The sequence below is a fragment of the Octopus bimaculoides genome, chromosome 4 (genome assembly GCF_046866305.1).
Source record: "Octopus bimaculoides isolate indiv1 chromosome 4, ASM4686630v1, whole genome shotgun sequence".
Taxonomy (NCBI): Eukaryota; Metazoa; Mollusca; class Cephalopoda; order Octopoda; family Octopodidae; genus Octopus; species Octopus bimaculoides.
In genome coordinates, this window is record NC_142931.1 from 2,482,520 (window position 1) to 2,626,698 (window position 144,179).

General features: G+C 38.8%; 4 protein-coding genes and 17 non-coding genes across 22 annotated transcripts; 3 read left to right on the plus strand and 18 right to left on the minus strand.

The window, feature by feature from the left end:
• Positions 1-303: 303 nt before the first annotated feature.
• On the minus strand, positions 304-6,472 carry LOC149135864 (uncharacterized). Its single transcript, XM_089350029.1, has 2 exons — positions 5,255-6,472; positions 304-327 (listed from the first exon to the last, which is right to left on the minus strand). The coding sequence occupies exons 1-2, from the start codon at positions 6,431-6,433 to the stop codon at positions 304-306; spliced, it is 1,203 nt and encodes a 400-aa protein (XP_089206155.1). The 5' UTR covers positions 6,434-6,472.
• Positions 6,473-25,301: 18,829 nt separating this feature from the next.
• LOC106879623 (uncharacterized) lies at positions 25,302-53,816 on the minus strand. Its single transcript, XM_014929282.3, has 4 exons — positions 53,692-53,816; positions 36,335-36,388; positions 26,220-26,284; positions 25,302-25,525 (listed from the first exon to the last, which is right to left on the minus strand). The coding sequence occupies exons 2-4, from the start codon at positions 36,369-36,371 to the stop codon at positions 25,352-25,354; spliced, it is 276 nt and encodes a 91-aa protein (XP_014784768.1). The 5' UTR covers positions 36,372-36,388; positions 53,692-53,816; the 3' UTR covers positions 25,302-25,351.
• On the plus strand, positions 37,296-46,271 carry LOC106879622 (G protein-coupled receptor moody). Its single transcript, XM_014929279.3, has 3 exons — positions 37,296-37,594; positions 42,077-42,280; positions 44,210-46,271. The coding sequence occupies exons 1-3, from the start codon at positions 37,429-37,431 to the stop codon at positions 44,971-44,973; spliced, it is 1,134 nt and encodes a 377-aa protein (XP_014784765.1). The 5' UTR covers positions 37,296-37,428; the 3' UTR covers positions 44,974-46,271.
• A 4,873-nt stretch (positions 53,817-58,689) lies between the features above and the next one.
• Positions 58,690-61,065, plus strand: LOC149135865 (ubiquitin-conjugating enzyme E2 A). Of its 2 annotated transcripts, none has more exons than XM_089350166.1 (2): positions 58,690-58,982; positions 59,220-61,065. In XM_089350166.1, the coding sequence occupies exon 2, from the start codon at positions 59,473-59,475 to the stop codon at positions 59,953-59,955; it is 483 nt and encodes a 160-aa protein (XP_089206292.1). In that variant the 5' UTR covers positions 58,690-58,982; positions 59,220-59,472; the 3' UTR covers positions 59,956-61,065. The 2 variants fall into 2 exon arrangements, with proteins under 2 accessions (XP_089206292.1, XP_089206291.1); XM_089350165.1 differs by having other exon boundaries at positions 58,690-58,978.
• Positions 61,066-75,316: 14,251 nt separating this feature from the next.
• On the minus strand, positions 75,317-75,389 carry Trnar-ucu (transfer RNA arginine (anticodon UCU)). Its single transcript has one exon. It is a non-coding gene; the product is annotated as a tRNA-Arg (tRNA).
• Positions 75,390-76,606: 1,217 nt separating this feature from the next.
• On the minus strand, positions 76,607-76,679 carry Trnar-ucu (transfer RNA arginine (anticodon UCU)). Its single transcript has one exon. It is a non-coding gene; the product is annotated as a tRNA-Arg (tRNA).
• A 3,738-nt stretch (positions 76,680-80,417) lies between these two features.
• Positions 80,418-80,490, minus strand: Trnar-ucu (transfer RNA arginine (anticodon UCU)). The gene has a single exon. It is a non-coding gene; the product is annotated as a tRNA-Arg (tRNA).
• A 4,593-nt stretch (positions 80,491-85,083) lies between these two features.
• Trnar-ucu (transfer RNA arginine (anticodon UCU)) lies at positions 85,084-85,156 on the minus strand. Its single transcript has one exon. It is a non-coding gene; the product is annotated as a tRNA-Arg (tRNA).
• A 6,029-nt stretch (positions 85,157-91,185) lies between these two features.
• Trnar-ucu (transfer RNA arginine (anticodon UCU)) lies at positions 91,186-91,258 on the minus strand. Its single transcript has one exon. It is a non-coding gene; the product is annotated as a tRNA-Arg (tRNA).
• A 1,219-nt stretch (positions 91,259-92,477) lies between these two features.
• Positions 92,478-92,550, minus strand: Trnar-ucu (transfer RNA arginine (anticodon UCU)). Its single transcript has one exon. It is a non-coding gene; the product is annotated as a tRNA-Arg (tRNA).
• A 3,720-nt stretch (positions 92,551-96,270) lies between these two features.
• Positions 96,271-96,343, minus strand: Trnar-ucu (transfer RNA arginine (anticodon UCU)). The gene has a single exon. It is a non-coding gene; the product is annotated as a tRNA-Arg (tRNA).
• Positions 96,344-100,932: 4,589 nt separating this feature from the next.
• On the minus strand, positions 100,933-101,005 carry Trnar-ucu (transfer RNA arginine (anticodon UCU)). The gene has a single exon. It is a non-coding gene; the product is annotated as a tRNA-Arg (tRNA).
• Positions 101,006-107,052: 6,047 nt separating this feature from the next.
• Trnar-ucu (transfer RNA arginine (anticodon UCU)) lies at positions 107,053-107,125 on the minus strand. Its single transcript has one exon. It is a non-coding gene; the product is annotated as a tRNA-Arg (tRNA).
• Positions 107,126-108,340: 1,215 nt separating this feature from the next.
• Trnar-ucu (transfer RNA arginine (anticodon UCU)) lies at positions 108,341-108,413 on the minus strand. The gene has a single exon. It is a non-coding gene; the product is annotated as a tRNA-Arg (tRNA).
• A 3,694-nt stretch (positions 108,414-112,107) lies between these two features.
• On the minus strand, positions 112,108-112,180 carry Trnar-ucu (transfer RNA arginine (anticodon UCU)). Its single transcript has one exon. It is a non-coding gene; the product is annotated as a tRNA-Arg (tRNA).
• Positions 112,181-116,740: 4,560 nt separating this feature from the next.
• On the minus strand, positions 116,741-116,813 carry Trnar-ucu (transfer RNA arginine (anticodon UCU)). The gene has a single exon. It is a non-coding gene; the product is annotated as a tRNA-Arg (tRNA).
• A 6,039-nt stretch (positions 116,814-122,852) lies between these two features.
• Positions 122,853-122,925, minus strand: Trnar-ucu (transfer RNA arginine (anticodon UCU)). The gene has a single exon. It is a non-coding gene; the product is annotated as a tRNA-Arg (tRNA).
• A 1,215-nt stretch (positions 122,926-124,140) lies between these two features.
• On the minus strand, positions 124,141-124,213 carry Trnar-ucu (transfer RNA arginine (anticodon UCU)). The gene has a single exon. It is a non-coding gene; the product is annotated as a tRNA-Arg (tRNA).
• A 3,693-nt stretch (positions 124,214-127,906) lies between these two features.
• Positions 127,907-127,979, minus strand: Trnar-ucu (transfer RNA arginine (anticodon UCU)). Its single transcript has one exon. It is a non-coding gene; the product is annotated as a tRNA-Arg (tRNA).
• Positions 127,980-132,543: 4,564 nt separating this feature from the next.
• On the minus strand, positions 132,544-132,616 carry Trnar-ucu (transfer RNA arginine (anticodon UCU)). Its single transcript has one exon. It is a non-coding gene; the product is annotated as a tRNA-Arg (tRNA).
• Positions 132,617-137,263: 4,647 nt separating this feature from the next.
• On the plus strand, positions 137,264-137,336 carry Trnar-ucu (transfer RNA arginine (anticodon UCU)). Its single transcript has one exon. It is a non-coding gene; the product is annotated as a tRNA-Arg (tRNA).
• Positions 137,337-144,179: the final 6,843 nt, after the last annotated feature.

A 144,179-nucleotide genomic window follows, 5' to 3' on the forward strand; every position in this document is an offset into this window, starting at 1 on the left:
TATTCATTCATTTATTGTTTGGTATTCTCTTCGATTCATCCTATTTCTTGACCAGTTAATTTGAATTTATGGTTTATTATGTATTTGTGGGTTTTTTCTTTTTATTTATTCATTTTTTGTTGTAACTATAATATGCAAATAAAGAGATAAGAACATTTTACACGAAGAATTTATATTCTTGAAAATACAAGTTCATCAAGCAAATGGGTTTTATAAATAAACTTGATGAGTCGATTATTTAAGTATTAGTGTAATAACACTGGCAAAGAAAAATGTGCCAAAGCAACCTTGAAAGGAGGAAAACTAGATAAGAGTAGCAATATCACACTAGATAAAGCAAATGAAATAAGAGAATTAGACCAATGCCATATATACAAATATTTAGGAATCAATGAACTAGATAGGATACAACACACACAAATGAAAGAAGATAAAAAAGGGAATATTATAGACGAGTTAGATTAATACTGAAAACAGAGCTCAATGCGAAAAACAAGATAATAGGTATCAACACTTTAGCCGTCCAAGTTATAAGTTACAGCTATTCTTAACTGGACACTAAATAAACTAATCAAAATAGACAGGAAAACAAGAAAAATAATGACAGGATCTAGGATGCACCACACAAAATCTGACATTGAAAGGTTATATGTACAACGTATAGAAGGTGGTAGAGGTCTTATACAGCTAGAAAACTATTACAAAATAAACACCATAGGACTCAGAAATACCTACTTTAGAGACAAGGAAAACTAATAAAAATAGCCAAAAGACACGAACAAAACAAAAAAAAACTGTTTTCAGTCTTTAAGGAAGCTGAAAAATACAATCAAGAAGTCATACCACCTAACAACTATGAAGGAAAAGAAGAAACAACAAAAGCTTTAAAACAGCTGAAATCCAAACTAAAACTGGAACAGCAACGGATCATGATAAAACGATGGCAAGAAAAGCCCTTTCATGGCAAATACTGGGTTAAACTAAACACAAAAGAAACAAACAAAGCGAAATCCCAACAATGGCAGGACTCAAAGCAAAAACTTGAACTTCTAACTTGTCTCTTGAGGTCTCTGAGTGAGACTTGAAGCCAACTTGTACAAATACAAAACAAAAGTCAAACAAATAATAATAATAATAATAATAATAATAATAATAATAATAATAATAATAATAATAATAATAATAATAATTAATTCGTTTTATTGGCCACAAGGGTTAATATCAATTAAAGACATATAAGGACAAAGACAGGACGAAGGTTACAAAAGGTTTTGTCCGAAAAGGTAGGAAAGTTCGTCTACACAGAGGAAGAAAACGAAGAAAGATATAATAAATAAATAGATAAATAAATAGATAAATAAATAAGTAGAACTCCCAAAGGGGGAGGCGCTTCGAAAAAGGAAAGGTTACACGTGGAAAAACCCATAAAACCACGGGAGCCTGGTCAGAAAAAATAAGAAAGGGGTATAGAGCCCTTTCTCCTTTTACATTACCTTTTTTTTTTTCTACAGGTGTATTCTCAGAATTGGTCCGTTTATACTGGCCATTTTTCCAACAGTCACCCATCTTTCAACGAATTTGCTATGAGACAGCACTTCCCTCTCTACTCTCATCTTCCTTTTCAAGTGGAACTTGAAAAAGTTGATGAGGCCTTGGCCAAAGAGGAAAGTGTCTGTCTTTAACCCTTTCAAACGGGTCCACTATATCACCTCTTTCGCTACAGCCACTAGGCATAGGAAAATTGCCTTGCCCTCCTGGTTAAAGGAGGTCGGCGGGTCAATTCTCACGATGGATCCAGCTGATAGCCGGATCCGTCCTACACGTGACAGTAGCTGTTTGATATAGACCCACAGGTCAGCAATGCTCGGGCACTGGACGAGTGCGTGCAGAACGGTTTCGTCGTCCTGAGCGCACCTCGGGCAGGCCCGGTTGACGGCACTTCCATGTCGGTAGAGTTTATCTCGAACAGGTAGCGCACCTCGGTAGCACTGCCAGGCGAGGGACCTTTGGAAATTATCCATGGGCCCCGGCCCGAAAGTTCTCCTGAACAGACTGCTTAGCTGATTATCCTCGACGCCTAGAGTTTCCCCGAGAACGTCGTCGCACTTTTCTCCCACTAACCCTCTATAGAAAGCTAGAGTGGATCTACTACCGATCGCACTGCCCGCCCGACTGAGGGCGGTGAGAGCTTGACGGCACTCGAGGTGCCAAGCGCCCTTTCTCGGTCTACGTTTGATCCAGGATTGCAGCTCTGTTAAAGAAACGAGCTGCGGAAAATCGCGTCTGACGAAAGGCGACCACACCTGTTCACCGTCCAGGAAGCGCCTGAGATGTCGTAGCCTGAGCGCATGTTTGCGCATCAGCAACCACGGCATGCCAAGGCCTCCGTTCAGCGGCTGTTGACAGCAGATGGAGCGCCTGACCAGTGGTACCTGACCCTTCCACAAAAAGTTGAAGAGCAAGCGTACCATCTTGGTTAACCAGCGGTCGGGACAAGGGACGACGGTCAAACGGTAATAGATGACGGATGCGATGTACGCATTCGCTACCTCCGCTCGACCTTTCAAGGAGAGCTTCCTCTCAGCCCATTTCTGGGTGAGGTTGGCCACCCTGTTCGTCACTTCTTCCCAGTTTTTCTCCAACTGGAGGTCCGGACCGAACCAGACCCCGAGCAGTTTAACGGGTCCGTCTGTCCAGCGCCCTACGACGCTGTTGGACGGCATGGACTTGCCCCTCCAGGTGCCTAGTTGCAAGCCCATTGACTTTTCCGCGTTAATTTTCGCACCTGTCACCGCTTCATACTCGTTTAGTGTCTCGCCAATCAGGTCAATATGCCTGTGGCTCGACACCATCACGGTAACGTCGTCGGCATAGGCAGACACGCTCCTTCCACATCCCAGATCACGCGGGATGCCCCTCAAAGCCTCCAACTTCCGTAGTAATGGCTCGAGAGTCAATACATACAGAAGGGAGGAGAGAGGACACCCTTGGCGAACCGAACGCGAGATGTTGAACGGTTCCGATAGATGGCCGTTCACCCGTATGACCGAGCAGATGCCGCTGTATAAAGCAGCTATCCACCCGCGGAAGACCGGACCGAAACCAGCTGCCTTGAGAACAGCTGCCAGGTATCGATGGTCGACCTTATCGAAGGCTTTAGACTGATCTAAATTGATCAAAGCCCCACCCGCGCCAGCTTCGTTACCCATTCTCTCTATGATGTAGCGCATGAGATGGAGGTTGTCGTGGATAGACCTAGTCGGCACAGCGCATGTCTGCGCTTTGCCGATCAGTTTGCCCACGACAGGCGCCAATCTCTTGGCTAGCACCTTGGCCAAGATCTTCAACCCTGTGTTGAGCAGAGTGATGGGCCTAAAGTTCCCTATAATGTCCCCCTTGTTTGGGTCCTTTCTTAGCAAAGCCACCACTCCCCGACAAACAAAAGCAGGAATTCTCCCGTTTTGTTGCCAGTTGCAGTAGACGTTTGCCAAGACGCCCGCAAACAAGTCTGGCATTGACGTATAAAGCTCGTAAGGCAGACCATCCAAACCCGGTGATCTACCTCTCGTGCAGCCTTTCATCGCTTCCCGTACTTCCCAGGCAGATATCGGTCCTTCGCAGCACTCGGCCTCGCTGGTCGAGAGTTGCGGCAGGCCGTCTAGGTACACACCGAAGTCTGTTCCGTCGTCCGTCCTACCGTCGTCCCGAACAATTGAGCAAAGTGCTGCTGAAAGGCTGAACACATCTGCTTCGGTCCCGAAATCTCGCAGTCGTTCTGGTCCACCAAAGACCGAATGGTCGCTCTGTTGCCACGCTTCGCCTCAACTACGCGGGCCCATCGAGCGGCCTTAGTCCCCTCCCCGCTTACCGAAAGTGCTTTAGCTCTGACAACGCAGCCTTCATGCTTGGCATCAAAGTGTTGGTCGAGGGCCAACTTCGCTGCTAACACGTCGGTTGCGATGCCTGTCCCAAGAGCCTCGTCTAGTTTGTTAACTAAATCCCGCTCTGTTTTCTTACGTTCTACAGCTAGAGCCTTACTAAACCTAATTGATTCTGCTCTAATTGCTCGCTTCAGGGTGAACCACCAGTTGTTGTTGATGATTGCCCCGGTTAAAGCCCTCTTAACTAATAAACTAATCCGGTCTCTGTAGGCTTTGCACGCCGTTGTCGACGTGTTTAGCTTCCAGTAACCGGGGCCTTGTCTATGGAGCCTATCTAAGTCGACCGTACAGATCACGAATTTGTGGTCCGTGTAGCCGACTATGTTGAATTGTGGACACCCTATGCTATCCTTATCCGCTGGCCTACAGAAAAATCTATCTAAGTACGATCTAGACGACCCGATGCGATTAGTCCAAGTCCACATTGGCACACTCGGGTTGTCTAGTCGATATCTGTCGGACAGCTGAAGGCGTTTGAGCAGGTTGGCGAGGCTCTTGCATCCCCCTTTCCTATTAGATGCTCCCGCACCCACCCTATCGATACGTTCGTCTAGGACAGCGTTCCAGTCCCCAACTAGCACTAAAGTGCGAGAGGTACCTAGGAAAACCTCCAGACGTTTGAAATAATCCGACTGCCCTGCTCCTGTCGGAGCGTAGGCAGCCAGCAGTCTGAAAGCAGCGCCATCACTACTATCGACGTCCAGGACCACCAACTTACCTTCCGGATCCAGGAAGACTGCCCTTATTTTCAAGTCTAGGCCTTTCCGAAATAGCACCGCAGTACCTCCACCGCCCGCTCCCGGCCGACACGGAGATAGGAAAATCTCGTACCCGCCAAAAAGGGCTGCGAGTTCCTTCGGGTTGGAGAGCCTGGTTTCGCTAATGGCTGCTACATCTACACTGTAAAGCCTCAGGTCGTTCAACAGGTGACCTTGTTTCCAAGGCGACCCGAGGCCTCTCACGTTTATGCTTCCGATTCTGAGAATTACCATGTTTTTTTTTTTAAAAAGGAAAGTATTAGAGGAGAAAAGGCTCTACTTACTGTTTTCTGGTGGGGTGGCTCCCCTATGTTTTCGTGTGGGTGTCTCCACTAAATTTTGATAAAGGCTCTGGGAGAAGCTTCTCCCTAGCGACCCAACATCATTCGGAAACTTTTCTTTTATTTTATTATAGTTTTCTTGGGTTATTTTTAGTGTGAGTATGTGTGCTGGTGGTGCGTTGTGTAGGGGTATAATGAAATTTGTGGTGTTTGCATTTGTATTGTTTTTTAAAAAGTCTAATAGGTGTTCATTTTTTGTGTTGATGGTTGTTACGTTTGTGGTGTGTGGGAGTGCTGGTGTTTGCAGTGGAGAAGGTGTTGCTATTTGTTGTGAGTGTGTGTTGTTGTTGCCGATGATGTTGGGAAGCTCACCTTTTTCGCGCCTCCCCTCTTTGTCAATTGTTTCTTTTGTCTTTCTTTTTCGTTTTTTTGTTGGTGGTACAGTTTGCCACTTCCCTTTTTCACTATCAGTGTTCGCACAATCCGAGCTGATCTGATCTGGAAAGGGAATGTTTGTCGGATCTGGTGAAGATTCTTTTACAATTTCTGTTGTTGCTGGTTCTGTTATCTTTTTTGGTGTGGAGGTTCTTAGTGTTGGTGTTGGTGTTGGTTTGGTGATGGATGGAGATGGTGGTGTCGCTTTTCGTGGTGCTGGTGGTGATGGTGTTGGTGGTGATGGTGTTGGTGGTGATGGTGTTGGTAGTGATGGTGTTGGTGGTGATGGTGTTGGTGGTGATGGTGTTGGTGGTGTGGAGGCTTTTGGTTGTTGTTGTTGTTGCTGCAATTTTCTGTTTTTGTCTGCCTCCATTCTTTGCTTGTAGATGGGGCAGTCTCTTTTTAGGTGTTTTTCACTGCTGCAGAGGTAGCACTTTGGTCTGCGCCCCTCTACTGCAATGTGTATTCTACTGCCATCCGGCAGGTTTATGGCGTCGGGTATGGTATTTATGCTATCTTGTTCAATCTGAACAAGGAGATGCATTTCCATGCCCAACCAGTTTTTTTCTTTTACTCTGTTCACCTTTAGGATAGTGGCAGTCTCTTCAATGTCGAAGAGCATAGCTGCCACTAGCCAGGAGATGTTCAGTTCTGGTGGCACATGATTTATTTTTATTTCTGTCACATGTCGACCAAGGTATGTCGGCACGAGTAATAATTCTTCCGCCTTTAACGGTGTTGTAGAGTGCCGGATGGCATCCTCTTCCGTTGGGAAGCGCACTTCCACTGTTCCAAAGCGCTTCCCTTTGGTTACGAAGCTTTTTTGGCCCCATATCAGCTTTAGAGCTAACTCCAATCTCTGTGGAGTAGCATTCTCCATCTTTTGGTATTTTGTATTGAATACCTTGTATACTATTGTTTTTCTTTTCGTTGTTTGTATTAATGCTTGTGGAGTGTTAAGGAAGACATTATTGCCATCCCTTCTTAACAATTCCTTGGCATTCTTTATTTCTGCCATTGTCACTTGGATTTCTTCTGAGCTCTGCTTAGCTGCGGAGGCGAAACCATTACAATGGCTACTGGTTGTGGTCTTGGTACTGTTGCTCGTGTTGTTTACTTTGTTTTCTTTGTTCTTTTTTTCCTCCTCCCTCTCCGGTGTAGAAGCAATGGTGGAGGTGAGGGCTGGGAAGTCAGCAGCAGAGAGTCTGTTAAACAGACCTGAATCAGGAACACTGTCCACTATGGCGTCAGCTGGGCGAGGTGGAATGTGACTTGACCTGTCATTCTTTTTGTCGGGGAGTGATGCAGAGAGAAGAGAACAGCTGGCTGCTCTTTTCACTGGCATTTTGCCTTTTATGGCATTAACTGGGCGGGGTGAAGAAAGACTTGACCCGTCATTCTTTTTGTCGGGGAGTGATGCAGAGAGAAGAGAACAGCTTGTTATTTTTTTTTCCGACATTTTTCAGATATGATACGTGTGAAATGTGAAAATGGAAGTTTTTCAAACGAAGAATTCACCCCTAAATGGGGGAAATCTCGCCTAACCGACTAGCTCCGCAAGAACCTAGTCGGCTTGGCTACAACAATATATAAAATTTTAAACAGATTTCAAAAGATTTCCGGGTAAAAACGGCAACAACTTACAGAGCTTCGGGAGACACGTCCATCTGCTTGAAATAATAATAATAATAATAATAATAATAATAATAATAATAATAATAATAATAATAATAACTCGGCCCATACCGAGTACTGTCAGCCGGAGCCAGCTGAGCTCGGGACTCGTGTCAGGCAGGGTCGTCACTGCCTGAAGTAGTGAAGAAAATCGCGATCCACTACCTATGAAGATCTTGAAATAGAAATTGACAAAATGTGGAATTTCAAGACTAAAACGATACCTGTTATTATAAGTGCCCCAGGAATGATAGCAAAAGAGGATGATTGCTACCTATCTCAGATACCAGGAAATTCAAAAATGGAAGAAATTCAAAAAATAGTGCTTATAGGAACTGCTCATATTCTACAAAAAATATTGTCTATGTAATCCCCACAACATTTCAATCTATAAATATTGTCAAAATAGTTTTAAATGTACATAACAACTATACCTTTTACTGTCATCTTAACGTCACACTATCATCTTATAATCAAATTACTTTTAAAACAAACTTCTAATTTTCTTATGTTTTCACAGACATTCTCTAAAACAATACTTTGTGCAAAACGAAAAATATGGTAGCTAAGTCATAACACTGACTTGAACTTATCTCTTGAGGTTTCTGGGTGAGGCTTGGAGTCAATCTGTACAAATACAAAGCAAAATACCAAACATATAATAATAATAATAATAATAATAATAATAATAATAATAATAATAATAATAATAATAATAATAATAATAATAATAACAACAACAACAATAACAATAATAATGTTAATAATTACAATACGCTTCTGATAAAATAGCGATTTCAATCAATTGTAAAGTTAAGTATTAAAACGAATCACTCACTCCATTCTCTTTGCAAATATATATATCTATATCTATCTATATATATATATATATATATATATACATATATATATATATGTGTGTGTGTGTGTGTGTGTGTGTGTGTGTGTGTATTTATGTATATATATATATATATATATATATATATATATATATATATATATATATCTATATATATATATATATATATATATATATATATATATATATATATATATATATATATATATATATATATATATATATATATGCATATATATATATATATATCAAGAGTGCTTCATTTTCTGATATATGTAATATTGGCAATATGTATATATTATATTTATCCGGATGAAAATTTACTTCGTCCGCTAAGGAAATTATTCCCTCGGTTTCCAATGTCTTTTTTATCATACGTTATTCCTGAATTTCTTATCCCTATGAATACATGTAAGCAAATGATCATTATCAGAATGAATTCATTAAACGGAGTTCATTAAATGTCATCAAATAAAATGAAACTAAGTAGATTTCGTTGTTAATGATGGATAATTCATTGATGAATAATCCATCATTAACCAGAAAATCTCCTTCATTTCATTTTATTTGGTGACATTTATAGAACTCCGTTTAATGAATTAATTCTGATAATGATCATATTGGCAATATATATATATATCGCGTGTGTGTATATATACAGACGCATGTGTATGTATGTAAAAATATACGTATATGTATGTGAATGTCTCTATGTGTGTGTGTGTGTGAGGTACCCAAAAGTAACCAGAAACATTCTCTGTGGGACGATCCGCTTGTAGCTCAGGCCGTTAGAAGCCACTTGATGCGACCCTCAGGCATCAGTCTGCCGACCGGCGTCGTCCTCTGGGGTCGTACTGTCACGTGGTGCGTCTTTGCTTTGCACTGCTTCTCCTCTGTTTGTCGATTTTTGCGACGGCTGAAACGAAGGAACAGCATACTCCTGTGAAATTCTCTTTTCTGCTGAGGAAAACGGCAGCCGGAACAATTGTCATGCTTTAAACAGCTTACAAGGACTCTGCTATGAGCAAAACACAAGTTTATGAGTGGTTTCCACGCTTTAGGAATGGTCACTTATCGGTTGAAGACCAACCTCGTTCAAGACGGCCATTGACCTCCCGAACGAAAGAAAACATCATAAAAGTTCAAGAACTGATCTTGGAGAACCGTTACCAAACAACTGACGAACTTGTTGATATGACTGGTGTGTCCTGGAGCTGCTACCAACGAATTGTGGGCGAGGAATTGCGAATAAAAAGAGTTGCAGCAAAATGTGTGCCTTGCTTGCTCACGGAAGACCAAAAGTATTCACTGCTGAATGCGTGTCGTGAACTGAAAGAACAGTTGGAAGCTGATCCGGACGTTTCTCAAAGGTCATCACTGGTGACGAAAGCTGGTGGTACGGAATTTGCAGATGTGGAAGAGGTGAAGAAGAAAAAAAAACGACAAAGGCGTGAAAAGGCATCACTTTGCAAGAGTTCCAACACTGCTTCCAACTGTGGAAAACGTGTCTGGACCAATGCATTGCTTGAAATGGAGAATACTTTGAAGGCAATAAAAGTGTAAACATGTAAAACTAAGGGGAAAAAATAATATTGCAAAATTCCGGTTTCCTCTGGGTATCCCTCGTATACATACATACATACATACATACATACATACATACATACATACATATATATATATATATATATATATATATATATATATATATATATCGTGAGAATACAAAATACATAAAAAACTCAGCGAGATATTAGGTTTCAAGCGCTCCAAAGAAAAATAGTAGTACGAAACCTTACGATCGTTTCGAGTAATGCGTTTGTATCGGGCGGGATAAGGAATTTAGATTAGACTGGTCAGTCATAACGGAAACCATTCCCTTATAGAACATATACTGGAAGGTGTAAGTTATGTACAAAGGAAGCAATCAATATACTTCGTATAGTGAAAAGAAAATTTTAATTAATTAAATCTTGGATGTTATAAGTGTATGTAGGTATAAGTATTTAATTACGTTTAAGTTTTTTGAAAAATAGATAGGTTAGAATCTGATCTTATGAACATCGACTTAATAAAATAATTTTAAAAAATGTCTCCATTTTGGTTAGATTTGATAACTTAAATTTTAAGCGTAAAATTCTTTATACTCTGGCACCTTAGTGGTTCACGGGCTTAGCGTCGCATTCGAATCTATTAACTTCCTACATATAAGTTGTAAGTTAGCGATCATTGTAAATTATAGATTACAAATATCATGTGAATTTTGAGACTGTTCCCACTAACATTCTGCATAATGGATTCACCTTATTTTTAATTATTTACTTATCAGCAATCCAATTGGTTTTTTTTTAATGGTTAATCAAATTTGGGTCCTCATTTTATTTTTACAAATATTTCTATTTTCATTCGCACAAATGTTTTACTTCACAAAGCCTTCTTCTATTTCCTTGCGAACTTTTTGAAAAATACTATAATATTTTTTTTTAAATATAACATTACTCGATAAGACTTCAAGTTCTGTAAGTGGGAGATATTTTAAGCTTTCTCAAATTTTTAAACTATTTTAATCGATTTATTTGTACCTCTGATGAGAGAAATGCGACTATTTGTATCGGCTGAAAAATTCGCCCAATACAAACGCATTCCTTTTATTTATGCCCAGTGGTATAAATAAAAGGATAATCAGTCGTGATTATTCTACTTTTTTTTTTACTTGCATAGTGTATCTAGAAGTACAGTGTCCAACATGTTGCACTCTATTTTTTTTATGAAGGTAAGTTATAGTTTGAGGGAGGTTTTAGCTACAGATTCTAGCAGATCGAGCGATCCTGTCTAGACATCTTCCCTCTTCGGCAGACACTGGTTGGGTTGCAGTAAAACGTAGTCGAATAGCGTGGCACCCTGTAAGAAGCGACCAGCTGTTACTCATAATTTCGACGACGTCAGAATATCTTATGTGGCAGTTGGGTGTTGCAATTGATCTGGCCTGCGAAAATATCGATTGTCTATTGACAAACACAAAATACAAAAGTAATATTTTAAAATATATATATATGTGTGTATATATAAAATCAAAGAAAAAGGGAGACTATAAATTCCTTTAGAATATTAGTTTGGAAGTTTTATATCCACGTGTTGGATAAATAATTTAACGAAGCAGGGGGAAAAGACAAAATTCACATGACGCAATACGATTACTATTGCACGGTGGAGGTGAAATAGCCTAGTGGTTAGGGCACCGGATTCGCGGTCGTGGGACCGCAGTTTAGATCCCTAGACCGGGCGTTGTGAGTGTTTATTGAGCGAAAACGCCTAAAGCTCCGCGAGGCTCCGGCAGGGGATGGTGGCGAACCCTGCTGTACTCTTCCACCACAACTTTCTCTCACTCTTTCTTCCTGTTTCTCTTGCACCTGTATTTTCAAAGGGACAGCCTTGTCACATTCTGTGTCACGCTGAATCTCCCCGAGAACAACGTTAAGGATACGCGTGTCTGTGGAGTGCTCGGCCATTCACACGGTAATTTCGCGTATTAACTGGAAGCCTCGTCGTGGTTACCGTCAGAGTGCCACGACTATTACACGGATCTCAACGCTCTCAATCAACGGCTCACAGTGAACTGCTTCCCCAATTACTCACAGTTCATTATTTTATAGCAATGTGTCAGTCCACTTTTAGTCAGATGGAGATGGTCGGAATCCTTCCACAACATCACCCCTTTTTAGAATTAGTCTCACGCTTAGGGTTCAATTCCAGTGTTTCCGTTTTCTGGTGCTAGAACGTGTACTTTCGAATTATTTGGGTGTTGGTACCACTATCAGTTCGAATTAATTGATGATTTTTTCCAACCTCTTTACTCTCAATATTCATCTTCTTTTGGTATGTCTACGTCAATGATCTGACTGTATTCATCTTTCTCGATCCCTCCGATTATATCTGGTCGGTGATCCTCAGTTATTTTATCCGTCAGAAAAGCAGGATCCCAGAATATCGTTGCTTTTCCATCCTCCTGCATTACTTTACTAGACACATGCTCATACTAATTCTTTGTTATTTCGTGTTGGTATTTATGGCACAAAAGCCAATTAACGTACAGACTCTACCATGGTGATGCTTGTATTCTTTTTGTGTAAAGGACTCTCACACCTACTTACCAAATGGGTTATATTTTCCCACATTCTGCATTTCTGGGTATCATAAGTTTTGTAGATTCCATACTTCACCGAATTGGTATCAAGAGCTTGGCCTCTTGCTGCAATTATAAGGCTTTCAGTGGTATAATTCAAATCACCTTGCTTAAGTGATGTCCATAATGTTGTTTTTGTTCTTGATATCCTGTGTATTATTATTATTATTATTATTATTATTATTATTATTATTGTTCAGTAGTTTTATTTTTATAACGTGCTTTCACTTCACTACCGAGCGCAGCTCTGTGCGCCTTGGGTATGTGCTGTGGTTTGCTGTGGTGCTCTTATGTTTACTGTATTGAAAGTGTTTTGCGTAGAATGTGTGCAGTACCCAGTAGTGCAATTTTCTGTATGTTATATATATTTGTAAGTCCTGGTATTTTTGTTATGCATTTGTCTGAATATTTTTTTATTATACCTATGGCACCTACTATGATAGGAATTGTTTCTGTTTTTAGATTCCACATTCGAGTTATCTCTATTTCCAGGTCTTTGTATTTTGAAAGTTTTTCCATTTCTTTTAGAGAAACGTTGTCATCTGCTGGTATTGATACATCAATTAGAAAGCATTTTTTTTCTTCATGATCTTTGACAACTATATCTGGTCTATTTGCCTTAATTTCTCTATCTGTGTGTATTGGCATATCCCAGAGTATGGTTGCTTTGTCGTTTTCTGTGACCTTTTCTGGCGTGTGTTTATACCATCTTTTTTCTGTTGTTATTCCATAGTGTTGGCATAGCTTCCAGTGTATATAGGTCCCAGCTCTGTCGTGTCTGTGAATATATTCCTTCTTAGCCAGGACTGGGCAGCCAGAGATAATATGATTTATTGTTTCTTGTCGATCTCCACATATTCTACAGTTACTTGTTATATTTATTTTCATTATGTGTTTTTGGTAATTTCTGGTGGGGAGGCTCTGGTCTTGTGCAGCAATTAAAAATCCTTCAGTCTCTGCTTTGAGTCCTGAGCTTCTCAGCCATTGCTGGGATTTTTATCTGTCTATTTCTTTCGCATTTAGTTTAGCCCAGTATTTACCATGCAGGGGCTTTTCTTGCCATCGTTTTATCATGGTTCGTTGCTGTTCTAGTTTTAGTTTGGATTTCATTTGTTTTATAGCTTTTGTTGTTTCTTCTTCTTCTTCTTCTTCTTCTTCGTATTTGTTAGGTAGATTGATTTCTTGTTTGTATTTGTCTGCTTCCTTAAATACTGAAAACAGTTTTTTGTTTTGCTCGTGTTTTGTGGCTATTTGTATTAGTTTCCCTTGCTTCTGGAGTAGGTATTTTTGCAGTCCTATGGTGGTTATTTTATAATAGTTTTCCAGCTGTATAAGACCCCTGCCACTTTCTGTGCGTTGTATATATAGCCTTTCTATGTCAGATTTTGGGTGGTGCATCCTATATCCTGTCATTATTTTTCTTGTTTTCCTGTCTATTTTACATAGTTCGTTTAGTGTCCAGTTAAGGATGTTGTAGCTGTAGCTTATAACTGGGACAGCTAAAGTGTTGATACCCATTATCTTGTTTTTAGCATTGAGCTCTGTTTTCAGTATTGATCTAACTCGTCTATAGTACTCTTTCTTTATTTTTTCTTTCATTTGTGTATGTTGTATCCTATCTAGTTCATTGACTCCTAAATACTTATATGGTTGGCTTTCGTCTAGTTCTCTTATTTCATTGGCTTTATCTAGTGTTATATTGCTACTTTTAACTAATTTTCCTCTTTTCAGTGTTGTTTTGGCACATTTTTCTAATCCGAATTTCATTTCTATTTCCTTGGTAAAGCCGTGTACTGTCTGTAGTAGTGTTTCTAGCTCTTTGTCGTTTTTTGCATATAATTTTAGGTCATCCATATATAGAAGGTGGCTGACTGTTTTTCCATAGCATTTGTAACCGCATCCAGTTCTATTTAACAATTCTGTTAAAGGTGTGAGTGCCCGACAGAACAGGAGTGGAGAGAGCGTGTCTCCCTGGAATATTCCTCTTCTAATGGGGATGGCTTTCGTTTTCACAAGTCCCTCTTTTGTTTGGAGCTGTAGCACTGTCTGCCATTTGTTCATTGAGTGCTCTATGTATTTTATGATAATTGGTGCCACCTTCTTTATGGCTAGTGTTTCCAGAATCCACGTGTGGGGAACACTGTCGAAAGCCTTTTGGTAGTCCACCCAGGCCATACTGAGGCCTTTCTTCTTTCTGCGGCTGTCTTCAGTTATGGCTTTATTGATCAATAATTGATCTTTACAGCCGTATGAGCCCTTGCAGCATCCCTTCTGCTCTTCTGGAAACAGGTTGTTATTTTCCAGGTGTTTACTCAATCTCTGCGATATTATTGCAGTAAAGGCTTTGTAGATCGTAGGGAGACAGGTTATAGGTCTGTAAGGGACGACCGTGCGAACTCAAAAAGGAGCAATGGTGACGAATGGAAAAACAGAGGACTCCTTTTATTTAAACGTGTCACACGGTCGAACATACAAATATATATATCAGGCGTTAAAGATGTATGTCTGTGTGAGAGTGTGAATGCGACATATAAGAACATAATCAAAGACAGGCCGTCATACAAAGAAAAGTGTGTATGTGAGTGATACATGTGTGAATTATTACAGCAGATAGAAAGAGTCAGTAAATGACACGTGAGCAATTATACCAGTTCGTTAGTACACTATAGGAAAAGTTCTGTATGTGAAAGTGAGGAGAGGCTGAGTGTGGCAGTGCTGATCACTAGTTGTGATGTCGTGGCATCAATGCCGGGCCGTGATTCTTGTTATACAGATGTTCGTCGCTGGCTGAGAATTTCTTGTCTGTTTAAGAACTCTTGTCTGTTTATTTACCGTGGTGAAGCTGAGTCACCTAACAGAATCGAAGAGAGAGATGTGCCGCGGTAATTTGGTTTGGTGTACATAGTAAGTCGTGTTGACGCTGGTGGTGTAGAGGCTGTTTGGTAGTAATCGTGTTGGTCGTGACGATGATGCTGGATAGTAGTCGTAGACTCTTGTTGTTGATGTGGCGACGGCGGTGGTCATCGTTGGCTGGACGAAGCTGTTGAAGTGGTCGCTGGAACTGCTGCTGCTGTCGTGTGGTACACGGAACAGTTCTCAAAGAGAAACTGGACCGAGACAAATTTGGCCGCCGAGTAAAAGCTATTTATAACAAACTATTGGCTCACCAGATGGTAGAAATATACTCTATCACGTGAACTTATTAGGGGCCGTGATTGGTCAGTTTGCGTTCTGGCGGGAACGGTTCGAAGAAGTTGCCGATTCGAATAATGATCAGTCACGTGATGACAAGGAATGGGTTCTCTACTACGCTCGCATTTATTTATATCTAAATGAGAAGATTGTATGTAATGGCGATAGTAGTTTGTATCTAATGGCGGGAGGTAGTTTCACTACAGGTCTATAGTTTTGTGGTTTCTCCGTTTCCGTGGATTTGGGGATTAAGATGGTTTTCCCTTTTGTGAGCCATTCAGGCATTGTCTCTGGATCTGCTATTATGTTGTTAAAATTTTCTGCCAGCTTTTTATGCATTGCTGGCAGGTGTTTTAACCAGAAATTGGGGATCTTGTCGTGTCCAGGTGCCTTCCAGTTGCTTAGTATTTGCAGTGTCTGGGTGACCTCTTCAGTTGTTATAGGGGCCCAGAGTTGCTCAGGTGCTAAGTTCGTTGTTTTAATGGTCCTTTTTGGGGGTTGTTGCTTCACCGACCATATTTGTTTCCAGAATTTCTCTAGTTCTGCTGTTGGTGCTGAAGTAATGTCTATTTTATTTTTACCCAGTTCTTGGTAGAGTTTTTTGGGGTTGGATTTGAACTGTTTGTTTTGTTCAAAGAAACGTTGGCGTTTCTCATACCGGCGGATCCTCTGTGCTTTGGCAAGGATGTCTTGCTTTAGTTTTTCTTTTGCCTCAGGTAAGTCTTTTTCTGTAATGCTGTATTTGTACAGTATTTTTGTTTTCTTCTTGTTACTTAGTAGTGTTGATTGTTTACTAATTTCGTTGAGAATCGATAAATCTTTTCTCTTTTTTTAATTTTGTTCTGGATGTTATTTATCCACAAGGTCTGTTTGGGTGGTAGAACTCCTGTTCGGATGGGTTTGAGTGAGTATCCTGCTTCTTTTGTGGCTGCAGTGGCTGCCGCATATATCATGTCATTTAGCTCAGTGATATTGCCTGTTGTTTCTGTGGTTGTTAGTTCCGTGACGGCCAGGTTTATGCTATTTATTATTGATGTTGTTTTATTGTCTATTTTGATTTTTAGGAGATATAATCTGTGGTCCATTCTAAGATCTGTGGTTTTCAGATCTTCGGTTATTTTCATTTTCATAGTATCGTAATTATTAGGTTTCCCTTCGTTATTTCCAGGCTTTATATTTGTTTTGCCTTCCTTTTCATTCATATGTTTGTCTGTGGTGTTCTGGATTGGTGCTTTTTGTACACTATTATACATCTCTACGGTCTGGGTTTGTTGTTTTTTGTTTACTTCGTTTTCGCCGGAAATGTTACGTTTGTCCTCGTGTTTTGCTATCTCAGTGTTTATATTATTATTTGGCATTGTTGTGTGACTACTATCTAGATTTTCCTGATGTATTTTTTCTTTCAATTGTTCTATTTCTATTTCTGATATTTTTTTTGCTTTTAGAATATATCTTCTTATGTTAGCTAGTTTGTTAGGGTTCATTGTTTTATCGAGGTCTATATTTACATTATTTTTTTTCCATGTTTTATATGTATGTGTTGTTGCGTTTTCGTTTTTTGGGTAGAGTACTGCTGTGAAATAGGCGTGTAGGATCGAAATGTGTTCCTCACGTGTCCATTTATGCCGTTTTGGTTTTGTTTGCGGGACATGAGGAACAACGTCCGGCCCTTTATTTTGACGGTCATCGTTTTCATAGGGTACCGGTTCGTTTATTTCTGTTGTCAGATTGTTTTGCACGTTCATATCTTCGTACTTTTTTCGTAACAAGCTTACAGTACGTACTTCTCGGCTGTTATTCTTGGGTGAAATAATACCGGTGTTATTTAATATGTTTGTAATTGTTTTGTACATGGTGTTTTGGGGTTCGAAGATGGTCTGATTTTGATGTAACACGTGTGTTTACGATCGCTGTTCGGGTAGTGGAGGTATCAAGTTAAAATACATCATTATATTTGGAAAAATAGGAATAAATTTCAATGAGTATTACTTACTCGGGTATAGTCCAACCCTTTGTCAGCTATTTTTTGGCTCCATGCGATGTCTTTATTTCCGATAAGTTTCGGAGCAGTGATTTATCGTACTCACATGTTAAACTTCCCCGGTGTTCTTGTTAAACTTATTATTATTATTATTATTATTATTATTATTATTATTATTATTATTATTATTATTATTATTATTATTATTAAGGCGGCGAGCTGGCAGAATTGTTAGCGCGCTGGACGAAATGCTTAGCGGTATTTTGTTCGTCGCTGTGATCTGAATTCAAATTCCGCAGAGGTTGACTTTGCCTTTCATCCTTTCGTGATCGACAAAATAAGTACCAGTTGAACACTGGAGTCGATGTAATCGACTCATCCCCACCTACCCCAAGCTGCTCTTGTGGCAAAATTTTGAAATCATTATAATTATCATTTTATATCATTATTATTACTATTATTATTATTATTATTTTCATTAGCATCTTCTTTCAATTCTGTTTTCATTTCTTGGCGTGTGTCCTCCTGACACTTAGGGCAGAGAGACATATTGTATACACACCAGATTGTTCATTTACAAAGTCATATCATAGAGAAAAGGAGGAAGACAGAGAGAAAATAAAAAAAAATAAAAAATTAAATAAAGGGGAAAAAGGAAAGAAAATCCACAGCAACGATGCTCTTCTCAATACGTGTGACCAGTTACCAGTTAAGACAATCTTTTGCACTTCCTGCATGGAAGGAAAGCCAGGGATAATTCTTAAATAATTTTCAGTTCCCTTATTGATCATTCCAAGTGCTCCTACAATCACTGGTATTGTAACCGTCTTGAGATGCCACATCTTTTCGATTTCGATTAGCAGATCTTTATATTTTCTGAGCTTATCAAATTCTTTTGCTGAGATATTATGGTCACATGGTATGCTCATGTCGATCAATAAATATACTTTACTGTTTCGGTCTTTCACAACAATATCTGGTTTATTTGCTTTGATGGTCCGACCTGTACATATTGGGAAGTCCCAAAGAATCGTTACATTTCTCCCTCAGTTACAGCCTCGGGCTGGTGCTTGTACAATTTGTCAGAAGTCTTGATTTTATAACGCTGACACATTATCCAATGTAGATATTGACCAACTCTGTCATGTCTTGATTTGTACTCTACAGGTGCTAAAACCTTACATCCAGAGATTAGGTGGTCTGCTGGTTCTATCCCAGTATCGGCGCTTTGGGTCTACACCATTTTTCATCACATTGGCTTCAGAGTTCTGAGTCAATGAGCTCTGATCTTGGGCAGCCAAGATAAAGCCTTCACTCTCCGCCTTTAGCCCTGAGCTCCGTAGCTACTGACGGGTGTGCTTCTGGTCTGCATCAGCTTGTTTGCTACGGGTCACATATTTGCTATGCAGAGGTTTTTGTTCCCATCTAACAGTCAATTGTTCAAGCACATTTTGCTTTGCCATTGATCTCACCTTCTTTGCAACAACACTTGCCGCACTTCCATCAAACTCACTTGAAAATTTTTGCTCTCCTTCATAACAGAATGAAGTTTCTTACGTCTTTCATGGTTTTCAGCGAGCTTTAGCTTCCAGTCGTTAGATGTTTCAAGATATTTTGCCAGTCCAGATGTGGTAGTTTTGTAGGAAATTTCAAATTGGATCAAGCCTCAACATCCTTGAGCTCTGGGTAGATAAAAACGATCTGCGTCTGCCTTTGGGTGGTGCATCTTATTGCAAGTCAGCATCTTACGGATTTTCCTGTCAATCTTCCTTATTTCGCTCATGTTCCAGTTCAACACATTGAAATAACAACCGGAACTGCTAAGGAATTTATGGCAAATACCTTGTAACGAGCATTTAACTCGGATTCTAGGACTGCTCGACCTCTCCTGTAACATTCCTTCCTCATCTTCTCTTTCATACTTGCATGCTGAATGCCAGGACCCTCGTTTATTCCACGGTATTTGAAAGTTTGTTCCTGCCCGAGTTCTTCTTCTTCTTATTATTATTATTATCGGAAGTAGTTGTGTCTTATCTATTATTGTGTATCACTTTGTGTGCCTTGCTGTTCTTCCTGCATAAAAGGTGAATTATTTAAATATAAAATATTTCTCCGAGTTTGAAATTTCCCCAGTGAGAAAGTCAGAGAGAGGAGGAGATAGAGAGAAAGCGAGTGAAAGATAGAGATAGAGAGAAAAGATTCTAGGTTAAATTAATGATACTGTCTGCCACTGACGCAACACAATGAAGTTATTGTAGTGTAACAGCAAAGGGAGAACACCCATCATCAGCGCAGCCTTATCAGAAATATTTCGTCAAGATAATGACCGCGAAGTAATTTCCTTCATCTTGAAATATGTTGAATCTATAAATCTATAATGGCCAAGAACTGTGCCTTTCCTAGCCGAGAATATCAACAGTTTATTTAAAGATGTGGTGTTCATATACATATACATACATACACACACTCACACACTTAGATGTACATGTATGTATGTATGTAATTGTATATATGTGTGTGTGTATGTATGTATGTAGTATGCATGTATCTATATATGTGTGTGTGTGTGTGTGTGTGTGTGTGTGTGTGTGTGTGTGTGTGTGTGTATGCAAAAAAATTTTCAGAATTGTAAAACGATAAGAAAAGATAAGAAGTGAGTTGGAATTAATTTCTTAGTTGTCTTAGTCTACTGCCTCATATGATAGTCGAAGAATTTACTTTGAAATGAAGAAGGAAATAGTTTTTACATCGAAAACAAAAAAAAAGGTAAAACCGTTTCCGTAGAAGATATGATTATAATGAAACGAAAATATTTGATAAAGACAGTAAAGTTTCGAGAGTAGGGCTAGTGAGACTCTAAGAGATATGGTGCTCTAGAACATGCTGAGTCATAGCGGAATTGTGTAAAAAGAAGAAATGAGACCTCGGTGTATATCACATACAATTAGATTTTTAATTAACGAAGATCATATGACATTGTCTTCTTAAATGATGGTTTAAACAATTATGTAAATGTGTTAGATTTATTTATCCTTTGTATTCAAATAAATGGATACAGCTTCCAATTTTCACCAAGGAGAACACTTTCACTTCTTGATTATCTTTGCAGCGTAACATAGAAACACATACTTTGACAAGCAGAATAAGATTCTAAATGGTTTCAGCTTGACCATCCGATGACCTGCATTTGTTGCGGTGTAAGGAATGGAATTATTATTAAAGGAGATAAACTAGAAACAATAAAGTGGCCAGCATCGGGCAGAATATCAGTGTTGTTTCTTACAGACTTGGTATCTACAGAAGTCAATATACACCATGTATGTAAATATTGTAATATAATGATGGTGATGATGATGATAATAATAATAATTATTATTATGATGATGAATGAAATTCTTGTGTATAGTGCTCAGGTGCACTGCAACTCATCAAAGGTGCATGTACAGTAGATAGAATTAGGTACAAAAGTCAGGAAAGTGAACAGTGTATGAGTCATGATATACAGGTGTGCATGTGTATGAAGGGTGGGGGGATATCAGGTGTCATGTTGGTGAATTTCAGGAAGCATGGAGGTTTTAAAGGATGCAATGTCTTGGCAACTAACAATTGATGCAGGTAGTTTGTTCCATGCTTCAGCAACTCTGAGTGTGAAAAAATGTTTCCGAAAGTCATGGGAGCTGTGCTGTTTTCTGACTTTGTAGGCATCCTTACATGTGTAAAAATTTGATTTGTATAAGTCTCTGATCTTTCTTCAGCTGTACCTGTGTGTGTAGTATGTCTGTCTGTCACTCTCCCTGTCTATCAACACAGACATTTTTCTTTTAATTTTCACAATTATTACTTTCTACTCTAGGCACAAGGCCCGAGATTTTTGGGGAGGGGACCAGTCGTTTAGATCGACCCCAGTACGCAACTGGTACTTAATTTATCGACCCCGAAAGTATGAAAGGCAAAGTCGACATCTGTGGAATTTGAACTCAGAACGTAAAGACAGACGAAATACTGCTCAGCATTTCGCCTGATCTGCTAACCACTCTGCCAGCTCGTCACAATTATTGGTGGCAGACAAACATTCCCAAACATCGGCGTCCCTGAAGCGTTAAAATATGAATGCACAAAGTAGCATTAATGGATTCTGGAGATCAATATTTCACTCAAGAGGAAGACGAAATAAATGTTCCCCTCTTGGCCATATTGAAGTCATTTCCTATCTTAAGTAAATTAGGAAGAAATCATCTCTCAGGGTTCTGGTGGGTTCAGCGAAAGGTATTGGTTTAATAATGGTCTTTTAGAATCGCTCCAACATTAGCAAAAACGCACTTGTACTAGTTCCCGCCACCACCACCTACATATATTTCCATAATGGTTAATTCCTCAACCATTGGCATTGGTAAAAAGTGAAATAGCTTCATAACAAAAATCTACATCAGTAGATGGCGATTCTTGTAGGAAGCCACACTTGATTCTATGAAGAGAAGTGTCTTGTTTCAAGGAATTTGTCATCTTCTGCATATACCCTTTACTCCCATTAATAGCTACTTTACAGATTAGAAGATGACAGATGAAGGTCACAGCGTCACATTCCCACCGGGCAATGAGAAATATTTGGGTGAATAACACTTGATAAAACTTTGATTTGTTCTACAATGTGAATAAATCTGGAATAAAAATAAATCAAATAGATTTGAACCTGTAAAAGTTGTGAGCAGTAAAATAAAGCTGCAATGTTTTTGTATGAAATTCTATAACTCTGTCTCAAGCATTTCATCACTCATCAACAGCGAATAAAGACTTGTGTTCATTCACATACACATCGTTATTTTTGCACAAGGCAAATATCTAATGATCACATTGCACACACACACACTGATTTATTCCTGTAGGCAGCTGTTTAAACAGTAATTATGAACACTGCTGGCATTCAACTCATGAATCAAACCTCAAATATGGTTTAGAGACAATATCAGAAGTGAGTGTGTGTAGAACTGATTGCAGATAACAAAAGGGAATTGGTGACAGAGGAATTTTACTGCACATTTTGTTTGAAATGGGGTCACTTCAACACCGTGTGCATGTGTGTATATGTGTTAAATAGAATGAAACAACAAAGCCAAGGCTGTGTGGAATTTTCAGGACATTTATAAAGAGAAAGTTAGTCTTCAGCATACACACACACACAGCATATAAGGTGATGAGCTGGAAGAATCATTAGAATGCCGAGTAGATGCTTAGCGACATTTCGTCTGTCCCTTACATTCTAAGTTCAAATTCCACCGAGGTCGATTTTGCTTTTCGTCCTTTCAGGGTTGATAAAATAAGCACAAGTTATGAGCACTGAGATTGATGCAGTCGAACTGACTCTTCTCCGAAATTGATGGCATTGTGCCAAAATGTAAAACGTATATAAATTGTGGTGGGGTGGGGTGGGGGTCGAGAGAGAGAGAATTCCTTACCAAGTCTTTATGAACTAAAAGAATTCACGACGTAAAATTGGTAGACCATTCCTAGTTTAATGACAAATTTAGGGATTATTTAAAACGCCTCAACATAAAAAGTAATGATTAGAAGGTTACTGCAAAAAGCCAAAATGACAGGGGAAGATGGTTCCATAGAGGATGAGTAAAACTTTGAAGCACAAAGAATCCTTCACCATAACCAGACGCATGAAAACAGAAAGTGAAATTATCAAAAATACGAATAAACTTGCAAACTTTCACTGTCCAATTGTAACTTTGCTGCCAGATCGAATATTGGCTGAACTGGTCATCCCTGTTGCTCACGCTGCTCAAAGTAACGTAATTCTGATATGCGCAAAGCTCCTTCAATACAAATGCGTAGTCAGGAAATTGAACAAAATCCTTTATCATCATCATCGTTTAACGTCCGCTTTCCATGCTGGATTGAGTGGGACGGTTTAACTGAGGACTGGCAAGCCAGAAAACTGAACCAGGCTCCAAACTGATCTGTCAATGTTTCTACAGCTGGATGCCCTTTCTAACGCCAACCACTCCGAGTGTAGTGGGTGCTTTTACGCGCCACAGACACGAGGGTCAGTCAGGCGGTTCTGGCAACGACCACACTCAAAACGTATTTTTTACGTACCACCTGCACGGGAGTCAGTCCAGCGGTACTGGCAACGATGGTGCTTTTAATGTTACTGTCATCAGCCACGTCAGCGATTTTGATTTCACTTGCCTCAACAGGTCTTCGCAAGCAAAGTTTATAGTCCAATGAATGAGGGGTATTCATAAATGGGCTGGTTATACACCACTGGCATAGGCCACGGGTTATGGCCTCTTGGCTTGTTGGGTCTTCTCAAGTACAACGTATCTCCAAAGGTCTCGGTCACTACTCATTGCCTCGGTGAGGCCCAATGTTCGAAGGTCTCATCTCAGGTCTTCCTGGGTCTACCTCTTCCACAGGTTCCCTCATACATAATAAAAAAAAATTAACTACAGTACCGTGCAAAAAGTCTTCGGCCACTTTAAACTATTGCGTCTTTTACAGATGAAACATTGGCCCTGTTGGAGTCATTTCCATACCTAATCTTTATATTTTGTAGTAGGGGTTCTGAATGAGAGATGTGAGACGACTACCAAAAATGGCCATGCAAAAGTTTTCGCTCACCTCAAATAAACCAATCAAGATAGTGTTTTAAAACAGAAAAATATCTATAACGAAAATGTATTACATAATGTTCATTTCACGAAGTTTACTGTATACATTGTTAATATTTCGTGTGGCTTCCCATAGCTTGAATAATTGCTGGCATGTGTTGGACTGTTTGACTGCAAACTGGTAAGCTGTACCAGGCTCCAATCTAATCTGGCAATGTTTCTACAGTGTAGTGGGTGCCAGTTACGCAGCACCGGTATCGGCCACGACAAAGATCTCACTTGGGTTGACAGGTCTTCTCAAGCACAGTATATCGCCAAAGGTCTCGGCCACTAGTCATTGCCTCTGAAATTATGCTTCACCACCTCATCCTGTCTCCCTGTCTCCACCTCTTACACAGCTGTCCTCGTCCATATGCACCACATGACCATACTGTCATCTTTTTCCAATATTGAGAACATCCAGCCGTAGAAAATCTGCATCAATAAATTCTGTCTGATCCATGTAAGCATGGAAAAGTGGACGTTAAAACACTGATGAACACACACACACTACCTCAATGACTTCATCTAGCCACTCTTCAGCCAGCATCATCTGCTCCCATGGACACACAATAAAGATTGGTTGGAAATAGATGACCTCATTTAAAAATTGTTGGAGGCAATTATCTGATCTCTTATGACCCAACCTGATTCATGGTCAGCTGATATTGTTTGCTGGTTTCTCACCATTGCACACCAATCATGATTACTTTGCAATTATTCTTTCGTCAACATGGGTTAATTTCAAGAAATATAGCAGACATATTTTAACTTTTAGTAAATTTCTTGGTGAATACAAATTTCTTAGTATTACCTTAGAATAAAGTTGAATGAAATAGCCAGATCATCATCATCATCATCGTCGTTTAACGTCCGCTTTCCATGCTGGCATGGGTAGGATGGTTTGACTAGGACTGGCAAGCAAGAAGGCTGCACCAGGATCCAATCTGATCTGGCAATGTTTCTACAGCTGGATGCCCTTCCCAACGCCAACCACTCCAAGAGCATAGTGGGTGCTTTTTATGTCACCGGTATGAGGGCCAGTCTGGCGGAAGTGTTGTTCACATGCCAGTATGGGAACACTGAGTTTTAAAAAAGAACAAAACAAGAAAATGCCACATTAATTTCATATTATGGAAGTTCACATACACACAGTGTATGTAACATTCCTCTACTCACTTTCTGGCACAAAGCCTAATATATGTACTCATCCTGCACCTCAACTTGGTGTCTTTTTTCTACTCTCTTGTGACCAAAGGAATCAATCAACCAACCAACCAACATTCATTATATAGACATAAATCTCAATTAGGAACAAGTAATAAAGAACAAAGACATGTCAAGATTTTCCAGTGTTTATTTCCTACAACACCTCAAAACATTCTTCCTTCCTAAGAAGTAGTAGAAGTGGCTTTTCCTGCAGTTTTGGATTCAACTTTGGCGGCAGCTCGTTTGGCCATTTTAATTTTGTGTCTCTCCTCCCGCAGCTGTCTCCTATCTTCTTTTGGAATTAATTTGTTGTGTTTTCGAGCAAACCGAAGATTTCTCAGATACTTCCTGTCAACCTGCAAATGATACAATTAAACATTTAACAATCAAAACAACACATTTCACCAACCACACATACTTCATCACAGTAAAATATCAGAAATATATTCCTTACAAGATAACCACTGACTCCTAATAAATAATGGATAAAACAATGCATAACAGTTGCAGGAGACAAGTGCTATTGCAAATTTATGGGAAGCTCTATGGAGCAATCATCAACCCATTCTTAACAGGTTCCACAAGATTTTCTGTTGTATCCGTCCTTCCAAGATACAGTCTAGAACAAAGACTTAACAAATTATGTAAATATTTTTAAAGATTACAACTACTTCTTCATTGGTGAAAGCCCATGGCAATCACGAGGTGGTGAGTTCAATTCCTATCTGTGTATTGTGTCTCCTTGAGCAAGACACTTTATTTCATATTGCTGCAGTCCACTCAGCTGGCAAAAATGAGTTGTACCAGTAATTCAAAGAGGCCCAGTCTTGTCACATTCTGTGTCATGCTGGGTCGATATCATGGGTTGTGCATGTCTGTGGAGTGCTCAGCCACTTGCACAAGCGAGTTATTCTGTTGATCAGATCAACTAGATCACATTCATGTGTCATAACCAAAGGAATACCGGTTATACTCTTTAGATTCAGAAACATTATTAAAAAAAATAAATTTTTTTCTCTAAATGACAACATAAGTTAAAAGATTACTTACACCTTTCATTGAAGGACATCTGAATCTCTTTGGTCTGTAAATACCATTACGGTGAGCTTTGCTGTCTGAAAGAATGCAATGTGGACATAGAATAAATAATAATACAAGTCCAGATATAAAGTTGTTAATGTAAATATTTCACAGGTCATGTCCCTGGGGTTCAACGGCACACCACAGTCAATGCATGACTGAGATGCTTCCTATCCAGGATTTGATGTTATCTCCTGTAAATGTTTACTGGCAGAGATGTAGTCATTAGAGAGGCTACCCTCCGTGGCTGGAGATGTTGCAATAAAATGAATGAAAATAATAATGGTTTCAGATTCTGTCAGAAGGGGAGCAATCTTGGAGGTGAATCAATTACATCGACCCCCCAGTACTCAACTGGTACTTTCTAAAGATGAAATCTTGCAAACCAGATAACCATTCACTAATATTAAATCAGGGCAACATGCTAAAAGTAACAGCCAAAACTCATTCAAATCATACTAAACTGAAAGCTAGTGTATCTAGAACTACAATATCTTGTCTGAATTATAAGAGATGATCATAGCTGCTATGGTTTTCATTGCAAGTCTTAAGGTTATACAAAGGCTACGAAATTGAAAAACTTGAGGGAATTCATAAATACAATTATCTAACAATTATTGTTGAAAATACAAGAATCAATTATTTTAAACATTGGTGTAAACTATGTATAAATAGAGGAAAATGGGAAACAGATCCTTGGAATATTGCTACTATGTACCCCTAAAGCCCTGCTCAAGCCTATTAAAATTAAATCTAAATTTATTGCCCTAACTAAAATTTATAAGATTTAGCTGAAAGTCAGCGTTAGTGTCCCTGGGGTTAAACGGCACACCACAGTCAATGTATGACTGAAATGCTTCCTATCCAGGATTTGATGTCATCTCCTATAAATGTTACTGGCAGAGATGTAGACATTAGAGAGGCTACCCTCCGTGGCTGGAGATGCTGCAATAAAACGAATCAAAAATAATATTGGTTTCAAATTTGACCAGCAATTTTGGTGGAGCAGATGAGTCAATTACATTGACCCCAGTAGTCAACTGGTACTTATTTTATCAAAAGGATGAAAGGTAAAGTCGACTTTGGTGGAATTTGAACTCAGAACATAGCAACAGGTGACATACTGCTAAGCATTTCATCCAGCACGCTAACGATTCTGCCAACTTGCCACCTTAATAATAATATGTAAGAGGAAGAAGTTGATAAACCTTCAATATTCTAAAGATGAAATCTTGTAAACCAAATAACCATTCACTAATACTGAATCAGGGCAACATGCTAGAAATAACAGCCAAAACTCATTCAAATCATATTAAAGTGAAGGATGGTGTATCTAGAACTACATTATCTTGTCTGAATTATAAGAGATGATCATAGCTGCTATGGTTTCGGTTAATTTTAAACGAAGGTTACTGAATTGAAAAACACTTGGAAACTCATAAATACAATTATCTAAATGATTGATTATTGTTGAAAATACAGTTTTCAATCATTTATGGCACAATCTAAGCATTGTAAATATTTGCTTTAAAAACTGATGCAAGCCTTTTTCTATTCTTTTTTTTAAAATCTGATAAGTTTTTAATACTTTTGTTACCATCTTTCAGAAGAACTACACTACCTTGCTTCTGCTTAATTTGGAAAATAACTCATTAAGGTGATATTTGAAACAAATTAACAAGGGTATTTGTAATGAAGACGTTAATTTATGTAAAAGTTTCTAACATAGAACCAGGTGTGATCTCAGACCGGTAGCTTAATTCAAAGGAACATTACAGAAATCAAGTTGTCTACTTCAATTTATTACACAAACTGAATTATAAAATTTAGCTGAAAGCCAGTGTTAGTGTCCCTGGGGTTCAACGGCACACCACAGTCAATGCATGACTGAAATGCTTCCTATCCAGGATTTGATGTCATCTCCTATAAATGTTACTGGCAGAGATGTAGTCATTAGAGAGGCTACCCTCCGTGGCTGGAGATAAAACACTTGATAAAAACCTTAAATGCTCAAAACGTTGACAGCTATTTGTGTCCAGAAGAGCTTAAAAGAAAATCAGAATTTACAAATGTAAATTTTTTAGTCTGGAAAAAAAGTTTTCATTTTATGTCTGTTTTCCCATCCTGGTATGGGTTAGATGAGTACACATCAACAATGCATTGTTTTACATTCAGATGTTTTGCTTGTCACTAAGCTTTATCTGGTTCACTAAGCAAAAGATCTTTCTTTCTACACACACATTATGTGTACAACCTAATTCATGATGATGAATTTAAATCCAAGGTGGATTAAGCCAACAGACATGTTACTACAAAATAGCATCAAGTTAGAAGCTACAATGCTTCATTGACTATTGTATCATTACATCTTTCAACACAGATTTGTCAATACATATCCAAAATTATTGCCTGGTTAAGCATACGCGCTTTTATCTACAGCCAAACTGGGATTATCAACTGAAATAATCCATTTATTTCTTTGATCCAAACCACTCATTAGACAGTGGCCAAGCCACAGCTCCACCATAAAGGTCTTAGACAATTATGTCAGCCTCACTACTTCATCTATTGATTTCTTTTATTGTCTATCAAATTCCAGTGTTAACCTCCAAAGTCTCAAAGTAGAAGATACCTGCCCTTAACATTGTCTAATAAGAATGGACTTCTTCAGCATGGAACCATTTCTGTAGCAAGTCCTTTAACAGAAAACTAAATCACTTCAAATTCCACGAGACATTAGCATCTGAAGACAAAATGATAAAATGTCCCTGGGGTTAAACGGCACACCACAGTCAATATATGACTGAAATGCTTCCTATCCAGGATTTGATGTCATCTCCTATAAATGTTTACTGGCAGAGATGTAGACATTAGAGAGGCTACCCTCCGTGGCTGGAGATGCTGCAATAAAACAGACTTACTTTGTACAATATACAATGTTTATTTGTTGTGTATCTCATCTAGACAAGTCATAGACCTATGGAGTTGTTGTCCTCCCTACTTTGCTGTACACCAGTCAGACACTGACAGTTCACAGGCACACATCAAGTTGAATCACATCTGAACTAACAATGCTGGCTGCTGTACTCGACAAACCCCAAAAACATTGAGCCCATCCCTGTTGCCCACAGCAACGAGACTTGTCAGGTCACATTTGCCAGAATGATTGAGAAAATAACATTAATTTGGTGGTGTGGATGTTGCAGCACAAATTCTACAAGGACTTCCCTCAAAGACTGCAGAAAAGATTTTAGCGTTAACCCAGTCATGGGTTCTGCTCCTGAGAGATCAACCAGCTGCTATCAAGAAAGTTACACTTGAGCAGAAGAGCCAAGCTAATGATGCCTAAAGCCAGTAGGGGGAGCTGCCAGCCATTAGTCACATCATCAGCATCACCCACATGGATGTAAACACAAAGGTTTTTTACACACATACATTTTGTGAAGGCTTAATGGTGAGGGTATCTGACTCACGGTCATGAGTTCAATTCCAAACAGCACTCTATATCCTTGAGCAAGACGCTTCATTTCACATTGCTCCAGCCCACTCAATTGGCAAAAACGAGTTGTATCAGGAGTTCAAAGGGCCAGCCTCTTCATATTGTGTCATGCTGAATCTCCGTTAAAGGTAGTTGTGTCTGTGGAGTGGTCAGTCACAAGCAGGCTGTACAGTTGATCAAATCAACTGGAACATTCGTCATCATAACCAATGGAGTGTCACTGTAAATCTGACAGCAGAGCCTGACACGATCTGCTGGCTCGCCAGGTCCTGTCAACCTGTCCGACCCATGCCAACATGGAAAATGAATGTTAAATGGTGTTATGACGACCCAATGATAGCAATACAAGGAGACTAATGCACATCCATAATGGCATAAGTACCATGCTGCAGGATTGAACAAGAAACCATGTGATTGTGAAGGAAACTTAAATACCACACAGCTACAAGTGTGCCTAAGGACAAATATACCTTGGAATCTTCTGTAAAAAATATTGTAATTGAATCAAACTGCAGCACTTATCACTGCTCAAACTAAACTATGTCCCTGGAGTTCAACGGCACACCACAGTCAATGCATGACTGAGATGCTTCCTATCCAGGATTTGATGTTATCTCCTATAAATGTTACTGGCAGAGATGTAGTCATTAGAGAGGCTACCCTCCGTGGCTGGAGATGTTGCAATAAAATGAATGAAAATAATAATGGTTTCAGATTCTGTCAGAAGGGCAGCAATCTTGGAGGAGGTGCTTCAATTACATCGATCCCAGTACTCAACTGGTACTTTCTAAAGATGAAATCTTGCAAACCAGATAACCATTCACTAATATTAAATCAGGGCAACATGCTAAAAGTAACAGCCAAAACTCATTCAAATCATACTAAACTGAAAGCTAGTGTATCTAGAACTACAATATCTTGTCTGAATTATAAGAGATGATCATAGCTGCTATGGTTTTCGTTGTAAGTCTCAAGGTTATACAAAGGCTACGAAATTGAAAAACTTGAGGGAATTCATAAATACAATTATCTAACAATTATTGTTGAAAATACAGGAATCAATTATTTTAAACAGTGATGTAAACTATGTATACATAGAGAAAAATGGGAAACCGTTCCCTGGAATATTGCTACTTTGTACCCGTAAAGTCATGCTCAAATCTATTGATCCCTAAAAAAGATTTTTTTAAAAATCAAATCTAAACTTATTGCATTAACTAAAATTATAGGATTTAGCTGAAAGTCAGCGTTAAGTGTCCCTGGGGTTAAACGGCACACCACAGTCAATGTATGACTGAAATGCTTCCTATCCAGGATTTGATGTTATCTCCTGTAAATGTTTACTGGCAGAGATGTAGTCATTAGAGAGGCTACCCTCCGTGGCTGGAGATGCTGCAATAAAACAGACAACAGAATAGAAGTTACTATAGGACACTCAACAAAGCCTCACTCCTTAACATTCACAGTATCCTGTCACATGTAATGCCTATTTATTTGTATTGTTTTGAATTAACCACGCATTATCTGGTAGCATCGATGTGAATGATATGATTGTTGGTTTTAGAATGACACTGCAAGGTAGGTGTGAGAGGCCAGACATTGCCGACCTCTCACTTCTACCCCCAACAATGTTATTCTGAAACAAGCAGAATGTTTTGGCCAGGTTAAATGCTAAATGGATTAAACGGACAAAAATTGACATCTCTTTGCATGTCACATCCTTATCAAGACTGAAACAAGTTAATGTTAGTATAATAAAAATAAAATAAAAAAATGATTCATTTATTGGCCAGAAGGGCTAATCAGCAGCAGCCTACAAGAGTTGAAGGATTTCTGTTGATTCAATTCACAGAAGAAAACATTAATGGCTATCTATGAATTTAGCAAGAGCTACGATAAACAGTTCATAGTAACTGGATTGAAAAGCCAACACTACATTGCCATGAAGGACACCAGCACCTAAAACACACCTTAATAACACTTAAACGTCATTAGGAAAAGTAAATATTTTAAAAGTAATTTATTCACTACTTCTGAAATGATTCAGAGAAAAGTTAGGGAATTTACAGGATATGTTCCTGGGGTTAAACGGCACACCACAGTCAATGTATGACTGAAATGCTTCCTATCCAGGATTTGATGTCATCTCCTGTAAATGTTTACTGGCAGAGATGTAGACATTAGAGAGGCTACCCTCCGTGGCTGGAGATCTTTCAGTAAATCAGATGGGAATATAGGAGGAACACAAGACAAAGAAGTTACCATTGGACATTTGGCAAACAGAGGAACTTGTAACCTAACTGTGATCACAGAGTTCAAGTACTTCATTCTAATTTAAGATTTCAATATTTAATTAGATAATAAACTAAACAACATTTTTACTGAGTAAGGCCAGTAGTTGTTCATTCACACTAAATTAAAAGATATTTTTGTATCTAGAATTACATTAATTATCTAGAATTACATCAATCTGGTCTGAAATCACAGACACAAATGCAACAAATACTATTCAATAGAAAAACACTGGGAAACTCATTTTATCAAAAGGATGAAAGATAAAGTCGACTTTGGTGGAATTTGAACTCAGAACATAGCAACAGGTGACATACTGCTAAGCATTTCATCCAGCACGCTAATGATTCTGCCAACTTGCCACCTTAATAATAATATGTAAGAGGAAGAAGTTGATAAACCTTCAATATTCTAAAGATGAAATCTTGTAAACCAAATAACCATTCAATAATACTGTATCAGGGCAACATGCTAGAAATAACAGCCAAAACTCATTCAAATCATATTAAAGTGAAGGATGGTGTATCTAGAACTACATTATCTTGTCTGAATTATAAGAGATGATCATAGCTGCTATGGTTTCGGTTAATTTAAAATGAAGGTTACTGAATTGAAAAACACTTGGAAACTCATAAATACAATTATCTAAATGATTGATTATTGTTGAAAATACAGTTTTCAATCATTTATGGCACAATCTAAGCATTGTAAATATTTGCTTTAAAAACTGATGCAAGCCTTTTTCTATTCTTTTTTTTTAAATCTGATAAGTTTTTAATACTTTTGTTACCATCTTTCAGAAGAACTACACTACCTTGCTTCTGCTTAATTTGGAAAATAACTCATTAAGGTGATATTTGAAACAAATTAACAAGGGTATTTGTAATGAAGACGTTAATTTATGTAAAAGTTTCTAACATAGAACCAGGTGTGATCTCAGACCGGTAGCTTAATTCAAAGGAACATTACAGAAATCAAGTTGTCTACTTCAATTTATTACACAAACTGAATTATAAAATTTAGCTGAAAGCCAGTGTTAGTGTCCCTGGGGTTCAACGGCACACCACAGTCAATGTATGACTGAAATGCTTCCTATCCAGGATTTGATGTCATCTCCTATAAATGTTACTGGCAGAGATGTAGTCATTAGAGAGGCTACCCTCCGTGGCTGGAGATAAAACACTTGATAAAAACCTTAAATGCTCAAAACGTTGACAGCTACTTGTGTCCAGAAGAGCTTAAAAGAAAATCAGAATTTACAAATGTAAATTTTTTAGTCTGGAAAAAAAGTTTTCATTTTATATCTGTTTTCCCATCCTGGTATGGGTTAGATGAGTACACATCAACAATGCATTGTTTTACATTCAGATGTTTTGCTTGTCACTAAGCTTTATCTGGTTCACTAAGCAAAAGATCTTTCTTTCTACACACACATTACGTGTACAACCTAATTCATGATGATGAATTTAAATCCAAGGTGGATTAAGCCAACAGACATGTTACTACAAAATAGCATCAAGTTAGAAGCTACAATGCTTCATTGACTATTGTATCATTACATCTTTCAACACAGATTTGTCAATACATATCCAAAATTATTGCCTGGTTAAGCATACGCGCTTTTATCTACAGCCAAACTGGGATTATCAACTGAAATAATCCATTTATTTCTTTGATCCAAACCACTCATTAGACAGTGGCCAAGCTACAGCTCCACCATAAAGGTCTTAGACAATTATGTCAGCCTCACTACTTCATCTATTGATTTCTTTTATTGTCTATCAAATTCCAGTGTTAACCTCCAAAGTCTCAAAGTAGAAGATACCTGCCCTTAACATTTTCTAATAAGAATGGACTTCTTCAGCATGGAACCATTTCTGCAGCAAGTCCTTTAATAGAAAACTAAATCACTTCAAATTCCACGAGACATTAGCATCTGAAGACAAAATGATAAAATGTCCCTGGGGTTAAACGGCACACCACAGTCAATGCATGACTGAAATGCTTCCTATCCAGGATTTGATGTCATCTCCTATAAATGTTACTGGCAGAGATGTAGTCATTAGAGAGGCTACCCTCCGTGGCTGGAGATGCTGCAATAAAACAGACAGGAATAGACATGGCATGGACGAATACAAGTTACTATAAAAGATTTGATCAACTTTAGCATTTAATCCAACCAAATTATTCTCTGTTTTAAGTTCAACCTAGCCAGATCTTATGTCTCCTACAATGTAATTTTGAGATTATACAATCACATCACTGAAATCTCAATGCCACAAGGTGATGATCAGTTGAAAATAATATGAATAAATAAGCATTACATTTGACAGAGTAATTTGAATGCGAAGGCATTAAACACAAGCATTTGACATCCCTATGCAGCCCAGCTCAAGTACTCAAGTCTAAGTAAAAAAATAATTTAAAATGTGAATTTTATAAATGTAATTACACAATGGTCATTGCTGTTAATATAACCATCTACCGATGCCAGTACTGCCTGACTGGTCCTCATGCCAGCGGCACATAAAAAGCACCCACTACACTCTCAGAGTGGTTGGCGTTAGGAAGGGCATCCAGCTGTAGAAACATTGCCAGATCGGATTGGAACCTGGTGCAGCCTTCTGGCTTACCAGCCCTCAGTCAAACCGTCCAACCCATGCCAGCATGGAAAGCGGATGTTAAATGATAGTGATGATGATGATCTACATCAATTTGTTGTGTAAGTAAATATTGTAATCCTGTGAAAAGCAACCAAACCTCACTACCCTCCACCTGCTAACCCAACCAGGTTCAAATGAAACTGTTGACACACAAAACCACAAAACATCCTAAAAGGACAAAATGTCTGAGTCCTGTGATCGTGCAAAGACTCCATCTTTGAGGGATTTCATCAATAATACTGCTTCGAGGACTTTACTGATCTATTTATTTAACTGCAAAAATTATGAGTTACCAAGGATACCACAGTTAAAACACACACAGATGGACCTCCACAACAGTTGCATTTCCACTTACAAGTCATCCATCAACACAAGTCTATACAGAAGTTACCTCATCTGAAAACTATCTCGAGGGAATGGACTTCTTCAGCATGGAACCATTCCTGCAACTAGTCCTCAAGTTCCATGAAACATTAGCATCCGAAGACAAAATGATAAAATGTCCCTGGGGTTAAACGGCACACCACAGTCAATGCATGACTGAAATGCTTCCTATCCAGGATTTGATGTCATCTCCTATAAATGTTTACTGGCAGAGATGTAGTCATTAGAGAGGCTACCCTCCGTGGCTGGAGATAGGCAAAAGTGGAAAACTCAGAGCAAACCAAATGTTTATACAACTAAAGATGGATGTATGGTTGAGAAACTTGTACCCAAACTGTATAGCCATGTGGGTTTGGGATTCTGCCCCTCTGCATGGCACTTGGGCAAGCATCTGCTACCACAGCCTTGTGAGAGGATTTGGTGAATGGAAACTGAAAGAAGCCCATCCGTGCATGTGTGTGTACCCTAGTCTAGACATCACGTGACGGTTATAAATGTTCCATCATCATCATCATACAAGCTGTGTTTTCTGTTTCCAGAGTTCCATGAAAAACATGCCTGAGCCATGAGGAATATTAGCATACTTTGGAACTGGTGAGAATTGGTGACAAGAAGGGCAACTGGGTGCACAAAATCCAAGAAATTCTGTCTGAACCCTGCTTGCATGGGTCAGATGAAATGAACTCATCCAGACCCAACATTGGGGGAGACAGACAGAGAGAAAATACACCCAAGTCAAATTCTGAACAACAATAGTAAAAATAAAACAATGATTAACATATAGGTGCAGGAGTGGCTGTGTGGTAAGTAGCTTGCTTACCAACCACATGGTTCCGGGTTCAGTCCCACTGCATGGCACCTTGGGCAAGTGTCTTCTACTATAGCCTCGGGCCGACCAAAGCCTTGTGAGTGGATTTGGTAGACGGAAACTGAAAGAAGCCCGTCGTATATATATATATATATATATATATATATATATATATATATATATGTATGTATGTATGTGTTTGCGTGTCTGTGTTTGTCCCCCCACCATTGCTTGACAACCGATGGTGGTGTGTTTACCTTTCCTTAACTTAGCAGTTCGGTAAAAGAGACCGATAGAATAAGTACTAGGCTTCCAAAGAATAAGTCCTGGGGTCGATTTGCTCGACTAAAGGCGGTGCTCCAGCATGGCCGCAACAAGTAAAAGAAAATAGAGAAAGAGATAGAAAATAGTAAAAATAATTAAATAAAACGAAACTCACTTTGATTATGATTTGTATGATTCTTTGACTTGGCCATGTTGTGGAACTGGAAGTCTGGAAATAAAAAGTTACGAGAACACCCTGAATAAACACCATAAAATATATAGTTTATTAAACATACATTTTGAATATGTGTGAGCCATAGGGCAAACAATAAAACCCTGATGCTGCTGCTAGCTAAGTTCCCTACTCTATACACTTTTTCGCTCGGTTGAGGAAACTGAAAATAAGCACCAGTACAGGCCCAGTAGCCTCAATAAATATAGATTTGGATTATTACTAATCAAAATCTGGGGAGAGAGGGCGAGGAGGGAACCTACTCCACTCCCACCTACACACGAAAAATCAGAAGCCCAAAAGTAAACCATTTCTAGTTTTAACTAATTCATTTTATAACAAACTCACAACAGGAGTTTATTTAAATATTTCTCTTCAGATACTGTCCAAGAAAAACATTTTTTTAAAAAAATTACTATCATTGTTATTTTGAAATGTGGGGACCCTGTTCTGGTGAAATATTTCATTACTTTTGAGAGAAAAAGTAACTGCCATCAGCCCATCCCACCCCCACTGATGAAAGATAGGAATGAAATAGGTTCTCACCAATGCTGCTATAATATGTAGCAGATATATAATGCAAGAATGTTAATAGAACCCTAATGAGAAAGATACAATAATATTAACGAGGTTTTCAATAATTAGGTGTCCAGTATAATAATCTGGTGTTTTTTTTTTATATTCTAAGATTATAGTTGAAAATCAGCCTCACCAGTTTTATTTCTTTAAAATATTTTACCAGCCTCAAAATCCAAACAGAAGCATCTAATTTACCAACTTGCAGAGAAGCAGCAGTTCTACTAAGAGAGAAAACCAAAAAGGAAGAAAGGAACCATAATGGAATAGGCTGGTCTATCAGTTTAGTCAGCAGCCAAGTGCGTAGGATAACTCCTACCACCCCCTACAGCAACAGAATGGAATAATCTGCTAAGTCTACAAGAAGAAGCAACAACGGTGAGTGTGCTTCAGATACAAGGAAGCTATTGATTATAAAAGACTAGGACCATGTATGTTACTGTACCAAAGTGAAGACTAACATGGCACGAAATGATCCACTCACACATCTTCAGTCGGACACGAAAGACATTGAGAAACAGAATCTGTCCAGTGCTACCAGTTCCTTGCTTCTCAATGAAACGGAATTGGCTCTTACTTATGTCTCGGTTACTCTTATAGGAATTATCATCATTACAGGCACCACAGGTAAGTCTTCAGTTTTTAATTCCCTTTAACAAAACATGGTCACAATTTATTTTATCTTAGAGTGCTCAAGTATACAGAAGGCTAACTTTTTAACAATGCTACAAAAGCCAGACCCAGCAATTTCTATTTCGCTGTGCTTCATTAAAATCAGACTCTACTCCTCTCAATGCCTCGATCTCTTTTTTTATTTGAAACCCCTTTGATAGTATATTTCTGTTGCATTGCTTTTGCCTCAATTCATTTGGGGAAATGACAAAGAATTTAAACTGGAGTTGGTTTGGAGCAAAATGGTATCAAGAGGGTTTGAGCAGTTGTCACAGAATATACATTAACCCTTTAGTGTTTAAACCGACTGTATCCGGCCCAGATATTCTACACATTTTATGCTCAAACTGGCCAGAACCAGCCTCTCACACATACCCTGCAATGTCATTCTAGAAATAAGCAATTACATCTTTCCTATCTTGAAGCTACGAAATAATATCAGACAATTCTTTTTAAATGTGAATAAATAAGGACTACTTTTGACAAATTATTCTGAATGCTAAAGGGTTAATAGCTTTGATAGGCTATTAAGCTGTGAACGTCTATTCTTATTCACAAATTGTTACCAAATCTAAGATTGTGTGTGTGTGCGCGCTTGTGCACATGCATGTATGTGTGTATCAACTGACTGAAAACAATTAAGCACTTATAGATAGTGATGGTGGAACTATGACATTTAGAGGAATAAAACTCCATCAATATTTATTTGACAGGGATTAGTCTTTCACTGCCAACAGAATCAAGTTGAATAAACTGCTGAAGGTAAAACATGCAGTCCCAACTTATCCCTCTAAATGAAAGAGAGAGAAACACACACACACACACACAACAGCGATCCTAGATTACTCACATGTTCCTCACCAATGAATGAGATGGTAAAATAATGATAAGCAGGCCAAAACTGATGCTTCCCACACCAACCATGGACAATTAATAGGTATTAACCAACATTCATATTTAGAAGAATATTACGGAAATTAGTTAATATTGAGTTGATGGTAGCAAAAAATTATATTAATAGATCAAACAGTGGAATATAGTTTATTTTTGTAAGAAGAAATCTGGTCTTCAGAGAGGAAAATGTGTAAAAGGGCACAAAATTGTAAATTTCAAAATAAGAGAGAGAGAGTGAGAGAGAGAGAGAGAGAAGATGCATGGAAGAAAAGAACAGATACAAGAATTAAAGCAATGCGAGAATCAATACTAGAATATTTTGGTATTTATAGTGGCAAACACAGGTGTTTGTTGGTATTATTAAGTTGGGCCCCAAAGCAATAATATGTAAAACTTTTACTGTAATCAAATAACTCAAAATTGAATTTATAGAAGGCTATCTTCATTACAATTATGATAGTGAAATAAAATTAAACTTCATTAAAAGGTAGAATTGTAAGGAGGAAGGAATTAGGGAGCCAGAAGGGAACAAAAGTTGGGAGTATATGTATATAGAGGAAAGGAGGCATATAAACACAGGTGTTACTTAAAGCAGAGAATAATAGTAGAGTATCAACACACACACACACACATGTATACAACACCTTTCCAGCTGTCATAAAGTCAGATTTGTGATTTTAAAAATATTTTTTTAGGCTTGCATGCCACTGAAACTTTTTTTGTGTGTGTGAGAGAGAGAGAGAGAGAGAGAGAGAGAGAGAAAGAGAGAGAGAGAGAGAGAGAGAATCTAAATACATGTGAATGTTTAACACACCAGGGGCAGACCCAAATGAAGAATTACTCCAATATTTTGATAAGTGCAGCCATGTCTCGTGTGCCCTGCTTCTTTGGAAAGGCTGGCCATGCCTGATCTTCACCATCGACCCCTGATGTAGGGATTATAGAAGGTGCCATTTTCAGAGGCAGAGGCCCTCATTTTCCTGCTGACGGAGCAAGTGGGGAGAACCTCAGTCCAAGACTTGACACCTTAGTTTACTAAAATGGTTAAAGGCAGAATTGGTCTCAGCAAGATTTCAACCAAGAGCATGGAGTATTAAAACAAATAACACAAAGCATTTTCTATGCAATGCTATAACTGTATGCTTGTGGGCTTTTCATCCTTCAGGGGTTGCTAAATTAGATCTTAATCAAAATCTGTCCTCAATTCCCCACTTTGAATATGTTGGAGTATGAGGAAGGGCTGAACACACAAGACAAACCTTCCTCTAGAAGAGGTCCAGTAATGTATTATAGAAATAGGTTAACTGGAATATGGTCATAAATAATATTTGTGGATGGTTATTGCTTGTGGTTAAATGAAGTTTTTCACTGCATCTTCTTTATGTATCTCTCATCTCGAGCGAGATCGTTGCCAGTGCCCCTGGACTGGCTCCTGTGCAGGTGGCACGTAAAATACACCATTTTGAGCGTGGCCGTTGCCAGTTCCGCCTGACTGGCCTTCGTGCCGGTGGCACGTAAAAGCACCCACTACACTCTCAGAGTGGTTGGCGTTAGGAAGGGCATCCAGCTGTAGAAACTCTGCCAAATCAGATTGGAGCCTGGTGTAGCCATCTGGTTTCACCAGTCCTCAGTCAAATCGTCCAACCCATGCTAGCAAGGAAAGCGGACGTTAAACGACGATGACGATGATCCACACTGGTGAAAGGATGGGTGACTGAATTAAAACCCTAACCCTAACCCTAACTGCTGTTTAAAAATAACAGGTTCCCACACACAAGTAACAGAATTCTTGTACAGAAATATAATCAAAATGTTCAGTGACACAGAATTCAGCTTTGGGGTCAAATGTGCTGTTGCAGATGAGGGCATAAGTGTAATGGGAACACTTAGAAAGGGTTGGGTTGTAGAATATAAAAGTTCCAAGACTACAAAGGGATAAATAAGGAATAGAAGCTGCAAGACAAAAGGTAATAGAGAATGGCAGTTCTCTGTGAGAACTGCATGAATTCAGTGGGAGTGTGGAGTTGGCTAATTTCTATTTAGCCAACATGGTTATGTGGTTGGAAAGTTAACTTCCAAACCTTGTGGTATCAAGGTTCAGTCCCACTGCATGGAACTTTGGGCAAATGTCTTCTACTGTAGACTTGAGCCAGTCAGAGTCTTGTGAGTTGATTTGATAGATGGAAACAGAAGCAGCTTTTCATATATAATGTATGTGCATGTTTGTGTTTCTCTCAGGTTCTTTTGAAGAAAATTCAAACTAAATATGTCAACTAAAACCCTTCTCATACAATAGTTATATAAACCCGCTATTAATTACATTTACTGATAACAGAGATGCTGGTAATGATGAGGAGAAACTCCAGTTGTATGACTGGTCATAGAAATATTTACTTTTATCAATGCTAGGTGAATGAGAAACCTTTAAAGTGATAATCCCCACTAATCTGAAAAGAGGAGAAAAAAAGAAAAAGAAAAAAACCCCAATTCCTATCTTTACTGACTCCATAGCAACAGCAACCACAGCTTCTAAATTGAAAGCGCTAAAGAAGAGATAAGTAAATACTTACTGAGATAACCATGGAGAGACCGACTCTGAAATCCCCATAAACCCGAACATCTAAGGAAAAGTTGGCTTTCATGTTGAGCCTTAACAACAGCTGCCACCTCTAAGTTTTTTTAAGAGCAGGAAGAACTAAAAAGTGCGGAAACTGTTTGAAACAGACGCAAGAATATTTGCTATAGTGATTAAATATTATTAATGGGGATGGGGGGGGGGGGTAGTTTTCATTGGTTTTAAATAGATAAGACGGAAATTATCTAGCCTAAGTTTATAATGCTCAAGAAAGATTTGAAATTAGCAGATTAGGTGATAGATCCAATTTATTTTAAGTAATACTAACATTATTGATGTGTGATTATACCTTGAAATGAAGCACAATTTAATTGAAAATAAAGCTACCTGAGATAACAAGATAGATCAAAGAGATTCCTATGAAATTACTCAAGAACAACAAAATAACTGCAAATCTGCTGTAGAAAGACCTATTTTGGCATTTTCTATTGAAAACAGTCTGTACACACATAGGAAGATGTTGGACTGTGACTAGCATTGATTCCAACACCTCGTCATTAGTTTTGATCTGGTGTCACAATGTGCCCTGTACAGTCTGTGAAGCAGTTGATAAATAAGCAGACAAGGGGAACATTTAGTCTCGTCTTATCGAGGACATGACATCTTCTCTGGTGTTGCTGCCATGGGAAATATAACATGGTATATGGTGAAAACTGGTCGGGGTTAGGGTACTGAATCAAAAAAAACTAAACCAAAAATATAACAGGATACGATTGTTCCAGTTGGGGTACAAAAACAGTGAGTCCCCAAAAGACTTACTCAAGACTGTGATGATCTGCTTCACACAAGACACAATGGAAAACACACATAAAATGAAGTTCTTTACTTTCCAAAATCAAATCAACATACACCATACAGAAGAGAAATATCAACATGGCTATAATCATTGTCTTTTTTTATTTTCACAGGAAACATACTGGTTATTCTGGCTGTGAGAACCTCCAAGAAATTACAGACTCCTTCCAATATTTTTATTGTCAACCTCAGTGTAGTGAACCTGCTGTTTGACTTGGGTGTGTTACCATTCCATGCTTACACCAATATTCACAAAGCAGCTGGAATAAGCCCATTACTATGCAGACTTGTGGCACTTGTAGACTATGCATTAACAGGTAAGGAATTGGAAATGTAACAATACTTATTTTCATTTCTCAACAAGGAACACAAATTGAATGAGATTCACTTTACTACCACAAGGGCCAACTTTCCATTGAATCCTTTGAAAATAGACTGAAACTAAACCATTCCCTAAATGTCAAGAAACCATTACAATCCAAACTACCAACTAAATCAGTCAAACCCGTTTCTATCTCATTGAGACGTGGTTTACGAAAGACAGGAAAGAATAATCTTTATTTCCATTAGGTTATTGAAAACATGCAGCAGCCAATAAGTAGAGATGTTAATTAATGAAATGAAATGTACCCACAACATGTCTGATAAATCAATCAGTTACAACTGTCCCCACCACTGGGGGGCACCAGATATTTTTCACTGTTCAATTTGACAAAGTTACAGGGGCAGGTAGGATTGTGTGGTTTGCTTCTTAACCCCCAGGGGTTTGGGGTGTGGCCCTACTGTAGACTGACATCTGTCAAAGCCTCAGGAGTGGTAATGGCAGATGGAAACTATATGGAAGCCCATTGCAAGTGTGTGTATTGTGTGAAAGTCAACTCAGTGTTCACATGAGCACTGTTTGAGTGGAAAACAGAGACATTGCTTCTCCAGTAAACAAATGATCCTTAAGTATATAAAGCAGGAACAAGACAACCAGTGGAATGAATGTCTTTGACCAACAATGGTGAATCTGAACTCTTAATATGTATACCTTGACATCTCTTATTGAAAATGAATTAATCTCATGTCTTAATCTGATTTTAATCCTTATGGAACGAATATAGTTGTTAGCCAGTCATTTATAGAATCATCATCATCATCATTTAACGTGTTTTCCATGCTGGCATGGGTTGGACGACTCGACTGGGGCCTGGGAAGCCAGGAGGCTGCCCCAGGCTCCAATCTGATCTAACAAGGTCTCTACAGCTGGATGCCCTTCCTAATGCCAACTACTCTGAGTAGTGGGTGCTTTTTATGTACCACCGACACAGGGGCCAGAGGGGGCTGGCAACGACCATGATCAGTTGGTGCTTTATACATGCCACCGGCACGGAAGCCAGTCAAGGCAGCACTGGCATCAACATTCGGACGGTGCTTTTTAAGTGCCACCGGCACGGAGATCATAACTACAATTTCCATTTGATTTTGATATACTTGACTTGACAGGCCTCCTCAAGTATGGCATGTCGCCCTAAGAATATAGTCACTTTGATAATTAGTCATAAAATACATAAATACTTTCATTTATTAAATTGAAATAAAAATTAATTTACTTGAGTTAATTATAAAAGATAAAACACAAAAATCCATGTAAACTATTGCTATAACCTTCAGAATATTGACAGCACTGAAGAAGTTGGTACCTGAAAGTATATCTGCAAATATTAAAGGAAAAACTATACAATTACTTCAGAATTGTAGCCCTGACTTGTTTCAGTTGTCCATTTTTGTCTTTGTCCTAATCTCTGCCAAAACAACCCCCACCAGACTTCAATTTTAATTTTGTATCATTTTGCATTCACATACCAGATCCGATTTTGTGGGGGAAATTACTAAATATAATTTTTCATACTAATTACAAAAATAACCAGTTTCTTTCGAAATAATATCTTCATAATACTGCAAGTGTAACGACCGTGACTTGCAGCATCAGAAACTGTTATATCTGATGAATTTCAAAAACTGTTCCATTTTTATACGTCTGTAATGCCTTTATCTTTAATTTCTCCAATAAATGGTTATGATTCATGTAATTAACAAATGAAAAATTCCATGTGTAAAAATTTCCAAAAATTGAATTTGGTAAATGAAACTGGAAAGGTCCACTATGAAAGGGGCTGTCTATAAATTAAGGTTATAAAATGATAAATTTGATGCCCCAATTTTACAAGACATGACTAACTGTCAGTTTTATTTCTTTGCAGGTACAACCATTATGACAATCATTTTAATTGCTTATAACCGTTACAAACTTGTGGGAAACTACCACAGATATATCGACCATTTCAACCAAATCAACATTGCAGCAATGTTAAGTGTTGCATGGTTGTTGCCATTGCTGTGTCTGCTGCCGCCATTATTAGAAGTTTGGGGAAAATTTGGTTACGTGGAGAGACTAGCAACGTGCAATCTATTTGAGGACAAACAGTATTTCAAAGACATTTTATTGTTGCTACGCACTCTTGTGCCAAGCATAATAATCATCTACTTTTACATAGGGATCTACCAAGCATCTAAGGCCAGCCACCTAAGAATGCCTTCTTTAAAGGATTCCATTAATTCACAGCAGCGAGAACGAAATGAGAAACGAATGACCAAGATGATGTTAACGATTATCTCCCTTTTCATTTTATTTTACTTCCCGTGTACAATCACTGCTATAATAGATCTCTATTATATTCTTTCAAAGCCTCACCACCTATTCTGTAGGTTGTGTATTTATTTTGGAAGTGCTGTAAACCCTGTCATCTATGGCTTGATGAATTCACAATTCAGTCATGCATACAAAAAACTCATCAGCTGCAGACTTAAAAAAATAAACCCTAACATTCCACCCATCACTGTAATCCACTTAAGTACCCTCATAACAAAACCCTCCACACAACTACGAGTCACTTTCCTGTCCACTCTGCCCAAAAACACAGACACAAACCTACCAAATAACGAATTACATCAAACATTATGCTAAAACAACCAAATTAGGTGAACAAACTTGAGTCAAAATATCAGCAGATGTACATTATTTTAATAAATTAATCTAATTAAATCATTAGTCTTGGCTTTCACTACTTCATACCAATGATTTCGTTCATTTTTGTTTCCATTTTAAAACCTACATACAATGTATGTAACTGCACTATAAATATATTTATTACTCAGACAATATACAACATTCCCATACACCCTCCAAAGGACATTAAAAAAAAAAAAAAAAAAAAGGCTGCAGTTTCAAGCAATCTGACCATGACCACCACAAAATCTAAGGAAACTTCCAGAACGGATTGCTTGTAAACATCACCACTACACAAAATAATTACTGCTACCAGGAAATTATCAAAATGACATTACATCAAAGAGTAAAAACAGAATTCGAAGCCCAGTGTCCAGCTTTTACTCAAATTCCACAAATGACTAACACTCACAACTTTTCCATTTACACACAATTTCTATTACTAACATCAAAGTCATTGATTAATTTCCATATTTTCAAACCCAAACTATTTTTGTGGCCCCCTGTTTTGTCCCCAGCACGCCTCATCCCCGTTTACACTTGTCTATGCAACATTTCTGTTGTTGATGTTGATTTCAAGAACTTCTGTTTATCATTAGACTGCAATTTATTGCCTTAATTAAACAAATATGTACATTGTGAGGTTCATGTATGCTGTGATATCTGATAACTCTATCGAGTTGACCACAGGTTTGCTTCCCAAGCACATGGCTCTTGATTCAGTTCCACTGGGCAAGCATCTTCTACCATAGCCCCAGGCTGACCAAAGCCGCCTTATGAGTGGAACTGAAAAAGACCCCCCTCACACAGGTGCGTGTCTCCTTTTCTTTGACATCATGTGATAACTGTAAATGAGCATCATCACCCTCGTGCAGGGAATGTCCATATAACCTTCCTTGGAAAAAGGTGAGGGTTAACAACAGGGTCTCCAGCCAGAGAAAATCTACCTTGACAAATTCTGTCTGACCCATGCAAGCAAGGAAAAGTGGACACACAAGCAGAGAGATCTTCAACAGTGAATCAGTGCGCAGTTGACTACAGATGAATCCCCCCCAGCACCATAAAGTGTAGGGGGGACATCAGAATCGATCGTCATTTCTCATCATATTCACTGTAAAACATTCACAAAATAATGGCAAACGACTAAATGACAAATTGATAAATCAGTTCTTTAATTAAAAATTAAACTATTTAAGATTATATAAAAATATTCACATGAAGGGAGATTATCTTCCTTAATGTGTCTATGTACTCAAGTGTTTTATTATTATTATTATTTTGAAACAGACGCACCTGTTTGGAACTTTTCTGGAAGTTGTTATTTAGGTATTTTTTTTCAAACAGAAAGTTTGTGCCACAGAACAAGCAACAACTTCAAGCAAGTTGGTTTATCAAGAGGGGTGAGAAAAGGGGTACTCTACGATTTATGCTGTGTGGTAAGAAGTTTGCTACTCAACTACATTGTTCTGGGTTCGGTCCCACTGTGCAGCACCATTCTTACAGCCTAGGCCAACCAAAGCCTTCAGAGTGGATTTGGCTGAGGGACACTAAAATAAGCCTTGTCATTTATACACGTCCGTCTGCCCCCACTCCCCAACACTTGACAGTATTGGTTTGTTTACGTCCTAGTAAATTAGCAGCAAGAGAGACTGACAGGAATAAGTACAAAACTTTAAAAAAAGTTGAGTACCGAGGTCGATTTGTCTAAACCCTTCAAGGCGGTGCCCCGGAATGGCTGCAGTCCAATGACTGAAACAAGATAACAAACATACATCATCATCATCATCGTTTAACGTCCGCTTTCCATGCTAGCATGGGTTGGACAATTTGACTGAGGACTGGTGAAACCGGATGGCAACACCAGGCTCCAATCTAATTTGGCAGAGTTTCTACAGCTGGATGCCCGTCCTAACGCCAACAACTCAGAGAGTGTAGTAAAGGTGTTCCCATGCCGGGAATCGAACCCGGGCCGCCTGGGTGAAAGCCAGGAATCCTTCTCAAATTTCCCGTTCAATTGCAGGACGAGAAAAGAAAACCCTTCTATGGGTAATGGTCAGAGTCCCTCATAGGGAAGGGGAAATAATTCATTGAAAAGTAATAACCTCTTAAATTTATTGACAAATTTGGATTGGTCAGGGTTTGAAAGGGAAGGGAGATAACTAGACAGGTCTTAGTCTCATTAGACAACATAACCAAGAGTGATGAATGTGTTTATCAGGCTTACATTGGTTCACCAATATTACTTCTCCAGAGTTCATTTATTAATTGTGCTGAGAGAGACGGAGAATAGTGATGATTGTTTAACCCTTGCAAGGTAGCAGACAAATCCAAAGTGTTGGTGCCACTATAGAACTCACCCAGTTACACCATGTAAGGAAAAATCTCCAGCCATAGAAATTATGTCAAAAATAAAACGGGAGTGAGGTCCTGTTCATGCCAGAATGGAAAGTGGACACAAACTGAGGTCCTCTCCATTCTATATAAATAAATGCATCAACATGACTTTTAGAATAAATAAAAAAACGAAAGACGAATAATTGATAGAGGGCAGCTGAGCATAAAATGAAAGCCAACAGAGAAAGGTGGAGTGGATGCACAATCAGTGTTTGAACAGATACACACTAAACTAGGCATCGTGTCCAAATACACAAATATGTATTTATTGCGTCAAAATTTACACATGGGCACACCAAATATATGCAGTGGAGCATGGCTTGGTGTTCAACTCATGATTCATAAGATTGTGGTTTCAATTCCTGGATCAGACGATGCATTTTTCTTGAATTTCGTTTTATGCTGCCCCACTCGACTCAGCTGGTGAAAATGAGTAATCCCACAACAAACTGGTGTCCCACCCAAGAAGGAGCATATATATACAATGTAGAGTAATGAGGACAAACCATACAAGTAGATACACACAGTTGTATACTTGCTTGTGTTCAGGTATATAGTATATACACACATGCACTTGTATTTAAATACATACACATACTCATGTGCTTGCAATTTTTAAATATATCCCAGCACTGAATGACTAAGAGAGGCTACAATTAGAGATAAGCAATCACAAAATAAATAGCTGCAGCAGCTTGAGGGCTTAATGTATTTCAGTGAAATTACAGGAGTTAAAAATAAAACCATATCAGAATCAGTGTTGAAAGGAAGATGTGCATGGGCGTGTGTGTGTGTGTGTGTGTGTGGCTAAAGATAAAATGTTGGTATAGCTGAGTGGTGCTTGGTGCAGCCCTCCGGCTTGCTAAAAGCCCCATCAAACCATGGCAACATGGGAGAATGCATGATGATGAGGATTTAGATATGTTACATTAATTTTGTATCTACATCCCAGCTAAACTATTAAAGAAAGCTAATGAAAAGAACAGAAAGATTAACTATAAACAGGCAACACCTGAGACAGATGCTGCAAATAATGCCATCAAACCCAGCTCTGGGTACCTGAACAGAATTTCCATTCCAGTAATTTAGATCAGTGTTTCTCAACCATTTTTTTTTTTCATCTATGGACCCCTCTGATTCCTATTTTACTCCAATGCACCCACCTCCATAGCCATTCGATTTTTAAACAATCCTATTATATTCTTAGAATATTACTAGGTGGTGAGCTGACAGAATCGTTAACATGCTGGACGAAATGCTTAGCAGCATTTCACCCATCGCTACGTTCTGAGTTCAAATTCCACCTCGGTCGACTTTGCCTTTGATCTTTTCAGGGTCGATAAAGTAAGTACCAGTTACACACTAGTCTCTCTCCTCAAAATTTCACACCTTGTGCCTTTAACCCTTTCGTTACCATATTTCTAACCAAATTACACCCCTTATGTGTTTCAATTAATTTCTAACATAATCATAAATTTAGGCTGGTTTCGTTAAACAACTCTAACTTTTTTATTTATCAACATATTAATGTGATTTTTGGAAGATAAATTCACGAAAGGTTCTCAACCAATTCTATACCAAAATTTTTGTCACAAAGTGACTTTAATTACAGGTAAATTCAACAAAATATAAAATTATTTAAATTTTTGTTCAAACATCGCTATAGAAAATGGGTTATTAGCTAATATTCAATTGGGTATACAACAAAATATTATTATAGAAGAGTCGTGCACATTACTGGATTTATTACTGTCTCTTTTGCCAGTATAACATTAAAATCCAGAGCAGTACCCAGTATTTGATTCACAAATCTTTTCCAAACTTTGATCCCCCATTTTGTGCGCTTTCCTGGCATATACTGTTGAAAACGCACTCGGCCTTTATAGCCCACCATATCCTTATCTATAAACTGTTTTATATGTGCTTTGAACACAGTCAATGAGGGGTCTTATTTTAAATAAGGGATCAAAGTCTGGTTTTTCACGTACTGGTGTACTGCTCGTGTCTCTTACATGTAGATATTGAGTCAATTTAAAAAACCGTATCCTCGTCATTATACTCGACATATTCGTCGCCAAAGGGTTCATCACTACTCCAGTAATTTGTTATTCTAGGTAACTTTCTAATGCCCATGATAATATTTATGGCAAAATATGCTTTAATTTCATTCAAGTTTATGGGAAACCTCAAACTATCCTTTTTTACGCTTTGTTTACATTTAGCGTAACGGTTTGTTTCCGCCGTAATCAATTCAAATAGGCACATCGGAAAAAGCAAAAAGAAATAGTCTAAAGCTTTACTCTCCTGGGTAAGACTGTGACTTGGTCCAGTTTCTTCAGAAAAATCACTGAAAGAAGGAGTTTTTAAATTTTCCCTCCATTCAGGTACTAATTCATTCTCTTTATCGCTATCATCGAAGCTCTCGGATTCACTGCTTTCATTTTCGGAAAATGAAACCTCAGATTCATTATCAAATACCACGTGCTTTTTTTTTTTTTTCGGTTACAGAGTTAGATTTATCAAGGTCTTCAACGGAAAATCCTTCGAATTCTGACTCGCTGCTTGACAGAATAAAATTCGTATCCATTTTTTTGTCAGGATTACAAATTTTGAAAACACAACAGGAACAAATTTGGAAAAAAATCTCCCAAAATTCACAAAATTAAAAAAACACGTTGATCGTCATACAAAACTATAGCTGAACTGTTTACACAAATAATCACGTGTTTTCACGAATGTACTAACGAGATTTGCTCAGATATTCTCATTTAAATATGAATAGGTGATTACGGGCGGTTTTGGGCGGCTTGGTCACATGAACCAAAATTTTTTTCGGGCGGCTTTGGGCGGTTTGGTAACGAAAGGGTTAATAGAGAAAATTATTAGGAATTGTAGAAAAAAAAGTAATAAATAAAAATATTGTGTATTGTAAAAGTTATAAGCAATTTATTGCAGATAAATTTTAACAGAATCTTATGAGCCCCCACCACCACACTGAGGGCCATATGGATCCTGGTGGAGACCCACTGTTTTAGATGAACAGGACCCAATGGGTAAAAAGATCACATCTTGCTCCAGTTTCAGTTTTGGCAAGATTTCTTAACCACGGGCATATGGCGTAGTGGTTAAGAGCATGGGCTACTAACCCCAAGATTCCGAGTTTGATTCCCGCAGTGACCTGAATAATAACAACATCGAGAACTACTTTAGGAATGAGAACCCAGGTTTGAAATTTCCCCAAGACACCTGATGAAGGCTGGAGGGTATATCAGCCGAAACTTTGTGTTAACAACAAACAAGATGAGGACAAATATCCGTCAATTGCAAATAATGTAAGATTTCTATTGTTGCCTTCCCTAATGCCAACCACTCTACAGACCACTGGGTACTTTTTAACAGGCACCAACATTAGAAAAGTCACTTTGTAGCTGCAAAGAGTGGAGAACCCCATATAAAATAGGACGAGAGGGTGTTAATGGAGGTACCAAAAGACGTTCAAAGAAAAGAGTAATAGAAGGGTAAAGTTTAGAGAGATTTAGTGATGGGGGGGGGGGGTAGCAGCACAAGATCACATTACATATGGAAGGAGATAAAGAGGATGGTAACAAGGAGAAAGAGTGTATCAAGATAGTGTGTCCATGGTGAAGAAGAGAGAGCAGCGACAGGGGGTGAATGGAGATGCTAGGAATGATGGAAAGCGGTCTGTAGCAAGAGGAGCGTGATGTGGGTCACACATGTAAAAACTCCAGCCTCCATCACAACCACTTTGCTTGCACAAGCAGACAGATCTTCAACAGTGAATCAGTGCGCAGTTGACTACAAATGAATCCCCCCAGTACCACAAAGTGTAAGGGAGGGGCCATCAGAATCGATCGTCATTTCTCATCATATTCACTGTCGAGAATTCCAAAGATGCAGTGAAATTCTATCTGCAACCAGAGTCACTGATGTACAAGCCATCACAAAAGAAACTAAATCTATCAAGGTGTGTTCAATGCAGTTGTCTTGGTGTCCATAACACCACCTCCAATCAAGTACAAGTCAAAGCTAAATAATATTAAAATACTGGCATATTTATTTTAAGATGCTCTGTGTTTCCTTTAATTAATTTTAGTTCTGTGATGCAAATGATCTTATGGTTTGCAATACTAACTTCAGCAAGCCTGCCAGTCACTGGTAGACACACTAGCCAAACTGACTAGATCCTCGCCAGAAAAAGGGAAAGTTGGCTGCTTATAAATGCCAAAACCTTCCCAGGTGAAGAATGTACCCCACAACATAGACTAATAGTTAGCGACTTCAGGATCAGGGCTTAAATGGATGCCCAGAAAACGACCAGCATGGAGAAGAAGGTTCTGGAAGCTTAAAGATCCTTCAAATGGACAGAGATTTAGAGACGTGTTACTCAAAGCCTTTGACAAAATAGAGGGAGATATAGCATCACATGATGTGGAAGACAGCTGGAGGTTTCTACGGGACAACCTGCTGAGAGCCACTGACCAGATCTGTGGATGATGCAAAGTTCCCTCTCGACCCAAAGTAATATGGTGGTGGAACAATGTGGTTGACAGGGCTATTAGAGAAAAGAAACCGGCTTGGAAGGATTGGAAGAACAGTGGTACTAGGAAATTGTATCAGACTGCCAGGAGGGAAGCAAGGAGACAGGTTTATTTAGCCAGACATGGAGAAAGCCTTATCTGGTGGTCAATGAGGAAACCAGGGATAGATGAATGGTTAGTGAGAGCTGTGCAAGTCATGTACAGGGATGCTGTCAGTAAGGTGAGGGTTGGCAACAAGTATACTGAAGAATTCCGGATCTTTCTGATTTGGCGGACACCATTTTTTATTTAGTGTGTTTTCTACCAAAACACTTAAAAACTTCGTATACTTGTATACTTTGTCTTATAGAACAGAGAAAAATTTTTATTTCGGTAATTTCAACCAATCACGTCAGTGATTGGTAAATTTTTACATGTGCAGCCCCCCACGCGGTGGGATGCAAACAGTAGTAATTGTTTTCACCACAATAAGGTGAAAACAATTACTACTGTGGATTGTCAACAGCACGTTGTAGCGGTGTAATGGGATCTTTTCCCTAGAATAAAATTAGTGCCGTTGTTTGTCAACAACTATCGGCGGCACTGTTATTTATGACATCGTTCGTACGTTTGTACTGGTTTCAGGGTTAGGAGTACTTTTGCCAAATTTGGTGAAAATCTGTTCAATACACCGCCACAAATTTTTCACCAAATTTAGCACTCATAACCCAAGGTCTATAGAAGGCATTTGCCTACGGTGCCATGCGGTGTGTTTACCATACACCAATGCCTGCGTGTGCTTGTGTGTATAGTTGACACACACACACAAGTATGTCTGTGCCATTCTCTCTCTCTTTGATCTCGATCTCTACAAAAGAAGTAATGGTGCTCCTTTGACTGAAACACAAACATGGCAACAGAATTTCGAGACAAGATTTGATTTCAAATAAATATTAAGCCCATCACAAACGAAAGATAAAAGATCGTTAAAAAGGGAATACAATTGCATTGATGCTTAATAAACTATTTTTAAAGCTTAAAGAGGTTTGCATCAAACCACTCCGCGTGGGGGCTGCACATGTAAAAATTTACCAATATTGTCCCTGGACAATTATAATTTCACGGTAGATTATAAACGGGATATTAATCGTAATTACAATCTCTCATTTATGAATTGAATTAATTTTAATTCCAAACTTTCGTCGTTAATTATACAGATGCACGATTAACATCTATAAAATTAAATGTTAATTAAACTTAGCTAATTAAATAACTATACAAGTAAACATACAAAATAAAAAATTTGAATCCTTTAAGTATCTTTTCTAAATTCAAACTAAAATATTTAATAAGGATCAAACTGGAACATCAGAGGATTGCGAGATGAAATATTGTGGTTTTACTAAATAATCGCCGAGATTTAAACTATCGTTCGGTTAAAATTTAAAAAAAACTGCTTTATAAGAGGCACTCTCAAGTTTATAACTTTATGAGTGAAATATCCGAGGAATAATTAAACACAATTCAACGTGGGACGAAGTAACACGTGAGACATTGTAGAAATACTTATCACAATATGCTCGGATTTAAATATCGATTTTCGAGAGAAATAAACGATTGAAAATGTTAGAAAACGAAGGGATACTTAGATTGAAGAATAAGTTAACTAAATGAAACGTTTTTACTACATGAAATAACGCAATAACATCGATGGAGATGGATTTTCAGAAACATATCAGCTTACCTTCTTCACAATTCTACAGCGATGGCGGAAAAGGGGGAAATAAGCAAGAGTAACAGGAAGAAAAGAAAGAGTTACCTCAAGGGAGGTAATAGGAAATTCTAGGCGTGTACACATGCACTCCCTCCCTCTCTCTGTATATATATATATATATATATATATATATATATATATATATATATATATATATATATATATTCTTTTATTCTTTTACTTGTTTCAGTCATTTGACTGCAGCCATGCTGGAGCACCGCTAAGAAGGGCTTTTAATCGAACAAATCAATCCTAGGACTTATTTTTAAAGCCTAGTACTTATTCTATCGCTTGCTTTTGCTGAACCTCTAGCTTACGAGGACGTAAACACACTAACATCGGTTGTCAATCGGTGATGGGAACACACACACACAAATCTTTGGGTGCAGATCCAGGGCCTCCCGAGACCGACAGATTCCTACTACTATATATATATATATACGATGGGCTTCTTTCAGTTTCCGTCTGCTAAATCTAATCGTAAGTAGATTTTGTCGGCCCCGGGCTATAGAAGGCACTTGCCCGAGGTGGGACAGAATCCAGAACCTTGTGGGCCGGAAGCAAGTTCCTTCTCACACAACCATATTATAGAGATGTACTTTAATTGCAGCTACTTTGATCTGAGATTGAGTTATGAAACTAAAACGGTTGCAGCGTGGAATACACTCGTTAGCCATTGCAAATCACACAAAGACTGTTAACTTAACTTATATAAATCAACATTCATTTTCCATGCTGGCATGGGTTGGACAGTTTGACCAGAACTGGCAAACAGTAGAGCTGCATCAGGTTCCAGTCTGATTTGGCACAGTTTCTATGGCTGGATGCCCTTCCAAATGCCAACCACCTAGCAGAGTGTGATGGGTGTTTTTTACGTGGCACCGGCATGGGACTCTTATAGGCAAAAACCCCTTCATCTAGGCATTAGCACATCTGTTGTGGTGGGCAGGTCTCCTTGTATACAGCAAAGCACCAGATAACCTTTTTAAGGCTCAGTGTCCTGAGACCAGCCTTTAATGCTTTGTCCTATGTCTTGGGTCTCCCATTTCCACTAGTTCTATCCACTTCTTTATGCAGCTGTTTCCATCCATCCACATCACATGACCAAACCAGCACAGTCTTCTCTCTTGCACACAGCATCTAATTCCTCTTGTGCCTAACTTCTCTCTCAATATACTAACACTCTGTCACACTTGTACACTGACTTTGTACATCCAATGGAGCATACTAACTTCATTCCTCTCTTGGCTTCACATGTCCTCTCTATTCAGGGCCTGCATCTCACTACTATGTAGAATTGCTATATACATGCATTTTCCTTCCATTCAGAAAGAACTCAGAATGGCCAGTGACATATACTCGAACACCATAGACTAATATGGGTATATTAGATACCATACAACATTTGATTTATTAAAATTATCCCTGCCTCTAGGGATGCGTCACAATACACATACATACACATAAATATATGGTTGGCCTTTGTGCCCTTGGTCAAGGTATTTGGACAGACACTTAACCACCTTTGCTGTCTGGACTGTATCCAGAAGCAGATACCTAGCCCCAAGTACACTCACCACCTCTCCACTTATAGATGTGTCACAAAAGAAAGGTGAGTCAATAAGTTTGCCCAGAGTTTGCCAGTTGTCGGTTATATATAACCAGACACCTTTTGTTGATTTGGCAAAGCTTTTGACAGGGTACCACACCCAGCAGTTTGTTGGTCATTGAGGAAACTAGATGTAAATAAATGGCTTGTGAGGGCTGTACATGGTTTTGGCAAGCAACAACAAGGATTTCAGCAACTAATGTAGCATGAAGGGAGGAGTCCTCACCCCCCGTCCTCCTGTTCATCATTGTACCAGAGGTCATCACAGATGAGTTTAAGACTGGTGGTCAATGGCAACTCCTATCGGCTGATGATAAAGCGCTCATAACTGACTCTATAGAGGAATTCATCATCATCATCATCGTTTAACGTCCGCTTTCCATGCTGGCATGGGTTGGACGGTTTGACTGGGGACTGGCAAGCCAGAAGGCTGCACCAGTCTCCAATCTAATCTAGCAATGTTTCTACTGCTGGATGCCCTTCCTAATGCCAACCACTCCAAGGGTGTAATGGGTGCTTTTTATGTGCCACTGGTGTGGGAGCCAGTCAGGCGGCACTGGCATCAGCCATGCTCAGATGGTGCTTTTTATGTGCTATCGGCACAGGGGCCAGTTGGGGCAGGGATAGGGGTAGGGGTGGCATTGACCACGTTCAGAAGGTGTTTTTTACGTGTCACCAGCATAGGGAGCCAGTCAGGTGGCACTGGCAACGGCCACAACTACAATTTCCATTTTTAATTGTGATTTGATTTTTGATTTTGAATTAGAGATGAAATTCTGAACATGGAAACTTAATCTAGAACTGAAAGGTCTTAAAGCAAACTTAGCAAAGGCAAAGGCTTTAGTAAATGAGGTATCCTTAGGAGGTGGCAGTGCCCACTTTGAGAACCTATGCCTTAGAGCAAAGGTAGATTGCTTGATGTGTTAGAACTGCAGTGATGTACAGTGGTGAATGCAGAGGATTTGAGAAGATGAAGCAAGCATGCTGTGCTGGATGTGCAATGTAAATGCAGATGAAAGAGGTAGCATAAATATGGTGTGAGAAAATTGGACAAAAGTGGAACCAGGTGTAGTGTGCAAAAATGAAGATTGCGCTGGTGTGTATATGTAAAGCATGTGGCAGTCCTTAAAAGTGGATGGGACTTAATAAAGAGGAAGGCTTGGGTGGACATGGGACGTGGGGTGTGGCAGTGAAGACTGGTCACAAGACCTTGAATCTCACAGAGGAGATGACAGAGGACTGAGATGGCTAACAATATGCTGTTCTTGAGAAGACCTACCAACATTAGCATTACTGAGCTCAAACAGAGATGTGTGTGTGTGGAGGGGTGCACATTTGGGTCCTCTGTCCAGTTCCCTACAAAAGCTCACGCATTTTAGAGGAGAGGGGCAAGCTGTAAATTGGAGATGCAGAGTCAAAGTGAACTATGAAGGTATAAGGTGGGTAGGAATGAGTGGGGGGTGGGGTTCAGGGATGAGTGGGAGGGGGGTGTAAGGGATGTCTGGTGCAGACAGCAAAATAAAGATGATGACAGTGTAAATAGGGGGATGAAAGAAAGAGAGAGAGAGAGGTGACATGCAGTTGGGTAGGTTAAGGGAGAGAGAGAGAGAGAGAGATGGGCAGAGGCATAGATATGAAGAAGGGTGTTGTATGGAAGTGAGGGTGTATAATTTGGTGCCCAGAAGTTATCAACATGCCGGATTTCTATGGAGTGACCTTCTCTTTGATAAGCAACTAAAGAGCTGAAGGGCTGCCTCTGTCATGGGGCCTGTTGAGGGCGGGGTCTCTGAGTGACCTTCTTCCAGAGCTAATTCTATGACATGCTAATTAACCCATAGTCTGAGACAGGAGTGAGGTCTTGCCTGCAACCATTTGCCAGGCATGAGACAACAGTGAGACTCTCGTTGGCAGCGACTCTTTAAGCAGGAGAATTAAGACATTCTTTCTCTTTCTTCCTTCTTGCTTACGCTGAGAAACACTGCAAAACTGGCAGCTCACAGAGGATTCTTATCCCACTCTAACTTCACCTGTTATCTCCAGAGGTATTGAACCTCATGTGTGCAGAGCTATAACGAACCATACGCTGCCATAAAGATGGTCACAGAGAACGAACAGCATGAACGAGAACTCAAAATAAATTAATAACTGAATTGTACTCCACTTGTGAACTTCTTCTTCATGTTCCAGATCCTTAAGACTACAAAAATAATTATAATGGGAGGAGATACTCCACAGGTATTATAAACCCTCAATTCCATTATAACCTTTTTTGGATATTGGATTTCATTGGTTGATGTTTCCAACTTCAGTGAATAATTTGGAAAGATGTATTTAAAACTTGGTCATATTCTTCAAAATAAAAAGAAAAACATCCAGTTAAGGACCAGTAACGTATTCAGAGTTAAAACATTTGTATTTCATTTAATTGTTTCTTATCCAAAGACTACATCTGATCTCTTTTCTCTGCTACTCTGGAGAATCTTAAACACATGTCTCCTTCCTCTATCATGATTCAGATTCTATTCTCTTCCAATCGCTGCTATTGTCTGCTTAAAGAGTAAACTTCTACATGGAACCGCATAGATCTGCAGACGATGGCAACAGGTTCTCAGTCAGATCTCTTCCTATTGTTTCTAAAATCATGAAAGATGTATTTAGCAACTAATGTAGACACATTGTTTACGACCATCTCGTGTTTCAGACAAAGCGCATCGAAGACTACATTATTCTATGTATCTATTTTAAAAGGGAGGTGGTGCTGTTATTTCTAGCGCATGAGGCGCCCTCCAAGAAGCTTCCTCGGTGAAATAGGGAACGAGAAGAGGCTTGCATAATTGTGATAACACACTCGATATTTTCATTATAAGGAATTTATTTATTCTTTGCCCAGTCGATTCCACGAAATGGTCATCGTCCAAATCTCGGGTACGACGCCATCAAGAGTATAACTTCTAGTACGGTCATCCATAGAAAACGAAGACATACCATTAGTTCTCTGCTGTGACGCAGGTCAAATAAAATCTATAATAATGACAATAAGTGTATTTAAAGGATGTACCTCAAAAAGATCATGTTGAAATTCGATATTTTGAATTGTTACTAGTTCCAAATTATAATTTTTTTTTTTTTGCAAATGATTAATATATTTTATCATCATTTAATTTTTTTCAGAAAATGACATTTTTTTTCTTTTGCTTCCACATAGAATAGAAAAAATTATAAATTTTATAATTTAACGCGAATTAATTTAGCAAAATCATTTAAGAAAAATACTATTTATAACTCAAATTGGCTTCCATACATAATGTCACGTGATAGCTGTATGTGTGACACGATGAGTTCTGTTTCGTCACTTCCTGTTTATGGAAAATAAATAAATCTGAAAGCGGAAGTGACACTTAGGCGTCATTATTGTTGACTTTGAGAACAAAGTTATTATTAACATTTATTAGAGGAAGACAAGACAAGACCAAACCCAGAAGATTATTTACTTAATTATATATATCTATATAACAGAAACAGCAACTGGTATTTTATGGGATCAGAACCGAACGGTTATCGGAAATGGCATAAATTTAATTGATGAATCGATTTCAAGTAAGGAAGTGGTGTCTCACCAAAACACCGTCTTGTTGAAGCAACATCCGTGTAGGTATAACATAGCACATATTATTACATTATTACACATCGTATTTTCCATATTATCTACTGGCTTTATATGTATAGGTGTATATATATATAAGAAACAGTGTTTATATCTCTTTCTTTCTTTATATCTTTGCTCTCTTATTGAGAGGACAAATTAGAAATCTTCCTCTTAAAGGAAGTATTTTTTTCTTCTTTAAAAAGAGATATATAAATCTGATTTATATTCTGTTTTTATTTGCAGTTTTCTTCCGAGTGTGGAGAATAGAATTGGAAAACTTCCGCTCGTCCGGAAACTTGGAATTTACTGGAAAGGAAATTATCGTTTACCGACGACCTTTATTTTTTCTGTTCCCCCTCGAAAAAACAAAACAACAATATATATATACATATATATATATAAATATATATATATATATATATATATATATATATATATATTCGCAACACCAAGAACTATTAACTTTCTGTAATTGGTTACCTGATATTGTGAGAAAATGTCTACACCTGCTCGTCGTCGTTTAATGAGAGATTTTATGAGACTGCAAGACGACCCACCCGCCGGAGTTAGTGGAGCGCCGACCGATAACAACATCATGTTGTGGAATGCAGTGATTTTCGGCCCGACAGACACACCATTTGAGGACGGTACCTTCAAACTGACCATCAAATTCACAGAGGAATACCCGAACAAACCACCGGCCGTACGTTTCTCTTCTAAAATGTTCCACCCTAATATCTATGCTGACGGCAGCATCTGCTTGGACATTCTCCAGAACCGATGGAGTCCTACATACGATGTGTCTTCTATACTGACTTCTATTCAGTCGTTGTTAGACGAACCCAACCCAAACAGTCCTGCCAATAACCTGGCCGCCCAACTCTATCAGGAAAACCGACGGGAGTATGAGAAACGAGTAAAAGCCATCGTGGAAGAGAGCTGGATTTACCAAGGCAACGGAGCTACTTCGTCGGAGTAATAATAATGATAATAATATTAATAATGAACACTTGTGTGTCTTGGTTGCATTCTTGTCCAACATTGAATGTTAGATAAATTCATTCTCTCTACTGACTTTCGGGTTCGTTCTCTCTGAATCCTGCCACGTAACACAAAAACCACACATATATATATAAAAAAAAGCACAAATACAAAAAGAAAACAGAAAAATCCGAAGAAAACAATTCATAAAAAAAACAAAGAAGATTTCATCTTTTATCATTTATTTTTCCAAGTTCCAAAAAATCTGGTTGTTACAAAATGAAAAACTTGCCAACATACAAACTTAGTCAACACTATCACACACACACACACACACACAGAGCATTTATTTCAAAAACATATCTATACACTTCTAAATTGCATCATCAATATGTTGGTTTTATTTCAAATGACTGGGTGTGTGTGGGATGTGGGAGTGGTGAGTAAGTAATGTATTTGACAAGATTCTTCCCTCTTTTATTGTTGTTATTGTCACTAACACTTGGTTATCTTCAGCATTTTATCTAGTCTTCAACCTGCTCAATTAGTCAGCCCTCGTACCATAGATGAAGAACTAAGAACAAGCCTTTAAATGGTCAGTCAGTTCTCTTGCCACAGATAGAGGAGTTATAAGCCCCGATCTGCTCGGTCCAGTCTGTTCTCTAAACAGGAGTTTGAGACTCATTAACAGTACATGCCAAAGACAAAGGAGTTAAACAGTCATCCACATTTAGACAATACTCTCACTATTGATTAAGTTAATATAGACCCTGACATTTTAGGACAATACTCTCGACACAATTTGAAGAGCAAGGGTCAGCTTGGACGTACTCAGGTCCAAGAATGCTCTCTGCAGACTGTAGAGTTATGCAGGCCGTGTTTATTTAGACAATAGTCTCATCTGAAAGCAAAGGGTTAGATAAACTCTGACTTGCTCATTTAGACAATAGTCTCACTATAGACCGAAGAGTTAGATGAAACCCTGACATAGGTATTACTCTCACCACAGACTGCAAAACCTCAAAGAAAAACTTTATATCAAGAAAGAATCTTTTTCTGTATTTGTTTCATTGAAAAGTAATTACAATTTTTCATTCAGGTAACGCAACTCAGCTGTTTATTTTTTGTTTTATTATCTTCACCATCTAAATATCTACACACACACACACGTGTGCGTGTAGTTTGCTGTTCTGCTCAGGTAAAATCACTGAAAAAAACGTATTCCATTCAGTGAGAGAGAAATGTCATTTAATGTACACAGTATAAAGATGGGAGCTACAAATAGGTTCTTGCATTGGAGACATGGGTCTAAGCAGGTTTTTTTGTCTCCAAGTATATTCTAAAAGCCTGCAAAGACCCACATCTCCAGTGTAAGGAACCATTAGTTGCTCGTATCTTTATACTGTGTGCATATACACATGTCATCATCATCATTTAATGTCTGCTTTCCATGGGTTGGATGGTTTGACAGTCTATTTTGGTATGGTTTTTATGGTTGGATGCCCTCCATAATACCAACCTCTCCACAGAGTGGACTGAATTCTTTTTATGTGGCACCAGCATAGGTGAGGTTAGTTTTGGCTTGGTTATTTTTGCAGCTGGATACCTTTTACAAATGCCTGCCACTTTACAGTGTGGACTGGATGCTTTTCACATGGCACCAGCACTGACTGGCAGGGTCACCAAGTAATTTGCAAGACACAGATCCTTTGAGAGGGTGGGGTCTTGTGTCTGGTGATGAAAGGTTAGTGTGACAGAGAGGGAGAAACAGGTGTGTTGCTGCAGAGAAGAGGCATGGTTACCTGGTAAGAGAGAGCGATAAAGAGTGATCATGATTGAGGCCAGTAATAGGTGTGTTGCTGTAGAAGAGATACATGGATAACTGGTCAGAGGGATAGAGCAGGAGGAAGATGGTGGCAAAGTGCTAGGGCTTGCTCACAAGGGACAGGGATCAAAATATAAATAGGATAGTAGAGAAGAGCTAGGGAGAGATAAGTGGTGGCAAAGTGGAAGGGCATAACCCACAAGATATGGGGTCGGAATATGAATGGTAGGGTATTGGTAAGGTGCATGAGTAGAGACTTCACATGAATGTGGGGATAGGGGATGCAGTGATTGGTAAAACCTGAGCATTTAGACGGGGTGGGGGACAAGAGGATAGCAATGATAGAGTGAGCAGGGTGGGGACAGGAGAGCAAAAGATAGGGATAGACATAGGAGAGGAGAGATGTAAATTGGTTTGTTGGGGTTAGGTGTATATATATATGTAAATATACATAAATCTATAGCATCTCAAAGGGGATCATTAAATCCAAACTAGATCCTCTGTCAGCGCTCCTCTAAATATTGGTTAACAGAGTATTTCCAAATGGACAATTTTCTTTAAAAGAAAACATTTATACAGAGTGAAATTCCAAGTATACTAAATTAGTTGCAGAGAATAACATATATCCAAGAATGGAATTTATTACAATTAAATGTTAGTTACATGCGTTTTAACGATACCTGGTTGATATATTTTTTCATAAATTAAAGCATGATTTTGTAATGTTGGTTTCTAATTTTGACACAGAGCCAGCAATTCTGAGGGAGAGGTTAGGGGATTACATTGACCCGCCAGTATCTAACTGGTACTTGTTTTATCAACCTCAAAATGGTGAAAAGCAAAGTCATCCTCAGTGGAATTTGAACTCAGGACGTAAAGACATACAAAATATTGCCCAATTTGCTAATGATTCTGGCAGCTTTCTGCTTTGATTGGTTTTCTGATACGGCAACATTTTACTTGTAAACCCTGCAAATCTCATCAGACAAGGTTAAATTGTGATTGGTGTTGAATTTTGTCTGATGTGCATGGATCACATGTAATTTGTTGCATTATTATTAAACCATTTAGGTTTTTATTCCTGGAAAAATATATCAACATGAATTGTCGAAACTCACACAACTAAGGAATAAATGTAATACTTTTAGTTCCATTCTTGGACTTGAGATAAAAATGGCATTGTCTATGTTGTAAGAAGAGAGAAGTGGAGGTGCTGCTTTGGTGTGTGATCTACAAGGGAGATTACTTTATCCTGTTATGCTGATTTGAATAACAAAATCCATAAAAAGTAACCTAAAGTGATCTGCCTTTAAATTGTGGATCCCACACCAAAGTGGCAGCTTTCTTTTTCTTAAATGATGTGAATTTCGTGCTGGTTTCTTGTAAAAATGCAACTGCCTTCGTCTCGTTGCTGATCACATTGTAAAATTCTTTTGCCAGTATCTTATGGGGTTGTAGAAATTGAAAAGTAACCTAAAGTAATATCCCTTGTAGATCACATGCCACAGTAGCACCAAAATGAAATAATTTGTTTTTAATGAGGGAACTTAAAGTAGGGAAATAATGGTGTCTCGTGCACTGAAGATGTGAGTTCAAGTCCCATTGGCAGTTGTCACTTTTTTTTCTCCGAAACGACTTTTTAAAAAACTCTGTATTTACACAGTGTTATTTATAACTTCATCTAGTTTTGAGTTCCACTGTTGAAAATGAATAGAAAATGTGTGTGTGTGTCATGTGATTGACCAGACTATCGAATGTCGTTATACATCATTAGTTGCAATGCACTTTGTGTCATTTTAGCATTTAATTGATGCAACTCAGCAGCTGGGTTAGGCGAGCAAGCCACCATTGCCCCCTGATCAGGGGGCTAGGCCATCGTAGGGTGACACCTTTACAGCTGAGTGGACTGGAACAAGTGAGATGAAGTGTTTTGCTCAAGAACTCAATGTGCCACATGGTCTGGGAATTGAACCCATGGTCTAGTGGTCATGAGTGCAACATGCCTAACCACTGGGCCATGCAACTTCACTACACACACACACGTACTTTTAAAGACCTCTATACTGCCATACTTGAATGGGTTTGATAGGTCCTCCCTCTCCAGTTATTTGTTAGATTACTTTGTGAGGTTCAGCCTCCTAAAAATCAATTGTTACCACTTCTGTAAATGTATTCTGTTTCCTTCCACATGGATCTCCTGCCAATTCTTTATCCACCTCTTACAATCTATATATATCATCATCGTTTAACATCCATTTTCCATGCTGGCATGGGTTGGATGGTTTGACTGAGGTCTGGAAAGCCAGCGGCTGCACCAGGCGCCAGTATATGTTAATGTCTATACCAATGTATCCATGTCTCTTACTACATCTAATTCAGTTTTTCCCACAACTCATCCGAGTCTCATATATACACACTTAACATTACACATCCATCAGAGAATGCTTGCTTTGTGTCTCTCCAACTTTTGAACATCCTCTGCATGCCGTAGCCATGTCTTGTCACCAAGCAGCATCACAGTTCATGCACAAGCATTGTACAATCTCCCCTTTGCCTGAAGAGAAAATCTCTTTGTTACCAGTTGAGGTAATAGTTCCCTAACTTCACCCATCCTGTCCTTATTCTAGCTACTATATTTAAACATCACCCTCTTCCACCTGTAATTCTGTTGCCATGGTAACAGAATCTATTAACTTCTTCAGGCCCTGGGTTCTCCGACTCCAAGCTCTTCTTGTACATCTGCTGTATACAAGGACTTTATTTGCTCTCACTATGTCTACAATCCCACTATATTTCTTGTACACTCCTGGAACACATTGATTACATCCTCATCATTTAATGTCCCTTTTCTATGCTGGCTTGGGTTGGATGGTTTAATAGGTGTTGACCAGAGCTGCTCGGACTCCAGTTGTCTGTTTTGGCCAGGTTTCTATGGCTGGATGCCCTTCCTAATATGCCGATGATTAATAGAGTGTGGACTGGGTGCTTTTAATGTGGCATTGGCATGAGTGCTTTCATGTGGCATTGGTGAGGGTGCTATTACTGAGCATCAGCACCCATGAGCCTGCAACACTAGGATCTCTGAGCTGAGGACATGCCTGGATGTATGGATAGCCTTGATTTTATTTAGCTTGGTGTGTCTCCTTAAGCACAGCAAACTGCCAGGAATCTCCGTCTCTTCTCACCTCCTCTGTGAGGCCCACTGTCTGAAGATCCTTTCTCACCACGTCACCCCATGTGTTCCTGGGTCTCTCTCTTCCATAGGTTCCCTCCACAACTAGAGATCGGAACTTCTTGATGCATCTGTCCTCATCTCTATGCATCGTATGATCATACCTGATTTTTCTCTTAAACCACATTTACACTCTGTCGTGCATGCATGCTGACATTGCACATCCAGCGGAGCATGCTGTCTTCCTTTCTTTCAAGCCTTCACATGTCCCCCGTAGTGACAGCCCATGTCTCACTGCCATGTAGCATGGCTGTTTGTAGCTAATTATATTTTGTTTGGAATATCTTGACTGAGTTTGGTCTTTCCAGCTGCCCATCTAATCTACAGAAACTACATGAACAACCGAAACAGTTAAGGTTTACCATTGGACTACTTTGACTGTAATACTTCCCACTATGTATAGAGTTCTTCCCTGTTCCACAACCATGAATATCCTACATCATCATCATCATTGCCATTTAACATCTGCCTTCCATGCTGGTCCAGGTTTGATGGTTTGAGAGGAGCTGGCAAGCCAGAAGCCTGCACCAAGCTCCACTGTTTTGGCATGGATTCTACAGCTGGGTGTCCTTCCTAACACCAACTACATCACAGAGTGGACAGTACTTTTTACATGACATTAGCACTGGCAAGGGCTGGCATATATATACATATAAATATAAATATGTGAAGGTGCATGGCCCAGTGGTTAACGCATTGTGCTTGCAATCATGAGGTAGTGAGTTTGATTCCTGGACCGGGCTGTATGTTGTGTTCTTGAACAGGATACTTTATTTCACGTTGCTCCAGTTCACTCAGCTGTAGGAATGAGTTGTGACGTCACAGGTGCCAAGCTGTATCAGCTCCTTTGCCCTTCCCCTCGGTGGCATGGAGAGGGGAGGCTGGTATGTATGGGCGACTGCTTGTCTTCCATAAACAACCTTGCCAGGATTTGTGCCCCAGAGGGGAACTTTCAAGATTCTATCCCATGGTCATTCATGACCAGGTAGGGGGTTCTTAATATGTAGGCGAAGGTATGGCTGTGTGATAAGAAGCTTGCTTCCCAACCACATGGTTCCAGGTTCAGTCCCCTGTGTGGTACCTTGGGCAAGTGTTTTGTACTACAGCCCCGGGCCAACCAAAGTCTTGTGAGTGGATTTGGTAGATGGAAACTGAAAGAAGCCCGTTGTGTATATATATATATATATGTCTGTGTTTGTCCCCCTACCGTCACTTGACAACCGATGTTGGTGTGCTTACGTCCCCATAACTTAGTGGTTCGGCAAAAGAGACCGATAGAATAAGTACTAGGCTTAGAAAGAATAAGTCTTGGGGTCGATTTGTTCGACTAAAGGTGGTGCTCCAGCATGGCCACAGTCAAATGACTGAAACAAGGAAGAGTAACCAAGATAGAGTTGGCTGGGGAAGAAGCATGTAGGAGAGAGATGAAGTCCAACTACCTCGAGGAATCGGTTCTGAGATTTCATCATCATTGTTTAATGTCTGTTTTCCATGCTGGCATGGGTTGGACGGTTTGACTGAGGTCTGGAAAGCTAGAAGGCTGCACCTAGGAAGAAAGCAGCGAATGTATACGGAAACAAGGATGGAAAAGAAAATGGAGAATGTTACACAAATACAAATATAACGACAAGATGAATTAAATTAAGCTGGCGCGTGTGGAAGTAAAGCCTTACGGCAGGGGTACAAGATTTCACAGGCACAGGGAGGAATATAGATGTTGCATGGACAGCGGCCAAACCAAGAAAGAAAGGTTAGGCTTCGCTGAACACTGGTCAGGTGAGGAGTGAAGAGAGATAGGTAGAGGCAGAGGGACAAGAAATAAGGAGGGGCGAGAAAAAATGACGGACAGAGTGAAGTGAAAAGAGGAGGGAAAGTGACGACAGGCTTCTTTCAGTTTCCATCTACCAAATCCACTCACAGAACTTGGTCAGAGTCTATAGGAGACAGGGTGGCACATAGTGGGACTGAACCCAGAACTATGTGGTTGGGAAGCAAGCTTCTTACCACACAACCACGCCTTCTTTTAATGTCCATCTTCCATGTTGGTGTAGTTTTGGATGGTTTGATAAGATCTGACAGGCCCAAAGACTGCATTGTACTCCATTGTCTGCTTTGCCATGGTTTCTATGGCTGGATGCCCTTCTTAACCCCAACCACTTTACAGTGTGTGTTCTGGGGGCTTTTTTCTTCTTCTGTTGTTGTAGCACCAGCACTAGTGAAGTGAGCATGCAGCTTGCAAAACTAAGATCCCTTTTGACAGAATGGGGCAGCAGTAGAAAGGGAAGCTGCTTTATGCTAAGGGATGATTGTACAGTACAAATGTTAACCTTTTAAATAAAGTAACAAAAGGGTTAAATGTCTAAAAAAAAGAAGAGGAAAGGGCAGTTGAGGAAATACTGTTTCATGTTGACCCAAGTGTACTTTGTTTGCACTGTGGCCCACCACCACAAGAATCTACAGGGGTCCACAAATAAACTGGACATGTCCATTCTACAGCAGTGCATTCCGATATGATTCTGTTATTCATCATATTGGTTGTCAGCCAAGGAAGGGTGTCATTATCATCATCATCATCAGAGGATGGAGTGACATGCCCTTGACCCTTTTAAGGACCTCCAACACTGGTGGGAAGAAGGACGTTATCCTTTGAGCTGGAACCACATCCAAATAGAATAATCTCCTCTACTGAAGGCAACTAAGGGCCAGGTGGTCGAGGCAGTGCACCGTTTATTGGTGACTCCCTTCTACTCTTGGTAGATGATGCCTTTCCCCTACTCAGGTGGCAACTCTCTGACCCCTGTGTCCCTTTGGGTACTCGTTGCTGGTAAGAGTTTTCTGGGTCTTTTAGTTGATTTTTTGTATGACTTGCAGAGGAAATGTTAAGTTTATTCTTTTGAGATGTCAGTTCCCCACCCCCACCAAACACTAGACCAACGTGAAAGGAAATGTTTTACTCAAGAGCACAGCATGCTGCCTTGTGCAGGAATTGAACCCATGGTCTGGTCATTGTGAGTGCAACACGCCTTCACCAGAAGGTGGTGGTGGTCTTACATGAAGCAATGATTTACCATTGATAGCTGAGAATCAGACTTGTTTGTCTGTCTGTGTGTCTATGTGTTTCATACACCTGCTTAATCATTACTGGACCCTGGGCCCTGCACCACCAAACAACATCATTGAAAGGTTGGGATGCTGACAAAAATGGTCCATGATCTTCTATTAGTTGTTGAACCAACTGACTATTTGTTTCAGCCTGTCTAATAACAGGTTCCATTTGTAATGGAAGCTTGAAATGTTGGCTCCACTGGAATGTAACAACAGATGTTAAAAACAAAATTGCTTCATGAGTGTAAGACAGGTTCATCATGTTTTGTATATGACACAGACATTAAACTGTTTGGAAGTGTAATGTAGAAGGAAGAATATAGAAGTCTGCTATTTTGGGCAAGTCTTGAAGATGGAGATGTTTTCTGATGTACCCATAAAGGATTCTGCTAGAGATATTAAACTTTTCCTCTTCTTCACAGGAAACCAAATATATTTTCATTTTTAACAACTAATAAAACCTACAAATTGTCCAACACAGACCCTCATTAGTTCCCTGAAATCTCCAGTCTACTTTCATATTTTAAAGACAGAACTCACAATTGGAAAAAAACAAAACAAATAAAACAGACACAGATAACATCAAAGTTATGGAATATAGAATGTGAGGAAACATCAAAGTTAGAACTGTGAAGAGACGCATCGAATGTTTTATCATCTTTACTTTGGCATTCTGAGTTTAAGTCCCTCTAATGCTCGACTAAAGGCAGTGCTCCAGCATGGCCACAGTCGAATAACTGAAACAAAAGAAATAAAAAAAAGAAAAGTATATCATTGCATGGGACCTTGGGCAAGTGTCTTCTCTATAGCTCTGGGCTGACCAAAGCCTTGCAAGTGGATTTGAGAGATGGAAACTGAAAGAAGCCCATGATCTATTTATGTATGTGTGTGAACATGTGCATATTTTTGTTTCCCTGTCTTGGCAACATGTGGTAGTTGTAAGTGAGTGTCACTGTCATAAAAGCAGTGTCATTCTCTATATTCTACGAGAATATGTCTGGTCACATGACCTTGTGTGGAAACAGGTGAGAGTTGGCAACAGGGAGTGCATCAGTTTTGGTAAGTAGGAAGGTACCGGATTCTCCAAGACTAGTTAGATCAGCTGATATAGCGATGCATCTTAAATGCCTGTGAGGAACAACTTGCAAGAAAAGAAATGCATTTTTCACTCTTGTTTTTCCAGGCTCACATGGGTTTTGAAGAATATGCCATCAAAGCCTTGTTTTACAGTTGGATACCCTTCCTGTCACTAACCCTTACCATACAAACACACATGCACATACTTATATAGGATTATCCTCATCATCATTTTAATGTGCACTTTTCTGTGCTTGCATGGTTCAAATGAAATTTGTTGATGCAGATTTTTCATGGTCACCCCCCCCATCTCCGATTGTCATCTGTTTTCAAGCAAGATAATATTTCCCTTTGGTGGGACATGCTTTCACACAAGACTGGAAATGGAAGTCAATGCTCACGTGATCTCAAGATGAGGATACAAACTCTCCCCATTCATATGCATACATATTTGATTACAGTGGATCCATAAAAGACCTCGCCATAAAGTGAAGAACACCACAATTGACAGAACAATGCAAATCAAGGCAGTTAATTAATCCATTATCAAAGCATGAAATGCACCAAAGAAGGGAGATTAACTGTTGTTTGATATTCTGCAATTCTAATAATATCCCAAAATGAATGGAATCTCAAGCGTGACATAAAAACATCATAATCAAAACAGACAAATGGATTAACGAGCACTGCTTTCAGTTGTTTCATTGATGTTCTGTAGATTAATCAACATATCACAGCTCCCTGATTGTACTATGCTTGTACTATTCTCCTCACGAAACATCATCATCATCATCATTGTTTAAAGTCCGCCTTCCACGATGGCCTGGGTTGGATGGTTTGACAGGAGCTGGCCAGGCAGAAGACTGTACCAGACTTCTGTCACTGTTTTGGCAGGATTTTTAAAGCTGGATGCCCTTCCAAATACCAACCACTATACAGTGTGGACTGGGTGCTTTTAAGTAGCACCTGCACTGACAGGGTCACCAAGTACTTGCAAGACAAGAAAAAAAAACTTTCAAGAGGGGTGGGGTCGTTAGAGGAGGTGATCTTGTGTTGGATGATGAAAAGGTTCAAGTGAGACAGAGAGGCAGAAACAGGTGTCTTGCTGTAGAAGAAGTACAAAGACACTTAAAAAGTTACCTCCTTGTTCCATGTATTTCTTCATGTGTTCCTGTCAAATGAGAATACAGCCTTCTCAGTAGAGTCACAGATGATGGCTCCACAACTTATCCATTTATAATGATTATTCTTTTGCCTTCTTTTTGTTGAATCGCTAAGTTATGGGTTGTAAACAAACCACCAATTGTCAAATAGCGAGTGGAGAGACAAACGCAAAGATATGCAGTTTTACACACACACAAACACACGTACGAAAAAGAAATAAAGTTAATTCAAAATACTTTGTTTTCAAGGGAGCTAACTCCCACTAACGCTACTTAGAGTTACTTCCCATGCATAGCTAACGCGACTATTGTGCTTGACGATCTTATAAGTCTTCAATGATCGACTGATGATGGCAAAAACAATCCGGCTGTGACCATCTAATCTAATCTGTTCTTTTCTTACGGAGGACTTCTGCCTATGGTTTCAAACAGATATCGTTGCTATTTCTAGCAGGTCCCGGGACCATTCATGATTCCACGAATGTGTTACGGTTGGTGACTAAACCTAAACAGCGTATATCTATCCAATCAACAGGAAATGTCTAACTTGCAAAGTAATACTTTAGATTTGAAAGCAGATCTGCTGCTGCTGCTGATGATGATGATGTCGGTGATTTGTAAATGAGGGGAAAATTTTAAAGAAAACAGTTTTTCTCTCGCAACACAATTTTAGAAAATGAAAAAGTATATTGATGTGAGCAGGGTTTGATGTAACCTTAAACTAGGATTCCCGCCGTTGTTCAACCGAATATGCTACTCCACTGGCCCCATTGATATTAATTCTTTTATGAGCTCCAAGGGTGGCGGATGTATTATAGAAAGATGACAAATGGAAATAAACTAATAATGATTTGAATTTTGGTTGAATTCCAGCAGTTTTGAGGGGAGGGGCTAATTGATTAGTTATCACATTCTATCAACCCCGAATGGATGAAAGGTAAAGTTGACCTAGGCAGAATTTGAACACGGAACGTAAAGAGATGAAAGAAACGCTCCTAAGTATTTTCTCAGACGCTCTGAAGATTCTGTCCGCAGTTTTTTGAGGGGAGGGGTTAGTCACTTACAACGACCCCAGTACTTGACTGGCATTTTATTTTGTCGAACCCAAAAGATAAAAAGATGGAAGGCAAAGTTGAGCTCGGCGGGGTTTGAACTCAGAATGAGGGACCGGAGGAAATGGAAGCTGTGCATTTTGTGCGACGTGCTAACGATTCTCTTGCCTTAAATTATAATAACAAAATCGTAAGGAAAGACGTGTGTGTGTGAAAAAGAGGGAGCCGCCTGAATCAATGAAAGAGCCCTTCAACTGCCACCACACCCACCTATACACATAGGCGTGGTTGTGTGGTTAGCAGCTTGCATACCAATCACATGGTTCCGGGTTCAGTCCCACTGTGTGGCACCTTGGGCAAGTGTCTTCTACTATAGCCTTGGGCCGACCAAAGCCTTGTGAGTGAATTTGGTTGACAGAAATTGAAAGAAGCCTGTCGTATACACACACACACACACACACACACACACACATATATGTATATAATATTGAAGGGTAATTAGAAATATTAGAAATTTCCTCTACCAGTGGCCTAACGTGTAAAAATTTAGTCCAAATGACTTTATATTATTCATATATATACAGTGTATACTTAAACACATAAGAAGTAACCATCATAGGATTCCCTCACGCTAGAAAGAACAGTTTTGAACTTAGCTGTTCTTTCTAGCGTGAGGGAATCCTATGATGAATACCGCTTATGTGTTTAAAAATGTACACTGTATATTTTTTGTACGAGTTACCTTTCGTCTTTAGTCGTTATATCACTGAAAATTTATTGATGCTTCCGATCTATGAGCTAATAATAATAACAATAGTTTCAAATCTTGGTACAAGGCCGGCACCACAGATATGAGAGTATTGTGACTTTCTGGTGGATGTTTTCTTGGCATTGGTTCCCTGTGCATAGGAACAAGTTTTGACTGGCTATAGGTATCGTGACGTCACTTTATTTTGATAAAGAACCTGTTTTGGTCAAATTTAGCGTTCTGCTTGGGTGACTTCCTGTAGGGACACGGTCGTTAATTTTTGGCTAATGATCATCAACCGTTCCGGTTGGTTGATTCCCTTAAGGAGTCACTGTTTGTTTTTTTTTCTGAGGCTCTGGTTCTGATCGAAGGAAAAGTTTCATTGGTCTAGTGAAAGGTGACGTCACACAAATGGTGTTTGAGAAGGTATATGATGTTATTGTATAGTAATTTAGAGTTCAGGTTTCGAAACCCTGGGGAAGGAAGGGGCTGTTGCTAAAGTTTTCGAATTATGTGTTGTATCTGATAACTTTTTGTGGAGAAATTGAGTTTTTTCATCTTTCTAATGTGTTATTAAAGGATATTTAGCTGCAGTTTATATTTTTTAATGAACATGCTTTCCTTCTTCAATCGGAATTTGATTGAAGTGTTTCCAGTGAATTAATAGAGAGAGAAGATTTGGTATTTCGGGTTTATGTCTGTGAGGCATTGATCTAGGTGTTTGCTTACGGGAATTTTCCTGGTCGTGGGGTCCCGGATTTGTTGCCTGTGTACCGTCAGTCTGTCCCTCAACGTCAAACTAGTTTGACCTATGTAGTCTTCATCACACCCACCACATTTCAGGACATAGACTAAGTTCCTCAATGTACAGGTGAAGTGATTGTTTTATCGTGAAAATTCGACCTGACTTAATTTTATATGTTGAGCCCTCCAAGCGGTAGATGCAAGCCCCGCACTTAGTGGAAGATGTCTCCAAATTTCAGTCTAGCGTGCTCGTATATTTGGATTTCCAAGTATCTCATGACAAGGTTAGTAAAAATAGGGCCTACCCTCGTTCCCATTGCAATGCCTGATTTTTGTCGAGGAAGTTGTTCTCTTGAATGAATGTTAGTCCTTTAATGATAAATTCTCCTCCAATTCGGTCAGGAATGTCATTTGGGAAATTTTCCAGCCAGAATTGTATGGCTTCTATTCCGTATTCGTGAGGAATCGAGGTGTAGAGGTTTATTACATCGAATGAAACCAGAAGGGAGTCCTTGCTGGTTTTGTTCGGGAGATAGTTTAAAAAGTCCAGGTCATTCCCTTATAAAGTTCGATGTATGTTGGAGAATAGGTTTAAGGATGACTTTAAGGATGACTTCAATAAAGTTACTGAGTCAGTGTGTCTCACACGAGGGACAGGCCACATCTGGTCACATTTTGAGGTCTCTTGGACGTGGAATATTTATGACTAAAGAAGTTGATTTGCTGCAAGCTTCGCTTATGGCTTTACTCTTGTGGATTTTGGGAAGTCCATAAAAGTTGCTGGTGTTGCAGTCAAATCTTGTTAAGTAATCTTTCTCCTTTTCCATTAAATTCTTTTGGAACTGATGGATAAGAGTAGTAAATTTTGCCATTATCTTGGATTGAATAGGCGGCGAGCTGGCAGAAACGTTAGCACGCCGGGCGAAATGCTTAGCAATATTTCGTCTGCTGTTACGTTCTGAGTTCAAATTCCGCCGAGGTCGACTTTGCTTTTCATCCTTTCGGGGTCGATAAATTAAGTACCAATTGCGTACTGGGGTCGATCTAATCGACTGGTCCCCTCCCCCATAATTTCAGGCCTTGTGCCTAGAGTACAAAAGATTATCTTGGATTGCCTGTAGCTGTTGATTTTTCCGTAGTAGGTATTGTCTTGACGGAGGATTAGGGAAGTGTTCATCCATGATTACTACAGCACTCCCTTCATCGGCTTCTTTTATAACTATATTATGATCCCACTTGAGATCATTAATGGTTTCCCATTCTTTTAGGCTTGTATTTGTTTTAAATTGTCGAGATGGGAGTAAATTACAGGAGTAATTGGATACCAACTCACAAAAGAAGGTGGGAATGTAGGGTCATTGGAGTAGTGAGTTTCGGTGTAGTATAATGTGGGATTTTCAATTACATGTTACACTAAATAAGGTGCTAAAAGTGGGATGATACACCGTCAGCTTTTTAGAAATTTCCTGGTTCCAAATGACCGAGATAGTATTTATCACCGAGAAGGCGAAACCCCAACGAAGCACCGTGTCTGGTTTTTAAAATTTTCTGACATTTAAAACCTATGCTGGCTGAAAGCATCGAGAGAGACAGACAACTCAACATCTTGTAGTGTTCTGAGTTCAAATCCAATCGGTGTCGATAAAATAATGTAACACACCAAGGAGGAAATTTACTCAGACCTGACACCTGAGGAAGAGAGGAGGAAATTATTCCCAGATCAAAGACGTTGTATGAAAGTTTGCCAGACAGTACAGCCTGCTAAATATATCAAATCAGGGGGTGAGGATGGTATTAAACCAAGCGATGAATTAAATCTTCTTCGCCCACAGCAGGAATCGTTCCTCCGACATACCTCCGTACAGTTTACATCTCTCGAAATTCATAATGTGAAACTTTAGTCAGCCCCAGGAAATGGTAGAAAATATTTGCCCGAAGTGCCGCGTAATGAGTTTGAACATGAAACCTCGCAAATGTGAAGTGTATTATTTTAGTCATATAATCATGTCTGCACCCGGGATTTTTATTGCCTGAAATTGGTTACAGTTCAAATGGTGTTGGTACTAATTAAAATCTCTATCAACTCCATTCCATGACCAATCAATTATTGCCACAGTAATAGAGACATTAAGAGCTGGTGGGGTGGTGACAGAAAGAAGTACAGAGAACTATTATGGACAATAACAGGCGTGGGTGGGGAGACAGTACTTTATATGAGATCCTGATGTGCCCTTGAACAAAGAAAGGAATTCCTATTTCAAATATGACAAGAAAATAAATGAACTGGAGGGTGTGTGTGGTGGAGGGTCAAATTTATAGAAAACAACTGCGTTGCAACAAGAATTTGAAGACAAAAGAATAGAAAATTTAAATGAAATTTTCAAGAATTAAAATTTGTTTCCTGACGTAAAGACATCCCTGGTGGGATTCGAACCCACGGCCTCTGGATTAGAAGTCCAGCGCGCTATCCACTGCGCTACAGGGACATTAACGGTAATTGATTTCAAAACAAACTATAGATTGTTTTGAATATAATCTTGTCGTCTGCTTTTATTTGTAATTTATCAAGGTGAGGTCAGTGAGTACATTCTGTATGAGACTGCTATTATCTAACAACGACTTTATTTTCTGTTCGACTTTGTAAAGATTTTAAAATAGTTCCTTGAACCATGTGGCATACCACATGGTTAAAGCTGATGAGGAGGTATCTCATGGAGATGAGGACTGACTAGGACTCAACTGGATAGGTCGTCGGGGACGACCCAGGAATATACCGAGGAACGGTGAATACAGCAACGCGCTGCAACGGCGCATGCGTCCACATTTGAGATGAATTTCATTAAAGAGACAAAAACAGCAGCCATAGATTCCTTATGGAATGTTACGTTGTGGGGCTGGGTTGGAGACAGTGCTGAGGGGGAGAGAACTGGTGGAATGGTCTGAGAAAAATGTTCTTGTCCTAAGGATGTGTGTGTGTGTGTGTATGTGTGTGAGAGAGAGAGAGAGAAAGAGAGAGAGGGAGAGAGAGATGTAGTTGAACTGGGTGACAACTGAGTGAATACTGACCACAGAGTACCAAGGGGTAGCGTTAAACTGGACAATCAATCAAGTTGAACCACTAGCGTAGCTAGAGTGTGCGCCGCCAGGGGCAGCCCTTCACAATACTGTCGCCGGGCCCCCACAGGAAATACATATTGCCTACAGTTGACCCCAAAATAGTGCCTTCTCCTTAACATTGCCGTCCGGGGCGGACCGCCCTTCCGTCCCCCGCTAGCTACGCTAGTGAGTTGACCACTCCAAAACAAGAACTATTCCTCCGTCATAAAGTTACCATTCATCAAATTTCATTCACAATATTTTGGATGATGCTGGGGTAGTAAATACTTGTTTAAGAAGCCGTTCAGTAAGATTGAACTCAAAATTCTGTGCTTTACTTTCCTGATGACTAATTTGCAGTCGTTAATTAAGATAATGAGGGAAATAGTTACGTTTTGGGTTAGTCTGTGACTGCCTCCGAGTTTTGTTGGCATCGAAAGCGTGGAGGATATGAATCAGTTTTCTTGAGAGGTGTAAAGGAATAGACTTAAGAAATGGTCACCACCAGTTCCTTATCTGTTAAGGATTTTCCGCTAAACCAGTTCAAGGTTGGATGAGTTCCGATTAACTGAAGTTTTATGAAGGAGGTGAAAAAAAAAAAAAATGTCATCCCTGGTGGGACTCGAACCCACGGCCTCTGGATTAGAAGTCCAGCGCGCTATCCGCTGCGCTACAGGGACTGCACTGTTACCTGATTCTAAAACCAATATATAGACTGTTGTAAGTGGTCTTTTTTTTTGTGGTCCTCTCCTCGTATTTAAGACATGTCAATGTGAGGTCTGTGGTTATACTCTCTCTTACACCTTACTAACGGTTTCTCTCTCTCATTACGCTTTCTCATGGAGCTTTTAAACGTGGGGGAAACCAGTTTCAGCTGTAATTAGAGAGCTTATTTTGTTTAATTACAGCCGCCACCCCTCGCCATAGCATTCTTAAAACGTCTTAGAATGAAGGATGGGGGTAGGGGGTGATTTGTGAGATTAGATAATTTACTGTCTAAATTAGTATTGTTTAACAACTGCTACTGAGTAGGAATACATTGATATTAGATAGTTATAGGGGGGAAGTCATTGCACAGAAGAAGGATTGGGTCTTTAGAGAAGAAACTACAATGGCTGTTTTTTTTTAAATACTCTGTCAGTCTTGACCGAGCAGACCCATGATCAAAGTTATTCCAACCGTGCCCCTCTTGTCTAATATATACAACATATTTCTCATGTCATGTATTCTCCTATTTTAAAGAAGAGAGCGTATAATTTGCGGAATATTTAGCTACTATTTCTAGCAGTGAATTGCGGTGAAGCCTTCATTGAAAAATGAGAAATTTTTGCATAACGTTTTGAAGACGAGTGCAGAGAATGGCAGGATTTTGTTTTGTAACAACATGCTGACCTATTCGATCCCACGTCTGGAAATCTTGGGTCTGTGTCGTCTGCCATAGCCTCGAGTTAACCATATTCTGAGTTAGTGCATCTAACGTTACATATATTATATATAAATTGTATATGTAAGGGACGACCGTGCGAACTCATAAAAGGAGAAATGGTGACGAATGGTAAAACAGAGGACTCCTTTCATTTAAACGCGTCACACGGTCGAACACACAATAATATATCGAAGATGATATACATGATATGTTATGCGACGATAACATAGATGACCAGTAATGAAAGACCACAACCGTATAAGTTGAATAACAGAGATATTTATTGTAGCGTTAAAGATGTATGTCTGTGTGAGAGTGTGAATGCGACATATAATAACATAATCAAAGACAGGCCGTCGTACAAAGAAAAGTGTGTATGTGAGTGATACATGTGTGTATGAGTGTTTACAGCAGATAGAAGGAGAGTCAATAACACGTGAGCAATTATACCAGTTCTTGGGTACACAATAATATGAATCTGTATGTGAGGTGAGTTGGCTGAGTGTGGCAGAGCTGATCACTAGTTGTGATGTCGTGGCATCGATGCCGGGCCGTGATTCTTGTTATACAGATGTTCGTCGCTGGCTGAGAACTCTTGTCTGTTTATTTATCGTGGTGAAGCTGAGTCACCTAACAGAATCGAAGAGAGAGATGTGCCGCGGAGGTTTAGTTTGGTGTACATAGAAAGTCGTGTTGACGCTGGTGGTGTAGAGGCTGCTTGGTAGTAATCGTGTTGGTCATGACGATGTTGCTGGTTAGTAGTCATAGACTCTTGTTGCTGATGTGGCGACGGCGGTGGTCATCGTTGGCTGGACGAATCTGTTGAAGTGGTCGCTGGAACTGCTGCTGCTGTCGTGTGGTACACGGAACAGTTCTCAAAGAGAAACTGGACCGAGACAAATTTGTTGGGTATGAGTTAAAGCTATTTATAACAAACTATTGGCTCCCGATGGCTTCAGTTTAATACTCTATCACGTGACCTTATTAGGGGCTGTGATTGGTCAGTTTGCGTTCTGGCGGGAACGGTTCGAAGAAGTTGCCGATTCGAATAATAATCAGTCACGTGATGACAAGGAATGGGTTCTCTACTACGCTCGCATTTATTTATATTTAAATGAGAAGATTGTATGTAATGGCGATAGTAGTTTGTATCTAATGGCGGGAGGTAGTTTCACTACACATATATATATATTAAACGATATATAGATATATTATATATATTGTATGTATATTAAGCGATACGTTTATATAATTTCAATAAAATATATACCAGTAAATTCGTTTACTGTGAGGTGTTGGGTAAATATTTGAAGAATTGATTTGCTTCAGGCTGTTCTGAAAATGGCGATTGAAGAAACAGCCAGAAAAATTTGCAATGTCATGCATGTAGTTTGTCAAATGTGACTCTCGGAGTATAAGCAGAGTAAAATGTCGTCCTTCGGGAAGTAAATTAACATCTCAAGAGCTGCAGAATGCATCGTGTTGTTACTGAATATTTTGTACAACTGACGCTGTCCAATGCAGAGGAATAGATTAATGTAACCCAGAACAGACAATAAAAGAAACAACACGCTATTGCTGAATCGCTCGTCGAGCCGAGTGTCACAATGGGAACGTACTGGGCACATAGCCGAGGGGCAGGGAGATCGAAAGCACACTCTGTGAAGAAATGGATACTAGTTTTGGTATTCATACATCGTAACAGAGTCTACCTACAAAGGTGGCTACAAATTATATTACGTCATAGAACTTTATAGAGGGTCAAGGAAGCATCGGCTGACGGAGATACACTATGACCCGAGTGGTGTAGTGGACAACGATGACAACAACAGGACTTTTCTTTGAATGTATACGATATAAAGGATACATTGCCATGGCCGGAGCGTCATTGTGTTATTTCCTGTTATACCGAGTTACTAAAGGCAAGCAAGATGTTAAGAAGTGAAGAATAATACACCTTTTTACGCAGTTTTGGTTTATTATTTTACCTTCATTTTAATAAAGTATATACTCTTTTACTCTTTTACTCTTTTACTCTTTTACTTGTTTCAGTCATTTTGACTGCGGCTATGCTGGAGCACCGTCTTATAGTCGAGCAAGGACATATTCTTTGCAAGCCTAGTACTTATTCTATCGGTCTCTTTTGCCGAACTGCTAGGTTACGGGGACGTAAACACACCAGCATCGGTTGCCAAGCGCTGTAGGGGGGATACACACAGACACACAAACATATACACACACATACATATACATATACGTACATATACGGCGGGCTTCTATCAGTTTCCGTCTACCAAATCCACTCACAAAGCTTTGGTTGGTCCGAGGCTATAGTAGAAGGCACTTTCCCAAGGTGCCACGCAGTGGGACTGAACCCGGGACCATCTATGTACGTATATTTATATATATGTATGTCTATATATATGTACACACACACACACACACACACACACACACACACACACACACACACACACACACACACACACACACACACACACACACATACCAGCCTTGAAGCTGCCCTTCGGGCGGCATTCCAGCTAGCTCCTGCGGAGAGCACCTTTAAGGCATTCGGCCCTCTACTCTTGTGTAATGAAATTTATTTCTGCAAATGTGCAGTAAAAATAGAGGCGGGGGTCAGTGGTGCCCAATTTAATTGGCCTTTCAGAAATTGAACCTCTTTACGATACTCCCTGGGAGTTCATGGTATGAAATTCATTGTCATTGTTCCGATTTGGTCACCAATGCCATGTATTTAGTTTAAAATACAGTAAAAATAAGTGGGGGGAGGTCAGTAGGACCCCCAATTATGTGACCCATAAAAATATAGACCTCCTGGAATTAGGAGGGTTGCTGATTTGAGTTTCGTTGTCTTTGCACCAACGGTCTAGGAGGAGTTAACGAACATATAACATAACGGACAGAGAAACATCACTGAAATTTATATTAAGATATACATATAGTAAGAAATGAAAAGAAAAAAAACATCCATCCCTGGTGGGATTCGAACCCACGGCCTCTGGATTAGAAGTCCAGCGCGCTATCCGCTGGGCTACAGGGACACTACAAGTATGAGCTTCTAAAATGATAGATTGTTTTAAACAATTTCTTTTGTTCTAGCCATGTGTTAAAGTTGTGTGAAGGCGAGATCTGTGACTACACTTTCTCTCACACTTTACTAACGGTCTCTCTTTTTCTCTCTTCCTCTCTCTTTCTCTCTCTTTCCCTCTCTCTCATTACACTTTCTGGTGGGGGTTTTAAGCATTCTAAATTAGTTCTTTAATTACAGCTGGAATTGGCAGCCCACCCTTCCTCCTCTGTTATAGCTTTCTTAAAACGTCTTAGAGTGACGAATGGGAGAAGTCGGAGGAGATAATATGATATTGGAGCAGTTAACGACTTTATCGTTCCGAGGAGGGTAAAATAAAATACCAGTCATATACTTGAGTCAATATAACCAGATATTCGCCACCCCTCATAACTTGAACCCTTGTGCCTCAGTAAGAAGTCACTGTTACCAACATAATCATATGTCAATGTAATCCGTTGTCCCCCCGCCCCACACTAAATTCCTGTGTCTCAAACCAAAATTATTTAGAGATTGGAAAATGTGGCAATGACTTTGGCAAACTAATTTGGTGTACTGAGGAGTCTCTATATGCGAACATAATCTGTTCCTGAGCCCTGTTCGTTAACCAAATTGTTCGTTACACGAATGATAGAAATGCATGTAAATAGGTTAAACTGTTGTCAGCCAAACCCCGACGCCATAAAAAAAGCAAGGAATGATGTTTTATTTGTCCATCGATCAACAGCAAATCTATAAATATATATGTATGTATGTATGTGTTTGTGTGTGCGTGTGTGTGTGTGGGGTGTATTGGAAAATGTGTGAGATCCTTGGTACAGTTCGGTATATTTGAAGAAAAGAAAAAGAATGACTTCACTGGTAGTTCTGTTCAGTTTAATTTATTATTTTTTAGATTTTTTAATGATATAAATTTTAACTCAAAGGTCTAGTAAGTTCTCCCAAAAATTTTTCTTGTTAACTTCTTTGGAGAACTTTCTCGCATTCGTTGTCATATGTATGTATGTATGTATGTATGTATGTATGTATGTATGTATGTATGTATGTATGTATGTATATTGACACATACACACACACACACACACACACACATATATATATATATATGTATATATATACACACATGTATGTGTGTAGTTACACTCATAACATACCCTTTTTTGTATTTAAAAACACAGCTATTATAACAAACACTCCATCAACATTTGTTCCAATAGAAACAAAGAAGTTACAACATTCATTCCACTTGTATTTATGGTTGAGATAAAAAAAATAAAACTGTTAAAAGACTAACTCCAGAAATGTTTGGTAGAAATATAGAGAGATTGAGAGTTACACATCATCGGTTTTGGCAAATAAAATATAAATGGCTCGAGTGATAATATATCTCCGTCTTCACAGTACCAAATATAAATACAGAGAATTTTAAACATTTCGATTACAGTATTATCTTATGTAAATAGAATAATTATTATAACATCTTGGTTGTTCCAGAACGAAATACAAAGAGAGTAACTGTTATAAAATATCCGTTGTTGGAACACGAAATACAGAAGGCGTAACATATAAAGAGAATATTAAACATAAATCAAATTTGTTTGCAAACAACAAAATATATCCGCAGTGAATACTAAAAATCGTGCTTATCGGAATAAAAAAATATTAATGGACTGCGAGTTTTGGTCACCTCAGTTTTTAGGACACCCAACATAAATGGAATGAATATTAAAAATCGTGGTTATCGTCGTAACAAATATAAATGGTGATAATGTTATAACATCTCGGTTCTGAGGGTAATCAATATAAATAAAGCGAGTATTAAAATCGTGGTTATCGGGTAACAAATATAAATGGTAATAATTTTATAACATTTCGGTTTTTAAGGTACCCAATATAAATGGAGTGAGTGTCGAAAATCGTTATTATCGGAAAACAAACATAAACGGCATGTGCGTTATAACATTTCGTTTTTTAGCGTATCCAATATAAATGTAAGTGCTAAAATTCGTGGATATTGTAATAACAAACATAAATGAAATGAGTGTTATAACATCTTGGTTGTGAGATTACCTATATAAACGGTGTGAGAGCTAAAAATTGTAGCCATTGAAATAAGAAACGGAGTAATGTAATATCTTGGTATGTAGAATACCAAATCCAATTGGAGTAAGTGCTAAAATTGAGTTTGTTGCAGTAGAATTTACATCCCGGTTTTAATTCTACTAAATATGAATGAACTTTGTGTCTTATATCTCGGCTTTCGCAGTATGAAATATATATGAAACGTGTATTTTGACATGTGTTTTTTGCAGTAACACGTATAAATTGAATGAGTATTATAAGATTTCGGCTTTTACAGAACCACATAGAAGCGGAGTAAGTTTTACAACGTTTCGGTTTTACAAATACCAAATATAAACGGACCGACTGCTTTAGCATCTCAATTTTCAGTGTATCATGTATAAATGGAGGGAATGTTAACCTCCACGATTTTCGTAGTATGAAATATAAATGTAATTAGTGTTAAACATCTGGGTTTTACGGAACCAAGTATAAATGCAGGGAGTTTTATAACAGTTCGGTTTCCGCAGTACCAACTATCAATGGAGGGAAGTTATATAATCTCAGTCTTCAGAGTATCAACTGAAAATGGTTTGAGTGCTATTATAAACCGGTTCTTAAAGCTGGAGATATAAACGCATTTAGTGTTATAACGACTCGGTGACTTTTATAACATCTCGCTTTCCAGAGTACAAAATATAAATCGATGGGGTTTAAAAATATTTCGGTTTTCACACTATCAAACAGAAATATCGAACATTCTATTTTCTCTCCCTGTTTATTTCTGTGTTCCTTTCTCTGGAAGAGCGTAGGCTCGAAACGTAAAAGACGTTCTCACTTCCCGAGCGTTAAACTAATACATCTGTTTGTTGTTTACACACCCGTCTTCGTCTTTTTTTTTTGTAAATTCTCAATAAATACAGACTGTTAAATATCCCAGTTTCCGTATTCCCAAATATATATGATGTGAGTGTTTTAAAATCGTGGTTTTCGAAATACTAGACACAAACAGCACATTTTATAACATCGCGATTTTCTCAGTAAATATATATAAATGGAGTGAGTGTTATAAAATCTCATTTTTTTACTGTACGAATTGTAAATGATGTGGATGTCATGATGTCCCGGTTTTCGCAGCACCAAGTATAAATTGAGAGAATGTTATGGCATCTCGCTTTCGAAAGTTCGATGCATAAATAGAGGATCATTACATCCCGGTTTTCTCAGTACGAAATACCAATGGAGTAAATGATTTGACATCTTGGTGTCCAGGGAACCGAACATTAATCTGCTGAGTGTTGCAACATCTCGCTTTTCAATGTACGAACGATAAATTACGCGAGTTGTACCTACTTGGCTTTACGAGTATGAAAAATATATGGAGAGAGTGTTACATCGTACAGCTTTCCACAGTATTCAATATAAATGGAATGTGTCTATCAACATCTCAGCTTTCGCAATACCAAACACCAATGGAATGTTATAACATCTCTGTTTTTGCAGTATCAAATATAAGTGGTGTGAGTGTTATAACATCTTGTTTATCACAACACAATAAGAATAGGGAGTGTGTTTCATAACGATTGTTTTTTTTCACAGTAGCAAATGTATACAGAGTTAAGTATCCTCTTGCTTATCATTGGACCGAATGTGCATGTTGTGAGTGTTAGAAGCCCTTGTTTATCAGTATGAAATGTTAATGGAATGAGTTATTATCTATTGACTTTTACACTATCATATTTAAAGAGTAAGTGTGAGAACGCTGTGGTTATCACAGTACGAAATGTGTCTGGAGCGAGAGCTTAAACATTCCAAATGTGAGCGAAGTGGGAGTTGTAACCTTATTACAGTATCACATAAGTATCAAATGGGATTTAGGACCCTTTTTGTTGTCACAATACCAATTCTTGACTATGCCTTCTTATATATCACTCTGGCGGCATCCACGTCATTCTCAAAACCCCGTAGACACAGGAGAATGTTTGAATTCGGCTGCAAGAACATAATTTTAGTGACAATAATTATGAACGGCGATTGTGGCCAACCTGACTGTCTCTTGATACAAACGGCGACCGTTGTCCACAAAACACGATGTGAGAAATGTTTATAGAAGACCCCGCTGGGAAATAACAAGCACAGCGATCTTTGGCCAGTTGAAATATCAACAGCATTCTTCTATGTTTCCAATGTTACTCCACCGTCAAGGCGGCGAGTTGGCGGAATCGTTAACATTCCGGATGAAATGCTTAACAGCATTTCGTCCGTCCTAATGTTCTGAGTTCAAATAACGCCGAGGTCGACTTTGCTTTTCATCCTTTCGGAGTCGATAAAAAAAAGTACCAGTTATACACTGGGGTCATTGTAATCGCCTTCCCCTTCCCCCAAAACTGCTGGCCTTGTGCCAAATATTGAAACTGATATTACTCCACCGTTTCTGGCACAAACTACTCTTTCTGATTATAGGTTAAAAATATATGTCCCGATGAAAAAAGAAAGAAAAAACCAGCATCCCTGGTGGGATTCGAACCCACGACCTCTGGATTAGAAGTCCAGCGCGCTATCCACTGCGCTACAGGGACTACACAGCTACCTCATTACTAAACTAAATATACATTATTATGTAGGCGAGTGAAAAATTACGTAATCAATCAAAAACTTTATTTGGTGACGGATAACTTTTAATTGTTCCAGTTTGTTTTGATTCCGTAAGATTGCAGACTAATTAAAAGTCAGATGGGAAGGGGGGCATCATTAAAATCTAATTAAAATCCATGAGTACAAGTGAGAGAACATAACTGTCAGTCATTTCCCGTCCTCTAATGGCGTAAAAAAAAATAATGATAAAAAACAAAAAAAGTAAGTAAAAAAAGTAGGTATTTCATTTTTATAGGAATTCGATACATGATCTCTGGATTAGAAATGTGGCGCACCAAAGCTGTCCTCCAAGAACTACACTATCTGGCTGCTGCTGCTGCTGCTGCAATTTAATATTGCTGGTTGTCTCTCATGAGATTTCAGAAGACAAATCTACAGAGAAGGACGTCTATTATGTTTAACAGAACAATGTAAGTGTTTAGGAAATTATTATTTTAAAATCTCTCAACGTGAGATATTTACTTTGGAGTAAAGATTGTTTGCCAACATAACATGGCAGTCCTGGTTCAGGACAAATGTTGCTGTAATTTAGCCCCAGGAGACATCGTTTCCAGCTGGCTATACGACACGATCTGTGTCCTTATATTTTCGAACAAGGGAATCTAGCACCCCCACTCAGCTCATATAACCCGGAAATCACGATACACAGACATAGGGACACAGATCGTGTCGTATAGCCAGCTGTGACCATCTAATCTAATCTGTTCTTTTCTTACGGAGGACTTCTGCCTATGGTTTCAAACAGATATCGTTGCTATTTCTAGCAGGTCCCGGGACCATTCATGATTCCACGAATGTGTTACGGTTGGTGACTAAACCTAAACAGCGTATATCTATCCAATCAACAGGAAATGTCTAACTTGCAAAGTAATACTTTAGATTTGAAAGCAGATCTGCTGCTGCTGCTGATGATGATGATGTCGGTGATTTGTAAATGAGGGGAAAATTTTAAAGAAAACAGTTTTTCTCTCGCAACACAATTTTAGAAAATGAAAAAGTATATTGATGTGAGCAGGGTTTGATGTAACCTTAAACTAGGATTCCCGCCGTTGTTCAACCGAATCTGCTACTCCACTGGCCCCATTGATATTAATTCTTTTATGAGCTCCAAGGGTGGCGGATGTATTATAGAAAGATGACAAATGGAAATAAACTAATAATGATTTGAATTTTGGTTGAATTCCAGCAGTTTTGAGGGGAGGGGCTAATTGATTAGTTATCACATTCTATCAACCCCGAATGGATGAAAGGTAAAGTTGACCTAGGCAGAATTTGAACACGGAACGTAAAGAGATGAAAGAAACGCTCCTAAGTATTTTCTCAGACGCTCTGAAGATTCTGTCCGCAGTTTTTTGAGGGGAGGGGTTAGTCACTTACAACGACCCCAGTACTTGACTGGCATTTTATTTTGTCGAACCCAAAAGATAAAAAGATGGAAGGCAAAGTTGAGCTCGGCGGGGTTTGAACTCAGAATGAGGGACCGGAGGAAATGGAAGCTGTGCATTTTGTGCGACGTGCTAACGATTCTCTTGCCTTAAATTATAATAACAAAATCGTAAGGAAAGACGTGTGTGTGTGAAAAAGAGGGAGCCGCCTGAATCAATGAAAGAGCCCTTCAACTGCCACCACACCCACCTATACACATAGGCGTGGTTGTGTGGTTAGCAGCTTGCATACCAATCACATGGTTCCGGGTTCAGTCCCACTGTGTGGCACCTTGGGCAAGTGTCTTCTACTATAGCCTTGGGCCGACCAAAGCCTTGTGAGTGAATTTGGTTGACAGAAATTGAAAGAAGCCTGTCGTATACACACACACACACACACACACACACACACACACACACACACACACACACACACACACACACACACATATGTATATAATATTGAAGGGTAATTAGAAATATTAGAAATTTCCTCTACCAGTGGCCTAACGTGTAAAAATTTAGTCCAAATGACTTTATATTATTCATATATATACAGTGTACACTTAAACACATAAGAAGTAATCATCATAGGATTCCCTCACGCTAGAAAGAACAGTTTTGAACTTAGCTGTTCTTTCTAGCGTGAGGGAATCCTATGATGAATACCGCTTATGTGTTTAAAAATGTACACTGTATATTTTTTGTACGAGTTACCTTTCGTCTTTAGTCGTTATATCACTGAAAATTTATTGATGCTTCCGATCTATGAGCTAATAATAATAACAATAGTTTCAAATCTTGGTACAAGGCCGGCACCACAGATATGAGAGTATTGTGACTTTCTGGTGGATGTTTTCTTGGCATTGGTTCCCTGTGCATAGGAACAAGTTTTGACTGGCTATAGGTATCGTGACGTCACTTTATTTTGATAAAGAACCTGTTTTGGTCAAATTTAGCGTTCTGCTTGGGTGACTTCCTGTAGGGACACGGTCGTTAATTTTTGGCTAATGATCATCAACCGTTCCGGTTGGTTGATTCCCTTAAGGAGTCACTGTTTGTTTTTTTTTCTGAGGCTCTGGTTCTGATCGAAGGAAAAGTTTCATTGGTCTAGTGAAAGGTGACGTCACACAAATGGTGTTTGAGAAGGTATATGATGTTATTGTATAGTAATTTAGAGTTCAGGTTTCGAAACCCTGGGGAAGGAAGGGGCTGTTGCTAAAGTTTTCGAATTATGTGTTGTATCTGGTAACTTTTTGTGGAGAAATTGAGTTTTTTCATCTTTCTAATGTGTTATTAAAGGATATTTAGCTGCAGTTTATATTTTTTAATGAACATGCTTTCCTTCTTCAATCGGAATTTGATTGAAGTGTTTCCAGTGAATTAATAGAGAGAGAAGATTTGGTATTTCGGGTTTATGTCTGTGAGGCATTGATCTAGGTGTTTGCTTACGGGAATTTTCCTGGTCGTGGGGTCCCGGATTTGTTGCCTGTGTACCGTCAGTCTGTCCCTCAACGTCAAACTAGTTTGACCTATGTAGTCTTCATCACACCCACCACATTTCAGGACATAGACTAAGTTCCTCAATGTACAGGTGAAGTGATTGTTTTATCGTGAAAATTCGACCTGACTTAATTTTATATGTTGAGCCCTCCAAGCGGTAGATGCAAGCCCCGCACTTAGGGCGGTTTCATTTCTATGACAAGTGGGGTTGTATTTTTGGTGGGTAATTTGGCACTGGTAAGTAATCTTTTTAGGGATTGCGGTTGTCTTTTACTTTTAATAATCCTTTGTGTTTCCAGTGCTTCTTTCACTCGCAGGTTATTCACAAGGAGGGGTGGTATGCTTCCATGTCCTTCGGATTGTGTGTTGATACGTAAGACAAAGTGTGTCATGGGGTTTTCTTGTATTCCGTAACTCTTGGATGTCTATCGTTTTTGCACGTTCTCTTCTGTTTTTGATTAAACTAGCCGGGTATTTTCTTTCTAGTAATGTGTTTTTAAGTTCCTGGAGTCGTTTATCTCGGGTTTCGGGATTTGGTGCAATCGTGCGAATTCTTCTTGCCAAGTTGAAAGGTATATTGATTTTAGTATGTTTTGGATGACAGGAAGAGAATAGAAGATATTATTTGAGTCTGTTGGTTTGAAGTAGATGTCAGTTTCAATTTTAGTATCTCTTTTAAAGATTAAAATGTCCCGGAAGGGTAGCTGTTTGTGGCTGTATTCCATTGTAAATCGGATACTGTGGTTAATGCTGTTAATTAAGTTTTTAAATTCTAAGGTTATGCGACCACAGAATGAAACAACCGTCCAGGAAGCATTTCCAGTTGACGAGTAAGTATTTTTGGAAGATGTCTCCAAATTTCAGTCTAGCGTGCTCGTATATTTGGATTTCCAAGTATCTCATGACAAGGTTAGTAAAAATAGGGGCTACCCTCGTTCCCATTGCAATGCCTGATTTTTGTTGAGGAAGTTGTTCTCTTGAATGAATGTTAGTCCTTCAATGATAAATTCTCCTCCAATTCGGTCAGGAATGTCATTTGGGAAATTTTCCAGCCAGAATTGTATGGCTTCTATTCCGTATTCGTGAGGAATCGAGGTGTAGAGGTTTATTACATCGAATGAAACCAGAAGGGAGTCCTTGCTGGTTTTGTTCGGGAGATAGTTTAAAAAGTCCAGGTCATTCCCTTATAAAGTTCGATGTATGTTGGAGAATAGGTTTAAGGATGACTTCAATAAAGTTACTGAGTCAGTGTGTCTCACACGAGGGACAGGCCACATCTGGTCACATTTTGAGGTCTCTTGGACGTGGAATATTTATGACTAAAGAAGTTGATTTGCTGCAAGCTTCGCTTATGGCTTTACTCTTGTGGATTTTGGGAAGTCCATAAAAGTTGCTGGTGTTGCAGTCAAATCTTGTTAAGTAATCTTTCTCCTTTTCCATTAAATTCTTTTGGAACTGATGGAGAAGAGTAGTAAATTTTGCCATTATCTTGGATTGAATAGGCGGCGAGCTGGCAGAAACGTTAGCACGCCGGGCGAAATGCTTAGCAATATTTCGTCTGCTGTTACGTTCTGAGTTCAAATTCCGCCGAGGTCGACTTTGCTTTTCATCCTTTCGGGGTCGATAAATTAAGTACCAATTGCGTACTGGGGTCGATCTAATCGACTGGTCCCCTCCCCCATAATTTCAGGCCTTGTGCCTAGAGTACAAAAGATTATCTTGGATTGCCTGTAGCTGTTGATTTTTCCGTAGTAGGTATTGTCTTGACGGAGGATTAGGGAAGTGTTCATCCATGATTACTACAGCACTCCCTTCATCGGCTTCTTTTATAACTATATTATGATCCCACTTGAGATCATTAATGGTTTCCCATTCTTTTAGGCTTGTATTTGTTTTAAATTGTCGAGATGGGAGTAAATTACAGGAGTAATTGGATACCAACTCACAAAAGAAGGTGGGAATGTAGGGTCATTGGAGTAGTGAGTTTCGGTGTAGTATAATGTGGGATTTTCAATTACATGTTACACTAAATAAGGTGCTAAAAGTGGGATGATACACCGTCAGCTATTTAGAAGTTTCCTGGTTCCAAATGACCGAGATAGTATTTATCACCGAGAAGGCGGAACCCCACCGAAGCACAGTGTCTGGTTTTTAAAATTTTCTGACATTTAAAACCTATGCTGGCTGAAAGCATCGAGAGAGACAGACAACTCAACATCTTGTAGTGTTCTGAGTTCAAATCCAATCGGTGTCGATAAAATAATGTAACACACCAAGGAGGAAATTTACTCAGACCTGACACCTGAGGAAGAGAGGAGGAAATTATTCCCAGATCAAAGACGTTGTATGAAAGTTTGCCAGACAGTACAGCCTGCTAAATATATCAAATCAGGGGGTGAGGATGGTATTAAACCAAGCGATGAATTAAATCTTCTTCGCCCACAGCAGGAATCGTTCCTCCGACATACCTCCGTACAGTTTACATCTCTCGAAATTCATAATGTGAAACTTTAGTCAGCCCCAGGAAATGGTAGAAAATATTTGCCCGAAGTGCCGCGTAATGAGTTTGAACATGAAACCTCGCAAATGTGAAGTGTATTATTTTAGTCATATAATCATGTCTGCAACCGGGATTTTTATTGCCTGAAATTGGTTACAGTTCAAATGGTGTTGGTACTAATTAAAATCTCTATCAACTCCATTCCATGACCAATCAATTATTGCCACAGTAATAGAGACATTAAGAGCTGGTGGGGTGGTGACAGAAAGAAGTACAGAGAACTATTATGGACAATAACAGGCGTGGGTGGGGAGACAGTACTTTATATGAGATCCTGATGTGCCCTTGAACAAAGAAAGGAATTCCTATTTCAAATATGACAAGAAAATAAATGAACTGGAGGGTGTGTGTGGTGGAGGGTCAAATTTATAGAAAACAACTGCGTTGCAACAAGAATTTGAAGACAAAAGAATAGAAAATTTAAATGAAATTTTCAAGAATTAAAATTTGTTTCCTGACGTAAAGACATCCCTGGTGGGATTCGAACCCACGGCCTCTGGATTAGAAGTCCAGCGCGCTATCCACTGCGCTACAGGGACATTAACGGTAATTGATTTCAAAACAAACTATAGATTGTTTTGAATATAATCTTGTCGTCTGCTTTTATTTGTAATTTATCAAGGTGAGGTCAGTGAGTACATTCTGTATGAGACTGCTATTATCTAACAACGACTTTATTTTCTGTTCGACTTTGTAAAGATTTCAAAATAGTTCCTTGAACCATGTGGCATACCACATGGTTAAAGCTGATGAGGAGGTATCTCATGGAGATGAGGACTGACTAGGACTCAACTGGATAGGTCGTCGGGGACGACCCAGGAATATACCGAGGAACGGTGAATACAGCAACGCGCTGCAACGGCGCATGCGTCCACATTTGAGATGAATTTCATTAAAGAGACAAAAACAGCAGCCATAGATTCCTTATGGAATGTTACGTTGTGGGGCTGGGTTGGAGACAGTGCTGAGGGGGAGAGAACTGGTGGAATGGTCTGAGAAAAATGTTCTTGTCGTAAAGATGTGTGTGTGTGTGTGTGTATGTGTGTGAGAGAGAGAGAGAAAGAGAGAGAGGGAGAGAGAGATGTAGTTGAACTGGGTGACAACTGAGTGAATACTGACCACAGAGTACCAAGGGGTAGCGTTAAACTGGACAATCAATCAAGTTGAACCACTAGCGTAGCTAGAGTGTGCGCCGCCAGGGGCAGCCCTTCACTCTACTGTCGCCGGGCCCCCACAGGAAATACATATTGCCTACAGTTGACCCCAAAATAGTGCCTTCCCCTTAACATTGCCGTCCGGGGCGGACCGCCCTTCCGTTCCCCGCTAGCTACGCTAGTGAGTTGACCACTCCAAAACAAGAACTATTCCTCCGTCATAAAGTTACCATTCATCAAATTTCATTCACAATATTTTGGATGATGCTGGGGTAGTAAATACTTGTTTAAGAAGCCGTTCAGTAAGATTGAACTCAAAATTCTGTGCTTTACTTTCCTGATGACTAATTTGCAGTCGTTAATTAAGATAATGAGGGAAATAGTTACGTTTTTGGTTAGTCTGTGACTGCCTCCGAGTTTTGTTGGCATCGAAAGCGTGGAGGATATGAATCAGTTTTCTTGAGAGGTGTAAAGGAATAGACTTAAGAAATGGTCACCACCAGTTCCTTATCTGTTAAGGATTTTCCGCTAAACCAGTTCAAGGTTGGATGAGTTCCGATTAACTGAAGTTTTATGAAGGAGGTGAAAAAAAAAAGAAAAATGTCATCCCTGGTGGGACTCGAACCCACGGCCTCTGGATTAGAAGTCCAGCGCGCTATCCGCTGCGCTACAGGGACTGCACTGTTACTTGATTCTAAAACCAATATATAGATTGTTGTAAGTGGTCTTTTTTTTTTGTGGTCCTCTCCTCGTATTTAAGACATGTCAATGTGAGGTCTGTGGTTATACTCTGTCTTACACCTTACTAACGGTTTCTCTCTCTCATTACGCTTTCTCATGGAGCTTTTAAACGTGGGGGAAACCAGTTTCAGCTGTAATTAGAGAGCTTATTTTGTTTAATTACAGCCGCCACCCCTCGCCATAGCATTCTTAAAACGTCTTAGAATGAAGGATGGGGGTAGGGGCTGATTTGTGAGATTAGATAATTTACTGTCTAAATTAGTATTGTTTAACAACTGCTACTGAGTAGGAATACATTGATATTAGATAGTTATAGGGGGGAAGTCATTGCACAGAAGAAGGATTGGGTGTTTAGAGAAGAAACTACAATGGTTGTTTTTTTTAAAAATACTCTGTCAGTCTTGACCGAGCAGACCCATGATCAAAGTTATTCCAACCGTGCCCCTCTTGTCTAATATATACAACATATTTCTCATGTCATGTATTCTCCTATTTTAAAGAAGAGAGCGTATAATTTGCGGAATATTTAGCTACTATTTCTAGCAGTGAATTGCGGTGAAGCCTTCATTGAAAAATGAGAAATTTTTGAATAACGTTTTGAAGACGAGTGCAGAGAATGGCAGGATTTTGTTTTGTAACAACATGCTGACCTATTCGATCCCACGTCTGGAAATCTTGGGTCTGTGTCGTCTGCCATAGCCTCGAGTTAACCATATTCTGAGTTAGTGCATCTAACGTTACATATATTATATATAAATTGTATATGTAAGGGACGACCGTGCGAACTCGTAAAAGGAGAAATGGTGACGAATGGTAAAACAGAGGACTCCTTTTATTTAAACGCGTCACACGGTCGAACACACAATAATATATCGAAGATGATATACATGATATGTTATGCGACGATAACATAGATGACCAGTAATGAAAGACCACAACTATATAAGATGAATAACAGAGATATTTATTGTAGCGTTAAAGATGTATGTCTGTGTGAGAGTGTGAATGCGACATATAATAACATAATCAAAGACAGGCCATCGTACAAAGAAAAGTGTGTATGTGAGTGATACATGTGTGTATGAGTGTTTACAGCAGATAGAAGGAGAGTCAATAACACGTGAGCAATTATACCAGTTCTTGGGTACACAATAATATGAATCTGTATGTGAGGTGAGTTGGCTGAGTGTGGCAGAGCTGATCACTAGTTGTGATGTCGTGGCATCGATGCCGGGCCGTGATTCTTGTTATACAGATGTTCGTCGCTGGCTGAGAACTCTTGTCTGTTTATTTATCGTGGTGAAGCTGAGTCACCTAACAGAATCGAAGAGAGAGATGTGCCGCGGAGGTTTAGTTTGGTGTACATAGAAAGTCGTGTTGACGCTGGTGGTGTAGAGGCTGCTTGGTAGTAATCGTGTTGGTCATGACGATGTTGCTGGTTAGTAGTCATAGACTCTTGTTGCTGATGTGGCGACGGCAGTGGTCATCGTTGGCTGGACGAATCTGTTGAAGTGGTCGCTGGAACTGCTGCTGCTGTCGTGTGGTACACGGAACAGTTCTCAAAGAGAAACTGGACCGAGACAAATTTGTTGGGTATGAGTTAAAGCTATTTATAACAAACTATTGGCTCCCGATGGCTTCAGTTTAATACTCTATCACGTGACCTTATTAGGGGCTGTGATTGGTCAGTTTGCGTTCTGGCGGGAACGGTTCGAAGAAGTTGCCGATTCGAATAATAATCAGTCACGTGATGACAAGGAATGGGTTCTCTACTACGCTCGCATTTATTTATATTTAAATGAGAAGATTGTATGTAATGGCGATAGTAGTTTGTATCTAATGGCGGGAGGTAGTTTCACTACATATATATATATATTAAACGATATATAGATATATTATATATATTGTATGTATATTAAGCGATACGTTTATATAATTTCAATAAAATATATACCAGTAAATTCGTTTACTGTGAGGTGTTGGGTAAATATTTGAAGAATTGATTTGCTTCAGGCTGTTCTGAAAATGGCGATTGAAGAAACAGCCAGAAAAATTTGCAATGTCATGCATGTAGTTTGTCAAATGTGACTCTCGGAGTATAAGCAGAGTAAAATGTCGTCCTTTGGGAAGTAAATTAACATCTCAAGAGCTGCAGAATGCATCGTGTTGTTACTGAATATTTTGTACAACTGACGCTGTCCAATGCAGAGGAATAGATTAATGTAACCCAGAACAGACAATAAAGGAAACAACACGCTATTGCTGAATTGCTCGTCGAGCCGAGTGTCACAATGGGAACGTACTGGGCACATAGCCGAGGGGCAGGGAGATCGAAAGCACACTCTGTGAAGAAATGGATACTAGTTTTGGTATTCATACATCGTAACAGAGTCTACCTACAAAGGTGGCTACAAATTATATTACGTCATAGAACTTTATAGAGGGTCAAGGAAGCATCGGCTGACGGAGATACACTATGACCCGAGTGGTGTAGTGGACAACGATGACAACAACAGGACTTTTCTTTGAATGTATACGATATAAAGGATACATTGCCATGGCTGGAGCGTCATTGTGTTATTTCCTGTTATACCGAGTTACTAAAGGCAAGCAAGATGTTAAGAAGTGAAGAATAATACACCTTTTTACGCAGTTTTGGTTTATTATTTTACCTTCATTTTAATAAAGTATATACTCTTTTACTCTTTTACTTGTTTCAGTCATTTTGACTGCGGCTATGCTGGAGAACCGTCTTATAGTCGAGCAAGGACTTATTCTTTGCAAGCCTAGTACTTATTCTATCGGTCTCTTTTGCCGAACTGCTAGGTTACGGGGACGTAAACACACCAGCATCGGTTGCCAAGCGCTGTAGGGGGGATACACACAGACACACAAACATATACACACACATACATATACATATACGTACATATACGGCGGGCTTCTATCAGTTTCCGTCTACCAAATCCACTCACAAAGCTTTGGTTGGTCCGAGGCTATAGTAGAAGGCACTTTCCCAAGGTGCCACGCAGTGGGACTGAACCCGGGACCATCTACGTACGTATATTTATATATATGTATGTCTATATATATGTACACACACACACACACACACACACACACACACACACACACACACACACACATACCAGCCTTGAAGCTGCCCTTCGGGCGGCATTCCAGCTAGCTCCTGCGGAGAGCACCTTTAAGGCATTCATCCCCACTATCGCGACGCTTCTCGGCCCTCTACTCTTGTGTAATGAAATTTATTTCTGCAAATGTGCAGTAAAAATAGAGGCGGGGGTCAGTGGTGCCCAATTTAATTGGCCTTTCAGAAATTGAACCTCTTTACGATACTCCCTGGGAGTTCATGGTATGAAATTCATTGTCATTGTTCCGATTTGGTCACCAATGCCATGTATTTAGTTTAAAATACAGTAAAAATAAGTGGGGGGAGGTCAGTAGGACCCCCAATTATGTGACCCATAAAAATATAGACCTCCTGGAATTAGGAGGGTTGCTGATTTGAGTTTCGTTGTCTTTGCACCAACGGTCTAGGAGGAGTTAACGAACATAAAACATAACGGACAGAGAAACATCACTGAAATTTATATTAAGATATACATATAGTAAGAAATGAAAAGAAAAAAAACATCCATTCCTGGTGGGATTCGAACCCACGGCCTCTGGATTAGAAGTCCAGCGCGCTATCCGCTGCGCTACAGGGACACTACAAGTATGAGCTTCTAAAATGATAGATTGTTTTAAACAATTTCTTTTGTTCTAGCCATGTGTTAAAGTTGTGTGAAGGCGAGATTTGTGACTACACTTTCTCTCACACTTTACTAACGGTCTCTCTTTTTCTCTCTTCCTCTTTCTTTCTCTCTCTTTCCCTCTCTCTCATTACACTTTCTGGTGGGGGGTTTAAGCATTCTAAATTAGTTCTTTAATTACAGCTGGAATTGGCAGCCCACCCTTCCTCCTCTGTTATAGCTTTCTTAAAACGTCTTAGAGTGACGAATGGGAGAAGTCGGAGGAGATAATATGATATTGGAGCAGTTAACGACTTTATCGTTCCGAGGAGGGTAAAATAAAATACCAGTCATATACTTGAGTCAATATAACCAGATATTCGCCACCCCTCATAACTTGAACCCTTGTGCCTCAGTAAGAAGTCACTGTTACCAACATAATCATATGTCAATGTAATCCGTTGTCCCCCCGCCCCACACTAAATTCCTGTGTCTCAAACCAAAATTATTTAGAGATTGGAAAATGTGGCAATGACTTTGGCAAACTAATTTGGTGTACTGAGGAGTCTCTATATGCGAACATAATCTGTTCCTGAGCCCTGTTCGTTAACCAAATTGTTCGTTACACGAATGATAGAAATGCATGTAAATAGGTTAAACTGTTGTCAGCCAAACCCCGACGCCATAAAAAAAGCAAGGAATGATGTTTTATTTGTCCATCGATCAACAGCAAATCTATAAATATATATGTATGTATGTATGTGTGTGTGTGTGCGTGTGTGTGTGTGCGTGTGTGTGTGTGGGGTGTATTGGAAAATGTGTGAGATCCTTGGTACAGTTCGGTATATTTGAAGAAAAGAAAAAGAATGACTTCACTGGTAGTTCTGTTCAGTTTAATTTATTATTTTTTAGATTTTTTAATGATATAAATTTTAACTCAAAGGTCTAGTAAGTTCTCCCCAAAAGTTTTCTTGTTAACTTCTTTGGAGAACTTTCTCGCATTCGTTGTCATATGTATGTATGTATGTATGTATGTATGTATGTATGCATGTATGTATGTATGTATGTATGTATATTGACACATACACACACACACATATATATATGTATATATATACACACATGTATGTGTGTAGTTACACTCATAACATACCCTTTTTTGTATTTAAAAACACAGCTATTATAACAAACACTCCATCAACATTTGCTACAATAGAAACAAAGAAGTTACAACATTCATTCCACTTGTATTTATGGTTGAGATAAAAAAAATAAAACTGTTAAAAGACTAACTCCAGAAATGTTTGGTAGAAATATAGAGAGATTGAGAGTTACACATCATCGGTTTTGGCAAATAAAATATAAATGGTTCGAGTGATAATATATCTCCGTCTTCACAGTACCAAATATAAATACAGAGAATTTTAAACATTTCGATTACAGTATTATCTTATGTAAATAGAATAATTATTATAACATCTTGGTTGTTCCAGAACGAAATACAAAGAGAGTAACTGTTATAAAATATCCGTTGTTGGAACACGAAATACAGAAGGCGTAACATATAAAGCGAATATTAAACATAAATCAAATTTGTTTGCAAACAACAAAATATATCCGCAGTGAATACTAAAAATCGTGCTTATCAGAATAAAAAAATATTAATGGACTGCGAGTTTTGGTCACCTCAGTTTTTAGGACACCCAACATAGATGGAATGAATATTAAAAATCGTGGTTATCGTCGTAACAAATATAAATGGTGATAATGTTATAACATCTCGGTTCTGAGGGTAATCAATATAAATAAAGCGAGTATTAAAATCGTGGTTATCGGGTAACAAATATAAATGGTAATAATTTTATAACATTTCGGTTTTTAAGGTACCCAATATAAATGGAGTGAGTGTCGAAAATCGTTATCATCGGAAAACAAACATAAACGGCATGTGCGTTATAACATTTCGTTTTTTAGCGTATCCAATATAAATGTAAGTGCTAAAATTCGTGGATATTGTAATAACAAACATAAATGAAATGAGTGTTATAACATCTTGGTTGTGAGATTACCTATATAAACGGTGAGAGCTAAAAATTGTAGTCATTGAAATAAGAAACGGAGTAATGTAATATCTTGGTATGTAGAATACCAAATCCAAGTGGAGTAAGTGCTAAAATTGAGTTTGTTGCAGTAGAATTTACATCCCGGTTTTAATTCTACTAAATATGAATGAACTGTGTGTCTTATATCTCGGCTTTCGCAGTATGAAATATATATGTGGAACGTGTATTTTGACATGTGTTTTTTGCAGTAACACGTATAAATTGAATGAGTATTATAAGATTTCGGCTTTTACAGAACCACATAGAAGCGGAGTAAGTTTTACAACGTTTCGGTTTTACAAATACCAAATATAAACGGACCGACTGCTTTAGCATCTCAATTTTCAGTGTATCATGTATAAATGGAGGGAATGTTAACCTCCACGATTTTCGTAGTATGAAATATAAATGTAATTAGTGTTAAACATCTGGGTTTTACGGAACCAAGTATAAATGCAGGGAGTTTTATAACAGTTCGGTTTCCGCAGTACCAACTATCAATGGAGGGAAGTTATATAATCTCAGTCTTCAGAGTATCAACTGAAAATGGTTTGAGTGCTATTATAAACCGGTTCTTAAAGCTGGAGATATAAACGCATTTAGTGTTATAACGACTCGATGACTTTTATAACATCTCGCTTTCCAGAGTACAAAATATAAATCGAAGGGGTTTAAAAATATTTCGGTTTTCACACTATCAAACAGAAATATCGAACATTCTATTTTCTCTCCCTGTTTATTTCTGTGTTCCTTTCTCTGGAAGAGCGTAGGCTCGAAACGTAAAAGACGTTCTCACTTCCCGAGTGTTAAACTAATACATCTGTTTGTTGTTTACACACCCGTCTTCGTCTTTTTTTTTCGTAAATTCTCAATAAATACAGACTGTTAAATATCCCAGTTTCCGTATTCCCAAATATATATGATGTGAGTGTTTTAAAATCGTGGTTTTCGAAATACTAGACACAAACAGCACATTTTATAACATCGCGATTTTCTCAGTAAATATATATAAATGGAGTGAGTGTTATAAAATCTCATTTTTTTACTGTACGAATTGTAAATGATGTGGATGTCATGATGTCCCGGTTTTCGCAGCACCAAGTATAAATTGAGAGAATGTTATGGCATCTCGCTTTCGAAAGTTCGATGCATAAATAGAGGATCATTACATCCCGGTTTTCTCAGTACGAAATACCAATGGAGTAAATGATTTGACATCTTGGTGTCCAGGGAACCGAACATTAATCTGCTGAGTGTTGCAACATCTCGCTTTTCAATGTACGAACGATAAATTACGCGAGTTGTACCTACTTGGCTTTACGAGTATGAAAAATATATGGAGAGAGTGTTACATCGTACAGCTTTCCACAGTATTCAATATAAATGGAATGTGTCTATCAACATCTCAGCTTTCGCAATACCAAACACCAATGGAATGTTATAACATCTCTGTTTTTGCAGTATCAAATATAAGTGGTGTGAGTGTTATAACATCTTGTTTATCACAACACAATAAGAATAGGGAGTGTGTTTCATAACGATTGTTTTTTTTCACAGTAGCAAATGTATACAGAGTTAAGTATCCTCTTGCTTATCATTGGACCGAATGTGCATGTTGTGAGTGTTAGAAGCCCTTGTTTATCAGTATGAAATGTTAATGGAATGAGTTATTATCTATTGACTTTTACACTATCATATTTAAAGAGTAAGTGTGAGAACGCTGTGGTTATCACAGTACGAAATGTGTCTGGAGCGAGAGCTTAAACATTCCAAATGTGAGCGAAGTGGGAGTTGTAACCTTATTACAGTATCACATAAGTATCAAATGGGATTTAGGACCCTTTTTGTTGTCACAATACCAATTCTTGACTATGCCTTCTTATATATCACTCTGGCGGCATCCACATCATTCTCAAAACCCCGTAGACACAGGAGAATGTTTGAATTCGGCTGCAAGAACATAATTTTAGTGACAATAATTATGAACGGCGATTGTGGCCAACCTGACTGTCTCTTGATACAAACGGCGACCGTTGTCCACAAAACACGATGTGAGAAATGTTTATAGAAGACCCCGCTGGGAAATAACAAGCACAGCGATCTTTGGCCAGTTGAAATATCAACAGCATTCTTCTATGTTTCCAATGTTACTCCACCGTCAAGGCGGCGAGTTGGCGGAATCGTTAACATTCCGGATGAAATGCTTAACAGCATTTCGTCCGTCCTAATGTTCTGAGTTCAAATAACGCCGAGGTCGACTTTGCTTTTCATCCTTTCGGAGTCGATAAAAAAAAGTACCAGTTATACACTGGGGTCATTGTAATCGCCTTCCCCTTCCCCCAAAACTGCTGGCCTTGTGCCAAATATTGAAACTGATATTACTCCACCGTTTCTGGCACAAACTACTCTTTCTGATTATAGGTTAAAAATATATGTCCCGATGAAAAAAGAAAGAAAAAACCAGCATCCCAGGTGGGATTCGAACCCACGACCTCTGGATTAGAAGTCCAGCGCGCTATCCACTGCGCTACAGGGACTACACAGCTACCTCATTACTAAACTAAATATACATTATTATGTAGGCGAGTGAAAAATTACGTAATCAATCAAAAACTTTATTTGGTGACGGATAACTTTTAATTGTTCCAGTTTGTTTTGATTCCGTAAGATTGCAGACTAATTAAAAGTCAGATGGGAAGGGGGGCATCATTAAAATCTAATTAAAATCCATGAGTACAAGTGAGAGAACATAACTGTCAGTCATTTCCCGTCCTCTAATGGCGTAAAAAAAAATAATGATAAAAAACAAAAAAAGTAAGTAAAAAAAGTAGGTATTTCATTTTTATAGGAATTCGATACATGATCTCTGGATTAGAAATGTGGCGCACCAAAGCTGTCCTCCAAGAACTACACTATCTGGCTGCTGCTGCTGCTGCTGCAATTTAATATTGCTGGTTGTCTCTCATGAGATTTCAGAAGACAAATCTACAGAGAAGGACGTCTATTATGTTTAACAGAACAATGTAAGTGTTTAGGAAATTATTATTTTAAAATCTCTCAACGTGAGATATTTACTTTGGAGTAAAGATTGTTTGCCAACATAACATGGCAGTCCTGGTTCAGGACAAATGTTGCTGTAATTTAGCCCCAGGAGACATCGTTTCCAGCTGGCTATACGACACGATCTGTGTCCTTATATTTTCGAACAAGGGAATCTAGCACCCCCACTCAGCTCAAATAACCCGGAAATCACGATACACAGACATAGGGACACAGATCGTGTCGTATAGCCAGCTGTGACCATCTAATCTAATCTGTTCTTTTCTTACGGAGGACTTCTGCCTATGGTTTCAAACAGATATCGTTGCTATTTCTAGCAGGTCCCGGGACCATTCATGATTCCACGAATGTGTTACGGTTGGTGACTAAACCTAAACAGCGTATATCTATCCAATCAACAGGAAATGTCTAACTTGCAAAGTAATACTTTAGATTTGAAAGCAGATCTGCTGCTGCTGCTGATGATGATGATGTCGGTGATTTGTAAATGAGGGGAAAATTTTAAAGAAAACAGTTTTTCTCTCGCAACACAATTTTAGAAAATGAAAAAGTATATTGATGTGAGCAGGGTTTGATGTAACCTTAAACTAGGATTCCCGCCGTTGTTCAACCGAATCTGCTACTCCACTGGCCCCATTGATATTAATTCCTTTATGAGCTCCAAGGGTGGCGGATGTATTATAGAAAGATGACAAATGGAAATAAACTAATAATGATTTGAATTTTGGTTGAATTCCAGCAGTTTTGAGGGGAGGGGCTAATTGATTAGTTATCACATTCTATCAACCCCGAATGGATGAAAGGTAAAGTTGACCTAGGCAGAATTTGAACACGGAACGTAAAGAGATGAAAGAAACGCTCCTAAGTATTTTCTCAGACGCTCTGAAGATTCTGTCCGCAGTTTTTTGAGGGGAGGGGTTAGTCACTTACAACGACCCCAGTACTTGACTGGCATTTTATTTTGTCGAACCCAAAAGATAAAAAGATGGAAGGCAAAGTTGAGCTCGGCGGGGTTTGAACTCAGAATGAGGGACCGGAGGAAATGGAAGCTGTGCATTTTGTGCGACGTGCTAACGATTCTCTTGCCTTAAATTATAATAACAAAATCGTAAGGAAAGACGTGTGTGTGTGAAAAAGAGGGAGCCGCCTGAATCAATGAAAGAGCCCTTCAACTGCCACCACACCCACCTATACACATAGGCGAGGTTGTGTGGTTAGCAGCTTGCATACCAACCACATGGTTCCGGGTTCAGTCCCACTGTGTGGCACCTTGGGCAAGTGTCTTCTACTATAGCCTTGGGCCGACCAAAGCCTTGTGAGTGAATTTGGTTGACAGAAATTGAAAGAAGCCTGTCGTATACACACACACACACACACACACACACACACACACACACACACACACACACACACACACACACACACACACACACACACACACACATATATGTATATAATATTGAAGGGTAATTAGAAATATTAGAAATTTCTTCTACCAGTGGCCTAACGTGTAAAAATTTAGTCCAAATGACTTTATATTATTCCTATATATACAGTGTACACTTAAACACATAAGAAGTAATCATCATAGGATTCCCTCACGCTAGAAAGAACAGTTTTGAACTTAGCTGTTCTTTCTAGCGTGAGGGAATCCTATGATGAATACCGCTTATGTGTTTAAAAATGTACACTGTATATTTTTTGTACGAGTTACCTTTCGTCTTTAGTCGTTATATCACTGAAAATTTATTGATGCTTCCGATCTATGAGCTAATAATAATAACCATAGTTTCAAATCTTGGTACAAGGCCGGCACCACAGATATGAGAGTATTGTGACTTTCTGGTGGATGTTTTCTTGGCATTGGTTCCCTGTGCATAGGAACAAGTTTTGACTGGCTATAGGTATCGTGACGTCACTTTATTTTGATAAAGAACCTGTTTTGGTCAAATTTAGCGTTCTGCTTGGGTGACTTCCTGTAGGGACACGGTCGTTAATTTTTGGCTAATGATCATCAACCGTTCCGGTTGGTTGATTCCCTTAAGGAGTCACTGTTTGTTTTTTTTTCTGAGGCTCTGGTTCTGATCGAAGGAAAAGTTTCATTGGTCTAGTGAAAGGTGATGTCACACAAATGGTGTTTGAGAAGGTATATGATGTTATTGTATAGTAATTTAGAGTTCAGGTTTCGAAACCCTGGGGAAGGAAGGGGCTGTTGCTAAAGTTTTCGAATTATGTGTTGTATCTGGTAACTTTTTGTGGAGAAATTGAGTTTTTTCATCTTTCTAATGTGTTATTAAAGGATATTTAGCTGCAGTTTATATTTTTTAATGAACATGCTTTCCTTCTTCAATCGGAATTTGATTGAAGTGTTTCCAGTGAATTAATAGAGAGAGAAGATTTGGTATTTCGGGTTTATGTCTGTGAGGCATTGATCTAGGTGTTTGCTTACGGGAATTTTCCTGGTCGTGGGGTCCCGGATTTGTTGCCTGTGTACCGTCAGTCTGTCCCTCAACGTCAAACTAGTTTGACCTATGTAGTCTTCATCACACCCACCACATTTCAGGACATAGACTAAGTTCCTCAATGTACAGGTGAAGTGATTGTTTTATCGTGAAAATTCGACCTGACTTAATTTTATATGTTGAGCCCTCCAAGCGGTAGATGCAAGCCCCGCACTTAGGGCGGTTTCATTTCTATGACAAGTGGGGTTGTATTTTTGGTGGGTAATTTGGCACTGGTAAGTAATCTTTTTAGGGATTGCGGTTGTCTTTTACTTTTAATAATCCTTTGTGTTTCCAGTGCTTCTTTCACTCGCAGGTTATTCACAAGGAGGGGTGGTATGCTTCCATGTCCTTCGGATTGTGTGTTGATACGTAAGACAAAGTGTGTCATGGGGTTTTCTTGTATTCCGTAACTCTTGGATGTCTATCGTTTTTGCACGTTCTCTTCTGTTTTTGATTAAACTAGCCGGGTATTTTCTTTCTAGTAATGTGTTTTTAAGTTCCTGGAGTCGTTTATCTCGGGTTTCGGGATTTGGTGCAATCGTGCGAATTCTTCTTGCCAAGTTGAAAGGTATATTGATTTTAGTATGTTTTGGATGACAGGAAGAGAATAGAAGATATTATTTGAGTCTGTTGGTTTGAAGTAGATGTCAGTTTCAATTTTAGTATCTCTTTTAAAGATTAAAATGTCCCGGAAGGGTAGCTGTTTGTGGCTGTATTCCATTGTAAATCGGATACTGTGGTTAATGCTGTTAATTAAGTTTTTAAATTCTAAGGTTATGCGACCACAAAATGAAACAACCGTCCAGGAAGCATTTCCAGTTGACGAGTAAGTATTTTTGGAAGATGTCTCCAAATTTCAGTCTAGCGTGCTCGTATATTTGGATTTCCAAGTATCTCATGACAAGGTTAGTAAAAATAGGGGCTACCCTCGTTCCCATTGCAATGCCTGATTTTTGTTGAGGAAGTTGTTCTCTTGAATGAATGTTAGTCCTTCAATGATAAATTCTCCTCCAATTCGGCCAGGAATGTCATTTGGGAAATTTTCCAGCCAGAATTGTATGGCTTCTATTCCGTATTCGTGAGGAATCGAGGTGTAGAGGTTTATTACATCGAATGAAACCAGAAGGGAGTCCTTGCTGGTTTTGTTCGGGAGATAGTTTAAAAAGTCCAGGTCATTCCCTTATAAAGTTCGATGTATTTTGGAGAATAGGTTTAAGGATGACTTCAATAAAGTTACTGAGTCAGTGTGTCTCACACGAGGGACAGGCCACATCTGGTCACATTTTGAGGTCTCTTGGACGTGGAATATTTATGACTAAAGAAGTTGATTTGCTGCAAGCTTCGCTTATGGCTTTACTCTTGTGGATTTTGGGAAGTCCATAAAAGTTGCTGGTGTTGCAGTCAAATCTTGTTAAGTAATCTTTCTCCTTTTCCATTAAATTCTTTTGGAACTGATGGAGAAGAGTAGTAAATTTTGCCATTATCTTGGATTGAATAGGCGGCGAGCTGGCAGAAACGTTAGCACGCCGGGCGAAATGCTTAGCAATATTTCATCTGCTGTTACGTTCTGAGTTCAAATTCCGCCGAGGTCGACTTTGCTTTTCATCCTTTCGGGGTCGATAAATTAAGTACCAATTGCGTACTGGGGTCGATCTAATCGACTGGTCCCCTCCCCCATAATTTCAGGCCTTGTGCCTAGAGTACAAAAGATTATCTTGGATTGCCTGTAGCTGTTGATTTTTCCGTAGTAGGTATTGTCTTGACGGAGGATTAGGGAAGTGTTCATCCATGATTACTACAGCACTCCCTTCATCGGCTTCTTTTATAACTATATTATGATCCCACTTGAGATCATTAATGGTTTCCCATTCTTTTAGGCTTGTATTTGTTTTAAATTGTCGAGATGGGAGTAAATTACAGGAGTAATTGGATACCAACTCACAAAAGAAGGTGGGAATGTAGGGTCATTGGAGTAGTGAGTTTCGGTGTAGTATAATGTGGGATTTTCAATTACATGTTACACTAAATAAGGTGCTAAAAGTGGGATGATACACCGTCAGCTTTTTAGAAGTTTCCTGGTTCCAAATGACCGAGATAGTATTTATCACCGAGAAGGCGAAACCCCAACGAAGCACCGTGTCTGGTTTTTAAAATTTTCTGACATTTAAAACCTATGCTGGCTGAAAGCATCGAGAGAGACAGACAACTCAACATCTTGTAGTGTTCTGAGTTCAAATCCAATCGGTGTCGATAAAATAATGTAACACACCAAGGAGGAAATTTACTCAGACCTGACACCTGAGGAAGAGAGGAGGAAATTATTCCCAGATCAAAGACGTTGTATGAAAGTTTGCCAGACAGTACAGCCTGCTAAATATATCAAATCAGGGGGTGAGGATGGTATTAAACCAAGCGATGAATTAAATCTTCTTCGCCCACAGCAGGAATCGTTCCTCCGACATACCTCCGTACAGTTTACATCTCTCGAAATTCATAATGTGAAACTTTAGTCAGCCCCAGGAAATGGTAGAAAATATTTGCCCGAAGTGCCGCGTAATGAGTTTGAACATGAAACCTCGCAAATGTGAAGTGTATTATTTTAGTCATATAATCATGTCTGCACCCGGGATTTTTATTGCCTGAAATTGGTTACAGTTCAAATGGTGTTGGTACTAATTAAAATCTCTATCAACTCCATTCCATGACCAATCAATTATTGCCACAGTAATAGAGACATTAAGAGCTGGTGGGGTGGTGACAAAGAAGTACAGAGAACTATTATGGACAATAACAGGCGTGGGTGGGGAGACAGTACTTTATATGAGATCCTGATGTGCCCTTGAACAAAGAAAGGAATTCCTATTTCAAATATGACAAGAAAATAAATGAACTGGAGGGTGTGTGTGGTGGAGGGTCAAATTTATAGAAAGCAACTGCGTTGCAACAAGAATTTGAAGACAAAAGAATAGAAAATTTAAATGAAATTTTCAAGAATTAAAATTTGTTTCCTGACGTAAAGAAATCCCTGGTGGGATTCGAACCCACGGCCTCTGAATTAGAAGTCCAGCGCGCTATCCACTGCGCTACAGGGACATTAACGGTAACAGATTTCAAAACAAACTATAGATTGTTTTGAATATAATCTTGTCGTCTGCTTTTATTTGTAATTTATCAAGGTGAGGTCAGTGAGTACATTCTGTATGAGACTGCTATTATCTAACAACGACTTTATTTTCTGTTCGACTTTGTAAAGATTTCAAAATAGTTCCTTGAACCATGTGGCATACCACATGGTTAAAGCTGATGAGGAGGTATCTCATGGAGATGAGGACTGACTAGGACTCAACTGGATAGGTCGTCGGGGACGACCCAGGAATATACCGAGGAACGGTGAATACAGCAACGCGCTGCAACGGCGCATGCGTCCACATTTGAGATGAATTTCATTAAAGAGACAAAAACAGCAGCCATAGATTCCTTATGGAATGTTACGTTGTGGGGCTGGGTTGGAGACAGTGCTGAGGGGGAGAGAACTGGTGGAATGGTCTGAGAAAAATGTTCTTGTCCTAAAGATGTGTGTGTGTGTGTGTATGTGTGTGAGAGAGAGAGAGAAAGAGAGAGAGGGAGAGAGAGATGTAGTTGAACTGGGTGACAACTGAGTGAATACTGACCACAGAGTACCAAGGGGTAGCGTTAAACTGGACAATCAATCAAGTTGAACCACTAGCGTAGCTAGAGTGTGCGCCGCCAGGGGCAGCCCTTCACTCTACTGTCGCCGGGCTCCCACAGGAAATACATATTGCCTACAGTTGACCCCAAAATAGTGCCTTCCCCTTAACATTGCCGTCCGGGGCGGACCGCCCTTCCGTTCCCCGCTAGCTACGCTAGTGAGTTGACCACTCCAAAACAAGAACTATTCCTCCGTCATAAAGTTACCATTCATCAAATTTCATTCACAATATTTTGGATGATGCTGGGGTAGTAAATACTTGTTTAAGAAGCCGTTCAATAAGATTGAACTCAAAATTCTGTGCTTTACTTTCCTGATGACTAATTTGCAGTCGTTAATTAAGATAATGAGGGAAATAGTTACGTTTTTGGTTAGTCTGTGACTGCCTCTGAGTTTTGTTGGCATCGAAAGCGTGGAGGATATGAATCAGTTTTCGTGAGAGGTGTAAAGGAATAGACTTAAGAAATGGTCACCACCAGTTCCTTATCTGTTTAGGATTTTCCGCTAAACCAGTTGAAGGTTGGATGAGTTCCGCTTAACTGAAGTTTTATGAAGGAGGTGAAAAAAAAAAAAAATGTCATCCCTGGTGGGACTCGAACCCACGGCCTCTGGATTAGAAGTCCAGCGCGCTATCCGCTGCGCTACAGGGACTGCACTGTTACTTGATTCTAAAACCAATATATAGATTGTTGTAAGTGGTCTTTTTTTTTTGTGGTCCTCTCCTTGTATTTAAGACATGTCAATGTGAGGTCTGTGGTTATACTCTGTCTTACACCTTACTAACGGTTTCTCTCTCTCATTACGCTTTCTCATGGAGCTTTTAAACGTGGGGGAAACCAGTTTCAGCTGTAATTAGAGAGCTTATTTTGTTTAATTACAGCCGCCACCCCTCGCCATAGCATTCTTAAAACGTCTTAGAATGAAGGACGGGGGTAGGGGGTGATTTGTGAGATTAGATAATTTACTGTCTAAATTAGTATTGTTTAACAACTGCTACTGAGTAGGAATACATTGATATTAGATAGTTATAGGGGGGAAGTCATTGCACAGAAGAAGGATTGGGTCTTTAGAGAAGAAACTACAATGGCTGTTTTTTTTTAAATACTCTGTCAGTCTTGACCGAGCAGACCCATGATCAAAGTTATTCCAACCGTGCCCCTCTTGTCTAATATATACAACATATTTCTCATGTCATGTATTCTCCTATTTTAAAGAAGAGAGTGTATAATTTGCGGAATATTTAGCTACTATTTCTAGCAGTGAATTGCGGTGAAGCCTTCATTGAAAAATGAGAAATTTTTGAATAACGTTTTGAAGACGAGTGCAGAGAATGGCAGGATTTTGTTTTGTAACAACATGCTGACCTATTCGATCCTACGTCTGGAAATCTTGGGTCTGTGTCGTCTGCCATAGCCTCGAGTTAACCATATTCTGAGTTAGTGCATCTAACGTTACATATATTATATATAAATTGTATATGTAAGGGACGACCGTGCGAACTCATAAAAGGAGAAATGGTGACGAATGGTAAAACAGAGGACTCCTTTTATTTAAACGCGTCACACGGTCGAATAATATATCGAAGATGATATACATGATATGTTATGCGACGATAACATAGATGACCAGTAATGAAAGACCACAACTATATAAGATGAATAACAGAGATATTTATTGTAGCGTTAAAGATGTATGTCTGTGTGAGAGTGTGAATGCGACATATAATAACATAATCAAAGACAGGCCGTCGTACAAAGAAAAGTGTGTATGTGAGTGATACATGTGTGTATAAGTGTTTACAGCAGATAGAAGGAGAGTCAATAACACGTGAGCAATTATACCAGTTCTTGGGTACACAATAATATGAATCTGTATGTGAGGTGAGTTGGCTGAGTGTGGCAGAGCTGATCACTAGTTGTGATGTCGTGGCATCGATGCCGGGCCGTGATTCTTGTTATACAGATGTTCGTCGCTGACTGAGAACTCTTGTCTGTTTATTTATCGTGGTGAAGCTGAGTCACCTAACAGAATCGAAAAGAGAGATGTGCCGCGGAGGTTTAGTTTGGTGTACATAGAAAGTCGTGTTGACGCTGGTGGTGTAGAGGCTGCTTGGTAGTAATCGTGTTGGTCATGACGATGTTGCTGGTTAGTAGTCATAGACTCTTGTTGCTGATGTGGCGACGGCGGTGGTCATCGTTGGCTGGACGAATCTGTTGAAGTGGTCGCTGGAACTGCTGCTGCTGTCGTGTGGTACACGGAACAGTTCTCAAAGAGAAACTGGACCGAGACAAATTTGTTGGGTATGAGTTAAAGCTATTTATAACAAACTATTGGCTCCCGATGGCTTCAGTTTAATACTCTATCACGTGACCTTATTAGGGGCTGTGATTGGTCAGTTTGCGTTCTGGCGGGAACGGTTCGAAGAAGTTGCCGATTCGAATAATAATCAGTCACGTGATGACAAGGAATGGGTTCTCTACTACGCTCGCATTTATTTATATTTAAATGAGAAGATTGTATGTAATGGCGATAGTAGTTTGTATCTAATGGCGGGAGGTAGTTTCACTACATATATATATATATTAAACGATATATAGATATATTATATATATTGTATGTATATTAAGCGATACGTTTATATAATTTCAATAAAATATATACCAGTAAATTCGTTTACTGTGAGGTGTTGGGTAAATATTTGAAGAATTGATTTGCTTCAGGCTGTTCTGAAAATGGCGATTGAAGAAACAGCCAGAAACATTTGCAATGTCATGCATGTAGTTTGTCAAATGTGACTCTCGGAGTATAAGCAGAGTAAAATGTCGTCCTTCGGGAAGTAAATTAACATCTCAAGAGCTGCAGAATGCATCGTGTTGTTACTGAATATTTTGTACAACTGACGCTGTCCAATGCAGAGGAATAGATTAATGTAACCTAGAACAGACAATAAAGGAAACAACACGCTATTGCTGAATCGCTCGTCGAGCCGAGTGTCACAATGGGAACGTACTGGGCACATAGCCGAGGGGCAGGGAGATCGAAAGCACACTCTGTGAAGAAATGGATACTAGTTTTGGTATTCATACATCGTAACAGAGTCTACCTACAAAGGTGGCTACAAATTATATTACGTCATAGAACTTTATAGAGGGTCAAGGAAGCATCGGCTGACGGAGATACACTATGACCCGAGTGGTGTAGTGGACAACGATGACAACAACAGGACTTTTCTTTGAATGTATACGATATAAAGGATACATTGCCATGGCCGGAGCGTCATTGTGTTATTTCCTGTTATACCGAGTTACTAAAGGCAAGCAAGATGTTAAGAAGTGAAGAATAATACACCTTTTTACGCAGTTTTGGTTTATTATTTTACCTTCATTTTAATAAAGTATATACTCTTTTACTCTTTTACTTGTTTCAGTCATTTTGACTGCGGCTATGCTGGAGAACCGTCTTATAGTCGAGCAAGGACTTATTCTTTGCAAGCCTAGTACTTATTCTATCGGTCTCTTTTGCCGAACTGCTAGGTTACGGGGACGTAAACACACCAGCATCGGTTGCCAAGCGCTGTAGGGGGGATACACACAGACACACAAACATATACACACACATACATATACATATACGTACATATACGGCGGGCTTCTATCAGTTTCCGTCTACCAAATCCACTCACAAAGCTTTGGTTGGTCCGAGGCTATAGTAGAAGGCACTTTCCCAAGGTGCCACGCAGTGGGACTGAACCCGGGACCATCTATGTACGTATATTTATATATATGTATGTCTATATATATGTACACACACACACACACACACACACACACACACATACCAGCCTTGAAGCTGCCCTTCGGGCGGCATTCCAGCTAGCTCCTGCGGAGAGCACCTTTAAGGCATTCATCCCCACTATCGCGACGCTTCTCGGCCCTCTACTCTTGTGTAATGAAATTTATTTCTGCAAATGTGCAGTAAAAATAGAGGCGGGGGTCAGTGGTGCCCAATTTAATTGGCCTTTCAGAAATTGAACCTCTTTACGATACTCCCTGGGAGTTCATGGTATGAAATTCATTGTCATTGTTCCGATTTGGTCACCAATGCCATGTATTTAGTTTAAAATACAGTAAAAATAAGTGGGGGGAGGTCAGTAGGACCCCCAATTATGTGACCCATAAAAATATAGACCTCCTGGAATTAGGAGGGTTGCTGATTTGAGTTTCGTTGTCTTTGCACCAACGGTCTAGGAGGAGTTAACGAACATAAAACATAACGGACAGAGAAACATCACTGAAATTTATATTAAGATATACATATAGTAAGAAATGAAAAGAAAAAAAACATCCATCCCTGGTGGGATTCGAACCCACGGCCTCTGGATTAGAAGTCCAGCGCGCTATCCGCTGCGCTACAGGGACACTACAAGTATGAGCTTCTAAAATGATAGATTGTTTTAAACAATTTCTTTTGTTCTAGCCATGTGTTAAAGTTGTGTGAAGGCGAGATCTGTGACTACACTTTCTCTCACACTTTACTAACGGTCTCTCTTTTTCTCTCTTCCTCTCTCTTTCTCTCTCTTTCCCTCTCTCTCATTACACTTTCTGGTGGGGGGTTTAAGCATTCTAAATTAGTTCTTTAATTACAGCTGGAATTGGCAGCCCACCCTTCCGCCTCTGTTATAGCTTTCTTAAAACGTCTTAGAGTGACGAATGGGAGAAGTCGGAGGAGATAATATGATATTGGAGCAGTTAACGACTTTATCGTTCCGAGGAGGGTAAAATAAAATACCAGTCATATACTTGAGTCAATATAACCAGATATTCGCCACCCCTCATAACTTGAACCCTTGTGCCTCAGTAAGAAGTCACTGTTACCAACATAATCATATGTCAATGTAATCCGTTGTCCCCCCGCCCCACACTAAATTCCTGTGTCTCAAACCAAAATTATTTAGAGATTGGAAAATGTGGCAATGACTTTGGCAAACTAATTTGGTGTACTGAGGAGTCTCTATATGCGAACATAATCTGTTCCTGAGCCCTGTTCGTTAACCAAATTGTTCGTTACACGAATGATAGAAATGCATGTAAATAGGTTAAACTGTTGTCAGCCAAACCCCGACGCCATAAAAAAAGCAAGGAATGATGTTTTATTTGTCCATCGATCAACAGCAAATCTATAAATATATATGTATGTATGTATGTGTGTGTGTGTGCGTGTGTGTGTGTGGGGTGTATTGGAAAATGTGTGAGATCCTTGGTACAGTTCGGTATATTTGAAGAAAAGAAAAAGAATGACTTCACTGGTAGTTCTGTTCAGTTTAATTTATTATTTTTTAGATTTTTTAATGATATAAATTTTAACTCAAAGGTCTAGTAAGTTCTCCCAAAAATTTTTCTTGTTAACTTCTTTGGAGAACTTTCTCGCATTCGTTGTCATATGTATGTATGTATGTATGTATGTATGTATGTATATTGACACATACACACACACACACACACACACACATATATATATATATATGTATATATATACACACATGTATGTGTGTAGTTACACTCATAACATACCCTTTTTTGTATTTAAAAACACAGCTATTATAACAAACACTCCATCAACATTTGCTACAATAGAAACAAAGAAGTTACAATATTCATTCCACTTGTATTTATGGTTGAGATAAAAAAAATAAAACTGTTAAAAGACTAACTCCAGAAATGTTTGGTAGAAATATAGAGAGATTGAGAGTTACACATCATCGGTTTTGGCAAATAAAATATAAATGGCTCGAGTGATAATATATCTTCGTCTTCACAGTACCAAATATAAATACAGAGAATTTTAAACATTTCGATTACAGTATTATCTTATGTAAATAGAATAATTATTATAACATCTTGGTTGTTCCAGAACGAAATACAAAGAGAGTAACTGTTATAAAATATCCGTTGTTGGAACACGAAATACAGAAGGCGTAACATATAAAGAGAATATTAAACATAAATCAAATTTGTTTGCAAACAACAAAATATATCCGCAGTGAATACTAAAAATCGTGCTTATCAGAATAAAAAAATATTAATGGACTGCGAGTTTTGGTCACCTCAGTTTTTAGGACACCCAACATAGATGGAATGAATATTAAAAATCGTGGTTATCGTCGTAACAAATATAAATGGTGATAATGTTATAACATCTCGGTTCTGAGGGTAATCAATATAAATAAAGCGAGTATTAAAATCGTGGTTATCGGGTAACAAATATAAATGGTAATAATTTTATAACATTTCGGTTTTTAAGGTACCCAATATAAATGGAGTGAGTGTCGAAAATCGTTATCATCGGAAAACAAACATAAACGGCATGTGCGTTATAACATTTCGTTTTTTAGCGTATCCAATATAAATGTAAGTGCTAAAATTCGTGGATATTGTAATAACAAACATAAATGAAATGAGTGTTATAACATCTTGGTTGTGAGATTACCTATATAAACGGTGTGAGAGCTAAAAATTGTAGTCATTGAAATAAGAAACGGAGTAATGTAATATCTTGGTATGTAGAATACCAAATCCAAGTGGAGTAAGTGCTAAAATTGAGTTTGTTGCAGTAGAATTTACATCCCGGTTTTAATTCTACTAAATATGAATGAACTGTGTGTCTTATATCTCGGCTTTCGCAGTATGAAATATATATGAAACGTGTATTTTGACATGTGTTTTTTGCAGTAACACGTATAAATTGAATGAGTATTATAAGATTTCGGCTTTTACAGAACCACATAGAAGCGGAGTAAGTTTTACAACGTTTCGGTTTTACAAATACCAAATATAAACGGACCGACTGCTTTAGCATCTCAATTTTCAGTGTATCATGTATAAATGGAGGGAATGTTAACCTCCACGATTTTCGTAGTATGAAATATAAATGTAATTAGTGTTAAACATCTGGGTTTTACGGAACCAAGTATAAATGCAGGGAGTTTTATAACAGTTCGGTTTCCGCAGTACCAACTATCAATGGAGGGAAGTTATATAATCTCAGTCTTCAGAGTATCAACTGAAAATGGTTTGAGTGCTATTATAAACCGGTTCTTAAAGCTGGAGATATAAACGCATTTAGTGTTATAACGACTCGGTGACTTTTATAACATCTCGCTTTCCAGAGTACAAAATATAAATCGAAGGGGTTTAAAAATATTTCGGTTTTCACACTATCAAACAGAAATATCGAACATTCTATTTTCTCTCCCTGTTTATTTCTGTGTTCCTTTCTCTGGAAGAGCGTAGGCTCGAAACGTAAAAGACGTTCTCACTTCCCGAGCGTTAAACTAATACATCTGTTTGTTGTTTACACACCCGTCTTCGTCTTTTTTTTTTGTAAATTCTCAATAAATACAGACTGTTAAATATCCCAGTTTCCGTATTCCCAAATATATATGATGTGAGTGTTTTAAAATCGTGGTTTTCGAAATACTAGACACAAACAGCACATTTTATAACATCGCGATTTTCTCAGTAAATATATATAAATGAGTGTTATAAAATCTCATTTTTTTACTGTACGAATTGTAAATGATGTGGATGTCATGATGTCCCGGTTTTCGCAGCACCAAGTATAAATTGAGAGAATGTTATGGCATCTCGCTTTCGAAAGTTCGATGCATAAATAGAGGATCATTACATCCCGGTTTTCTCAGTACGAAATACCAATGGAGTAAATGATTTGACATCTTGGTGTCCAGGGAACCGAACATTAATCTGCTGAGTGTTGCAACATCTCGCTTTTCAATGTACGAACGATAAATTACGCGAGTTGTACCTACTTGGCTTTACGAGTATGAAAAATATATGGAGAGAGTGTTACATCGTACAGCTTTCCACAGTATTCAATATAAATGGAATGTGTCTATCAACATCTCAGCTTTCGCAATACCAAACACCAATGGAATGTTATAACATCTCTGTTTTTGCAGTATCAAATATAAGTGGTGTGAGTGTTATAACATCTTGTTTATCACAACACAATAAGAATAGGGAGTGTGTTTCATAACGATTGTTTTTTTTCACAGTAGCAAATGTATACAGAGTTAAGTATCCTCTTGCTTATCATTGGACCGAATGTGCATGTTGTGAGTGTTAGAAGCCCTTGTTTATCAGTATGAAATGTTAATGGAATGAGTTATTATCTATTGACTTTTACACTATCATATTTAAAGAGTAAGTGTGAGAACGCTGTGGTTATCACAGTACGAAATGTGTCTGGAGCGAGAGCTTAAACATTCCAAATGTGAGCGAAGTGGGAGTTGTAACCTTATTACAGTATCACATAAGTATCAAATGGGATTTAGGACCCTTTTTGTTGTCACAATACCAATTCTTGACTATGCCTTCTTATATATCACTCTGGCGGCATCCACGTCATTCTCAAAACCCCGTAGACACAGGAGAATGTTTGAATTCGGCTGCAAGAACATAATTTTAGTGACAATAATTATGAACGGCGATTGTGGCCAACCTGACTGTCTCTTGATACAAACGGCGACCGTTGTCCACAAAACACGATGTGAGAAATGTTTATAGAAGACCCCGCTGGGAAATAACAAGCACAGCGATCTTTGGCCAGTTGAAATATCAACAGCATTCTTCTATGTTTCCAATGTTACTCCACCGTCAAGGCGGCGAGTTGGCGGAATCGTTAACATTCCGGATGAAATGCTTAACAGCATTTCGTCCGTCCTAATGTTCTGAGTTCAAATAACGCCGAGGTCGACTTTGCTTTTCATCCTTTCGGAGTCGATAAAAAAAAGTACCAGTTATACACTGGGGTCATTGTAATCGCCTTCCCCTTCCCCCAAAACTGCTGGCCTTGTGCCAAATATTGAAACTGATATTACTCCACCGTTTCTGGCACAAACTACTCTTTCTGATTATAGGTTAAAAATATATGTCCCGATGAAAAAAGAAAGAAAAAACCAGCATCCCTGGTGGGATTCGAACCCACGACCTCTGGATTAGAAGTCCAGCGCGCTATCCACTGCGCTACAGGGACTACACAGTTACCTCATTACTAAACTAAATATACATTATTATGTAGGCGAGTGAAAAATTACGTAATCAATCAAAAACTTTATTTGGTGACGGATAACTTTTAATTGTTCCAGTTTGTTTTGATTCCGTAAGATTGCAGACTAATTAAAAGTCAGATGGGAAGGGGGGCATCATTAAAATCTAATTAAAATCCATGAGTACAAGTGAGAGAACATAACTGTCAGTCATTTCCCGTCCTCTAATGGCGTAAAAAAAAATAATGATAAAAAACAAAAAAAGTAAGTAAAAAAAGTAGGTATTTCATTTTTATAGGAATTCGATACATGATCTCTGGATTAGAAATGTGGCGCACCAAAGCTGTCCTCCAAGAACTACACTATCTGGCTGCTGCTGCTGCTGCTGCAATTTAATATTGCTGGTTGTCTCTCATGAGATTTCAGAAGACAAATCTACAGAGAAGGACGTCTATTATGTTTAACAGAACAATGTAAGTGTTTAGGAAATTATTATTTTAAAATCTCTCAACGTGAGATATTTACTTTGGAGTAAAGATTGTTTGCCAACATAACATGGCAGTCCTGGTTCAGGACAAATGTTGCTGTAATTTAGCCCCAGGAGACATCGTTTCCAGCTGGCTATACGACACGATCTGTGTCCTTATATTTTCGAACAAGGGAATCTAGCACCCCCACTCAGCTCAAATAACCCGGAAATCACGATACACAGACATAGGGACACAGATCGTGTCGTATAGCCAGCTGTGACCATCTAATCTAATCTGTTCTTTTCTTACGGAGGACTTCTGCCTATGGTTTCAAACAGATATCGTTGCTATTTCTAGCAGGTCCCGGGACCATTCATGATTCCACGAATGTGTTACGGTTGGTGACTAAACCTAAACAGCGTATATCTATCCAATCAACAGGAAATGTCTAACTTGCAAAGTAATACTTTAGATTTGAAAGCAGATCTGCTGCTGCTGCTGATGATGATGATGTCGGTGATTTGTAAATGAGGGGAAAATTTTAAAGAAAACAGTTTTTCTCTCGCAACACAATTTTAGAAAATGAAAAAGTATATTGATGTGAGCAGGGTTTGATGTAACCTTAAACTAGGATTCCCGCCGTTGTTCAACCGAATATGCTACTCCACTGGCCCCATTGATATTAATTCTTTTATGAGCTCCAAGGGTGGCGGATGTATTATAGAAAGATGACAAATGGAAATAAACTAATAATGATTTGAATTTTGGTTGAATTCCAGCAGTTTTGAGGGGAGGGGCTGATTGATTAGTTATCACATTCTATCAACCCCGAATGGATGAAAGGTAAAGTTGACCTAGGCAGAATTTGAACACGGAACGTAAAGAGATGAAAGAAACGCTCCTAAGTATTTTCTCAGACGCTCTGAAGATTCTGTCCGCAGTTTTTTGAGGGGAGGGGTTAGTCACTTACAACGACCCCAGTACTTGACTGGCATTTTATTTTGTCGAACCCAAAAGATAAAAAGATGGAAGGCAAAGTTGAGCTCGGCGGGGTTTGAACTCAGAATGAGGGACCGGAGGAAATGGAAGCTGTGCATTTTGTGCGACGCGCTAACGATTTTCTCGCCTTAAATTATAATAACAAAATCGTAAGGAAAGACGTGTGTGTGTGAAAAAGAGGGAGCCGCCTGAATCAATGAAAGAGCCCTTCAACTGCCACCACACCCACCTATACACATAGGCGTGGTTGTGTGGTTAGCAGCTTGCATACAAATCACATGGTTCCGGGTTCAGTCCCACTGTGTGGCACCTTGGGCAAGTGTCTTCTACTATAGCCTTGGGCCGACCAAAGCCTTGTGAGTGAATTTGGTTGACAGAAATTGAAAGAAGCCTGTCGTATACACACACACACACACACACACACACACACACACACACACACACACACACACACACACACACACACACACACATATGTATATAATATTGAAGGGTAATTAGAAATATTAGAAATTTCCTCTACCAGTGGCCTAACGTGTAAAAATTTAGTCCAAATGACTTTATATTATTCATATATATACAGTGTACACTTAAACACATAAGAAGTAATCATCATAGGATTCCCTCACGCTAGAAAGAACAGTTTTGAACTTAGCTGTTCTTTCTAGCGTGAGGGAATCCTATGATGAATACCGCTTATGTGTTTAAAAATGTACACTGTATATTTTTTGTACGAGTTACCTTTCTTCTTTAGTCGTTATATCACTGAAAATTTATTGATGCTTCCGATCTATGAGCTAATAATAATAACAATAGTTTCAAATCTTGGTACAAGGCCGGCACCACAGATATGAGAGTATTGTGACTTTCTGGTGGATGTTTTCTTGGCATTGGTTCCCTGTGCATAGGAACAAGTTTTGACTGGCTATAGGTATCGTGACGTCACTTTATTTTGATAAAGAACCTGTTTTGGTCAAATTTAGCGTTCTGCTTGGGTGACTTCCTGTAGGGACACGGTCGTTAATTTTTGGCTAATGATCATCAACCGTTCCGGTTGGTTGATTCCCTTAAGGAGTCACTGTTTTTTTTTCTTTTTTTCTGAGGCTCTGGTTCTGATCGAAGGAAAAGTTTCATTGGTCTAGTGAAAGGTGACGTCACACAAATGGTGTTTGAGAAGGTATATGATGTTATTGTATAGTAATTTAGAGTTCAGGTTTCGAAACCCTGGGGAAGGAAGGGGCTGTTGCTAAAGTTTTCGAATTATGTGTTGTATCTGGTAACTTTTTGTGGAGAAATTGAGTTTTTTCATCTTTCTAATGTGTTATTAAAGGATATTTAGCTGCAGTTTATATTTTTTAATGAACATGCTTTCCTTCTTCAATCGGAATTTGATTGAAGTGTTTCCAGTGAATTAATAGAGAGAGAAGATTTGGTATTTCGGGTTTATGTCTGTGAGGCATTGATCTAGGTGTTTGCTTACGGGAATTTTCCTGGTCGTGGGGTCCCGGATTTGTTGCCTGTGTACCGTCAGTCTGTCCCTCAACGTCAAACTAGTTTGACCTATGTAGTCTTCATCACACCCACCACATTTCAGGACATAGACTAAGTTCCTCAATGTACAGGTGAAGTGATTGTTTTATCGTGAAAATTCGACCTGACTTAATTTTATATGTTGAGCCCTCCAAGCGGTAGATGCAAGCCCCGCACTTAGGGCGGTTTCATTTCTATGACAAGTGGGGTTGTATTTTTGGTGGGTAATTTGGCACTGGTAAGTAATCTTTTTAGGGATTGCGGTTGTCTTTTACTTTTAATAATCCTTTGTGTTTCCAGTGCTTCTTTCACTCGCAGGTTATTCACAAGGAGGGGTGGTATGCTTCCATGTCCTTCGGATTGTGTGTTGATACGTAAGACAAAGTGTGTCATGGGGTTTTCTTGTATTCCGTAACTCTTGGATGTCTATCGTTTTTGCACGTTCTCTTCTGTTTTTGATTAAACTAGCCGGGTATTTTCTTTCTAGTAATGTGTTTTTAAGTTCCTGGAGTCGTTTATCTCGGGTTTCGGGATTTGGTGCAATCGTGCGAATTCTTCTTGCCAAGTTGAAAGGTATATTGATTTTAGTATGTTTTGGATGACAGGAAGAGAATAGAAGATATTATTTGAGTCTGTTGGTTTGAAGTAGATGTCAGTTTCAATTTTAGTATCTCTTTTAAAGATTAAAATGTCCCGGAAGGGTAGCTGTTTGTGGCTGTATTCCATTGTAAATCGGATACTGTGGTTAATGCTGTTAATTAAGTTTTTAAATTCTAAGGTTATGCGACCACAGAATGAAACAACCGTCCAGGAAGCATTTCCAGTTGACGAGTAAGTATTTTTGGAAGATGTCTCCAAATTTCAGTCTAGCGTGCTCGTATATTTGGATTTCCAAGTATCTCATGACAAGGTTAGTAAAAATAGGGGCTACCCTCGTTCCCATTGCAATGCCTGATTTTTGTTGAGGAAGTTGTTCTCTTGAATGAATGTTAGTCCTTCAATGATAAATTCTCCTCCAATTCGGTCAGGAATGTCATTTGGGAAATTTTCCAGCCAGAATTGTATGGCTTCTATTCCGTATTCGTGAGGAATCGAGGTGTAGAGGTTTATTACATCGAATGAACCCAGAAGGGAGTCCTTGCTGGTTTTGTTCGGGAGATAGTTTAAAAAGTCCAGGTCATTCCCTTATAAAGTTCGATGTATGTTGGAGAATAGGTTTAAGGATGACTTCAATAAAGTTACTGAGTCAGTGTGTCTCACACGAGGGACAGGCCACATCTGGTCACATTTTGAGGTCTCTTGGACGTGGAATATTTATGACTAAAGAAGTTGATTTGCTGCAAGCTTCGCTTATGGCTTTACTCTTGTGGATTTTGGGAAGTCCATAAAAGTTGCTGGTGTTGCAGTCAAATCTTGTTAAGTAATCTTTCTCCTTTTCCATTAAATTCTTTTGGAACTGATGGAGAAGAGTAGTAAATTTTGCCATTATCTTGGATTGAATAGGCGGCGAGCTGGCAGAAACGTTAGCACGCCGGGCGAAATGCTTAGCAATATTTCGTCTGCTGTTACGTTCTGAGTTCAAATTCCGCCGAGGTCGACTTTGCTTTTCATCCTTTCGGGGTCGATAAATTAAGTACCAATTGCGTACTGGGGTCGATCTAATCGACTGGTCCCCTCCCCCATAATTTCAGGCCTTGTGCCTAGAGTACAAAAGATTATCTTGGATTGCCTGTAGCTGTTGATTTTTCCGTAGTAGGTATTGTCTTGACGGAGGATTAGGGAAGTGTTCATCCATGATTACTACAGCACTCCCTTCATCGGCTTCTTTTATAACTATATTATGATCCCACTTGAGATCATTAATGGTTTCCCATTCTTTTAGGCTTGTATTTGTTTTAAATTGTCGAGATGGGAGTAAATTACAGGAGTAATTGGATACCAACTCACAAAAGAAGGTGGGAATGTAGGGTCATTGGAGTAGTGAGTTTCGGTGTAGTATAATGTGGGATTTTCAATTACATGTTACACTAAATAAGGTGCTAAAAGTGGGATGATACACCGTCAGCTTTTTAGAAGTTTCCTGGTTCCAAATGACCGAGATAGTATTTATCACCGAGAAGGCGAAACCCCAACGAAGCACCGTGTCTGGTTTTTAAAATTTTCTGACATTTAAAACCTATGCTGGCTGAAAGCATCGAGAGAGACAGACAACTCAACATCTTGTAGTGTTCTGAGTTCAAATCCAATCGGTGTCGATAAAATAATGTAACACACCAAGGAGGAAATTTACTCAGACCTGACACCTGAGGAAGAGAGGAGGAAATTATTCCCAGATCAAAGACGTTGTATGAAAGTTTGCCAGACAGTACAGCCTGCTAAATATATCAAATCATGGGGTGAGGATGGTATTAAACCAAGCGATGAATTAAATCTTCTTCGCCCACAGCAGGAATCGTTCCTCTGACATACCTCCGTACAGTTTACATCTCTCGAAATTCATAATGTGAAACTTTAGTCAGCCCCAGGAAATGGTAGAAAATATTTGCCCGAAGTGCCGCGTAATGAGTTTGAACATGAAACCTCGCAAATGTGAAGTGTATTATTTTAGTCATATAATCATGTCTGCAACCGGGATTTTTATTGCCTGAAATTGGTTACAGTTCAAATGGTGTTGGTACTAATTAAAATCTCTATCAACTCCATTCCATGACCAATCAATTATTGCCACAGTAATAGAGACATTAAGAGCTGGTGGGGTGGTGACAGAAAGAAGTACAGAGAACTATTATGGACAATAACAGGCGTGGGTAGGGAGACAGTACTTTATATGAGATCCTGATGTGCCCTTGAACAAAGAAAGGAATTCCTATTTCAAATATGACAAGAAAATAAATGAACTGGAGGGTGTGTGTGGTGGAGGGTCAAATTTATAGAAAACAACTGCGTTGCAACAAGAATTTGAAGACAAAAGAATAGAAAATTTAAATGAAATTTTCAAGAATTAAAATTTGTTTCCTGACGTAAAGACATCCCTGGTAGGATTCGAACCCACGGCCTCTGGATTAGAAGTCCAGCGCGCTATCCACTGCGCTACAGGGACATTAACGGTAATTAATTTCAAAACAAACTACAGATTGTTTTGAATATAATCTTGTCGTCTGCTTTTATTTGTAATTTATCAAGGTGAGGTCAGTGAGTACATTCTGTATGAGACTGCTATTATCTAACAACGACTTTATTTTCTGTTCGACTTTGTAAAGATTTCAAAATAGTTCCTTGAACCATGTGGCATACCACATGGTTAAAGCTGATGAGGAGGTATCTCATGGAGATGAGGACTGACTAGGACTCAACTGGATAGGTCGTCGGGGACGACCCAGGAATATACTGAGGAACGGTGAATACAGCAACGCGCTGCAACGGCGCATGCGTCCACATTTGAGATGAATTTCATTAAAGAGACAAAAACAGCAGCCATAGATTCCTTATGGAATGTTACGTTGTGGGGCTGGGTTGGAGACAGTGCTGAGGGGGAGAGAACTGGTGGAATGGTCTGAGAAAAATGTTCTTGTCCTAAAGATGTGTGTGTGTGTGTGTATGTGTGTGAGAGAGAGAGAGAAAGAGAGAGAGGGAGAGAGAGATGTAGTTGAACTGGGTGACAACTGAGTGAATACTGACCACAGAGTACCAAGGGGTAGCGTTAAACTGGACAATCAATCAAGTTGAACCACTAGCGTAGCTAGAGTGTGCGCCGCCAGGGGCAGCCCTTCACTCTACTGTCGCCGGGCTCCCACAGGAAATACATATTGCCTACAGTTGACCCCAAAATAGTGCCTTCCCCTTAACATTGCCGTCCGGGGCGGACCGCCCTTCCGTTCCCCGCTAGCTACGCTAGTGAGTTGACCACTCCAAAACAAGAACTATTCCTCCGTCATAAAGTTACCATTCATCAAATTTCATTCACAATATTTTGGATGATGCTGGGGTAGTAAATACTTGTTTAAGAAGCCGTTCAATAAGATTGAACTCAAAATTCTGTGCTTTACTTTCCTGATGACTAATTTGCAGTCGTTAATTAAGATAATGAGGGAAATAGTTACGTTTTTGGTTAGTCTGTGACTACCTCTGAGTTTTGTTGGCATCGAAAGCGTGGAGGATATGAATCAGTTTTCGTGAGAGGTGTAAAGGAATAGACTTAAGAAATGGTCACCACCAGTTCCTTATCTGTTTAGGATTTTCCGCTAAACCAGTTGAAGGTTGGATGAGTTCCGCTTAACTGAAGTTTTATGAAGGAGGTGAAAAAAAAAAAAAATGTCATCCCTGGTGGGACTCGAACCCACGGCCTCTGGATTAGAAGTCCAGCGCGCTATCCGCTGCGCTACAGGGACTGCACTGTTACTTGATTCTAAAACCAATATATAGATTGTTGTAAGTGGTCTTTTTTTTTTGTGGTCCTCTCCTTGTATTTAAGACATGTCAATGTGAGGTCTGTGGTTATACTCTGTCTTACACCTTACTAACGGTTTCTCTCTCTCATTACGCTTTCTCATGGAGCTTTTAAACGTGGGGGAAACCAGTTTCAGCTGTAATTAGAGAGCTTATTTTGTTTAATTACAGCCGCCACCCCTCGCCATAGCATTCTTAAAACGTCTTAGAATGAAGGACGGGGGTAGGGGGTGATTTGTGAGATTAGATAATTTACTGTCTAAATTAGTATTGTTTAACAACTGCTACTGAGTAGGAATACATTGATATTAGATAGTTATAGGGGGGAAGTCATTGCACAGAAGAAGGATTGGGTCTTTAGAGAAGAAACTACAATGGCTGTTTTTTTTTAAATACTCTGTCAGTCTTGACCGAGCAGACCCATGATCAAAGTTATTCCAACCGTGCCCCTCTTGTCTAATATATACAACATATTTCTCATGTCATGTATTCTCCTATTTTAAAGAAGAGAGCGTATAATTTGCGGAATATTTAGCTACTATTTCTAGCAGTGAATTGCGGTGAAGCCTTCATTGAAAAATGAGAAATTTTTGAATAACGTTTTGAAGACGAGTGCAGAGAATGGCAGGATTTTGTTTTGTAACAACATGCTGACCTATTCGATCCTACGTCTGGAAATCTTGGGTCTGTGTCGTCTGCCATAGCCTCGAGTTAACCATATTCTGAGTTAGTGCATCTAACGTTACATATATTATATATAAATTGTATATGTAAGGGACGACCGTGCGAACTCATAAAAGGAGAAATGGTGACGAATGGTAAAACAGAGGACTCCTTTTATTTAAACGCGTCACACGGTCGAATAATATATCGAAGATGATATACATGATATGTTATGCGACGATAACATAGATGACCAGTAATGAAAGACCACAACTATATAAGATGAATAACAGAGATATTTATTGTAGCGTTAAAGATGTATGTCTGTGTGAGAGTGTGAATGCGACATATAATAACATAATCAAAGACAGGCCGTCGTACAAAGAAAAGTGTGTATGTGAGTGATACATGTGTGTATAAGTGTTTACAGCAGATAGAAGGAGAGTCAATAACACGTGAGCAATTATACCAGTTCTTGGGTACACAATAATATGAATCTGTATGTGAGGTGAGTTGGCTGAGTGTGGCAGAGCTGATCACTAGTTGTGATGTCGTGGCATCGATGCCGGGCCGTGATTCTTGTTATACAGATGTTCGTCGCTGACTGAGAACTCTTGTCTGTTTATTTATCGTGGTGAAGCTGAGTCACCTAACAGAATCGAAAAGAGAGATGTGCCGCGGAGGTTTAGTTTGGTGTACATAGAAAGTCGTGTTGACGCTGGTGGTGTAGAGGCTGCTTGGTAGTAATCGTGTTGGTCATGACGATGTTGCTGGTTAGTAGTCATAGACTCTTGTTGCTGATGTGGCGACGGCGGTGGTCATCGTTGGCTGGACGAATCTGTTGAAGTGGTCGCTGGAACTGCTGCTGCTGTCGTGTGGTACACGGAACAGTTCTCAAAGAGAAACTGGACCGAGACAAATTTGTTGGGTATGAGTTAAAGCTATTTATAACAAACTATTGGCTCCCGATGGCTTCAGTTTAATACTCTATCACGTGACCTTATTAGGGGCTGTGATTGGTCAGTTTGCGTTCTGGCGGGAACGGTTCGAAGAAGTTGCCGATTCGAATAATAATCAGTCACGTGATGACAAGGAATGGGTTCTCTACTACGCTCGCATTTATTTATATTTAAATGAGAAGATTGTATGTAATGGCGATAGTAGTTTGTATCTAATGGCGGGAGGTAGTTTCACTACATATATATATATATTAAACGATATATAGATATATTATATATATTGTATGTATATTAAGCGATACGTTTATATAATTTCAATAAAATATATACCAGTAAATTCGTTTACTGTGAGGTGTTGGGTAAATATTTGAAGAATTGATTTGCTTCAGGCTGTTCTGAAAATGGCGATTGAAGAAACAGCCAGAAACATTTGCAATGTCATGCATGTAGTTTGTCAAATGTGACTCTCGGAGTATAAGCAGAGTAAAATGTCGTCCTTCGGGAAGTAAATTAACATCTCAAGAGCTGCAGAATGCATCGTGTTGTTACTGAATATTTTGTACAACTGACGCTGTCCAATGCAGAGGAATAGATTAATGTAACCCAGAACAGACAATAAAAGAAACAACACGCTATTGCTGAATCGCTCGTCGAGCCGAGTGTCACAATGGGAACGTACTGGGCACATAGCCGAGGGGCAGGGAGATCGAAAGCACACTCTGTGAAGAAATGGATACTAGTTTTGGTATTCATACATCGTAACAGAGTCTACCTACAAAGGTGGCTACAAATTATATTACGTCATAGAACTTTATATAGGGTCAAGGAAGCATCGACTGACGGAGATACACTATGACCCGAGTGGTGTAGTGGACAACGATGACAACAACAGGACTTTTCTTTGAATGTATACGATATAAAGGATACATTGCCATGGCTGGAGCGTCATTGTGTTATTTCCTGTTATACCGAGTTACTAAAGGCAAGCAAGATGTTAAGAAGTGAAGAATAATACACCTTTTTACGCAGTTTTGGTTTATTATTTTACCTTCATTTTAATAAAGTATATACTCTTTTACTCTTTTACTTGTTTCAGTCATTTTGACTGCGGCTATGCTGGAGAACCGTCTTATAGTCGAGCAAGGACTTATTCTTTGCAAGCCTAGTACTTATTCTATCGGTCTCTTTTGCCGAACTGCTAGGTTACGGGGACGTAAACACACCAGCATCGGTTGCCAAGCGCTGTAGGGGGGATACACACAGACACACAAACATATACACACACATACATATACATATACGTACATATACGGCGGGCTTCTATCAGTTTCCGTCTACCAAATCCACTCACAAAGCTTTGGTTGGTCCGAGGCTATAGTAGAAGGCACTTTCCCAAGGTGCCACGCAGTGGGACTGAACCCGGGACCATCTACGTACGTATATTTATATATATGTATGTCTATATATATGTACACACACACACACACACACACACACACACATACCAGCCTTGAAGCTGCCCTTCGGGCGGCATTCCAGCTAGCTCCTGCGGAGAGCACCTTTAAGGCATTCATCCCCACTATCGCGACGCTTCTCGGCCCTCTACTCTTGTGTAATGAAATTTATTTCTGCAAATGTGCAGTAAAAATAGAGGCGGGGGTCAGTGGTGCCCAATTTAATTGGCCTTTCAGAAATTGAACCTCTTTACGATACTCCCTGGGAGTTCATGGTATGAAATTCATTGTCATTGTTCCGATTTGGTCACCAATGCCATGTATTTAGTTTAAAATACAGTAAAAATAAGTGGGGGGAGGTCAGTAGGACCCCCAATTATGTGACCCATAAAAATATAGACCCCCTAGAATTAGGAGGGTTGCTGATTTGAGTTTCGTTGTCCTTGCACCAACGGTCTAGGAGGAGTTAACGAACATAAAACATAACGGACAGAGAAACATCACTGAAATTTATATTAAGATATACATATAGTAAGAAATGAAAATAAAAAACAAAATCCATCCCTGGTGGGATTCGAACCCACGGCCTCTGGATTAGAAGTCCAGCGCGCTATCCGCTGCGCTACAGGGACACTACAAGTACGAGCTTCTAAAATGATAGATTGTTTTAAACAATTTCTTTTGTTCTAGCCATGTGTTAAAGTTGTGTGAAGGCGAGATCTGTGACTACACTTTCTCTCACACTTTACTAACGGTCTCTCTTTTTCTCTCTTCTTCTCTCTCTTTCTCTATCTTTTCCTCTCTCTCATTACACTTTCTGGTGAGGGTTTTAAGCATTCTAAATTAGTTCTTTAATTACAGCTGGAATTGGCAGCCCACCCTTCCTCCGCTGTTATAGCTTTCTTAAAACGTCTTAGAGTGACGAATGGGAGAAGTCGGAGGAGATAATATGATATTGGAGCAGTTAACGACTTTATCGTTCCGAGGAGGGTAAAATAAAATACCAGTCATATACTTGGGTCAATATAACCAGATATTCGCCACCCCTCATAACTTGGACCCTTGTGCCTCAGTAAGAAGTCACTGTTACCGACATAATCATATGTCAATGTAATCCGTTGTCCCCCCGCCCCACACTAAATTCCTGTGTCTCAAACCACAATTATTTAGAGATTGGAAAATGTGGCAATGACTTTGGCAAAATAATTTGGTGTACTGAGGAGTCTCTATATGCGAACATAATCTGTTCCTGAGCCCTGTTCGTTAACCAAATTGTTCGTTACACGAATGATAGAAATGCATGTAAATAGGTTAAACTGTTGTCAGCCAAACCCTGACGCCATAAAAAAAGCAAGGAATGATGTTTTATTTGTCCATCGATCAACAGCAAATCTATAAATATATATGTATGTGTGTGTGTGCGTGTGTGTGTGTGTGGGGTGTATTGGAAAATGTGTGAGATCCTTGGTACAGTTCGGTATATTTGAAGAAAAGAAAAAGAATGACTTCACTGGTAGTTCTGTTCAGTTTAATTTATTATTTCTTAGATTTTTTAATGATATAAATTTTAACTCAAAGGTCTAGTAAGTTCTCCCCAAAAGTTTTCTTGTTAACTTCTTTGGAGAACTTTCTCGCATTCGTTGTCATATGTATGTATGTATGTATGTATGTATGTATGTATGTATGCATGTATGTATGTATGTATGTATATTGACACATACACACACACACATATATATATGTATATATATACACACATGTATGTGTGTAGTTACACTCATAACATACCCTTTTTTGTATTTAAAAACACAGCTATTATAACAAACACTCCATCAACATTTGCTACAATAGAAACAAAGAAGTTACAATATTCATTCCACTTGTATTTATGGTTGAGATAAAAAAAATAAAACTGTTAAAAGACTAACTCCAGAAATGTTTGGTAGAAATATAGAGAGATTGAGAGTTACACATCATCGGTTTTGGCAAATAAAATATAAATGGCTCGAGTGATAATATATCTTCGTCTTCACAGTACCAAATATAAATACAGAGAATTTTAAACATTTCGATTACAGTATTATCTTATGTAAATAGAATAATTATTATAACATCTTGGTTGTTCCAGAACGAAATACAAAGAGAGTAACTGTTATAAAATATCCGTTGTTGGAACACGAAATACAGAAGGCGTAACATATAAAGAGAATATTAAACATAAATCAAATTTGTTTGCAAACAACAAAATATATCCGCAGTGAATACTAAAAATCGTGCTTATCAGAATAAAAAAATATTAATGGACTGCGAGTTTTGGTCACCTCAGTTTTTAGGACACCCAACATAGATGGAATGAATATTAAAAATCGTGGTTATCGTCGTAACAAATATAAATGGTGATAATGTTATAACATCTCGGTTCTGAGGGTAATCAATATAAATAAAGCGAGTATTAAAATCGTGGTTATCGGGTAACAAATATAAATGGTAATAATTTTATAACATTTCGGTTTTTAAGGTACCCAATATAAATGGAGTGAGTGTCGAAAATCGTTATCATCGGAAAACAAACATAAACGGCATGTGCGTTATAACATTTCGTTTTTTAGCGTATCCAATATAAATGTAAGTGCTAAAATTCGTGGATATTGTAATAACAAACATAAATGAAATGAGTGTTATAACATCTTGGTTGTGAGATTACCTATATAAACGGTGTGAGAGCTAAAAATTGTAGTCATTGAAATAAGAAACGGAGTAATGTAATATCTTGGTATGTAGAATACCAAATCCAAGTGGAGTAAGTGCTAAAATTGAGTTTGTTGCAGTAGAATTTACATCCCGGTTTTAATTCTACTAAATATGAATGAACTGTGTGTCTTATATCTCGGCTTTCGCAGTATGAAATATATATGAAACGTGTATTTTGACATGTGTTTTTTGCAGTAACACGTATAAATTGAATGAGTATTATAAGATTTCGGCTTTTACAGAACCACATAGAAGCGGAGTAAGTTTTACAACGTTTCGGTTTTACAAATACCAAATATAAACGGACCGACTGCTTTAGCATCTCAATTTTCAGTGTATCATGTATAAATGGAGGGAATGTTAACCTCCACGATTTTCGTAGTATGAAATATAAATGTAATTAGTGTTAAACATCTGGGTTTTACGGAACCAAGTATAAATGCAGGGAGTTTTATAACAGTTCGGTTTCCGCAGTACCAACTATCAATGGAGGGAAGTTATATAATCTCAGTCTTCAGAGTATCAACTGAAAATGGTTTGAGTGCTATTATAAACCGGTTCTTAAAGCTGGAGATATAAACGCATTTAGTGTTATAACGACTCGGTGACTTTTATAACATCTCGCTTTCCAGAGTACAAAATATAAATCGAAGGGGTTTAAAAATATTTCGGTTTTCACACTATCAAACAGAAATATCGAACATTCTATTTTCTCTCCCTGTTTATTTCTGTGTTCCTTTCTCTGGAAGAGCGTAGGCTCGAAACGTAAAAGACGTTCTCACTTCCCGAGCGTTAAACTAATACATCTGTTTGTTGTTTACACACCCGTCTTCGTCTTTTTTTTTTGTAAATTCTCAATAAATACAGACTGTTAAATATCCCAGTTTCCGTATTCCCAAATATATATGATGTGAGTGTTTTAAAATCGTGGTTTTCGAAATACTAGACACAAACAGCACATTTTATAACATCGCGATTTTCTCAGTAAATATATATAAATGAGTGTTATAAAATCTCATTTTTTTACTGTACGAATTGTAAATGATGTGGATGTCATGATGTCCCGGTTTTCGCAGCACCAAGTATAAATTGAGAGAATGTTATGGCATCTCGCTTTCGAAAGTTCGATGCATAAATAGAGGATCATTACATCCCGGTTTTCTCAGTACGAAATACCAATGGAGTAAATGATTTGACATCTTGGTGTCCAGGGAACCGAACATTAATCTGCTGAGTGTTGCAACATCTCGCTTTTCAATGTACGAACGATAAATTACGCGAGTTGTACCTACTTGGCTTTACGAGTATGAAAAATATATGGAGAGAGTGTTACATCGTACAGCTTTCCACAGTATTCAATATACATGGAATGTGTCTATCAACATCTCAGCTTTCGCAATACCAAACACCAATGGAATGTTATAACATCTCTGTTTTTGCAGTATCAAATATAAGTGGTGTGAGTGTTATAACATCTTGTTTATCACAACACAATAAGAATAGGGAGTGTGTTTCATAACGATTGTTTTTTTTCACAGTAGCAAATGTATACAGAGTTAAGTATCCTCTTGCTTATCATTGGACCGAATGTGCATGTTGTGAGTGTTAGAAGCCCTTGTTTATCAGTATGAAATGTTAATGGAATGAGTTATTATCTATTGACTTTTACACTATCATATTTAAAGAGTAAGTGTGAGAACGCTGTGGTTATCACAGTACGAAATGTGTCTGGAGCGAGAGCTTAAACATTCCAAATGTGAGCGAAGTGGGAGTTGTAACCTTATTACAGTATCACATAAGTATCAAATGGGATTTAGGACCCTTTTTGTTGTCACAATACCAATTCTTGACTATGCCTTCTTATATATCACTCTGGCGGCATCCACGTCATTCTCAAAACCCCGTAGACACAGGAGAATGTTTGAATTCGGCTGCAAGAACATAATTTTAGTGACAATAATTATGAACGGCGATTGTGGCCAACCTGACTGTCTCTTGATACAAACGGCGACCGTTGTCCACAAAACACGATGTGAGAAATGTTTATAGAAGACCCCGCTGGGAAATAACAAGCACAGCGATCTTTGGCCAGTTGAAATATCAACAGCATTCTTCTATGTTTCCAATGTTACTCCACCGTCAAGGCGGCGAGTTGGCGGAATCGTTAACATTCCGGATGAAATGCTTAACAGCATTTCGTCCGTCCTAATGTTCTGAGTTCAAATAACGCCGAGGTCGACTTTGCTTTTCATCCTTTCGGAGTCGATAAAAAAAAGTACCAGTTATACACTGGGGTCATTGTAATCGCCTTCCCCTTCCCCCAAAACTGCTGGCCTTGTGCCAAATATTGAAACTGATATTACTCCACCGTTTCTGGCACAAACTACTCTTTCTGATTATAGGTTAAAAATATATGTCCCGATGAAAAAAGAAAGAAAAAACCAGCATCCCTGGTGGGATTCGAACCCACGACCTCTGGATTAGAAGTCCAGCGCGCTATCCACTGCGCTACAGGGACTACACAGCTACCTCATTACTAAACTAAATATACATTATTATGTAGGCGAGTGAAAAATTACGTAATCAATCAAAAACTTTATTTGGTGACGGATAACTTTTAATTGTTCCAGTTTGTTTTGATTCCGTAAGATTGCAGACTAATTAAAAGTCAGATGGGAAGGGGGGCATCATTAAAATCTAATTAAAATCCATGAGTACAAGTGAGAGAACATAACTGTCAGTCATTTCCCGTCCTCTAATGGCGTAAAAAAAAATAATGATAAAAAACAAAAAAAGTAAGTAAAAAAAGTAGGTATTTCATTTTTATAGGAATTCGATACATGATCTCTGGATTAGAAATGTGGCGCACCAAAGCTGTCCTCCAAGAACTACACTATCTGGCTGCTGCTGCTGCTGCTGCAATTTAATATTGCTGGTTGTCTCTCATGAGATTTCAGAAGACAAATCTACAGAGAAGGACGTCTATTATGTTTAACAGAACAATGTAAGTGTTTAGGAAATTATTATTTTAAAATCTCTCAACGTGAGATATTTACTTTGGAGTAAAGATTGTTTGCCAACATAACATGGCAGTCCTGGTTCAGGACAAATGTTGCTGTAATTTAGCCCCAGGAGACATCGTTTCCAGCTGGCTATACGACACGATCTGTGTCCTTATATTTTCGAACAAGGGAATCTAGCACCCCCACTCAGCTCAAATAACCCGGAAATCACGATACACAGACATAGGGACACAGATCGTGTCGTATAGCCAGCTGTGACCATCTAATCTAATCTGTTCTTTTCTTACGGAGGACTTCTGCCTATGGTTTCAAACAGATATCGTTGCTATTTCTAGCAGGTCCCGGGACCATTCATGATTCCACGAATGTGTTACGGTTGGTGACTAAACCTAAACAGCGTATATCTATCCAATCAACAGGAAATGTCTAACTTGCAAAGTAATACTTTAGATTTGAAAGCAGATCTGCTGCTGCTGCTGATGATGATGATGTCGGTGATTTGTAAATGAGGGGAAAATTTTAAAGAAAACAGTTTTTCTCTCGCAACACAATTTTAGAAAATGAAAAAGTATATTGATGTGAGCAGGGTTTGATGTAACCTTAAACTAGGATTCCCGCCGTTGTTCAACCGAATATGCTACTCCACTGGCCCCATTGATATTAATTCTTTTATGAGCTCCAAGGGTGGCGGATGTATTATAGAAAGATGACAAATGGAAATAAACTAATAATGATTTGAATTTTGGTTGAATTCCAGCAGTTTTGAGGGGAGGGGCTGATTGATTAGTTATCACATTCTATCAACCCCGAATGGATGAAAGGTAAAGTTGACCTAGGCAGAATTTGAACACGGAACGTAAAGAGATGAAAGAAACGCTCCTAAGTATTTTCTCAGACGCTCTGAAGATTCTGTCCGCAGTTTTTTGAGGGGAGGGGTTAGTCACTTACAACGACCCCAGTACTTGACTGGCATTTTATTTTGTCGAACCCAAAAGATAAAAAGATGGAAGGCAAAGTTGAGCTCGGCGGGGTTTGAACTCAGAATGAGGGACCGGAGGAAATGGAAGCTGTGCATTTTGTGCGACGTGCTAACGATTCTCTTGCCTTAAATTATAATAACAAAATCGTAAGGAAAGACGTGTGTGTGTGAAAAAGAGGGAGCCGCCTGAATCAATGAAAGAGCCCTTCAACTGCCACCACACCCACCTATACACATAGGCGTGGTTGTGTGGTTAGCAGCTTGCATACCAATCACATGGTTCCGGATTCAGTCCCACTGTGTGGCACCTTGGGCAAGTGTCTTCTACTATAGCCTTGGGCCGACCAAAACCTTGTGAGTGAATTTGGTTGACAGAAATTGAAAGAAGCCTGTCGTACACACACACACACACACACACACACACACACACACACACACACACACACACACACACACACACACACACATATGTATATAATATTGAAGGGTAATTAGAAATATTAGAAATTTCTTCTACCAGTGGCCTAACGTGTAAAAATTTAGTCCAAATGACTTTATATTATTCATATATATACAGTGTACACTTAAACACATAAGAAGTAATCATCATAGGATTCCCTCACGCTAGAAAGAACAGTTTTGAACTTAGCTGTTCTTTCTAGCGTGAGGGAATCCTATGATGAATACCGCTTATGTGTTTAAAAATGTACACTGTATATTTTTTGTACGAGTTACCTTTCGTCTTTAGTCGTTATATCACTGAAAATTTATTGATGCTTCCGATCTATGAGCTAATAATAATAACCATAGTTTCAAATCTTGGTACAAGGCCGGCACCACAGATATGAGAGTATTGTGACTTTCTGGTGGATGTTTTCTTGGCATTGGTTCCCTGTGCATAGGAACAAGTTTTGACTGGCTATAGGTATCGTGACGTCACTTTATTTTGATAAAGAACCTGTTTTGGTCAAATTTAGCGTTCTGCTTGGGTGACTTCCTGTAGGGACACGGTCGTTAATTTTTGGCTAATGATCATCAACCGTTCCGGTTGGTTGATTCCCTTAAGGAGTCACTGTTTGTTTTTTTTTCTGAGGCTCTGGTTCTGATCGAAGGAAAAGTTTCATTGGTCTAGTGAAAGGTGACGTCACACAAATGGTGTTTGAGAAGGTATATGATGTTATTGTATAGTAATTTAGAGTTCAGGTTTCGAAACCCTGGGGAAGGAAGGGGCTGTTGCTAAAGTTTTCGAATTATGTGTTGTATCTGGTAACTTTTTGTGGAGAAATTGAGTTTTATCATCTTTCTAATGTGTTATTAAAGGATATTTAGCTGCAGTTTATATTTTTTAATGAACATGCTTTCCTTCTTCAATCGGAATTTGATTGAAGTGTTTCCAGTGAATTAATAGAGAGAGAAGATTTGGTATTTCGGGTTTATGTCTGTGAGGCATTGATCTAGGTGTTTGCTTACGGGAATTTTCCTGGTCGTGGGGTCCCGGATTTGTTGCCTGTGTACCGTCAGTCTGTCCCTCAACGTCAAACTAGTTTGACCTATGTAGTCTTCATCACACCCACCACATTTCAGGACATAGACTAAGTTCCTCAATGTACAGGTGAAGTGATTGTTTTATCGTGAAAATTCGACCTGACTTAATTTTATATGTTGAGCCCTCCAAGCGGTAGATGCAAGCCCCGCACTTAGGGCGGTTTCATTTCTATGACAAGTGGGGTTGTATTTTTGGTGGGTAATTTGGCACTGGTAAGTAATCTTTTTAGGGATTGCGGTTGTCTTTTACTTTTAATAATCCTTTGTGTTTCCAGTGCTTCTTTCACTCGCAGGTTATTCACAAGGAGGGGTGGTATGCTTCCATGTCCTTCGGATTGTGTGTTGATACGTAAGACAAAGTGTGTCATGGGGTTTTCTTGTATTCCGTAACTCTTGGATGTCTATCGTTTTTGCACGTTCTCTTCTGTTTTTGATTAAACTAGCCGGGTATTTTCTTTCTAGTAATGTGTTTTTAAGTTCCTGGAGTCGTTTATCTCGGGTTTCGGGATTTGGTGCAATCGTGCGAATTCTTCTTGCCAAGTTGAAAGGTATATTGATTTTAGTATGTTTTGGATGACAGGAAGAGAATAGAAGATATTATTTGAGTCTGTTGGTTTGAAGTAGATGTCAGTTGGTTTGAAGTAGATGTCAGTTGGTTTGAAGTAGATGTCACCTTCCCTCTCTTATACCCACACTCTCTCCTCTCTTCCTCTCTTTTTCTCCCCTCCCATACCCACCTTCCCCCTATCTTACATCCACCTTCCCCTTCCCCTTTTATCGTCAACACCCCCTCATAAGCTCATCCCACCACACCCCAACACACTCCTACTCTACCTTCCCACTCCACCCCATCCAATTCCTTACATCCACCACCCACCCCTACCCACATACCCCTACCTCCACCCCACACTCCACCCATTACCTTCCCCACCTCCCAACACCCTCACATCACATCACACCAATACCCTCGCATCACACCACGCACACACTACAACTGACCAACTCCTTTCTCCCCTCCCCATTTTCACACTACATACGTCAAGATCACCAGCATTCTATCCCCCACACACACTGCCTCTCGTTCTTCGATCACCGTTTGTTATCTCCCCCTTTTCTTAGCTCTCCTGAAAAAAGAATTTCTAACTTCCGGTCAGCCATTATTAGCCGTTATTATGATTGACCGTTGACTGAACACTATTCAATTTTTTTTCTCCGTGTTTTTCTCCTTGTCTCCGTATTCTTTCTGTTGAAGAGCATAGCTCGAAACGTCAAAGACTTTCCGTATTCCCGAGCGTCACTAATACATATATATACATATACATATATATATATATATATATATATATATATATATATATGGGAGAATGTACGAAAAAACAACAACAGACGAGGACAGGTGGTGTAAATAACAAAAGGATGTATATATATATATATATATATATATATATATATATATATATATATATATATATATATATATATATATATATATATATATATATATATATATATATATATATATATATATATATATATATATATATATATATATATATATATATATATATATGTATATATATATATATATATATATATATAGTAATGAGGTAGCTGTGTAGTCCCTGTAGCGCAGTGGATAGCGCGCTGGACTTCTAATCCAGAGGTCGTGGGTTCGAATCCCACCAGGGATGCTGATTTTTTTTCTTTCTTTTTTTATCGGGACATATTTTTTTAAACCTGTAATCAGAAAGAGTAGTTTGTGCCAGAAACGGTGGAGTAATATCAGTTTCAATATTTGGCACAAGGCCAGCAGTTTTGGGGGAAGGGGAAGGCCATTACATTGACCCCAGTGTATATATATATATATATATATATATATATATATACTTTCGCAGTCGTTCTCGCCGCAGTTTCTCTCAGCCGGTCTGTGATCAGTAGTGACATGTGCTTGTTTAATTAAAAGTATAAACAGCAATGGCGTTAATTACACAAGTTAATCACCACCGGCCAATTTAACTCAAGTTGTAACAAGACACCATTTACAAACCTTATTCATCTAACAATTACCGCCATATTGGTATTTAGTGAACTAGTTTTCGACAGTTTCACATAGTATTTACTTTTATCCAAACCAACAGACATCTTAATAAGCATACACAGACACATACACACATGCACACATACACACATACACATATAATACATACATATACATGCATACATACACACATACATATATAATACATACATATACATGCATACATACACACATACATATATAATATATACATATACATACATACATACATACATACATACAATAAGTTGTTTGTTTGCATACAAAGAACGGAAGCATTACGTTCATTGAAACTTGCCGCAACGCGGGTTTCCGAAATACGAAGCGTACTTTCCGGTTGATTTATGTTTTCATTAACTTTTATGTAACATGGAAGTTAAACAGCAGAATAGGTTTCGCATTTCGAAACTCATGTACGCCAAGATTTTCAGGGCTGCAACTGATCCGTAGCGCGCGCGCTTTGTCTAACTACTCTAAGAATTACAAGAAGAGTACATGTGTCTGTGGCATACTCAAGCACTTGTGCGATAGTACAATACACAGGTAGTCCAGCAGTCGGCTGGAATATTCATCATTGAAACCAACGGTGGTAACAAGCTTGCTTCCCAACCACATGGTTCCGGGTTCACTCACACTGCGTGGCACCTTGGGCAAGTGTCTTCTACTATAGCTTCGGGCCGACTACAGCTTTGTGAATAGAATTGGTAGACGGAAACTGAAAGAAGCTTGTATATATATATATATATATATATATATATATATATATATATATATATATATATATAGATAGATAGATAGATATGCAGGGCAGGGAATCGTCAATTAGTAATAAAATTAATAATTAACAATTTTGCCGGGTAGCTCAGTATGAAAAAACCTTTTCGGTAAAAATCATTTATAATCATAAATATATAGGGATTGACAGTAACCTGCTTCTCCAACATACTGAGAATTCAGAAATAGCAGCCAAAGAACTACTGAATTTATGATGCACACTGAATTGATTTCATTAGGGCGAGAGATTTTGAACTCACTGGCCGATAAATTTCTTAACGTCTTCCTCACGTGGTATTGATGTCGCATGGTCAAAATTAACGTGAGTTATTTAGACATTAACAAATTTATTAGAATATTTAGCTGAAGATCAGAATAGAGTATTCTTTACTCTTAACTGTGAAACGATCGTACTAAATTAACTAAAGGCAGGTGGGTTTTTTTTACTCTTCTCTACTGTTTTTTGTTCTGTGTGTATCAAAAATATCGCTATCAATTTAAAGTAATAATTTGTAGTTTTGGAATCAGTAGTTCTTTGGCTGCTATTTCTGAATTCTCAGTATGTTGGGGAAGCAGGTTACTGTCAATCCCTATATATTTATGATTATATATATATATATATATATATATATATATATATATATATATATATATATATATATATATATATATATATATATAACAGAAACACTATTATTTTTATATCTCTCGAGATATTCAGTAACAGTTCTTTAAAGTAAAGACTATTTACCAACATAATGTGGCTGTCCTGGATAGGACGATTGTTACTGTTGTTTAGCCCCAGGAAACATCTTTTACAGCTGGCTATGCTACACACTATCTGTGTTCTTATATTTTCGAATAGGGAGTCCAGCACCAAATCCAACTCAAAGCAACATGTGAGGACCCGTTCCCTGGTTATTGCCCTTTATCATCACAGAAAAGCTGTGTGTGTGTGTGTGCGCGCGCGCGCGCATGTATGTATGTATATATATATATATATATATATATATATATAGATAGATAGATAGATAGACAAAGGCTCATACACATACACACACACACATATATATACACATATATATATATATATACATATACATATATACATGTACATACAGACATGTATGACACAATGAAGTAGAGAAATTTGAAAAGACAACACGAAACCGGTTATTTCTCAAAATACAATGTTTATATACCAAAAAGATTTTATAACATTTCTCTAACATTTTTCTAACATTTTTCTGACATAATTTAAATATATACTTTAACCATGTAACACAAGCCTTCTGTAGTTTTTTCACTCTTATTATCTTTTATACATCCAACCACGTGCTTTCACATACCAACTTTCTCACCTATATATATATATATATATATATATATATATATATATATATATATATATATATATATATGCACATATATGCAAATATATACATATATATGCAACATTTAGGTTATTTAAAGTATGTCTGTTACATATCTGTTAAAAGTCTGTTTCATCTGTTAAAAGTGAAATACATTGCATTTACCGTGGAGAAAACATTTCTCGTGCGGTAAAAAAAGGTGTGAAAACAGCTGGCTTACCTTTTACACTTCGTGCACCTTTCACACCTTTTTCCATAAGAGAGATTTTTTTCTCCACCGTAACTGCAGTGAATTTACCTTTGAAATATGTGACAAACCTATTTTAACTAACCTAAATTTTTCTTATGCCTAAACACCGCTCGGCGCTATCATTTCGTTGTACATACATACATACATACATACGTATGCATGTATTTACCTAAGCATATGTGTGTGTGTGTGTGAGACTTTGTGCCTGTGTTTGTTCTTATCATCGCTTGACTACCGGTGTTGGGGTACTGACGTCCCCATTAATTAGCGTCTCTGGAAAAGAGACCAGGCTTGAAAAGAAAGTATTGACGTCGATTCGTTTGACCAAAATCCAAGGCGGTGCTCCAGCATGGCCGCGGCCTAATGGCTGAAACAAATGAAAGATAAAAACTGATATACTTACAACGTAAATGGAATATACGTCATTCCACCTCATAGCAAGTTTTCCGCACCAAAAGGTCTTCTTCCGTCGAGAATGTTATCTTTCTCTTCAGGCGTTGTAAGAAATCAGGAATCGTTTGTAATCAAGACTTGCAAATGTGTTACAGAACAATTATACACAGGACAGGATGAAAATATCTTAGGACGAGAAACTACCTCAAAATGCTCAACATAAAATTAACTTTTTAGGTGATCCCTGAAAAACTAAGACAAATAAAATACGGACAACACTCACTTAATTCGAATCCAAGGAGTGTGGATTCATCCGTGCGTTAATCTGTTGAATTAAAAAAAGGATTTCATTTAAAGACAAATGTTTAAATTGCTGTTAGATCTAGATAATTTCTAACTGAGTAGTCACATGATCAAAGACGCTTTTGAGACCATGGGGTAGGATTTGAGGAAATTTGGATTTCTGAAGACTTTATTCCTTCATACAACACTACTTTTGTGCTGTGTATTTCTGATTTTCACATTTATCCGCCGAAGAGGATTTAATTATATAAAATATAATCGAAAATGTGAGCCACTTTTTCACTACAGTTTTCACTTCAGACTATCATCTCTTCGGCCCCACGAAAGAGGGTCTGAGAGACAAACATTATTCCAGTGACGAGGAAGTGAAAACTGTAGTGAAGAAATGGCTCAAAGAACAGTCAACAGAATTTTACAGGGCAGGGATACACGCTCTCATTCGAAGGTGGAACATTGCTATTGAGAGAAACGGTGATTATGTTGAGAAGTAGGGATGTGATCCACAGGGGACCAGCTTCATTTTGATGTATGATACATGTTCCTGTGTTGGTAATTATACCTGTCCTAAACAAAATGGCATTACAATCATTTATTATTTGGCGTCATAATTCTTTTGAATGTCTAATATATGTCTTCGACGCTGTAATTGCTTTCGTTTCAATACACGATCTCGGATCAATTCATTTGTCAGACAAATTCATCTGCAAAACTTCAAGAAGCTCCACTCTCTGACTCATCTTGTCATTCAACGATATTTCTCTCTCGCTGCAATTATTTATTTATTTATTTATTTGTACTGATCCTGTCAACGAATTGGTGCATGCATGGCTGTGTGGTAATAACTTTTCTTCTCAACCACATGGTTCTGGGCTCAGTTCCACTGCATGGCACCTTGGGCAAGTGTTTCTACTATAGCTTCGGGCCGATCAAAATTTTGTGAGTGGATTTGGTAGGCGGAGACTGAAAGAAGCCCGGAAAGCACTCAGCATTAAAAAAAAGACTATGCATGGATATGTTGCCCGGAAGCTTGAAGGAGACAGTAGAATTGACACGAATCCCAGCCTCTCTTGGACACAAGTCCACTACATCACATCACACTTTGAAGGCTATGCGTTTGCAATCCAGGAAGAGGAGATTGCCACAAAATACCTGGTGAACAAGAGAGACAGTGATGCTCTTGTAATCCCAAGGTGCAACTGCATGTGTAGGCCATGTCATGCTTCTGTGGAAGACATCACGCACGTGATTAGCAGCTGTCCTAAAATGTCGTCACGGTACTACCTACCTAAGTGGCACGATGTTGTTGCTAAAGCAATTTACAATGTCATCCCCCAAAAAGACAGTCCTGAAATAAACTTAGAAAATCCCTCTGTTATGGAATACATTCATAAACACCAACTCAAGGAATACTGTTGGAATATTCCCATCAAAACTTCTGTCAAATGTAAGCATAACAGGTTGGATATTGTTGTTTGGGGCAGAGGGGCAAAAGGATGCACCATCATAGAGGTTAGCTGCCCTCCAGATATAAATATCTTTTTGAAAATCAAAGAAAAAGGTGATGTCTATGGAAAACTGCATCGAAACCTCCAGCTTCTATATCCAGACTATGAATTCATATTCGTACCAATAATAATTGGAGCACAAGGTTTTGTTAGTAAATGCTTAAAGGAGAATCTGGATAAACTGAGATTTTCAGAAAGAGAAATTGACTGGCTGATTCGTACATTACAAGTTCAATCTGTGAGTGGAACAGTAAAAATAGACTTTTCTCAAGTTCCAAATGTGAATTTGTCTGTGTTAACTACATCCCAAAGATGGAACCTTGTATCTTTGTTGGAAACCGGCTCCCTCCTCAGTGGAAGATTTATAATAATTAAAAAATAGAAGAGACATACATACATACATATATACATACATACATACATACGTGTGTGTGTGTACTTGTGTGTGTGTATCCTTGTGACTGTGTTTGTCTCCCCCACCACCGCTTGACAACCAGTGTTAGTGTGTTCTCGTACCTAGCAGTTCATCAAAAGAGACCGATAGAACTTGGTCAGAGTTCGATGATCTGAGCCTGAATTGAAAAGGTTAACCTCTCAGCTTTTTAGTTACGTTTCCATTTTGATTTAAAAGATATTAGACATAACTTCGAGACAGACGTTCGGCGAGTCGCTGTGGCGCAGCGGATAGCGCGCTGAACTTCTAATCCAGAGGCTGTAGGTTCGAATCACACCAGGAATAGTCTGTAACTCCAGTTTTTTTTTCTTCTCTTTAACGAACAACTTGAAGAATGAAATGATCGAGTGTTTTAACCCTTTGCTCTATTTTTTCTTTCCCCACGAGTTACTTTTCTAGTTTTTATCAACCGCCGTGATGTATGGGAAATTTATAGAGAAAATAAGTATCTTAATCTGGATTCATGAGTTCAAATTCGTTGCAATTAATTTTGCACTGTTTAGATATTCATACGCTACAAATGATCCCGATATCTGGAACAATGAAAACCTACAAGATTTTCAAGATTTAAAAGATGACGATTAAATCATGCTACTTTCCTTCACAACCTTGCTACCAAAGCGGTGGCCGGTCGAAATTAATCCAAATTAAAAAGAGAAAGGGAACACACACACACACACACACACACGCACACACAGACAGATACACACACACACACACACATACACACACATACACAAACACACACACACAGACACATACACACACACACACACAGACACACAGGCACAGGCACACATACAGACACACACACACACAGACACACAGACAGACAGATACACACACACACACACACACACACACAGACGCACAGACAGACAGACACACACACACACACACACACACACACACACACACACACACACACACACACACACACACACACACACACACACACAGAGTTTTTAATACAAGATGGAATGAACATGCTTTAATCCAAATCACAACAATTGTTTCTATGCTGAGTTTTCATATTACACATATATAAGTACATTATAAACATGATCCAGCAATAGCTGTGTTCTTGCACGTCATCAGGTGAGTGGCTTTGATATTACTGTACATTAATTTAAACTCATCAGGGATATAGTACTGTGTTGTAATGTGAAACGTTTTCCTTTCCACTTCTTTGAATATGTGGATCTATATTTACGGTCAGCACCGGATGAACACACGAGTGTGGAGAGGAAACTTCGGAGAATTACTGACGTTCTTGTGATTAATTAAGGACGTGTAAAGGAGAAAAGTGGGGCAAATCGGGCGGGTTTATGTGGAAGAGAGGAGCAGTGTTGTTGTATTAGCAGTTGAAGAATTAGAATTAGCAGCTAAACATGTGTTCAACCAT

Bases quoted from the DNA above. Each gene is read 5' to 3' on its own strand.
- LOC106879623 (XM_014929282.3), bottom strand. From the start codon at position 36,371: ATGGCCAAGTCAAAGAATCATACAAATCATAATCAAA. The intron at 26,285-36,334 runs GTGAGTTTCGTT...GCATTCTTTCAG, and splicing joins TCATACAAATCATAATCAAA to ACAGCAAAGCTCACCGTAAT. The intron at 25,526-26,219 runs GTAAGTAATCTT...TATCATTTGCAG, and splicing joins GATGTCCTTCAATGAAAGGT to GTTGACAGGAAGTATCTGAG.
- LOC106879622 (XM_014929279.3), top strand. From the start codon at position 37,429: ATGGCACGAAATGATCCACTCACACATCTTCAGTCGGACACGAAAGAC. The intron at 37,595-42,076 runs GTAAGTCTTCAG...TTATTTTCACAG, and splicing joins CATCATTACAGGCACCACAG to GAAACATACTGGTTATTCTG. The intron at 42,281-44,209 runs GTAAGGAATTGG...ATTTCTTTGCAG, and splicing joins TGTAGACTATGCATTAACAG to GTACAACCATTATGACAATC.
- LOC149135864 (XM_089350029.1), bottom strand. From the start codon at position 6,433: ATGGCAGAAATAAAGAATGCCAAGGAATTGTTAAGAAGGGATGGCAAT. The intron at 328-5,254 runs GTAACAACCATC...TGCTTTATCTAG, and splicing joins CACTCCCACACACCACAAAC to TGTGATATTGCTACTCTTAT.
- LOC149135865 (XM_089350166.1), top strand. From the start codon at position 59,473: ATGTCTACACCTGCTCGTCGTCGTTTAATGAGAGATTTTATGAGACTG.